The sequence below is a fragment of the Schistocerca cancellata genome, chromosome 2 (genome assembly GCF_023864275.1).
Source record: "Schistocerca cancellata isolate TAMUIC-IGC-003103 chromosome 2, iqSchCanc2.1, whole genome shotgun sequence".
Taxonomy (NCBI): Eukaryota; Metazoa; Arthropoda; class Insecta; order Orthoptera; family Acrididae; genus Schistocerca; species Schistocerca cancellata.
This window is the reverse complement of record NC_064627.1, coordinates 389,485,058-389,629,236: the sequence shown is the minus strand read 5'-3', so window position 1 is coordinate 389,629,236 and position 144,179 is coordinate 389,485,058. Positions and strand designations below refer to the sequence as shown.

At 43.6% G+C, this 144,179-nt stretch overlaps 1 protein-coding gene across 1 annotated transcript; it reads right to left on the bottom strand.

Moving 5' to 3' along the window:
- Nucleotides 1-85,156: 85,156 nt before the first annotated feature.
- On the bottom strand, nucleotides 85,157-136,689 carry LOC126145873 (uncharacterized). The gene is made up of 3 exons (XM_049915587.1): nucleotides 136,581-136,689; nucleotides 125,118-126,004; nucleotides 85,157-86,252 (listed from the first exon to the last, which is right to left on the bottom strand). Exons 2-3 carry the CDS (start codon nucleotides 125,976-125,978, stop codon nucleotides 85,857-85,859), a joined length of 1,257 nt encoding a protein of 418 aa, XP_049771544.1. The 5' UTR covers nucleotides 125,979-126,004; nucleotides 136,581-136,689; the 3' UTR covers nucleotides 85,157-85,856.
- Between the last annotated feature and the right edge of the window lie 7,490 nt (nucleotides 136,690-144,179).

Sequence of the window (144,179 nt, the reverse complement as noted above, 5' to 3'; positions counted from 1 at the left end):
CGCGACCTGAGCGCCAACTACAACCACTACCGCTGCCTGTCGCCCAGCGAGCAGCACCTGAACGTGCCGGCGGGCCGCTCTGCGGGGGCGGGGTCGCGCTTCCTGCGGCGCCAGTTCAGCCTGGACCGCGGCGACGAGCCGGCGGCGCACGCCGCCCACCACGAGCAGCGCGCCGCCTCCACCGGCCGCCTCTGCAAGCAGAACAGCGCCGGCGCCGCCCCCGACCTCGAGCGCATCGAGGAGATCCCGCTGGGCGCCGCCAGGCACCACTCGCGCCTGCCCGCCTTCGCCTCCATCTCCGTCTCCGCGGAGTCCCTCAACTGAGCCGCCTACACGACATCACGGCAAAGCTACGATCTCACGGGCCGTGGATACGAAAGCGTCCCGAGCCTCCGTACTAGATTCCGGGCATTTTCGGATGTGACGCCCACCAGTCGGTGGTCGAGGGTAGTTCCCACTTGCTGAAGTATCTACGAAGGCGTTATTCGATTGAATGTGGAAAGCCGACCGTGAACGATTCCTCGCGTTTATTTATATATTCATTTATTTATTACACTGTCACCTGTCACACGTCATTTAAATATAGGCTGTACTCATTCGTACTCAAGTTTTTACTTGCAACAGTCGAATTTTCTTCCCTATGCGTTCGCAGCTAATGATGCAAAATGCGTTATTGAAGGTAACACCATAGCACTTCCCTTCACCATAACTTTGTCGGCTGTTAATGACGACTTTAGGTTCTACCATACCTAACAAGGCCTACCATAACTATTGTCGCGCAACGTGTTTTCTTCCTGTCTGTAACTAGTACACACTGTGACTAACTGAAATAGATTAGGAACAAAAAAGGAAGGAAGGAAGCTGACAACAACACCACAAAGCAGTAGGATTTTTGTAATTTTTTATAAATTATGGTACGTGAAGTACAGAAGTATAATATGAATCACCAAAAGCAGAACGACACAGCTCTCACAGATCCTCGGGAAAATGGAGTTTGAAGTTTTCGTCTCGTTTTTAATGTGCTTAAATGAGGTCATGTTTTCGACGTGCAGTGTGCCTCTGAGGCACTCACACTCCGTCTTCAGGCCACGAGTGGCCTACCGGGACCATCCCACCGCCGTGTCGTCCTCGGCGGAGGATGCGGATAGGAGGGGCGTGGGGTCAGCACACCGCACTACCGGTCGTAAGATGGCATTCTTGACCGAAGCCGCTACTATTCGGTCGAGTACCTCCTCAATGGGCATCACGAGGCTGAGTGCACCCAGCACATTATTTGCCTGGCTTGCGAGTGGGCAGGGTTGGATTCTTGTTGCATTCAGTTTTTTAAGCTAAACTACATCCTCGACGAGCATTTCCGTGAAGTTTAACGTAGATAAATATGGAATAAAAATTTGGAATTTTTTAAAAATTTAATCATTCTTCATTAACAATCTTTCATAAAATATTGGTAATTAACAATTCATATTCGCTATGAAAAATGGAATTTTGTGTGCTTATTCATTTATAAATAAGAAAACGTCCATTTCTGATAAAATTGACAGATATGTGTTAATCAGCATATACTTCATAGATTTTCTGTTTAAATGACGTAAGTTTCGAATTGAACAGAAAAAAACGAAAAAACTAATGAGCGAAACGAGACTCGATCCAGCGATTACAACTTTCGAGCGCTATCGATATTTTTGCCCACCTTTGTGTTTTACGCTACACGGAAAAGCTCGTGGAACATGCACCTTTGTTTGAAAAATCTGAATCGAACGGGAGTCAAACCGAGGCTCCCACACAGTGGGCGAGCAGTCTGCCAAAGAGCCATGTTGCTTGTCGAAACATTGCCCATATTTAAGTTTATTTAAGATGGTCGGGAAACTCCAAAGTTCATTTCTCGAGAGTTTTTGCGAGTTGCGTCGATATGCTTTGGAGGAATGGTATTTGGTTTGATGCCCTGTTGACATCGAGGTCATTAGAGACGGAGCACAAGCTCGGTTTGCTCCGAAGGTGGGGAAGCAAATCAGCTGTGCCGTTTTCAAAGGAACCATCCCGCCATTTGCCTTAAGCGATTCAAGCAATGTGCGAAAATCGTATATCAGGATGACCGGGCGTGGATTTGAGCCGTCGCCGTCCCGTATGCGAGTCCAGCGTGCTAACCACTGCGCCACCTCGCTCGGTGATTATGAACAACGGACGACACTTCTCCCCTTAGTTGCAGGAGGCGACTCCACTACTGCAGTCGTTGCTGCCGGCGACGAGAACAACTGCAAGCCGGCCCACATCAACCCGTTCCTAGTTCCATGGGTGGCGAGGCACGGCCCACGGCAGCCCTTCCATTACGGTGTCGTTGTTGTTCGTATCACAGTACATATGTCGTTAGCTGTTCGTCTGCTGCAACTGATGGCCTCAGCTGTCAAATACAGGGCTTGATTGATAGAATGACCGTCTTAGGTTGACGCAGCTCTCCATGCTAGTCTACCCTGTGCAAGGGTCTTCATCTCTGTGTACCTACTGCGACCTACATTCATTTGATCCTGCTCACTATATTTATGCGCAGGACTCATTCTACAGTTTTGACCCCCCACCCCAGTTACTTCCAGTATCAAAGGGACTATTCTCTGATGCCTCATGCTGTGTCCTCTCAAGCAATCCCTTGTTTTAGTCAACTTATGCCATAAATTTATTTTTCCCCTCAATTCAATTCCGGACCTCTTCATTACATATTCGGTCTACCCATCTAATCTTTAGGATTTTCCATGTAGCACCACATTTCAGAAGCTTCTATTTACATCTTGTCTGAGGCGCTTGTATTCCATGTTTAGTTCCAGCACAAGTATACACTTCAGACAAATACGTTTAGAAAATACTTCCTTACGCTTAAGTTTGTACTGGATATTAACAAATCCTTCTTTTTTCGAAATGCTTTATGCTTTTCGTGCTGTACGTACTCTACATTTTATATCCTCTCTACTTCAGCCATCAAAATTTACTTTCCTGCTCAGATAGCACATACGACTCTCAGTGACGCATTTCCGAATGTTATTTTTTCAGCATGTCTGACTTAATTCGACTGTATTCCGTAACACAAAAAATTCAGTTAGTAAATTCATGTCCGATATCTGGTAAGTCGAGCGAGGTGCGCAGTGATGGGAACACTGGACTCGCATTCGGGAGGACGTCGGTTCGAAACCGCGTTCGGCCATCCCGATTTAGGTTTTCCGTGAGTCCCTAAATCGTTTCAGGTAAATCCCGGGATGGTCCCTTTGAAAGGCCACGGCCGATTTCCGTCCCCATCCTTCGCTAATCCGATGGGACCGATGACTTAGGTGTTTGATACCCTCTCCCCCTTCCTCCTCCCACCCCCCAAGAAGCCAACCATCTGCTAAGTTTTCCACATCCTTACTTAAACAATTCGTATTATTGTTTTTTAGTTATTAAATTCGATTGTGTGGGTCGTTCCTGAAGAAATTGACGAATGGTGGGAGCAGGAGACTTTCTGTACGCAAATATCATCAGTGAAGGATCATGACCGCTCTCTATCAGATATCTTCTTCAACCTTTGACAGTAACTACTCGTCAAGTTTATAATTTTGAAACCAGCTCTTTTGGTCCGAAGCAAGGAATTGCACTGGAAATACCCTTTGCTGCCACCATTCTTACGTCTCCGCATGTTCCAAGCTTACACCGTACAACACTGCTTCACTTGCATACAATTTCAGAAGTCGCACCTTTTCACACTCTTATAATTGTATCACCCGACCTGTTGTTGACACGGCACGGACAAATTCACGACTGTAAATCAAACAGGTTTGATTTGAGATCTGATCCCTCACACCTGCGATGACATACGATTTACCACGACGCTTTGTTCACATGGGTCGTGGGTCACTCTAGCATTTTACTCCAAGAGTAAAGCACGAGCACAAGAAAATAGTTTTCACAACTGTTTGCCCTCAATTTCTGTGAAGACTCACGATGAAATCTGTAACAACGATAGATCGATCTGTTGACTGCGATAAGCCGACCGCGAGTTGCTTTGTTGTCAGGCAACCACATGCGTTACCTTATTGTATCGTTAGCTGTTATTTCAACTAGCATTCGTCAACAATGATGTCATTGTCGCGTGGTGCTGGAGTCCCATTAGTGACGTAAAGCTATGTTCTACTCTTCTGAGTTTCAAACAAGGTTTTCTGGAAGTCCCGTTTGTATGAATACAAATGCCGTCCCATTTTGTGGACTTATGTGATACGAGTATTGCGGATGCGGCAGTCACAATAATTGCTTTTTTTTCAGGTTGACGTTTCACATTTGCACCTTGTTCCCGATATCTTCTCCATGTTACGCGATTCTTATTTCTGCACCCAACACTGGCATAATTTCAGTGCTTTTTCGTAGTTTTCATCCTGTTAGAAACCGAACGAGATGCCACCCACAGTGTGTGGTATACTGGACTCGTATTCGAGAGCACCATGTATCAAATACCCGTTAATCCAATCCTACATCGGATTTCCGTGGTTTTCCGCCATCTTTCAATTTAACCCCGGGATGCATCGTTTGGCAAGTACTCAACCGAATTCCTTCCCCATTCTTGCCCGTCCAGAGCTTTTGCCCTGCCTCTAATCACCAGTCGACGGTATGCGAAACCATAAAGTTACGTCCATCGTTCCTTCCTTCCTATTTGCGTGTTGGCTCTTTTTCTGACAATCGTGATGCACAGCCGGAAAGAAATTTCAGCTTCCTTGATCAGAAATTAGAAATGGAATACTGCAAACAAAATGCCCTCGCTCTCTGCCTATAAATGCACTCCTACGATGATTTTGACCAGATATTTTTCTGACTCTGCTCATCGTAGAGATGTTATGTGTTTAGTACAACAAATTCTTTATAAAATTGCATTTAGGAGATTAGAATAACTGCTTACGTCACAAGTTTGTGGTCGTCAGCAACTGAATTTGATGAAACTTTTTCTTAACGATGATATAATGACTACTTTATTGCCAATATTACATTATCTCAAAAATTTACAAGTAGTATTGTTTTTTGGACGCTTCAGTCTCTGTCTTCTCATCGCTCCAAGAGACATTCAACTACACATCGTAGGAAAACTTTCCTATGGAAGTCTATGTTCTATATTACGTGACTAGAACATCACAAGGATTGCTGCAGCTGTTAATGAAACGAACAAATAATAAATTGTTTGTTCATAATTGCAGCATGTGCCAAAAATAATTGCGAACGAATGAAGCTAGGCAAGCATAAAAAGTTGTTTTTCAGCCGCCTACATGTACAGTAGCTGATGGTGGAAGACAGTCTACTAAAGGTATGCAACTCGAACTCACCACGTCTATGTAATTTACAGTATTTTCAGATGACAAAACTATCAAAAACGGACATACGAGACGTAAATCGCTCTTAAAATCAAGGCAGTACTAGAATACCCAATGCTTATGCGTGCCTTCCATGTGGTATTGTTGGCACTTTGCTCTCTTCTTATTATCCTTGTTCACGTCAATGCAAGATCCAGTTATTGACAGTACGTCAGATGAATCGGTGCCATGGTAGCAATGTGAACTAACTGAACGAGCTGCAGATGGAAGAAAAGAGGAAGAAATCCCGTGCCGCGGTGTGGAACATCATAGTTACTGCGTACTGCCGAATTACTGTTTACTTCGCGTGTTAAGAATGTAAATAGTGTTCAGTTAGAAATATTATCGTTGACGAATAATTGGTGCTAGCAACTATCAAGGATATGACACATACAAGATGACTTTTCAGTCAGTACCAACAAAACGGTTCGACAACGCCACTTACCTGTTGAGGAGCACCAGTGATACAGACTAGTCACACAAGGCTATAGAAAGTTACGCTGAACATCTTCACCCATCCGGAGCAAGTGTTCTTTCGAACACCATTACACGCCAACAATGGAACTCTATAAAAACTCTTCAGATACGCACAGGTCCCAAAGGTGTGTGATTTCCAGTAGTTACAAAGGCGTAAGGGTTTTCCAATGAATGTCACTATCATCGAGGAAGACGTCAACAAATCTCCTCAATAAGTGTGACTTTCTGAGTTATACCACTCCTGTTAAGACAGGTGTCATTACAACAGATTATGCTGAGAGCTTCTAGCTCCACGACGTCAGTTTTATAACACTAAATGAGAAAACTTCATTGTACATCGGCAACATTGCACTTTTCATTCAGAAAATTATTTTGTCCGGAATTGTAGTTTTTCTTCTCTTCGCAGTTTTACACAGTTAACGTACCACTTGTGAATTCGAAAAATTTAGGGTATCTCTGACAATAACTGCTTTCCAAATCAAAGTTTCTCTCGGAAGGTATGAGATCGTTTTAGAACGTAATTAGACAACAGTCGTTTGTCTTTTATAATCGGTATTTGTAGTAAAAATAGTATGTAAAAAAATCTGTAACAGATGGAAAATGAAAGCGCAAAATAGTTTTTTGAATGAGCGTACGTTGCAATCTTCAAAAAAAAAGTATCGATATTTCGACAATGAGTAATAAAAAACGCTTGTAAATATTTTTACACTGACCTTTTTTATACTGGTATAAGTTAAAGTGGATGGAATATCGGAAGAAGTATATAAGTTTGTAACAGAAATCGGCCTAATTAAGAACAAAACCAGTATTTTTCAGTATTACTCTTGTTGTCGTACTTCACTCTATCTCTAATGAGAAAAGTGTAAACTTAGCAACATATATAGTTAACAATGTATATTATGTGTGATAAAGGACGATATTTTTAAGTGGTAGTGCTCTTACAATATTATCCAATTAAATAGATTAGCTATGTCCGACGATTAAGGCAACGGAAGTTATCACAAACTGAAATCGACACATGCGAATATAATACAGTAAGCTATTTGTATTGATGAGGAATTTGTTGGACTTCTCTTGTAACGTAGACTACGCTAAAAGATTGCGTGTGTCACAAGATATCTGGCATGGACAATGATGATAATCGAAGCAAAAAAATTATACTACGAGGCAAAGGTCCTTTGTCTTGGAAATTACAAAGAGTGCTACTTTTTGTGTACATACAATAGCGAAAAGACCGTACCTGATCCTGTATCTCTGGAGACTGTCAATCACAAATGAATCCTGTGTTTCTACCGCGTGCGAAAGGTAGTCACGCGCAATTCGCAACAGATCCTGTCACTATAGCAATAAACAGGGCCACAGCGATGGCTTCTTGCCTTCAATCTATCAACCTAAACTCTTGTGTGTAATGTTTCTGCACTTCTCAATCTCTACGTGTGGGTGTTTGCGCGTATGTGGGTGTATGTGTATGTGTGTGTGTGTGTGTGTGTGTGTGTGTGTGTGTGTGTGTGTCAGAGAGAGAGAGGGGGGGGGGGAATGTGTATATACACGTATATCCATGTATAGCTCTTGATTTTTCCAGTTACTTCCTCTACTCGTTCATGTTGGACGGTGTAATGTATCCGAAAGCTGGTAAGCACAGTGTATCCGGAAATGGGCGTCACTCGTGCGGGCTACCCATATGTTCGACTGACCTACAGCCGAATTTGTCATAAACCAAAGAAATAACGAACAAGATCTTTCCGCACAAGATTCTCCCTTTCGTATGAACACCCGTGTTTCACGCCTGACGACTCGACGATTTAATGAACCGTACGTGTATAGTGCAACTGACGTTTTCATAGCCAAACAGACATTCAGAGTTTCAAATGAGCCAATTGTGCCTACTGCCCATGTACCGCATCCAATAAGGTCTAGAAGTTCCTTCGCTCCTTCGTGTTTCGCAGAACACGGTTTGAAGCAAGCGTTGCCCGGACGCCAGAGATACACTTCTGGTACACGAAACATGTGTTGCATGGTTATGAAGGAACCTTCAAAGGGCTAAAAGGCTACCAAAAAAAACCAAGAGCACACATTCGTATATCGATATTTCCAATCTGATTTATTTTGTTACTTTTCTTGTTGCAATCATTAAGCCCGAACACTGGTCTGATGCTGCTCTGTGCATTAATGAATCTTGTGCGGTTATTTTAATACCCTACACCAATTTGAACCGGATTACTCTTTTCATTATTTGGTCTCCCTCTATAATTTTTTACCCTTACACTTCCCTCCATTGCCAAATTCACTATTAATTGCTATATAAGGTTGTACCCGATCAAAGTAATCTTTATTTTGGAAAGTTCTTTTACGAGTTCCTTTTCTCTCCGACTCTATTCAGTACCTCGTCACTACTTATTCGATATATGCGCCTAACTTTCAGCGTTCTCATGTAGCACCGCATTTCAGAAAAACAAAAAGGAATCGTTCACGTTTAATTGACGTATAAGACCACACCCAAGAAAATACTTTAAAAATAACTCCTCCACCTAAATTTATGTTTGATGTTAATATATTTCTCTTCGTCAGAAAAGCTTTTATTGTTATTGCGAGTCTAAATATGACATCCTGTTTCCTTCCATCGTAGTCAGTAATTCCAATGTCCAAAAATATTCAAAACTACTTTCAGTGGCTCATTTTCTAAATCTCTCAGCGTCTCTAAGCCTAACTGTACTAAACACCATGAATCCAGTTTAACTTTCACTGAAGTTCACCTTGTAACATCTTTTCAAGACTACAGTCGACTGATCTTCCGCGTTCTTTTCCGTCTTTGGCAGAACTGCAGAATTATAATTAGCCCTCGGGATACCAACGCATTTGCAGTAACGTTATTTACCAGGGAGGGGGGGGGGGGGCTACACTAAGTCTTGTTGACATACAGTATCAACTGATTTTTTAAAGAAGTACTTATTCTTAAGTAGGGTCCAGATATTGAAAACATCTTTTAGAAAATCCTTAGAAATACCTACGCACTTACAATAACGTGAATTACTAAGAGTGTGACCGGGGGATACTTTGTGACCATCACAAAAAACATTGAAAAATACAAATTTCCTTAATTATTGTTTACTTTTATTCACGACATGATTTCCAAACAGGTACTGGTGTGTAAGTAGGAAACCTAAACCAGAAAATACTATGACATTCACTGAGAAAAGTCGCATCTACTATACAGATGTGTTCAGTGTAACAGCAAAACTTAAAACAGTAATTGCATCTCCAGAAGACTACATTAAAAATAATAAATACTTTTTTTCAAAATTTTAAAGTATTAAGTATCTGACTACACAACAAAATTTTCGAAAGGTGGGCACCCCCCGCCCCCCCCCCCCTCCGCGCTCCCCTCTGGAACTGCGAGGAGGTTTAATGATATGGATTCGAGTGTTCAACCGAGTTGTTTACTTCGGCAATGACAAAACACTCGAAAATAAACTATTCATCAGTCACTCCGACAAAACATGAGAGAATTACAGTGTCACCGACAAATATTAATCTTTATTTGATTTTATTGCTTCCTTTACGTTCAAATTGAATACCATGGGGTATAGTATGAAACGCTGTCTCACTCCCGTATCATTTACTATATCCCTTTCCTGTCCTTCTGCTCTTAGAGCTGCAGTCTGGTTTCTGTACAAGTTGTTGATAACGTTTCGCCCACTGTTTTATATGCCTGTTATTACTTGTCATCGAGCCTGCCCATATTAGGGCTTTCGATCACTTCCATACATCTAATCAAAAATAATATATCACAAGAAAAATCGAAAAAGAAAATTTCGGAGAAGACCTGATCAGGGTCACCCATTCATATTTTTTAGAAATTGTAATTGTCGTATATGTTAGATAACAACTATGTATTAACTGAAAAAAAATTGGCACAGCTACTTCGTTGCATTATTACTTCCTAAGTGTATGAAAAGAAAAAATAGTGAACAGCAGTTGTCAAGTACGAAAGCTCAACTTTTAACCCTAGCAGTACCAACGTATTTTCCATGGCGTGTATACCCAAGGGGCGGGGTACTTCATGTCCACCACAAAGAGGTTAAAAAACAAATTTCGTTAATTGTTGTTAATCTTTATTAACAACACACTTTTTAAATAGACGCTGATGTGTAAGTAGGGTTCAGGACCTGAAACTTTATTTAGAACAATCTCACCATTTTCCATAACCAAGGTGCGATGCTTTATGTCCACCACGAAAAGCTTTAAAGAAACAAAATCCCTAGTTGTTGTTGACTTTTATTCTCAATATACATTTTATAGATGTGTTGGTGTCTAAAAGGGTCCTGAAAGTGAAAATATGAATATGAATTTTATTGTGAAAAGTCACCTCCAATAAGACCTAAATATTTGGGTTAAGTTTTACTGAAAAATTCAAAACAATTCCGGAATATGGTATAACACATCACTATAAACAATAACAATTTATTTAAAAATTATAAAATATAAGGTACATAACCAGATAACAATATTGTGAAAAGGTAGGTGTAAAGTATCCGCCCCGTGGCATTGTCAGAATACTACTGTTAGGAATCGAGAATTATTACATTACGGTTTTCCTCAGCAGCTACATAATTCATAAAACAAACGTGCTAACGGCTAAAGATAATGTATTAAGTTCCATGTTTACACTTAATTGAGGTATACATAAACGTAAAGACGCATTAAGGCGTAAAGCGTTAATTTCGACTAATCTCTAAGCGGTGTGGCACAGTGACAGGAAAGCTTAAAAGAAAAGGTCGGGAAGTGAAGCAAGGAATTTTTTTTATAAAATACTGATAGAGACTAATCTGTTGAGTGACTCAGAATGTTGACGTCGATCAAAATCCTACACAAATGGAAATTCGCTGTCGAAACTCGTGAGATCTGAAAATGGCCTGTGAGAGAAGATGAATTGAAAATAACTGGCATGAAACATAGATTAGTAGCATACTTCATAATAAAATGTTGCAAATGAACAAAGTGGGACACTTTCTTCGCCGATCGTGTCACGGACCAGTTCCTGTCAAACAAACCCTCAAGGAGGAAAGATATCGAAATACCGAGCACAAGATACTCCAAATGAAAGTACAGCAGAACTATAAACTGATAAGAATAGGAAAATGCTCCATATTTTTGCAAGAAAATGACTTAAATAACTCTTGGAGAAGAGTAATGTCCCAATGTTTTAATGTAAATGGTTGGAATTGTTTCTAAACCAACCAAGTCAGTACAGTTATCTTACTGTACATTATGAGTTATTAAAAAACCGCCCCTTTCTCCTTTATCCAAAAACACAATTGAAGCATTACGGTAAGAGAAACTTAAAGAGTTAAATACATTTTGTTTTTTTATTTAGGCATCAATATATCCTTTGTACTCGCATTATTCTATTTATTACTTAATCCATCAAAATCTCCATTTTCGCTTTAGTGGACAATATTACGATCAATGATTATGATTTGTGCCACGAATTGTCGTCATCAATTCTACTAATATATTTTATTGTTGTTACTAATAGGCAAGAAACACTATTTATCGTTACATAGCATCTACAGGCATGTAGTAGACAGATATACTTACACAAATAACCTCCAAATACTTCCTTCAGCATCTACATTACCACAACCACCACCACAACCACCACCACCACCACCACCACCACCACCACCACCCCTACCACCACCATCATCATCTTGCCTAAATTTTCTCCATTATTTCAACTGCTATCGTCACCACCACTGCGTTACTATTTGGTGATCCTTTGTGATAACTACATGTTGTAGCATGACACTTTTAAAAAGTTATTGTAACGTTTCATTAACTTCCATTAAATTATTGCATCGCCAGATTATTGCGTTGTTGCCTTAAACACAGAGGACATCTACAACATCACAAACTTGTATCATAAATATAATTTTTCCTGATGTTGCAATGAAAATCTCGCATATGCGTTTCAAATATTCATTTCATATTCTGGAGAAAAAGTCGAACCAAATTTCGTCCTCTCGATCTCACTTCATAAAATAATAGCAGAATCCCTTCAGAAACTTCACGACCACAAAAGTACATTCTTTCAGCAGCGACAAGCAAGGTCGATGTTTGATGATATCATCAAACGCATAAAATGACTGCTAATTCTCGATGCTAATCGCTCATCCCTAGCTGTCCGAAGCGCAGGGACAGTAATCGCAGTGATTAACATGGAAAGTAAAGTGGAGATGTAAGGTTACCGGCGATATTTTTCGACAGCCGGGCCCTTGTGAGACGATTGGCCACCCGTGAGCCCATTTCCGGTACTGTGCACCGAAACGCTGGGAATTTCGGAAAACGACAGGCAGTCTGCCTGACAAAAGCACAAAATTTACTTTTCTCCCCAAGTGGAGCTTTTAGCTCCAACACCTGTAAATACTGCATGACTTGTTTACATGTTTCAATCATATTTCCACTGCACTATCGAATAACTCGACGTGGAAGCGCTAAGCGTGTACCTGCGTTCATTTTTAGTTCAGAGCCATCAGAATTTGCTATTTTAAAATTATTCAGTCTTACGTATGTGGTTTATTTTTTAACAACTGTACTAGATCTACAAAAGTGGGAGATAATTTCACTTGGAACTCTCATTATTTTTATATCATAACTCCTTTCTTTCTCAAGGAAACGAGATATTTATATTCGCTGTAAAAAACCTTAGTTTTCCAATTAAGAGCATAAATTCTTGTTTCCTACTGCAAACGATGGTATTTTAACGCATATACTGCGTAATAAAACCGTGAACGAAGTCATTTCTTTAGCCATGGCTCCTCTTTGTTCTAGTAAGAATCTCTTCATCAAATTCAGATATCTTCTTTGTTGTGTATGGTATATTATATTGCATCATGTATAACTGAAACCAAATCAAGTCTTTTGTGAAACTTTGCATTTTCTAATTGCTAATTTTCTTAGTATTCATGATTCAACAATCTATCAGTGAAACGTTATACAGTGCAGAGTAAGAAGCAATATCATCTCCTTTTGTTTAATATTGTACAGAAAAGTAAACTGTATGTATTACGATGTTATAACCGAAAAATAACTTAGATTAAAAATAAGAATCACTCTTTCTATTTAGTTCTTATAGAACTGGATGCTATACATTGTACTTTGTTGTCTACTTTCATTGTATATTAATGTAAAATGATAGAAATAAAGAAATAGCAGGGAAAGGTAGTTCCCTCACTGAATGCAAAAAAAGTTGTATTTTCATCGCTCCCGCCCTGTCCTGAGGGGTCGAAGTTTCTAAGCTGTGCATTGTCATATCTTTCTTCGATTGGCCAATAAATTGGTAGGTTTATACAGGGTAAACCAGAACACCACCGATAAACTTTCAGGGGTGGTAGCATGGATCAAAACAACAAGGAAAAATGCCCACTAATCTTGTGCTCTAAAAATCATATGTTTAGGACTATGAGCGCTTGTGTAGCATGTTCTACTCCTTACTACTTTCTCTCAAACAAAGATCTTGCAGTAGAAGAGATATACTTCATAGTATCGAAGATGAAGAAGAGGCCATATACACGGTATAACGGGCATAAGTGTAAACATTTTTATATGTGTTACCTCAACATGCTTGGCTGTTTTTGCTCTGCGTCGAGGAGTCTTCTCACAAACACGTCACGGAATTGACGACCTGTTGGTTTCTGCATGGCCTCAACAGCACCACTAAGTGGACCATGCCTGTCAGTATAGACTAATCGCTTTGTTCCATGTGTCCGCATTTTAACACCTGACCTGCTGCCCAAGGGAAGATAAGGATTAGGGGCTTGCTCTTGCCACATATACTTGGACGTACTAACCAACCTAAAAACATCCTATTCTTAATTAAATAATTATTAGTCTGTAAAGAAAGTAAATACTGTCGTAAAGCTGATCACATCACTGTCCTCAGTTACCACTAAAAATGTTGTGTTGGCAGAAGAGCCAACACCGCGTTACTAGAGGAGGCTCACGCAGGCTGGCGTGAGGAGGGAAGAACTATACTGACGTGAGGTCTGGAACATGACAAGGAATTAGAATTCAGAAAGCGGATGTAATTATTTTGATACTTAATTTTAATCCATTAACGAGGAACGTCGCTCTTGACGGTACATGATTCACAATATTATCTGTTCAGAAGACATATATTAACTGAATATGGCGCCTTGCTACATCGTAGCAAATGACATAGCTGAAGGCTATGCTAAACTGTCGTCTCTGCAAATGAGAGCGTATGTAGCCAGTGAACCATCGCTAGCAAAGTCGGCTGTACAACTGGGTGAGTGCTTGGGAGTCTCTAGACTAGACCTGCCGTGTGGCGGCGTTCGGTCTGCAATCACTGATAGTGGCGACACGCGGGTCCGACGTATACTAACGGACCGCGGCCGATTTAAAGGTTACTACCTAGCAAGTGTGGTGTCTGGCGGTGACACCACAAAAAATATATGCACTTCGAACCGTTACACAATGTATATATTTATGTTCACAATCACATAACACTTTTGAAAGACATGAGCGTCATCTTTAACTGTTTATCTGTTGGTAAAATCTACTTGTCATGTCGACTGCTTAGCTGTCGACATCCTCAGTTGCTAGCAAAGAATAAACGTGTGTGTGGTTCAATGTTATTTGGTAAGAGATGCCAGCAACATTAAATACTGAGCCTATGCATCTGATGAAGAATATACATGTCAGATATATTTAAAATTTTTGACATGTGCTGGACTCCATTTTATTAAACCGAACCAATGTTTCAGTAGTGGACGTTTTAACGGTCAAACACGAAGCTGATGTCTTTCAATAAAACATTTCGTTGAGCAAGCTAACACTTTATGGGTGAAGATGGATGTATTAAAGGAATATCTATCACCAGGAATTAGTGACAATGAAAAAGGTATGACGAAGGGAGTAGGAGTTAATGAAATGTAACTGATTTCTTATTCTTGTATAATTTTCCTTTACTTCAGTATTTGTCGAGATTTTTAGTTTCATACCCATATAGAAGCATCATCACCCGTGTCAAGGTTAAACAGTTTCACCCGATCTCAAACGTCATCATCAATATCCATAACAGTTTTTCAGCCCAATACCGATACACACTAGTAAACAGTTCTATTCTGGACACCGAATCTGTACGACGGCTATGGCAGTCTGCTTGGCTTAAGGTGAATAATTTGAATCTTACTTTAATTTTTCTTTTTTTCTACAATACTATAGCACTATGTACCATAACCTAGCTGTTGTATATTAATTTCAGTTTTCGTGATTTCACTAATAGCATATTCTCTGGTTATCAGGTGAGTAACAGAGGCAACGCCTCAACTTGTTTTCTGCCCATCATATTCCGGCGAAACATTGGCATCGTGTGAGGCATCGGTTGAAAATCCAAGAAAATTTCATATGCTATCTGCTTTTTATGACCCTTGATCAGCTAAGTGGCTCAATCTGTACTAGAATTGTGCCTCTAAAGGAAATGAAATTAATCAGGAATATCTCCAATAACTTCAGAAAAAAGTACAAATGTGTTTACAGGTGGTACTATCTGTTCGAGTTAGTCCTGTGAAAGGTGGCTACACTGAGCCACAGCGCCAGAAATCGCGCCAGAGAGTATTGTTCCGCCGCCTCCACTGGCAGTGATTATTGAGACGCAGCGACAGGCAGTTCTTGCCGAGAAGTTGTGGTGGACACTGCTTGTAGCTGAAGTTGGAATGAGATGGGGTAGTAGTGAGTGTTTGTTCGATGTTTTATGCAGCTATGTGATGGGAGAGATAGCAGATGTTATTCCAATGGAGATATTGTAATGGTCAGAGTGCTTTTCGTCAATATATATGAAGGTAATAAATATTATGTTGTCTATTTATTTGTGTGTCCTGAATAATGTGTCATTACAGGTTCAGTCAACAAAGCATCTGGCTTGTGTTCTTGTATTAGAGTGTAATTCTGGGTTTCTTGCACAATTATAGTATTTCTAATTTTCTTTTATCACGTCAGTATAAATGATATTTAAAAATTCTTGTCTTGTTGAAGAAGAACCGTGCCAGATGTGCGTTGAGTCATACTACCACATACAGAACAGCTACACTTGTGCTTTGTTGGATTCGTAGATTTTATAGTTGCTGGGGACTTAATTAGTTAATTGTGTTAACAGAAATTTTCTTACATTCTTTGTTGTCATTCTATGCAGTCAGATAGCGTAACAATTAGTTGTCAGGGCCAGCCGTTTACGAGACTTGCGTAATCGGACATACAGCTACTAAAAATATTTGCATTCATATTTAATTTTAATTTAGCCCCCATGCACGTGGCGACCGCTGCTTCGGATCGTCCCTTGGAATCTTCTGATTGTAAAAATAGTAGACAGTAGTATTGTAGTAGTAATTTGTAGTTTAGTAATTGTAGTCTATTTTGCATGTGTAGATTGGTAATTGTCATTCTTCTTTTGTTCGTTAATCGTGTTTGAAGGAAGCATTTCGTGTGATTGGTATTGTTGGTGATAAAGTGTCATTGTGTGTAATTTTCATATAGTGACGAGCTTTGTATGTTTTGTAAATGATTACGCGATCGATGAAAAAGGCAAAAATGATGAATAGTGAGAATGACGAAATTGTTAACATGGCGAACTCGCCAACAGAGGAAAACAGTATGATGGATAATGAAATGGAAAACAATGTAATAAGTCGGGAAAATAGTCCGGAACCATTTCAAAATTTTTCTCAATCAGAAAATTCACAGAACCCGAGATTAACGTCAGAAGATTCTGGAATAGTATCGAATACAGATAGCTTTATGGCTATGCAGAAGGAAGTTAGTTTTGTGGGAAATGTTAGGGGCGAAAAGAATTTCGAACAACTTAACACGGAGCAGTTGATGAGTGCAATATTCAATTTGGGATCTGAATTAAAAACAGTGGCAACACGGTTAGACTCACAAATAGTAACAATTAATACTGAGATGGGAACAATGGGATCACAGTTACGATCTGAATTAAAAACAGATAGGGAAACAATGGAAACACGGTTAGACTCATTGGGATCACAGTTAGGATCTGAATTTAAAACAGAGATTGGAACTTTGGAAACACGGTTAGACTCACGAATAGGGACATGTTTCAAAAACATGAAAGATGAATTAAAGAAAGAAATTTGAGAAGAAGTACAACCGATTTTGAATGCTCACAATAATAGATTAGTTGCAGTAGAGATTAGACAAAGGGAACAGGATAGAGAACAGGAAGAAAGAGATCGCGTGATAGTACAGAAATTTTCAGAGTTAAATTTACAACGTGCAAAAGATAAGGAAGAAATATTTGAAAGAATCGAGGAATCCGTACCAAATGACAGACTAAATAACCTAACACAACAGTATGAACAGTTAACTACTAAATGCGTTAATACTGAAACGCGAGTCGCGACACTTACGGAAGACGTAAATAAACAGAAAGAACAAATTGGTGACTTATTGGAAAGAGTGGAGTAGATTTCAGATAAATTGACAAATCTTAGTTTAAATGGGGACAGAGATTCAGATGACACAGCTCCATTGCCATTTTCAGAAACCGAAGAGTACCAGAACATAAATAAGCACGTTGAAAATCAGGGAAAATTTAATGAACGCGTTAAAAGGGAAGTTGAGGCATTACGAAAGCAAGTCAAGCAAATTGAAGGCGAAATCGTAGGAAAATATAGCAGAAGAAATTTAGAATCACAGGTAGCAGAGGGCTTTGAAGAAAGTAATTTATTTCATTTACGGGATGCAACAAGAGAGCGCCAGGCGCGCGAACTAGACAGTAATCGACATTCGGACTGGAACAGACGCGGTAGGTCTTTGTCGCCACGAGGCGAAAACTTTGACTATAAACACTTTTTGACTGTTCGGAAATTTAAGATCTTCCGCAATTCTAAGAATGACATACATCCATGTTCATGGTTAGATCAATTTATGTACGCACTCCCACCAAATTGGCCACTAAGTCACAAACTGGAATTTATGTGTGGATATTTAGAAAACGAACCGGCGACGCGGATGCGCGCACTCATTAGAGATTGTAATAGCCTAAATGATTTTTATCATGCATTTCTATCGGCATATTGGTCCGAAAACACGCAAGACAGAGTCAAACACAGTCTTATTATGCAGCGTAATTTCAAACAGTCTGAGTTCCGCACGCCAGCAGAATATTTTGAAGACATGATTCGAAAGAATCAGTTCCTTTCCAACCCTTATAGCCCGACTGAATTAATTCGCATTTGTTTAACTAAGCTGCCACAATCCATAAGACAAATTGCTTTAGCTGGAAGATGTAAAGACGACATCGAGACTTTTAAGACTTTGTTGCAAGAACTTGAGTATGACAACGACGACGGGACTTCTTGTAACTTTTTCAGTAACAGTAATTACAATAGATTTTCAGAGAATAGGCCAAATGTATAATTTTGTTATTAAAGCTTGCTAGTATAGATGAAATGATACTGGCAATAAGGTTTATATGTATCGACGTATTGAAGAGGTATTATGCTTGCCTTGCTTACGCTCAGTGCCTTATATTTTTAAGATAAGAAAATGAACTGCTATAATTCGACGAACGACATTAGTACAAGAAACTTCATAGAAGTCGCATGAGCTGGAGGTTTTATGAAAGCTGTATAAATGTATGCCAATAGGAAGGAAGCTAACGACATGACATACCAACACAGTTATTACACTGCATTTTTCGTGAGCAATTGAAATAGGAAGTGACACTTGACACAAGAAATACTCCACATGTTTGCTTCTGTTTGCCATAATTCTTGAAGTGGTGTACACACTGTGAAATATTAGGATCATTCTCACTCCGTAATCGTACTTAATTACTGAGAGTTATTCGAACTAAGTCTGTTAGAGGTCATGTATGCATTCTTTGTTTATAATTCATAATGAGTAGAAGATTTTGGTCAGATGGATTACACAGAGGTTGTGTGTTGACAGTGTGTCTTCGGATTGTATGGGATGAGGAGGTTTGCATTAGGATTTTATCTGTACTCGATCGAGGAGACTGACTAGAGGAAAGAGTTGTTATGGAAGTGAAATGATACTGGCAATAAGGTTTATATGTATCGACGTATTGAAGAGGTATTATGGAGGTATTGAGATTATATGAAGTTGATTGGAGTTATGGTGTATAAGAGGTAAAATAAGTGAGGTGCATATTTTTTTTTGTTGTTGGTCTATATGGAACAAGGAGGATGAAGATAGCAGACTAGAACACTAAAATGGAAGGAAGATTGTCTACACACACTTTGTTAAATCACTAAGCAGTATGTACTTTTTTTTTTTTGGAGAGAGGAAGTTGCATATCTTGGCACACTGACAGTTGTTCAGCAACCGTACATTTTGATCTGGCTCGGCAAACATTGGTCTTGACATGATGACTATGACGTTGACTTAACTATTATTGACTGTTATACATTGCTGCCACTATTAGTTGATACACATGAGGAACATGAAATTTTGACAGAAGTGCATGTACACAGTTAACACTGTTCAATTACACAGTAGTACTTAATGTGGATGAAAGATGAGTGAATGTGTTTTGTGTGTTTTCCTTTCCTAATCCTACCCACTTATCTCCTAAATATTATTTTATTTGTTTGTAGTGGCTTGCACTGACACCCATAAATATTATAGGTTACTGATGTTTGTGTACTTGTAATAGTTAATATGACAATTATCTGACATCATTTGTGTGTTTGTTATGATTTGTATGTTTAGTGTAAGAGCATTGATAATAATTTTGTAAAAGCAATTGTGTGTGCATTCAAACTGTTGTTCACACCTGCACGTGTTCAAATTGATGTGTGACACTTAGAAATGTTTAATTACTGCTGATGAACTGTCTAATTAGTGATAGTGAATATTATGGACTGTTACTTGCACTTTTTCTACGTGATTGGTGCCACTAGGACATGTTTCATTTCTGCTGATAAACTCTGATCAACAGTGTGATTAGTGATAGTGAATATTATGGACTGATGTCTGCACCTGCTCAACATTGCTGGGTGCCACTGATGACTGCATCTATTGAAATAATGTCACTTGTTGCTGTAGCACCTGTTCTACATTGTTGGGTGCCACTGATGGACTGTTTCTACTGAGATGATGTCACTTGTTGGTGTCTGCACCTGTTCAACATTACTGGGTGCCACTGATGGACTGCATCTATTGAAATAATGTCACTTGTTGGTGTCTGCACCTGTTCAACATTGCTGGGTGCCACTGATGGACTGCTTCTACTGAAATGATGTTACTTCTTGCTGTCTGTACCTCTTCAACATTGCTGGGTACCACAGATGGAACTGCTTCTACTGAAATGATGTTACTTCTTGCTGTCTGCACCTACTCAACATTGCTGGGTGCCACTGATGGACTGATTCTACTGAGATGATGTCACCTGTTGCTGTTTGCACCTACTCAACATTGCTGGGTGCCATTAATGAACTGCTTCTACTGAGAAATGTGACTTGTTGCTGTGTGTACCTCTTCAACATTGCTGGGTACCACAAATGGAACTGCTTCTACTGAAATGATGTTACTTCTTGCTGTCTGTACCTCTTCAACATTGCTGGGTGCCACTGATGGACTGCTTCTACTGAAATGATGTCACCTGTTGGAGTCTGCACCTGTTCCACAATGCTGGGTGCCACTGAGGGACTGCTTCTACTGAAATGATGTCACCTGTTGGAGTCTGCACCTATTCCACAATGCTGGGTGCCACTGATGGACTGCTTCTACTGAAATGATGTCACCTGTTGGAGTCTGCACCTACTCAACATTGCTGGGTGCTACTGCTGGAACTGTCAACCACTTGTTGTGTAAACATTTTATGTGAATATTTGTATAAACTGATTTTTTGTGTATTACTGTTTGTGAAAAGTTATAAGACTCTTACCTGCTCATATTCGTCATTGCTGACGCTATCGATTGAATTGTTTAACCACATGATATTTGTGTAAACTATTATGTAAAGTCATATGTATGAAAGAATTTGTATTCCTTACTGTATTTTATATATTAGGCTATTGTAAGGTCAGTGCAAAGCCAAAATTTTATCTAGTTATATGATACTTACGTATTAATATTATCTTTTATTTTTGTCTGTATTTTTTTTGACGAATTTGGTGGTATTTTCACCACCAATGCTGGCAAAAATACCATCAAATTCTAGCCCGTGGAGGAAGGGCATATGAAAGGTGGCTACACTGAGCCACAGCGCCAGAAATCGCGCCAGAGAGTATTGTTCCGCCGCCTCCACTGGCAGTGATTATTGAGACGCAGCGACAGGCAGTTCTTGCCGAGAAGTTGTGGTGGACACTGCTTGTAGCTGAAGTTGGAATGAGATGGGGTAGTAGTGAGTGTTTGTTCGATGTTTTATGCAGCTATGTGATGGGAGAGATAGCAGATGTTATTCCAATGGAGATATTGTAATGGTCAGAGTGCTTTTCGTCAATATATATGAAGGTAATAAATATTATGTTGTCTATTTATTTGTGTGTCCTGAATAATGTGTCATTACAGGTTCAGTCAACAAAGCATCTGGCTTGTGTTCTTGTATTAGAGTGTAATTCTGGGTTTCTTGCACAATTATAGTATTTCTAATTTTCTTTTATCACGTCAGTATAAATGATATTTAAAAATTCTTGTCTTGTTGAAGAAGAACCGTGCCAGATGTGCGTTGAGTCATACTACCACATACAGAACAGCTACACTTGTGCTTTGTTGGATTCGTAGATTTTATAGTTGCTGGGGACTTAATTAGTTAATTGTGTTAACAGAAATTTTCTTACATTCTTTGTTGTCATTCTATGCAGTCAGATAGCGTAACAATTAGTTGTCAGGGCCAGCCGTTTACGAGACTTGCGTAATCGGACATACAGCTACTAAAAATATTTGCATTCATATTTAATTTTAATTTAGCCCCCATGCACCTGTTGAAATTAATGCGAATATGGACTGCAGGTTTCGTAATAAACAGAACACCAACCTCTCAATTTCAACAGAAAATAATATATTTCACATATCTTGTAATAGCATTGCTATAATTGGCAATGATCTGAAAAAAGACAATGTGTTCATTGCAACGCGGTTTCAATTTCAGTGCAGATACTGTAACTCAAATTTAAGAAATGCCCATTTATTCTAATTGTATGGTAGACATACAGGATGTTCGGATATTCCCGTTTCAAACTTCTGAGACTTAGAGAGGGGAGTCAATACAAAATATTTTGAACTGCAATCCATGTCTGTCAATTCAGATGTGTCACCCGTCCACATCTGCTGCACTAGAAATGCAGAATAGGTGGGGTGGACAATGTATGCCAGAAGGTGCTTCGTTGGTACAATGTCTGTAATAACGTTGGTGGTCGCCACTTTGAGCCGCTGTTGTAATGCATCATTACTTTTCTGTACGTAAAGTATGGTAGGTTCTTTCTTGTTGTGGGGTAATGTAAACATGTAACATTTAACTGTTAATTCAAACAAATGTGCTTAAGTGATATATGGATGTTTCATTACGTTTCCTTTCGAATTGTTACCTAGTAATTGTACTACATTACCCTAATTCAGTTCCTCAAGAAGTAGTGGATGAATCTTTCTATTTTCCATAAGTGTTGCACTTGTGTTTGCACCGAAGCGAGGGTTCATATATGATACGAGATCAGCATTTGTATGTTCGAGGGAACGATCCTGGAAGTGAAAAGTCAAGTGGGAGTCATAATAAACCAACTCAAATCGAAACTTCATCTTCCAAAGTGCCACACAGTATGTTATCACTGGTCACGCATGGCAGCTCGAGACGCAGAGGGAATTAAATGTCATCGGGTAACTATTTCGATACGTATTTGATAACAAAGTGATTTTACGCTATAAATGAAAACAAGAAAAGAACAAATTTATCTATTGAAGACCTTCATACGGAATTCATTATCTGCAACTACTACTTTTCGAAAAGAGTGCAAAACAGTATCTGCTACGCGGCAGCTAACTATTATTCAACAGTAACGAAACAAGTACAAAACCAGTTTCCAGCTCATTCGGTATTTTCTAAATGGGAGTGTAACAAAATCTCGTAGTAAACGAGAAAGCAATTCCAAGTGAATCACCTATTCTCCAGCAAACAAGGCGAGGATAACACAAACAACAGCCTGAGTCAACTGGAAGCAGCTGCGGCCGGTGTTTGGGGACCATCCCGGCTCAGGTAAGCCCAGATTAATTGCCCTGGTATGAAAACAAACAACTAGCTGCCCCGATCGCAGGTGCCAATCGTGCTCTCTCTCAGCGCTTCAACATAATCAGCTCGCTACTTCTGTCACACACAGCAAACAGGCGTTTAACCATCCGTTGAACACGACCTATTTATCGACGTCTCTGTCTTTCTAACACTAATTTTGAATAGAATAAATAAATCAAGTGTGTTGAATGAAACACACAGAGCACTTGTGTAGTGTTCTACAATATTTATTATATGTTATACGAAACGGTTTTCAGCTGTTACGCCATCATCAGGTGCAGTGAAATTTTTTTGCATCAGTGATTTTAAACGAGTGCATCTACAAAGAATCTTGGTTTCCAAAGCTGAATATTGTTGATGTATGATTAAAGACTAAAACGAGAGAATTTATTTCAGTGAAAATGCAATGTAAATTATTTAACTGAGAAATGTGACACATTAACAAATGACCTGTATAACAACTTACAACAATCGTTCTTAGAAGAAAACAAATTGAACAATGAACTTTGATGACATATTCCAAAGACGTGGCTGAGCAAAATGATCTTGTTGTTAATAGGTCATAAATTACAAATAGATAAGTTATAGCAGTGATATTAAGCAGGTGAGTGTAGCAGCTGTGATTATAAAACGTAAAATACCCCCAACTCCACTGTGAATTTCACGCTGTTGTATGTAGAATTTAGTTTTCTGCGGACTTCAGCTTTGGAAAAGAGTGGAATACTTAAAATTACTTGTAACTGCGGCAAATTCTATATAGATAAGTCTGGGAGAGCAATTGTACCGCTTGAAGGAACACCACAGAAGTTGAAAACTTAGAAAAGGAGACTCTACTTTTGTAGATCACCTGCTTAAAGAAGGTCTTAGTTACAAGGTGAATCAAGAAGTATTACATCACGCCCATATAGGAAGGAACATGAACTGTCTTGAAATAATGAACATTAATAAACACAGGTTCATTAATCCCAACTTAATACTGAACGACCAGACACAGTTTCCTTACTCGCCACTTCGAACTGCAAATACTACTCATTATTCCTCTTGCTCACATACCCCATATTATTTCAGTTACTACACTTTCTCTCGTTGTGTTAAAAAAATTTACTTTGTATAATGACAGCTGTTTCTCTCCCTGCTTAACATCACTATTATATCTTATCTCTTTGTAATTTAGGACCTATTAAAGACAAGATTATTTCTTTCAGCCACGTATTTGGAATGTGGCGCCAAAGTTTATTGTTCAGCTATTTTCTTCTATGTACAGCTGTTGTAATTTGTCTCTTGTTCGTTAGTTAACGTGACACTTTTTTTACCTTAGTTAAATAATCTTATATTGCATTTTCATTTAAATAAACCCTTTCGTTTTATTCCTAAGTCTAACATTAACATTTTTCATCTCTGGAAATGGAGATACTCTGTAGATTCACTAGTTTAAAATGTTTGATCTAATAAAATTTCATTGCACCATATGCTTATGTTTGTACCTGACGATGGCGTAACAGCCAAAAACCGGTTCAAGTAACAAATAATAAAATTTGTTGTGTGAGTTGTGTGAGATTCATTTATAATGTATAAAATATGCTATCAAGAACCGACGGATCAGTCAGTCAGTACAAAGCAGGTGTTGAAGCCCTTCGGTTGAAAACATTAGCAGACAAGTTAGTTACACGAGAAAAGGCGGTTTTTTGAGAATATTTATATCGAATAGAAAGAAGCAGTTAGCTTTCAAAAAGATAGAGGAAAACTTAGAAACTTACCTAGAATTATCCTGAATATCTTCGCGGACTATAACGCCTGGGAAAGTAGATATGGTGGGGAATGTCTTCCGACATAGCGAAGTTAATGATATTGTAGCAATTAAAGGCAGCCGCCACTCAGCGGGAATGTCTGTTATAGTATACTGCGGCATGACTTGCAAGTAATATGTTTCTGTATGGATTCGCACAAGTAATTTTTATAGAAGACCTTGGGAGATGCATTATTCGGTGTAAGTAACTGCTTCGTATGTGATTTTATCCTATTGGAGTCCTAGGAATGACAGAAAAGACCACTATAAGAATTTTGGTAACACGTTAAAAATTGTTATTAACAGTGATCAGCCCCCTACTACAAGGGAGGTGAGAAAGTCCCCGCTCTCGTCTTGACTTTCTACAGTTGAAATATAAATATTATGTAATTTGAGGCTTTTCTGTTGTATATGTTGATTCCATGGTTGTCGGGTGTACTGTCGGATCCGATCGTCGAAATTCCACGATATTTCGGCGGACAGCCTTTCTATCATCGAGTTATTTTCTTTTCAATGAAAAATAATACGAGCAGATCGAAGGCGTAGCTATGGGCAGCCCTCTCTCGCCAGTTGTAGCAAATCCGTTCATGGAGTGCTTGGATGAACGAGCACTGGAAACTGCTGAACTAAAAGCTTTTTCTTGATGATTGGGGCTGCAGTGAAATATATGTCTTGAAAGGACATTGTAAGTAAGGTTCCAGTATCACTGCTTAAAACACTTATTGATTATTACGACAGCTGTGTCGGAAGATTTCCATTTTCAAGTACGTCTACGTTGTCCTGACGTGTATATACCATCGGGTGTGGCTGTATCTGGTGACTGTTGTTATACTTCGCGTGAAATTCTAAAATATTGATTTCACGTCGATTTTGGGCTGTTTTATAGAGTTTGGCTAATATTTTGATATAATACAGTAGATATTTCCTATAATTTTTTGACAGTTCGCACCATAGATGCTTTATACTTACCAAAATATGAAACGTGTATTTGGATGAGTGAAAGTCCACAGGCAGAGCAAACAATAGCAGGGATAGTGAATGTGTTTAGGAATTGCTTTGGCAACGCCCTACCTCACAAAGTAACCCTGCATGAATCAGGGAAACGTGCGTTTGGTTCAGACACGTAAGAGACGAGTAGTGGACGTCAGAAAATGCGAGGGGAAAAGTGTGCCGTCATCAGTGAATCAACTGAGTAGTCTCCGATGAAATCCGTTGGCAAAAGAGCAGCTGAACAATTAAGACCACCATATTTGCTAGATCCACATTCGGGACACATTGAAAAAATTGATATTGTAGTAAAAGAGCTTAATCAGATGTAATATATTCAAAATAGCTCTTTAATTTGTTACAAGAAGCACTTTCGTAAAAATTTCTTAGTACCCCTTCTAAGACAGAGTGCGAACAGACATACCGTACTTATGAGTGCTGTGATTTATCTTCAGCATGTCTTTATTCTTGAACAGCATACAAAAATGCAACACAAGTTGCGTATAGGTCACTAACATTGCTTTCAAATAATTTCATGGACTTAAAACATTCTTTTCGATTTTCATCTCCATTTGATGTCAGATATGACAAAATTTCGTTCAAAAATTGCGTTCTTTCTGTCAGATTGTAAGTTAAACTTTATTTAACATCATTCGTTTCTAACGTGTTAATGGGTAGTTTGGCTTTGTAGGTAGGTTTCTTGGGAAGTTCTAGATTCACCTGAATATTACTTAAATAAAACCCGTCAGCTCGCAAGCCATTGATATTAACTAGGCAGGGAAAGCTTAACCGTCTACAACGACCTACAATGGGCATAGCAAAAAAGGAAACTGAGTTTACTAAATCCCGAGTAATCGTCACAAATATCTCACCATGCATGAAAATGCGATGGACATCTGGATCCTGTCTGTTTCGAAAGCTCACAAACACGAGAGAACAAATAATCAGATTTTCTATAGAATGAAGGACTCCGACTTCGCCAGATGTGTCAACACGCCGCGCGGAGTGGCCGTGCGGTTTGAGGCGCAATGTCACGGATTGCGAGACCCCCTTCCGGTGGAGGTTCGAGTCCTTTCTCGGGCATGGGTTTGGTTTCAGTAGTGCGTAAGTCTAGGGACCGATGAGGTTGGGTTGGGTTGTATGGGGGAAGAGACCTAACTGCGAGGTCGTCGGTCTCATCGGATTAGGGAAGGACGGGGAAGGAAGTCGGCAGTGCCTTTCAAAGAAACCATCCCGGCATTTGTCTGGAGCGATTTAGAGAAATCCCGGAAAACCTAAATCAGGATGGCCGGACGCGGGATTGAACCGTCATCCTCCCGAATGCGAGTCCAGTGTGCTGTAGGGATCGATGACTCAGCAGTTTGGTCCCTCAGGAATTCACACACATTTGAACATTTTGGTGTCGACTGCAACATCTTTATACCGTGCTGAAAAATCATGTATAGAAACGTGAAGTATAATGTTCACTGTAGTTTTGATATCAATTCCAGTACGCGTTCTATAGAATCTCTGCCAATTGCTGGGCGCAAATAGTACGTTTCACATCGAATGATCATATGCTGAGTACTAAATGCAAGTCGGTGTAAATTCGTCAACAGAAGAAAGTGATGGTAAGGAAATATTGAGTTAAAAGAATGTTTGAATATAAAAAAGTTAAGTCACGATACTACGTCCAACATTGATGCTCAGAAGTCACGTGACACAAAAAGATTCAACATGGAAAAAAACCAGACAAAAGAAAATCAATACCAGCCGCTAAACATTGACAAAGATTTCAAGGAAGTGTCACAAAATTTAATGCTATATCATTTACACGGATTGGTAACAAACAGATTGTGTACCGAATATCGAAAGCTACTCTCTGTAGAAAGGAACAACGACCAGATATTCATATCCTGACACGCTCCCAAATCGCCTAGTTTCAAGTGGAATCTGACACCTCAAACCTCGCGATGCTAAAGAAAATAGTTGCAAACTACGAGGTGCATTCAAGTTCTAAGGCCTCCGATTTTTTTTCTCCGGACTGGAAAGAGATAGAAACATGCGCATTGTTTTAAAATGAGGCCGCATTCGTTGTCAATACGTCCCAGAGATGGCAGCACCGTACGGCAGATGGAATTTTACCGCCAGCGGCGAGAATGAGAACTGTTTTAAATACTTAAAATGGCGACGTTTTCCTTACTTGAACAGCGTGCAATCATTCGTTTTCTGAATTTGCATGGTGTGAAACCAATTGAAATTCATCGACAGTTGAAAGAGACATGTGGTGATGGAGTTATGGATGTGTCGAAAGTGCGTTCGTGGGTGTGACAGTTTAATGAAGGCAGAACATTGTGTGACAAGAAACCGAAACAACCTCGGGCTCGCGCAAGCCGGTCTGACGACACGATCGAGAAAGTGGAGAGAATTGTTTTGGGGGATCGCCGAATGACTGTTGAACAGATTGCCTCCAGAGTTGGCATTTCTGTGGGTTCTGTGCACACAATCCTGCACGACGACCTGAAAATGCGAAAAGTGTCATCCAGGTGGGTGCCACAAATGCTGACGGACGACCACATGGCTGCCCGTATGGCATGATGCCAAGCAATGTTGACGCGCAACGACAGCATGAATAGGACTTTCTTTTCGTCGGTTGTGACAATGGATGAGACGTGGATGCCAAATTCAATCCAGAAACAAAACGCCAGTCAGCTCAATGGAAGCACACAGATTCACCGCCACCAAAAAAATTTCGGTTAACCGCCAGTGCTGAAAAAATGATGGTGTCTATGTTCTGGGACAGCGAGGGCTTATCCTTACCCATTGCGTTCCAAAGGGCACTACGGTAACAGGTGCATCCTACGAAAATGTTTTTAAAAACAAATTCCTTCCTGCACTGCAACAAAAACGTCGGGAAGGGCTGCGCGTGTGCTGTTTCACCAAGACAACGCACCCGCACATCGAGCTAACGTTACGCAACAGTTTCTTCGTGATAACAACTTTGAAGTGATTCCTCATGCTCCCTACTCACCTGACCTGACTCCTAGTGACTTTTGGCTTTTTCCAACAATGAAAGACACTCTCCGTGGCCGCACATTCACCAGCCGTGCTGCTATTGCCTCAGTGATTTTCCAGTGGTCAAAACAGACTCCTAAAGAAGCCTTCGCCGCTGCCATGGAATCATGGCGTCAGCGTTGTGAAAATTTTCTACGTCTGCAGGGCGATTACGTCGAGAAGTAACGCCAGTTTCATCGATTTCGGGTGAGTAGTTAATTAGAAAAAAAATTGCAGGCCTTAGAACTTGAATGCACCTCGTACACGTTCGCTGTGAATGAATACACGGTTCAGTCACATTACTTTCCCCACCGCATATGTTCGACATCACTCACAGACGGCAGCTGGTAGAACTGTATTAAGAGTGTGGGGGGATTTGTGGGGGAGGAGGGGGGAGGGGGGGAGAGGAAGAGAGTGCAGCCGTTGTTGTAATGCGGGAACGCAGCGCTTTCTCTGACGACCGAAAGAGCATGATCATTGGCTCTCCGATCAAGGGTGGAAGCATTTCCGAAACGGCTAAGTTTGTAAACAGCTCACGCATGGCAAAATGGCGCTGTCCAAAACCTGTGCCTAAACAACTGTTGTGCACCACAAGCCTTAGATGACAGAGGAGAACAATAGCTGCAAAGACGAGTACGGTCGAATTGACATGCAACTCTTGAGCAACTGACCACCCAGATGGACCAAGGGCTATCAGCAGTGTCTCCTCAACGACCGTTCACCGAACGTTGCTGCATGTGGTCATCCGCTATAGGCGCCTGGTTCATGCACCCATGTTCATCGGCGACAAAGGCTGCAATTTGCACGCCAACACCGCAACTGGACGTCCACTGAGTGGCGACAGGTGACCTCTTCAGCAGGACAACGTTTTATGCTCCATCTGACAGACTGCCGTTGGCGTGTACGGCGTGAAACGTATGAAAGCAACACCCTGTAACAACTGTCGGAAGGGTTCAGGACGGAGGGGGGAGCACAGTCTACATCTACATCTATATGCATACTGTGAAAATCACATTTAAGTGCCTGGCAGAGGGTTCGTCGAACCACCTTCACAATTCTCTATTATTCCAATCTCGTATAGCGCGCGGAAAGAATGAACACCTATATCATTCCGTACGAGCTCAGATTTCTTTTATTTTATCGTGGTGATCCTTCCTCCCTATGTAGGTAGGTGTCAACAAAATATTTTCCCATTCGGAGGAGAAAGATGGTGATCGGAATTTCGTGAGAAGATTTCGTCGCAACGAAAAACGCCCTCCTTTTAATGATTTCCAGCCCAAATCCTGTATCATTTCTGTGACACTCTCCCCCATATTTCGCGATAATACAAATCGTGCTGGCTTTCTTGGAACTTTGTCGATCTACTCCGTCAGTCCTATCTGGTAAGAATCCCACACTGCGCAGCAGTATACTAAAAGAGGACGGACAAGCGTAGTGTAGGCAGTCTCCTTAGTAGATCTGTTACATTTCCTAAGTGTCCTGCCAATAAAATGCAGTCTTTGGTTAGCCTTCCCCAAAACATTTTCTATGTGTTCCTTCCAATTTAAATTGTTCGTAATTGTAATACCTAGGTAGTTAGTTGAATTTACGGCTTTTCGATTAGACTGATTCATCGTGTAACCGAAGTTTAACGATTTCCTTTTAGCACTCATGTGGATGACCTCACACTTTTCGTTATTTGGGGTCAACTGCCACTTTTCGAACCATTCCGACATTTCTTATAAATCGTTTTGCACTTTGTTTTGATCTTCTGATGACTTTATTACTCGATAAACGACACCTTCATCTGCAAACAACCGAAGACGGCTTCTCAGATTGTCTCCCAAATCGGTCATATACACTCCTGGAAATTGAAATAAGAACACCGTGAATTCATTGTCCCAGGAAGGGGAAACTTTATTGACACATTCCTGGGGTCAGATACATCACATGATCACACTGACAGAACCACAGGCACATAGACACAGGCAACAGAGCATGCACAATGTCGGCACTAGTACAGTGTATATACACCTTTCGCAGCAATGCAGGCTGCTATTCTCCCATGGAGACGATCGTAGAGATGCTGGATGTAGTCCTGTGGAACGGCTTGCCATGCCATTTCCACCTGGCGCCTCAGTTGGACCAGCGTTCGTGCTGGACGTGCAGACCGCGTGAGACGACGCTTCATCCAGTCCCAAACATGCTCAATGGGGGACAGATCCGGAGATCTTGCTGGCCAGGGTAGTTGACTTACACCTTCTACAGCACGTTGGGTGGCACGGGATACATGCGGACGTGCATTCTCCTGTTGGAACAGCAAGTTCCCTTGCCGGTCTAGGAATGGTAGAACGATGGGTTCGATGACTGTTTGGATGTACCGTGCACTATTCAGTGTCCCCTCGACGATCACCAGTGGTGTACGGCCAGTGTAGGAGATCGCTCCCCACACCATGATGCCGGGTGTTGGCCCTGTGTGCATCGGTCGTATGCAGTCCTGATTGTGGCGCTCACCTGCACGACGCCAAACACGCATACGACCATCATTGGCACCAAGGCAGAAGCGACTCTCATCGCTGAAGACGACACGTCTCCATTCGTCCCTCCATTCACGCCTGTCGCGACACCACTGGAGGCGGGCTGCACGATGTTGGGGCGTGAGCGGAAGACGGCCTAACGGTGTGCGGGACCGTAGCCCAGCTTCATGGAGACGGTTGCGAATGGTCCTCGCCGATACCCCAGGAGCAACAGTGTCCCTAATTTGCTGGGAAGTGGCGGTGCGGTCCCCTACGGCACTGCGTAGGATCCTACGGTCTTGGCGTGCATCCGTGCGTCGCTGCGGTCCGGTCCCAGGTCGACGGGCACGTGCACCTTCCGCCGACCACTGGCGACAACATCGAGGTACTGTGGAGACCTCACGCCCCACGTGTTGAGCAATTCGGCGGTACGTCCACCCGGCCTCCCGCATGCCCACTATACGCCCTCGCTCAAAGTCCGTCAACTGCACATACGGTTCACGTTCACGCTGTCGCGGCATGCTACCAGTGTTAAAGACTGCGATGGAGCTCCGTATGCCACGGCAAACTGGCTGACACCGACGGCGGCGGTGCACAAATGCTGCGCAGCTAGCGCCATTCGACGGCCAACACCGCGGTTCCTGGTGTGTCCGCTGTGCCGTGCGTGTGATCATTGCTTGTACAGCCCTCTCGCAGTGTCCGGAGCAGGTATGGTGGGTCTGACACACCGGTGTCAATGTGTTCTTTTTTCCATTTCCAGGAGTGTAGATAAGGAGGAGCAAAGGGCCTATAACACTACCTTGTGGAACGCCAGAAATCACTTCTGTTTTACTCGACGACTTTCCGTTAGTTGCTATGAACTGTAACCTCTGTGACAGGAAATCACAAATACAGTGACATAACTGAGACGATATTCCATAAGCACGCAATTCCACTACGAGCCGCTTGTGTAGTACCGTGTCAAAAGCCTTCCGGGGATCCAGAAATACGGAGTCGATCTGAAACCCTTTGTCAGTATCACTCAACACTTCATGTGAATAAAGAGATAGTTGTGTTTCACAAGAACGATGTTTGCTAAATCCATGTTGACTGTGTGTCAATAGACCGTTTTCATCGAGGTAATTCATGATATTCGAATGCAATATGTGTTCCAAAATCCTGCTGTATATCGACGTTAACGATATGGGCCTGTAATTTAGTGGATTACTCCTACTACCTTTCTTGAATATTGGTGTGACCTGTGCAATTTTCCAGTCTTTGGGTACGGATCTTTCGTAGAGCGAACGGTTGTATATAATTGTCAAGTATGGAGCTAATGCATCAGCATACTCTGTAACGGAACTTATTGGTATACAGTCTGGACCAGAACACTTAGTGATCTGAGGAATGTTTTCAGGGCGCCCCCGGACTGATCTCGTCATTCTGGAAGGCTCAGTCGACAGCACAAGTATGCATATATTCTACGAGATTACGTCCACCGCTACACGCAGTTTGTTTTTCCTTTGGTGCGATGGCATCTACCAGGAGGACAATGCAATTTGTCAAACAGCTCGCCGAGTACTTGTGTCGTTCGAAGAGCACCAGGATAAGTAGACATTACTCACCTAGCCACCAAATTCCCGACATCTGAACCCAATCCAGTATCTTGGGGCTGCCTCGTTCGGGCTGTACATGCTATGAATACTCAACCGAAAATCGTAACGCAGCTGGCCACCGCTCTGGACCCAGCATGGCTCCATATCGCTGTAGGACTTTCCAGAACCTCATTCACTCTGTTCATACACGTCTAGCAGCGGTCCGCGCTCAAAAAGGTGGCTATTCAGTCTTTTGGCAGGTGGTCATACTAACGTGACAGGACAGTGAAGAATCGTATTGCAGTTGTGCTTTTCCTGCACACGGCCAACTGCATCGTGCCACAAACAGCTAACAAGGGGACCTCCCCATCGCACCCCCCCCCCCCCCCAAGATTTAGTTATAAGTTGGCACAGTGAATAGGCCTTGAAAAACTGAACACAGATCAATCGAGAAAACAGGAAGAAGTTGTGTGGAACTATGAAAAAAATAAGCAAAACATACAAACTCAGTAGTCCATGCGCAAGATAGGCAACATCAAGGATGGTTTGAGCTCAGGAGCGCCGTGGTCCCGAGGTTAGCGTGAGCAGCTGCGGAACGAGAGATCCTTGATTCTAGTCTTCCCTCGAGTGAAAAGTTTACTTTCTTTGCTTTCGCAAAGTTATGATCTGTCCGTTCGTTCATTGACGTCTCTGTTCACTGTAATAAGTTTAGTGTCTGTGTTTTGCGACCACACCGCAAAACCGTGCGATTAGTAGACGAAAGGACGTGCCTCTCCAATCGGAACCGAAAACATTTGATCGCAATAGGTCAACCGATTCCTCCATAGGAAAACACGTCTGATATATTCTATACGACACTGGTGACGGCATGTGCGTCACATGACAGGAATATGTTGTCGACCCACCTAACTTGTACACTTGGCAAATGGGTAAAAAGATTCTTCTACCTTGCTCGATTTAGGTTTTCTTGGGGATGTGATAATCACTCCCGAAAAAGTGATGAAAACATAAGAGTTTGTCACATAAACTGCAACAAATGAATAAGACAGTTTCACAGTCGCACAGTTTTCCCTGTGCTCTGTCAAAACATATGTTTTTAACGATTTCAAATTTTTTCCGTGTGTAGACCGTCAAATCCTGCATATGTCCAAGCAACTCTGAACATGTCCTGGAATTTTGGAGAGCGAAGTTGATTATGTGTGAGTGCCTGAACTTTGATAATTGTCTGAAAATAAAAAATTGATCTTTCCACTCGAGGGAAGACTTGAACCAGCGACCTCTCGCTCGGCAGCTGCTCACGCTAACCACAGTACCACGGCGCTACTGCGCACAAACCATCCTTGATGTTGCATATCTTACGCATGGACTACTCAGTTTGTATACGTACACTCCTGGAAATGGAAAGAAGAACACATTGACACCGGTGTGTCAGACCCACCATACTTGCTCCGGACTCTGCGAGAGGGCTGTACAAGCAATGATCACACGCACGGCACAGCGGACACACCAGGAACCGCGGTGTTGGCCGTCGAATGGCGCTAGCTGCGCAGCATTTGTGCACCGCCGCCGTCAGTGTCAGCCAGTTTGCCGTGGCATACGGAGCTCCATCGCAGTCTTTAACACTGGTAGCATGCCGCGACAGCGTGGACGTGAACCGTATGTGCAGTTGACGGACTTTGAGCGAGTGCGTATAGTGGGCATGCGGGAGGCCGGGTGGACGTACCGCCGAATTGCTCAACACGTGGGGCGTGAGGTCTCCACAGTACATCGATGTTGTCGCCAGTGGTCGGAGGAAGGCGCACGTGCCCGTCGACCTGGGACCGGACCGCAGCGACGCACGGATGCACGCCAAGACCGTAGGATCCTACGCAGTGCCGTAGGGGACCTTAGAACTTCCCAGCAAATTAGGGACACTGTTGCTCCTGGGGTATCGGCGAGGACCATTCGCAACCGTCTCCATGAAGCTGGGCTACGGTCCCGCACACCGTTAGGCCGTCTTCCGCTCACGCCCCAACATCGTGCAGCCCGCCTCCAGTGGTGTCGCGACAGGCGTGAATGGAGGGACGAATGGAGACGTGTCGTCTTCAGCGATGAGAGTCGCTTCTGCCTTGGTGCCAATGATGGTCGTATGCGTGTTTGGCGCCGTGCAGGTGAGCGCCACAATCAGGACTGCATACGACCGAGGCACACAGGGCCAACACCCGGCATCATGGTGTGGGGAGCGATCTCCTACACTGGCCGTACACCACTGGTGATCGTCGAGGGGACACTGAATAGTGCACGGTACATCCAAACCGTCATCGAACCCATCGTTCTACCATTCCTAGACCGGCAAGGGAACTTCCTGTTCCAACAGGACAATGCACGTCCGCATGTATCCCGTGCCACCCAACGTGCTCTAGAAGGTGTAAGTCAACTATCCTGGCCAGCAAGATCTCCGGATCTGTCCCCCATTGAGCATGTTTGGGACTGGATGAAGCGTCGTCTCATGCGGTCTGCACGTCCAGCACGAACGCTGGTCCAACTGAGGCGCCAGGTGGAAATGGCATGGCAAGCCGTTCCACAGGACTACATCCAGCATCTCTACGATCGTCTCCATGGGAGAATAGCAGCCTGCATTGCTGCGAAAGGTGGATATACACTGTACTAGTGCCGACATTGTGCATGCTCTGTTGCCTGTGTCTATGTGCCTGTGGTTCTGTCAGTGTGATCATGTGATGTATCTGACCCCAGGAATGTGTCAATAAAGTTTCCCCTTCCTGGGACAATGAATTCACGGTGTTCTTATTTCAATTTCCAGGAATGTATATTGCCTATTTTTTTCGCAGTTCCACACAACTTCTTCCTGTTTTCTCGATTGATCTATGTTCAGTTTTTCAAGGCCTATCCACTGTGCCAACTTATAACTAAATCTGAGGAGGGTGCGATGGGGAGGTTCCCTTGTAAGCTAACTGAGCCACCAGGCTCCAGACAAGATCTTCTGCTAAGCTCGCTAGACCACAAGTGCCTCTTCAAACATACGAGGTGGAATCCTAAATTTTTGGGATTGGTGCTGCCATTTGGAAAGTAGGAGTAGCAGATCTTTGCACCGCTAGGTGGAGACAGCTGCATATCTGATGAGTCAGTGTGCGGAGTGGCATTCTGCCGGGAGGGCGTGTCGCGTGTCCATAGTGATTTCGGTAATACTCTGTGTTTGGTGTGTGGCGATTTTGCGATGGATCCGCGAACAGAACAGCGCGTGTGTAGCAAATTTTGTGTGAATCTCGGGAAAAGTGCTACAGAGACCCTTGCAATGAGTCAACAAGTGTTTGGGGGACAGAGCATGAGCCGTACGCGTGTGTTTGAGTGGCTCTCCAAGACCCAAGACAGCGAGACAGGTGAAGAGCAAAGCGAAGAGCATGATCATCTTTTTCTTTGATACCAAGCGAATTGTGCACAAAGAATTCGTCCCACCCGACCAAACAGTGAATTCCGTGTACCACTGTGACGTTTTGCGACGGCTCCGTGAAAACGTGCGGTGACGACGGCCCGAACATTGACGTCAAGGGAAGTGGCTGCTGCATCACGACAACGCACCCTGTCACACGTCCTTGCTCACCAGGACCTTTCTGGCAGAAAACAACATGGCGGTTGTACCCCATCCACCGTACTCGCCAGATTTGGCACCTTGCGACTTCTCGATATCCCCAAAACTGAAACTCGAGTAGAAAGGCCGTCGGTTCGACACTCTATAGAGGATTCAAAAAGCATCGCAGGTGGTGATAAACACCCTCAAAGGACAGGACTTCCAGAAAACGTTTGACCAGTGGCAGAAGCGCCGGGACCGGTGTGTACATGCGGATTGAAACTACTGCGAAGGCGATGGTGACCATTAGTCCAAACCTAAGGTTTTAAACAGGTTGCAGCACCCGTTCCGAAAATTTTGGATAGCACCTCGAACAACCCAGAATTCGTCGCGAGGGGGCTGTGAAGTGATTGGTCAGTCCAGCTGGAACTCGAAGAACACTTTCTGAACAACTCACAGACGGACTCAATAATTTTGTTCGTCGCTAACAATAACAACGATAACTACACTGAGGTGACAGAAGTCATGGGATAGTGACATTAACATACGCAGATGGCGGTAGTATCGCGTACACAAGATATTAAGGAGCAGTTCATTGGCGGAGCTGTCATTTGTACTCAGGTGATTCATGTGAAAAGGTTTCCGACGTTTTTATGGCTACACGACGGGAATTAACAGACTTTGAATGCGGAGTGGTGTTGGAGCATGGGACATTCCATTTAGGAAGTCGTTAAGGAACTCAACATTCCGAGATCCACAACGTCAAGAGTGTGCCGAGAATACCAAATTAAATGCATTACCTCTCACCACGCTCAATATAGTGGCCGACGGCTTTCAATTAACGACCGAGTGCAGCGGCGTTTGCGTAGAGTTGTCAGTGCTAACAATCAGCACTGTGTGAAATAACAGCAGAAATCAATGTGCGACGTACGACGAACGTGTGCGTTCGCACAGAGTGCCAAAATTTGGCTTTAATGGGCTGTGGCAGCAGGCAACCGACGCGAGTGCTTTTGCTATCAACATGTCATCCCCTGAAGCGCCTCTCCTTGGCACTTGACCATATCGATTGGGCCCTGGACGACTGGAAAACCGTGGCCTGGTCAGATGAGTCACCATTTCAGTTTGTAAGAATTGATGGTAGGGTTCAAATGTGGTGCAGATGAGACGAAACCATGGATACAAATTGTCAACAAGGCACTGAGCAAGCTGGTGATGGCTCCATAATAGTGTGTGCTGTGCTTAGAAGGATTGTAGTGGGTGCTCTGGTTCAACTGAACCGATCATTGACTGGAAATATGTTAGGCTACCTGGAGACCATTAGCAGCCATTCGTGGACTCCATGTTCCCAAACAAAGGTGGAATTTTTATGGATGGCAATGCACCATGTCACTCGACCACAATTGTTCGCGATAGGTCTGAAGAACATTCTGGACAATTCGAGCGAATTATTTGGGTACCCAGATCGCCCGACGTGAATTCCAGCGAACATTTCTGGGCTGTAAACGAGAGGCCAGTTTGTGCACAAAATTCTGCACCGCCAACACTTTGGCAACTACGAATGGCTTTGAAGGCAGCATGGCTCAATATATCTGCAGGGGATCTCCAACGACTTCTTGAGTCCATACCACGTCTAGTCTCTGCACTACGCCTGACAAAAGGAGGTCCGACACGGTGTTAGGAGGTGTCCCATGACATTTGTCGCCTCAGTGGCGGTCAGGAAAACGAGACAGATGGAAATAATCATTTGCATATTACAGCATCTTCTTCCTGTCGGTTAAATTTCACGTCTGTAGCATGTCATCTTCGTGGTGTAGCAATTTCAATGGCCAGTAGTGTATATTGCGAGCTGTGCGACGCGATGCATTCTCCTGTGGTAGATGCCATCTTGCTGAGGATAGACAAACAGCTTGTACGTGTGGACATGGTCCCCAAGGATAGGTGTATACTTGTGTTGATCCACTGCGCCTTTCACAATGACGAGATCACCCAGGGAATGCCACGAAAACATTCCCCAGACCACAACGCTCCCTCCTGCAGCCTGGACCCTTCCGATGATTGTTACAGGGTGTTTTCTGACGCTGTAAGCTGTAAACCCCAACCGCCATCTGTCCAAAAAATGGTTCAAATGGCTCTGAGCACTATGGGACTTAACATCTGAGGTCATCAGTCCCCTAGAACTTAGAACTACTTAAACCTAACTAGCCTAAGGACATCACACACATCCATGCCCGAGGCAGGATTCGAACCTGCGACCGTAGCAGCAGCGCGGTTCCGGACTGAAGCGCCTAGAAGCGCTCGGCCAGATCGGCCGGAGATACAGAAATTTCATACGTAAATACTATTCTGAAGATGTGTAAGGGATAAATGATTCCTCTGGATAAAAAAGCGTTCACAAATGTCCATTCTCCGCAATTAGAACCTACGAGAAAAATTTCTGACCACTTCATGTGGTCACCGTTCACGATAGAGGAACTAACGGTATCCCCAAAGTCTGTGCCAACTGCAGCACCAGAAATAGATGCTGTTCACTATGTTATGCTATGTTACATCACGTACAGATTTAGGTCAAAGGAATATTACTTGACGTGTACAAACGTATTAGAACGAAACAATGATTACCACTGGAATAGAGGACTCAAACCTTATTCCCTGTGCGGCCCGTCCACATGTTGCCAAGGTTGTTTCGAGTACGGTGCAGAAATTTCCGTGGGATGTCCTTCCACAGCCTTATGCAATTCCGATCCCTCCCCGTGCTATTTCAATGTTTTTGGAGGGCTGAGGAAAGATATTCGTATATTCGTAGCCGTCGATTTGCTCTGAACAAAGAGCTGCACGCCCTGTGGCACAATCATGATTCCGTAAGCAACTACAAACACTACTCCATGAAGGCTTTGAATGTCTTGTCTGACAGTGGGAGAAATGTGTGAACAGTTATGGCAATTACTTTTCAAATAATAAATACTTTATTTAGTTATTTCCATCTGTCTCGTTTTCCTGACTGCCACTGAGGCAACAAATATCATGGGACACCTCCTAACACCGTTTCGGACCTCCTTTTGTCAGGCGTAGTGCAGAGACTAGGCGTGGTACGGACTCAACAAGTCGCTGAAAACCCGCTGCAGATATATTGAGCCATGCTACCATCATAGCACGGACAAATATATTATACTAGAACTGACGTGTGATTACATTTTCACGCAATTTGGGTGCATAGATCATGAGAAATCAGTACCCAGAACAACCACCTCTGGACGTAATAACGGCCTTGATACGCCTGGGCATTGAGTCAAACAGAGCCTGGATGGCGTGTACAGGTACAGCTGCCCGTGCAGCTTCAACACGACACCACCGTTCATCAAGACTAGTGGCTGGCGTCTTGTGACTAGCCAGTTGCTCGGCCACCATTGACCAGACGTTTTCAATCGGTGAGAGATCTGGAGAATATGCTGGCCATTGCACCAGTCGAACATTTCTGTATCCACAAAGGCCCGTACAGGTCTGAAATGTAACGTCCACTGTCCCAAGTGCCGTCAATGCGAACAAGAGGTGACTGAGACGAGTAACCAATGGCACCCCATACCATCACGCCGGGTGATACACCAGTATGGCAATGACGAATACACGCTTCCAATGTGCGTTTAGCGCGATGTCGCCAAACACGGATGTGACCATCATGATGCTGCAAACAGAACCTGGATTCATCCGAAAAAACGACGTTTTGCCATTCGTGCACCCAGGTACGTCGTTGAGTACACCATCGTAGGCGCTCCTCTGTGATGGAGCGTCAAGGGTAACCGCAGCCATGGTCTCCGAGCTGATAGTCCATGCTGCTGCAAACGCCGTCGAACTGTTCGTGCAGATAGATGGTTGTTGTCTTGTAGACTCCCCATCTGTTGACCCAGGGATCGATACGCGGCTCCACGATCCGTTACAGCCATGCGGATAAGATGCCTGTCATCTCGACTGCAAGTGATACGAGGCCTTTGGGATCCATCACAGCGTTCCGTATTACCCTCCTGGACCTACCGATTCCATATTCTGCTAACAGTCATTGGATCTCGACCAACGTGAGCAGCAATGTCGCGATACGATAAACCGCAATCGCGATAGGCTACAATCCAACCTTTATCAAAGTCGGAAACTTGATGGTACGCATTTCTCCTCCTTACACGAGGCATCACAACAACGCCTCACGAGGCAACGCCGGTCCAAAGGATTGGAAAAGGGCACAGGTCATCCCCGTTTTCAAGAAGGGACGTCGAACAGATGCGCAGAACTATAGACCTATATCTCTAACGTCGATCAGTTGCAGAATTTTGGAACACGTATTGTGTTCGAGTATAATGACTTTTCTGGAGACTAGAAATCTACTCTGTAGGAATCAGCATGGGTTTCGAAAAAGACGGTCATGTGAAACCCAGCTCGCGCTATTCGTCCACGAGACTCAGACGGCCATAGACACGGGTTCACAGGTAGATGCCGTGTTTCTTGACTTCCGCAAGGCGTTCGATACAGTTCCCCACAGTCATTTAATGAACAAAGTAAGAGCATATGGACTATCAGACAAATTGTGTGATTGGATTGAGGAGTTCCTAGATAACAGGACGCAGCATGTTATTCTCAATGGAGAGAAGTCTTCCGAAGTAAGAGTGATTTCAGGTGTGCCGCAGGGGAGTGTCATAGGACCGTTGCTATTCACAATATACATAAATGACCTGGTGGATGACATCGGAAGTTCACTGAGGCTTTTTGCAGATGATGCTGTGGTGTACCGAGAGGTTGTAACAATGGAAAATTGTACTGAAATGCAGGAGGATCTGCAGCGTATTGACGCATGGTGCAGGGAATGGCAATTGAATCTCAATGTAGACAAGTGTAATGTGCTGCGAATATACAGAAAGATAGATCCTTTATCATTTAGCTACAAAATAGCAGGTCAGCAACTGGAAGCAGTTGATACCATAAATTATCTGGGAGTACGCATTAGGAATGATTTAAAATGGAATGATCATATAATGTTGATCGTCGGTAAAGCAGATGCCAGACTGAGATTCATTGGAAGAATCCTAAGGAAATGCAATCCGAAAACAAAGGAAGTAGGTTACAGTACGCTTGTTCGCCCACTGCTTGAATACTGCTCAGCAGTGTGGGATCCGTACCAGATAGGGTTAATAGAAGAGATAGAGAAGATCCAACGGAGAGCAGCGCGCTTCGTTACAGGATCATTTAGTAATCGCGAAAGCGTTACGGAGATTATAGATAAACTCCAGTGGAAGACTCTGCAGGAGAGACGCTCAGTAGCTCGGTACGGGCTTTTATTGAAGTTTCGAGAACATACCTTCACCGAAGAGTCAAGCAGTATATTGCTCCCTCCTACGTATATGTCGCGAAGAGACCATGAGGATAAAATCAGAGAGATTAGAGCCCACACAGAGGCATACCGACAATCCTTCTTTCCACGAACAATACGAGACTGGAATAGAAGGGAGAACCGATAGAGGTACTGAAGGTACCTTCCGCCACACACCGCAGGTGGCTTGCGGAGTATGGATGTAGATGTAGATGTAGAACTGCTATTTGTGTAAGAGAAATCGGTTGGAGACTTTCCTCATGTCAGCACGTTGTAGGAGTCGCCACCGGCAACCTTGTGTGAATGCTCAGAAAAGATAATTATTTGCATATCACAGCATCTTCTTCCTGTCGGTTAAATTTCGCGTCTGTAGCACGCCATCTTCGTGGTGTAGTAATTTTAATGGCCAGTAGTGTACTTCGTGGTTTTCAAGTAAATCTTATTTCACTCTTTCTGCAAATTAGTCGGAAGAACAAATAACAATGATTAATATTGACAGCGATCAAGCACCCTTCTCTCAAAAGACTGTAAGACTTGACCAATTGAAACTGTTACTGATACAGTAGTCATAGAATACTACTTTTCTCTTCTTTGTATGAAGCACAATTTCCGAAGAGCTAAAAACGGTTAGTTACTGTCGAGTATTTTGGCGTATTTATTAGTTAGTCACCTGTAGCTTGAAAGTTCTCATCTCCCCAACCGCGCTCACACCTCAGTCAACACTGTTGATCTCCAAGATAGCTCATGTACGAGCTGCATAACGTACCCTTCAAGAAGAAATTAGCTACTAAGAAAATGAACAAAAAAGTAAAATGTATTTAGAAAAATTTTAATATTACTTTTTTTTTACTGAAAAAGCGCGCTGTCCTTTTTAGCAGCAAGGAAACAAGGTGACTGTCGATCTAAAAATACGTTTCTGATGCATAGATCACCACGCCCTCACTCCATGAGACACTGTGGTGAGGTGTGGAATTTAATCCAAGACACTGGCGCAAATTCTGGCAATCAGGAACTTTACACCACCGTCTCTCGTCCGCTTGCTAGACAAATAACGGCGGTGAAAATTTCTTCCGCCATCGGGATTCAGACGGGCTTTATCTGACTGAAGCGTCTCCGCACAGGCGTGCGTTAGCATTACTACTCGAATGGGACTGGAGAGATATCTCACATCATCGGAAGGTCTCTAAACCTTATATTAGGCTATGAGAATCAGACCACAGTACCTTACCATACATTTTTTATCTCCCCTGCAACTCGCTTTGGCAGACTGAGGAAAAAATCACCCACTCACGATCCGGCAGCAGACTGTACGACCTCCAGCTTATGCAGCTCTCAGGAACTCCAGATGGTATGGCCCCTTGGGCAGGAAACAGCAAATATCACGTTCCGAAGCAGCAGCTGGATGTTTTGACAGACTCGGAGGGCAATAAAGTCCCTATCGCACTTGGGAAACGAATCTGATATCCGTTCCTCCGAAGGCAACGCTCGTCAGGCGTTAGGAATGACATACTACATTACCAAAAAAGTTATTACGTTTAACACTTCCCTGACGTATCAGCCACTCAGTTAACATCGCCAACAGCGGACCTGAAGAGGTCGAACTGCTGTACAGTCTGTCGTATGGAATGCTCGGTCCTGTAAACCCATAAAGTCACGTCGTCTTTCAACTTCACCAGTTTTCTATTTCGTCCCGTATTGACACACATGAGCTGATACTGATGCGCAGTAATATTATGACTACGTACTTAATAGCGCGTCTGTCTGTCTTTTAACGCAATACAGCAACAGTTCAGCGTGGCACGGATTCGACAAGTCCTTCGTAGATTTCCAGAGGTGTATGGCGCCAGGTGTCTACAAAAAGGCCACGGAATTGCAGCAAATTTCTGGCCGGTGGTTTGTGGGAGCGGGTCTGTCCCAAATGCTTACATTGGACTCAAATCAGGCTTATGAGGGGGCAAAGAAATGAAAGTGAGATCACTACCGTGCTCTTAAAACAACTGTATCACGATTATAGACATGTGCCACAGACAGTTATCCTGCTGGAAAATTCCATCAGTATCGGAGAAAGCGTTAAGCGTAAAGGGATGCAGGTGGCCTGCAATAACATACGTAGTCCGCATCTGTCAAGCCTTCGATTACTATTACAGGCCCCATGGAAGCCCAGGTGAATGTTCCCGTAATGTAATACTGTCCCCAGCGGCCTGCGTCCGTGTTACGGTACATTGTCTTGGCTGTAGGTGTGTCCGGATACGACCATCGACCTGCTGTACCGAGAAACATGATTGATCCGGCCAGTCAACACTTTTTTCATTGTTCCCCGGTCCAGTCTTGGTGATGCAGTGTCGACTGCAATCGTAACTGACAATGCCGTTAGGTCGTCTGTAGCGGAGCCGCATGTTCAACAATCTGCTCTGAACGGTGTGCTCCGAAATATTTGTCCGTACACCAGCATTGTCCTTTGTCAGATCTGTCTCAGACCGCGCCGCCTGTCCTGCTTTATAGAGTGGGCAAGTTCTGAGGTGAGCCACGGAGTTCCACCAGCTTGTCGCCTACCCGTGGCTTCGCTGTCCTCCAGTCGCTTTCCGCAGACGCTCACGACAGCTGCTCACAGTTAGTCGACCAGCTTCCCCGTTTGCAAGACGCTCGTTCCCAGGAGCCGGTCCATAGCAATCTGCACTTTGTCAGGGTCGCTCATGTCAATGTGTTTCCCCATTTGCGGCCTGTACTGTCGCTACAATAACGCCCTGCATGTCTCTGCTCCACTTGAATATTTTCCTGAGTGCATCACGTGCCGCCATCAGCACCAGACAGCATTCAATCTCGCGGACGACAGTGACCACAATTTTTTGGGTTATCACTTCAGCCAGTCCTGACAAAACTCTACAGTCTGGTGAGCAAAATGTATGAGACAGGCGAAATACCCTCAGACTTCAAGAAGAATATAATAATTCAAATCCCAAAGAAAACAGGTGTTGACAGATGAGAAAATTACCGAACTATCAGTTTAATAAGTCACGGCTGCAAAATACTAACGCGAATTCTTTACAGACGAATGGAAAAACTGGTAGAAGACGACGTCGGGGAAGATCAGTTTGGATTCCGTTGAAATACTGGAGCACGTGAGGCAATACTGACCCTACGACTTATCTCAGAAGCTAGATTAAGAAAAGGCAAACCTACGTTTCTAGCATTTGTAGACATAGAGGAAGATTTTAACAATGTTGACTGGAATACGCTCTTTCAAATTCTGAAGTTGGCAGGGGTAAAATACAGGGAGCGAAAGGGTATTTACAATTTGTACAGAAACCAGATGGGAGTTATAAGAGTCGGGGGACATGAAGGGGAAGCAGCGGTTGGGAAGGGAGCGAGACAGGGTTGTAGGCAATCCCCGATGTTGTTCAATCTGTGTATTGAGCAAGCAGTAAAGGAAACAAAAGAAAAATTCGGAGTAGCAATTAAAATCCATGGAGAAGAAACAAAAACTTTGAGGTTTGCCGATGACATTGTAATTCTGTCAGAGACAGCAAAGGACTTGGAAGAGCAGTTGAACGCAATGGACAGTGTCTTGAAACGAGGATATAAGATGAGCGTCAACAAAAGCAAAAGGAGGATAATGGAATGTAGTCGAGTTAACTTGGGTGATGCTGAGGGATATTAGGTTAGGAAATGAGACACTTACAGTAGTAAAGGAGTTTTTCCATTTGGGGAGCAAAATAACTGATGATGGCCGAAGTAGAGAGGATATAAAATGTAGACTGGCAATGGCAAGGAAAGCGTTTCTAAAGAAGAAAAATTTGTTAACATCGAGTATGGATTTAAATGGCAGGAAGACGTTTCTGAAAGTATTTGTATGGAGTGTAGCCATGTATGGAAGTGAAACATGGACGATAACTAGTTTGGACAAGAAGAGAACAGAAGCTTTCGAAATGTGGTGCTACAGAACAATGCTGAAGATTAGATGGGTAGATCACATTCTAATGAGGAGGTACTGAATAGAATTGGGGAGAAGACGAGTTTGTGGTACAACGTGACTAGAAGAAGGGATCGGTTGGTAGGACATGTTCTGAGGCATCAAGGGATCGCCAATTTAGTATTGGAGGACAGGGTGGAGGGTAAAAATCGTAGAGGGAGACCAAGAGATGAATACACTAAGCAGATTCAGAAGGATGTAGGGTGCAGTACGTACTGGGAGATGAAGCAGCTTGCACAGGATAGAGTAGCATGGAGAGCTGCATCAAACCAGTCTCAGGACTGAAGATCACAACAACAACAACACTTCACGTACGCTTGGATGGTTAGCCTTATGTCTGTAGATCACGTGCATTGTTATGGTCAGAATGTTCAACCATGCCGTGTGTACTATACGAGGTGTGGCAATAAAATAGGGAGACTATTAACGTAAAACATTTTATTTAAGAACACACATTTTTAATTATTGTCATTCTCAATATGTCCCTCTCCTCTATCCCTACCACGCTCCATGCGAATTTTCCATTGATGGAGACAGTGATGCAACCGTGAGCTCCTCGACGACGCTTGTCGCTTTTTCTTTCACTGCTTCATAGGACAGAAATCTGGTTCCTTATAACTCAGGTTTGACCTTGGGGAATAACTATACAAGTCACATGGTGCTAGGTCAGGCGAATAAGGTGGGGTGCCTAACACTGGGATGTTATACTTCGTTGGAGACCTCTCAGACGATGCGGTATGATCCAGTGCGTCGTCTCGTTGCAGAAGGCATGATTTGTTCTACCACGAGTTCGGTCTCTTCAAATGGCTTTGAGCACTATTGAACTTAACATCTGAGGTCATCAGTCCCCTAGACTTAGAACTACTTAAACCTAACTAACCTAAGGACAGCACACAAATCCATGCGCAAGGCAGGACTCGAACATGCGTCCGTAGCAGGCGCGCGGTTCCGGACTGAAGCGCCTAGAACCGCTCAGTCACAGCGGCCGGCGGTGGGTCTGTTCTTTTTTCCTTATTTTCTAACGGAGATGAGCAAGAGCCTCAAGGTAGTAATGGTGATTAATAGTTGCTCTTGAGGATTCCAGTGAACATACACAATTCCAAGATTGCTGGAAGAAACTATCATCATCGCTTTGAATCTTGATTTGCTCATTCGAACTTTTTTCGCTCTCGGTGAAGATGAGCCCTTCCATTGCATGGACTGGTACTTAGTGAAAAACCCAGATGCGTCACATGTTATCATTCTTTCCAATAAATTAGAATCATTGTCAATGATATTTAAAATGTCAGTACAAACATTTTCATGAGCTTCTTTTTCGGCACTAGCTTTGCACACACATTTCTCATGTTAAATTGGTTTCGTAAAATTTGCATTATGCATTTTTCGTTAATTCCTGGAGTTTCGGCAAATTATTGAATACTCAGCCGACTGTCAGATCTAATCAGGTTACCTACTTTTCGATATTTGAAACCGTGTTTGGGTTGATTTGGAGGAGGACACGGGGAAGGAAGTCGGCCGTGCCCTTTCAAAGGGCATTTGCCTGAAACGAATTAGGGAAATCACGGAAAACCTAAGTCAGAATGGCCGGACGTCGGATAGAGCCGTCGTCCTCCCGAATGCAAGTCCAGTGTGCTAACCACTGCGTCACCTCCCTCGACAAATCCGTTTTTGATGTTGAAGGGTGTCCCGGGCGTGAGTCACCTTCAGCGGCTTCTCGGCCATCTTGGAAACGATTGAACCATTCAGAACCTCACGTACGTGAGAAACGGTCTTCTTCGAACATTTCTTTTAGTAAAAAGTAGCAGGTTTTTCCAAGTTTCATGCGAAACTTCACGATAGTTCGTTGCTCTATTATTACACGTACTGTTTTTTTTCTGGCAAAGCAAAATAACAGCTCTTACACAAACGAACCACTGCCACACTGATTTGTCTAAAGACATCGAGTTACCGCTTTCAACTGACTGGGCTGCAGGCTTCACAGCTATTGGTCGTTCGTCTGTGGCCCATGCGTAGTTACTCTGTGGCAGCTTCAGTCCCGTTAATTTATGACCACACCTCGTAAGCCCTGCACACTGGGTTATTTAAATGCGTCGATTTGACTGAAGAGGATTCAAAACAACCCAACGCAAGAAGTAACCAAAACTCTTACATGTTAGTTAACATGATTTACAAAGCTACATAACGAGGAAGAATAATGCTAAGGTTGCCAGTCTGCCTTCACAGTTGACCATTAGATACAAAGTGTTCGTACGTAGTTAGGCTTTCGTGTTCCGTGTCAATTTCCATAAAATTCTTGTGGGTTGGAAACTCTGGCATGTCGTAAAACGAACCAATGTTCTGATGATTGTCGAAAATGATCTTGAGCAGTGTAGGTCGCATACTTGCAATAACGGGCGACACATATATCATTTTATAGTATTTAGTGGTTACATCTCAAGAAATTTGACGAATTCCTTAGATGTGCAAGTAACTTCAGGAGTACCATGTAGTTTCGATGTCGTCTACAGTATATACAAACATCAACAAAAGTTTTGCATCACCATCTTATTTCGAAATTTCATGACTCAGAAAACAAAAGTTGGCTCTAAGGCAGGCGTTTATAGACATTTGAATAATGATAAAATATTATGCATCCCAAGGGAGGTTCTTTTACAGCAATTATGAGAAACGTCAGACGCAGGCTAGAATCTGTCGTGGCACAGCATCGATGATATCATCAAGCCAACATTGGTCCAATTTGTCCCACCCTTGAATAGCAATTTTGCGTAAGTCACTTTGGAGCACGTGGTACGTGTGTAAGTAGGCTGTTTATGTTTTATTATTGGCAACGTTACGTAGCGCTCTGTATGAAAATCACTGGCTGTGCTGTGTGCACTCTGTGGCTAGTTTGCATTCTTGTCTGCCATTGTGGTGTTGGGCAGCTGGATGTTAACAGCGCGTAGCGTTGCGCAATTGGAGGTGAGCCGCCAGCAGTGGTGGATGTCGGGAAGTGAGATGGCGGATTTTTGAAAATGGATAATCTGGAAGTGTGTCCATCAGAAACAGTACATTTGTACGAATGGATGTCATGAACTGCTATATATATATATTATGACTATTAAGGTAAATACAGTGTTTGTTCTCTATTAAAATCTTTCATTTGCTAACTATGCCTATCAGCAGTTAGTGCCTTCAATAGTTTGAATCTTTTATTTAGCTGGCAGTAGTGGCGCTCGCCGTATTGCAGTAGTTCGAGTAACCACGATTTTTGTGAAGTAAGCGATTTGTGAAACGCATAGGTTAATGTTAGTCAGGGCCATTCTTTTGTAGGGATTTATGAAAGTCAGATTGCGTTGCGCTAAAAATATTGTGTGTCAGTTTAAGCACAGTCATGCACAGTCATGTATAATTGTTGTAAGGGGACGTTTCATATGTCGACCCTTAGCCGAGGATACCTCACTGGAATCTTCTGATTTTTTTCTAGTAGTTTGTGTAATTAGTGTAGCTATTGTTTATTGCTAGCGCGTAATTATAGAGAGAATCTCCTTTGTAGTTGCAGTCTTTCATTGTTGTACAGTAAAACAGGTGTGGCACGCACGTAGATTTGCACCAAGTATTTCGCAGCTGCAATTAACTAGATATTATTTTCAGTGCTATGTTAATGTGTTCTCTTATGTTTGCTCTTCAAATTGTGCTTTTCTGTGTTATCGTGTGAAATATTGTGACAATAATGGCGTGTGAAAAAGGTAACGCTAGGCTTCAAAGTAAACTGAGAAATAATAGTGACGACGAGCGTAGCTTATCAGCACCACTGTGTAGTGAATTAACAGACATTCGAAGTAGTAATTTGGTAATTGTGCATAGGGAAATGGAGCGGGCGGCAAATAATGGTGTAGACAGTGAAACAGGTAGTGAACAAGGAAGCATTATCGATCGATCGGTCGGCAACAGCTCGCCTCAGGAATCCGAAATGACAGAACACAATATTGCAAATACTGTAGACTTAGGTTTTGGGTCCTCACCGTTTCTCAAATGAGTCAAGACACATTTTCTGCTTGTCAAAATGTGAATGTTGCCGGTGAAAATGCACTGCCAAAAAACATAGAGAAACAGATTCCAGATACTAATACATTATTATTGCAATTAATGCAACAAATGGAACAAAATCAGAAACAAATGGGACAAAGGCTTCAAAAGTTAGACACAATGGAACAACACCAGAAACAAACACAGCAACAGTTAGACACAATGGAACAAAATCTTCAAAAGTTAGACACAATGGAACAAAATCTTCAAAAGTTAGACACAATGGAACAAAATCAGAGACAAACACAACAAAAGCTTCAAAAGTTAGTCACAATGGAACAAAATCTTCGGAAGTTAGACACCACACTTGAACAAACACTTGAAGATTTAACTACTGAGTTACATAACATTGAATCGAAATGTCAAAAAGTCTGTAATGACGTAAAAACACAGATTTGTGAGCATTTTCAATCTATTTTTTCGCGGCATGAAAATGCATTACAGAATCACGAAGCAGCCATAAAAGAACTGCAAACCATTGTTCATGAAAATCATGAGACCTTGTGGGCTAAAATTGACTCAGTTGCATCTACCGATTCGGTTACGCAACTTGCAAAAACTCAGGAAAACTTAAAGGACACAGTAGATTCGATTTCAACACAAATGGACACTCTGAAACTTGGTTCAGAAAAACACACTGAGGAAATGTGTTCACTATCGGAGAAAGTAGCCGAACTTTCGGATCAGGTCACTAACTTATCTACAAAGGTAGTTGATGATCTGAATGACACAAGACCGGTAGTCTTTAATGACACAGAAGAGTGCGAACAAATTAGGAAACTGAAACAAAATCTGAATCAAATTAATATGCAACACCAAAGAGAAATCCGGGAAGTATAAGATCAGCTGACACAGGTAATACAAGAATTACGTATTTCAGAGGACTCTCGCGCTCCGATACGGGAAGAGGGACATAGAAATACGGAAAAGCCACAAAATAATAACACAGGGCATTTCGGAAATTATGAAAGAAATTGTCAAGGTGCACCGAAATTTTGAAATGGAACCGCCGAAACGACGTAACAATGACTGATATGCGACTCGCCGACATGATGATTTTGACTATAAGCTGTTCATTACTACATGTACATTTAAAACATTTAATAATTCTGGCAACGACATTCATCCACAAGCGTGGCTCCATCAATTCTGTCATTGTTTTCCTCCCAACTGGTCATTAGAACACAGATTAGAATTTATGTGTGGCTACTTAGAGAATGAACCAGCTGTAAGAATGCGATCGGGCATTCACGATTGCCACAGTGAAGGAAAATTTTACCATGTCTTCCTCTCAGCATATTGGTCTCAAGCCACACAAGACCGAGTAAAACAAGGCATCATAATGATGAAACATTTCGAACAATCTGAATTTTCCAGTCTTGTCAAATATTTTGAAGACATGTTGCAAAAGAATCAGTACCTGTCAAACCCATACAGCCCCTCAGAACTCATCCGCATTTGCTTAATGAAATTGCCTGAACATTTAAGAAATATTTTTTTGGCAGGGCGTTGCAAAGACGACATTGAAGCTTTTCAGGGACTATTACAAGAACTGGAAATTGACACTGACAATCGCGGAACGCGAAAACAGGAACACAACAATTACAGGTCACATCGTCACAATTCCACGATGAAAGAAATAATAACTGGACACGACAAGGCTATTCTCACAACACAAATTGTGACCAAAACAGACACCATCCGTATGACCACCATTGGCAGAGTAGTAACAACTACAGAGAAAGATCGCACTTCCATAGTAATGAATGTGACAGAGACAACTATAGAAACAGACAATATGGGAACCAAAACAATTATTATCAAGGGAGACAGAATAACTTCAGACGCAACGGTCCACCACGCAGTTACGATTCCGGGAGAAATTCTCCACCACATGACCGACAAACAAGAAACTATGTCAACCACCGACATAACGTCAGACCTGAATTTCATCAGAACTGGCGGGATTTAAACAGGGCTGGGCCCTCTGGGCTAGGTGAATTTGTAGAAGTTAGGTCTCCTAATCCCAGGAACGACGCGCGCCAACAAAGAAACAGACAATGACTCGCACTGCAGGCAGCCACGTGTGCCGGCTGGCTCAGAGAAAAATAACATAGACGCTAACCTTGAGCAAATTTTAGCATTCCTCACCGACGTATACCGCATGATAATTCCGTTCAAGTTGAACCTCTGCGTACTAGGAAGAGTAAAGGTTTACACCACATTTCACATGTAAAACCGTTTATTGAAAGATAATCTGCTTTTTAACTTTGTCTTTGGCATATAACTTTTCACTTTACATTATCAGTATGCTTTGTCAGACTTAGTATCTGTTAACATGCAACAGTGTTTGAAGTTAAATATCCAGTCAAGAACCAAGAGAACTTATTTAAACAGAAATTACGAATGCATTGTTATAGTGAACGGATGATGCAGTGTTGTTGTTTGTACATTCTTGCTTGTTAGTTGCACGATCGCGTAACGACTATGAGGCTCACATACTTCAAACATATACCGGCACTGCTAATGAGATTTTCATGCAACATTTTGGTTTGCTTGAGAGTGGATTCTGGATTTGAGGTGCTTTCTGTGAAATGCCAGATGACACAGTGGTTGGTTTGTGTGACAGCTACACGATTTTATCATGACGCTAATAATGAGTGACAATTTACAATGTTGCTTTTGCGGTGTATCTGTTTTATATCTGCACAGTTTTTCTGAATTATTCTGGAAAGTAAAACATATTTTAGTAGTAACTTCTGCGGTATAACTACAATGAGACAGCCTCTTCCGTAGCACAACAATACATTACAGCACAGCACTTTCTTCACCACAACAATAAGCATAATAACTAACATATCTATACGCAAAGCATTTCACTTTTGTGTATCATGAGGTAAGTACATTCACTTCTGCAGAACGTATCTTTCGGAGGACGATACCTACGACACTTCCACAGAGATTATCCTACAACAAGACACACAGTTTAACGCTACAGTACACGTATTTGAGTGATTAATTTTGCACTTAAAACATTTACTTTTAAAGATATTTGAAGTACAATGATACAAAGGTTTTCCGTAATACATTTCATTCCATTGTTGTAATCTGTAACACCTGAGGGTATAATTACATTAATCCTCAGGGGGGTACACGCTTACTTTGTGTACCATGTGTTTGGCAAGCACAAGGAGCCCTAGCTAATATGGTATTTGCTTACACAACTTTACACATCGGTACCATGTTTCTCTAACACAGAATTACACAGCTATCTGATCATTTAACTGAGAGATAAACATTTTTTTTTACTACATCAGTGACAGATGTTTACATAATTACACTGTTGGATAACTTCACACTTACGAAATTGTATTTTGTCTGTACTGTGTGAACTGTTCATATATTTTCGGAACCATTGTGATACTATGAGAGCTTTGAATGATGTATTTGGTATGGGATCATGATTTTTAAAGTACGTTTGAGGTAGATGACACTATTAAAATGAGCAAAGAATTTTCTTTAGGTTCTGAAATTATTGGAGAAAGCTACGACGTTTTCTTGAGATTTGGCTGAGGTTTTATGATGTTATTATTACAATGACGATGTGTATTATGCTGTTGCGGTATGTTTATGATCAATAAGCTGATGTTATATGAGGAATTTGATTATGCCACGTATTTATTAAGATGAAATATTGAAGAACTGTTGACGAATATGTATATGTGAAATAAGGTTAGAAGTAATAAATAGTGGTTAGGGACTCTGACTTGTGAAAAAGGATGTTGGAAACCAAGAATCGTACTTTAAGAGTTATGAAATGTGTGTAAATGCGTGAATGTATCACAATGCCGGCGAAAATTTTTTGGACACTGTTATATTCATAAGATTTTGTTTTTACACATTTGCAACGCAAATTCTCGACCAGTGAAATTTTGTATATGAGACTGTCACTGTAGCGGAAACTGCTGTCGTAAATATTTCCATAAGAAAGTTAAGTGACCACCTGCATGTAATGCGTCGTGGGCACCCAGCTGCGTCAGACGCCTGGAGAAAAAGCCATTAGTGTGTGCCTTTTCAGAGGCACAGGTAAAAAATAAAGGGAGGCCCTTATCCTCGCTATTGACATTCCTTTGTAGAAAGCATCCCAAATACGACACGCTCAAACTTGAAAACATATGATTACACTGTGGAGCTCTAAATTTATGATTTACTGAAATGCCTAATGAAATGACGAGAAATATTTTATGTCTATACACCTGATTATGACTACTGTCTTTGTAGTTGAGAGGTTTTTTTACTACCTTATGAAATGCCATATGGCTAATGAATGATGTTTCATGCCTTCCTTTGTACATATTTTCATTTTTTTTAATATCTACTTTCTAGCTGCACTGCAGCATTGGTTATTATAAAATTTAATAGATGTACTAATATCACTATTTTCTGTCTACAGACCCAGTAAAGAATACGTTTATGATATACTTTCTTAGAAAAGAGAGCACAAATAGACATTTCCCTTCACAGGAACTGCATAAATAATTTTTTTACGATTTGGTTACTTGTCTGCTAGAGTAAGTTCTCGTGATGCATCACTCTAGTGTTAAGATGTGACATAGTTAGTCAGGGCCATTCTTTTGTAGGGATTTCTGAAAGTCAGATGGCGTTGCGCTAATAATATTGTGCGTCAGTTTAAGCACAGTCATGTATAATTGTTGTAAGGGGACGTTTCACGTGGTCTTTGTTGATGTCCTAAAACAGTTCCTTTCAATCGATGGCACACTTGTTCAGCTGGGTTCATGTTCAGGAAACAGACAGGTCTCTCCATTCTGGTGACCCTAACATGCTGAAGGAACATGCTCACCAGAACACCACGATGTGAATACGCATTGTCATTCGTCTTGATGACACAGTTACCGAAATGTTGGCGATACAGTAGCACTATTGGTGCAAATCTCGTCTCTGTACCGTATATGAGTGAGATTGCCCGTAACAACGACGTAAGATGTGCGATAGCTTCATGAAATACCACCCAGAACATCTCACCACCACCATCTAGTTGCACATGTGTGACGTAGTTTTGAATGCGTTCGATATTACCGGGTTGTCTCCAAACAGATCCGAGTAAACAACACCCAACGTCAATATTGTGGCGTCCATTATACATGATTTCTGCCCATCTGTAACGGAGACCATGGTGTTGGGGTGTAGGTCGTGATGTTCACCATTGTTTTTCGGGAATGGAAGATCTCATCATGTACTCATTTCCTAACAGTTATGACATATGTCCTGTGTGGCCTCTTACAAAGCGGAATTCAATTCTGCGGCACTCAGCCTACAGTCACTTTCACTCAAAAGCCATAGATCTCGATCATCTTGTGCATCTGTGGAACGTAGTCGGCCTGTGTGATGTAAGCCCTCAACGTTATCTGTCAATTGCAACCGATCCCAAGTCCAGACCACAACAGTTCCACTCTGGTGCTCACGCTGAACAACTTCTCTGGTTGACAAGCCTTCCACGCATAACTTGACGACACTGGCCCGATGGCTGGCTACGATTGTCCTGAGTGGATGTTCACTTTGTTGTTCCACAGACGTCTCTAATGCGTGCTTTACTTTCAACTGAACTGCTGCAAACCTGGAGTGCGGCGTTCAACCCGTAGGTAGCGCTCATGGTAACTGTGTGTAGGCCGACCGGAGTGGCCGAGCGGTTTTAGGCGCTTCAGTCTGGAACCGCGTGACTGCTACGGTCGCAGGTCATTTTGGCTCAAATGGTTCAAATGGCTCTGAGCACTATGGGACTTAACATCTGTGGTCATCAGTCCCCTAGAACTTAGAACTACTTAAACCTAACTAACCTAAGGACATCACACACATCCATGCCCGAGGCAGGATTCGAACCTGTGACCGTAGCGGTCACGCGGTTCCAGACTGAAGCGCCTAGAACCATTTTGATCCGCGTGTACATTTACAAACAACGCCAGGGGTAACCTTCCGCTAATGGTAATAATGTGTATGTTTACAAATAATATCAAGGATGATCTTCCGATTGGTACAGAAACAATCACAATAGAAACACACTTCTACGATATATCTGAGTGATATCGATGTGTGTAAGTGATATTGTGGGTAACGTTGGCAACTCCGTGAGGCTGGTCGCGGACAATGCTGTTGTACATAGGAAACCAGCAACGCCAGAAAACTGCAGCGAAGTACAAGAAATGAAAGCTTAGTTCAGGGACTGCAGCTACCCTCAACATAATTAAATAAAAATTATTGCGCATAAATAGACGGAAAGATCAAATACTGTTCGATTACACTACTAATGTTAAGGGGTTTTCTCGGTCTCGAAATTAAAAAAAAAACTCCTTTTTCGTATTTTGACTCCTTATAATCTTAAGAATATGTGATCACGAGGGTTTTATCGGATAATTATTCACTGTACCTGAAAATCTCATTTCAATGCGCTTCGCGCATACGCCCACTCAAGGCACTCTCATCGCTTGGACCGTTTGCGACTTCGATTCGGTTGGTCAAGTCTTCAAGTATGATAGAAGAGAGCGTGATATCCAGTTGTAAAGGGTCAATGTTCTTGCATTTAATCGATGTTTTTTGGAAATGTAAAAAGATCGTTTCTGATGTTAACTTTTCTGTATTGATTTTTAAGAAATTGGTAAGCGCTTTTACATTAGTTATGTTCCTATAAAACTTTCTCTTGTTCTTTACGTCAGAGGGCGTAACTTTATTTTATTTTTATTTTGCCGGTACTGCGTTTTGTAAAGTTTTGCTATCACTTCTGGCGGTAAAAAATCGTAATGTGATTTTAAAGGTTATTTTTTAAGTAATTTTTGGTTTATCTGTGATGGCATTTCTTGTATTTAATGTCTGCGTGTTGTATGCTTTGGAATATAGAGGGCGCTGTGATGCTTGTTTATGCAATACTGAGCTTAGCTAGTTAATTGTGTAAGCTACAGGTTCGGTGTACGTTGGATCAGCAACTGCTAAGGTTACAAAATAGGCTTCTCTGTACATTTAAAAATTATTGTATGCAGTAAAAGTGAAGAAATTTGTTGTAAGTAATCGTCACAGTATATGTTACACCTCATAAAAAATGTTGTGTTATTATGATATGGGCCTAAAAGATTCGAATAATTTGGTAGTTAGGAGAATCTGTGTATTCGTATATGCTTCTATGTTTCTGTAATTTTTTATGGTGGATGTAAATATGGCCTTATTTCTGATGGTTTTTATTTGTTTTTAGCACTGAAGGTGGTCAAACAGTGACCGAAATCTATCGTTAAAATAAAGGACTTCAACACTAACGGCCGATGCTGCATTTATCCGAAGTATGCAATGAGACGAACAGAAATGCCACTTTTATTCAAAGACAATAATTGCACTGAAGTCATCGCCATTTTTGATGGTCGCCTGGACATTACAAAAGGCAGGACATAGTTCTCAATAGGTTTGGTGTCCGCCCCGATAGCTGAATGGTCAGCGTGACGGACTGCGGTCCTAAGGGGCCCGGGTTCGATTCCCGGCTGGGTCGGGGATTTTCTCCGCTTAGGGACTGGGTGTTGTGTTGTCTTCATCACCATTTCATCCCCATGTGGCGTCGAATGTAATAAGACCTGCACCAAGGCGGATAGACCTGCCCCATCAGGGACCTCCTGGCCAGTATCGCCAAATGCTCATTTCCATTTCCATAGGTTTGGTGATCGCCATGGACGGCAAGGCGTGCTCTGGAACATACTCCCGCGCTGGTCACAAGGTTGGTAAGGATTTCTTGAGGTAGGAATTTCCATCCCTCCATCAGAGTGACTGACAGCTGCTGGATGGTCTTTGATACTCGTGGACGTGCTACAACACGTCTTCCCCACACGTGCTCGATGTGATTTAAGCCGAATATCTTCTCGTTCCAAGAGCTCCTCCACCTGCGCAGTTTCATACAATCGCCGGCCGTTGTGGCCGAGCGGTTCTAGCCGCGTCTGTCTAGAACCGCACGACCACTACGGTCGCAGGTTCGAATCCTGCCGTGGGCATGGATATGTCTGTTCTCCTTAGGTTAGTTAGGTTTAAGTAGTTCTAATTTCTAGGAGACTGATGACCTCAGATGTTGAGTCCCATAGTGCTCAGAGCAATTTGAACCATTTGATACGATCAAGCACTGCCACCCGTAAAAATTAAGTCAGTGGCGAATGCATCCTTGGAAAGACGCACATGGAGAAGGACTATAGTGTCACAGTAACGTAGACGGGTCAGAGTACCGTGTTCAGGAGATCTGGGGGACAGTATACCCATACAGAATTATGCCTTCTCACACCATGACACCTAGACCACCAAAACGACCAGGTTCACTAATGTTCCCGGGTGCATTTCATGTTCGCACTTCTCGCCACATGAACATATGTCCAGAATTTCTACTCAGACTGAATCTGCTCTCATCTGAAAAGAGACGGAACCCCGCTCCGCGTTCGTACAGTCCTTATGCTCTTGGCACTCCCAAACGGTGCTGCCGATGTGAGGATTTCATTCAAACACAATGTACTGGTCGCCTGGCAAAAAGGCCACCTCCATGTAGTCGTCGTGCCAATGTGGGCCGCGAGATTGCATGCCTTCAGTTCCGTTAAACAAGGTTGCAATTGCATCTGGTGTTTCATGTGGATCCTTTCTTGCCTAGTGGAACCCGTTTCTGGCCATCCTCATTTAGGTTGTTGCACATGTGGGACACTGCGCTTAAATCGCTTCAGGCAAATACCGGGATGGTTCCTGTGAAGGGGCACGGCCGACTTCTTTCCCCATCCTTCCCTAATCTGAGGCGACCGATGACCTCGCTGTTTGCTACCCTCCCCCAAATCAACCAAACAACCAACCAACCTAGCGGATCCTTTCTTGCCTGTTGCACAACGTACAGATGTCTCCTGCTGTAGTTGACCGTGACTGATCACTTGTTCTTCTTTAGCGACAGTGTCTTTCACGTGAAACTCTGATTTGAGCAATACCAAACTCCTGGGCAACTCTCGTCACACTTGGTCCTTATTTATGTTTCTCGATGAACCTTCCCCGTGTGAAGTAAATGTTGTCTCCGGGCCACGGAGAATACCAACACAATGCACTGTAACTGCTTGCTGACTGACACACGCCGTCTTTTCCCGTTCCTCCAACTGCCTCGTTGCGGGCCTTGTCACATTTCACGTTATAGCCACGCTGACTTCACGCGACGTCCAACTTCCCGTGCACGACTGGGAGACCTATGGCAACATCATCCCACATTTTCATTCATTCCCACTGAGCAGTTGCTATGTTGTGTTATCTTTTCTATCTAATTAAGTTTTCAGAGCAGTGTAGTTGTCAAAATATCTTCTTGCACATGGTCGGCACATGGTCGTATGTTACGGGCGTGAGAATGTCGAAGCCAGTAACGCTACTAAATCCAGCTGCTGCGACTGCAGTTCTCATGTGCACTGTCATACAGATTGTATCAAAAAGAATCATCCGAATTGGCACGTCTATATTTCTGGAACTAATAACATATACAATGAACTTTGTTTTTTGATGACCGGGAAACTCAATAATTTTTTTTTCATATATTTTCATAAGTGTTCAATACGCTCCCCTTGAGATGCACGGCATATGTCAATGCGGTACTCAAATTGATCCCACACTGCAGCGAGCATGTCTTGAGTTACAGCGACGTCTCAGTTCATTCATAGTTGTTGGTAAAGGAGGCACATAAACAAAGTCTTTTACAGCCCCCACAAGAAATAGTAGGCCAGTAATGTAAGGCTGATGATTTGGTCCAGTGCGACCGATCTATCGTGCAGTAATCCCTCGATTTAAAGATTCCCGCACTTCCAGATGCCGGTGTGGCGGTGTCCCATCCTCTTGGTAAATGAAGTCGTTCGAATCAGTCTCCAACTGTGGGAAAAGCGAGTTCTCAAGCATATCGATATACGTGCTTCCTGTGACAGTGCTCTCGGCAGATAAAAATAGACCATATACCTTTCTCCGCGCAACTGCTCAAAACACATTAAATTTTGGAGAATCTCTCTCATGTTGTACAACTTCATGTAGTTGTTCTGTAATCCATATTCTCACATTATGACGGTGCAACTTTCCATTTAAATGGAATGTTGTATCGTCACTAAACACTAAGCGTGGAAGAAAACTTTCATCCTCCATCTTGCCAAGAACGAAATTACAGAGCTCCACGCGTTGTTGTTTGTGAGCTTGTAAACGTCGACGCAACACACTCGAGATGAACATCGGGGGCATGTTAAACTGCCGAGCGCCATGGCGAACGGATTTCTGCGGACTCCTTGTGAAACTATGGCGGATGCGTTCGACATTTGTGTCAGACACTCGAAGACGTCCCGATGATTCGCCTTTACGCAAACAACCTGTTGTCGGAATTGCTCATGCCATCGTTTAGTGCTCTGTGCTGTAGGAGGATCCACACCATATCTAGTACGAAAGTCATGCTGAACAGTTAGTTATTACTGACCACACTGCGCAAAACGTAGAACGCAAAACACTTGCTGTTGTCTCGACATCATTTTTACTAGAACTGAAGTGGGCGCACACTGCTGCTACCTAGAACTCGAGAGTTTTCGCTTTCCAACAGTACGTTGTTCATGCACATATTTCAAATACCATAATTGTTATGATTTTTTTAATCGGATGATTCTTTATGATACACGCTATATTGTAGTACACTGCCGGCCAGAGTGGTCGAGCGGTTCTAGGCACTACAGTCTGGAACCGCGCGACCGCAACGGTCGCAGGTTCGAATCCTGCCTCGGGCATGGATGTGTGTGATGTCCTTAGGTTAGTTAGGTTTAAGTAGTTCTAAGTTCTAGGGGACTGATGACCTCAGAAGTTAAGTCCAATAGTGCTCAGAGCCATTTGTAGTACACTGCTACGAAACTGATCCCGGTGTTAATCTGTTGCTTTCGCCTTACAATATTCTTCACACACGTTCTTGTAATATGGCTTTCCGTCGCAAAACGAAACAACTTCGCCTCTTAATGAGGTAGCATTCATGCACGTCCGAGACCACGAAGTAGCTCCTAAATTAAACCCGTTAGCATAAAATCCTCAATCTGCGGCGTCTTCTCTGGGCCACGTTCCCTCATTACACGAGCCACGATGGTCCGACTTTCCGCAGCGCACATTAATTTACTCCAGTCCTCATCTCTCGCACGCGCCACGCTCTCTGACGCACGAAATGCTGCTCAGTTTCCTGAATGTGAGCTATATGCAGCGACAAACATTCCACCCTAAGTAGGCCATGTCAACAGAACGCAAACATATGATTAAATAGCAGGACACGACATTCGACTATGGTACAGCATAATTAATTAGTCTGCATTTATAGCCTCTAAAGCACTCTTGTACGAATGAGACACATGCAGTTATAAACAACTATCTATTATGTGGTACTGGCCTATTAATTATTTATCTTAATAAAACATAAAGTTAAATTATACCTCAGTTGTTATTTGTTTTCTATGTCTTAAGCGTATTGAAAATTAAAAAAGCGTTATACCAAATGGCTCTGCCGCTTATTTACTAAGCATCATTACTGATGGTTCTGTAAATACAGCATTTATAACACGTATCTATAAAATGAAATGATGGTATGGTATTACTGACCGAAAGACACCATCTGGACTAGTTCGGCAGCCGAATTGAAGTCTTCCTGCTTGACGCCACACTGACGACATGCGCGTCGATGAAAGTGAGATGAAACGACTAGGAAAACACAAACACGAAGTCGCCGAGTGAAGAAAATCTCTGACGCCGGCGAGTATCGAACACAGAAACACGTTTCCACAATTTGATATGCACAGAGTAAAAACAGCTTTTGGTTATGAATGCAATGTAAAGATTACCTATGGCGTTTACTACCTCTTTTTACATATTTTAATATCGACTGGTTTTTCCCTCGTTGTTAGGCGAGATTGTAGTGGAATCAACTTGGTTACACTTTCTCCTTTCGCTGTTGTTTGACTTTAAGGTTCCGTTTCTTCTTTTTTTGCTGCGTTTGTGCACTTTGCGCTTCTGCACTTCACTTTTGCTAAACTTCAAGCAAATTGTCTTCGAGGAAAACGTCCTATGATTTCACCTATTTACCAATAATCACTGAATTTGCGTTGTTGGCAGTATTCACAACACACGCGAAAACACAGACGGTCACACTGAAACACAGCTTAGAATGCAAAGTACGTGAAACCGAAGTAAGATTTTTGTGGAGACACCCTGTGAGAAGTTTTACAAATGTGAAGTGCAAAGTAAAAAAAACGCAGAAAAAGAAAAACGCGGGTGCCTTAAATCCGAATAACTGGGAAGGGCGACGATGCAACCAAAGAGGGGAAAACCAGCCGACTTCAAAACATTTAAAGAGGAGTAATAAACGCCATAAGTAAACTCTACATCACGTTCGTAAGCAAAAATCGTTTTTAATCCACCAGTACCAAATTGTAGAAACGTAGACGGCCGGAGTGGCCGTGCGGTTCTAGGCGCTACAGTCTGGAACCGCGAGACCGCTACGGTCGCAGGTTCGAATCCTGCCTCGTGCATGGATGTATGTGATGTCCTAAGGTTAGTTAGGTTTAAGTAGTTCTAAGTCTAGGGGACTGATGACCTCAGATGTTAAGTCCCATAGTGCTTAGAGCCATTTGACCCATTTGACCCATTTGAACCATTTGAACCATTTTTGAAAATAGCTGTGCAAATGTGTAGAATGAGATGAATGGGGCCCGCAACATTCTTTATCTACATAGACATCATTTTTATTAAGTCCTGGGGTAGACGTACAGTACGTAATTGAGTTGAAATTCGGGTCGCTTGGTGTCGTTGCTTTCTGAGAAGAATTAATTTTGTGTTGTTTGTGTTGCACTTGTGAACCGCTACTCTACTGCATAACTGTGAAATAAAACAATTTCAGACAAAACTTTATTTGACGTTTTACTTCTAGTTTGATGCATACATTACATCTAAGAAGTGTGTACACTTACTTGTCAGTCACCTTGTTATAGTCTGTAAACATCTTCGTTTGTTCACAAAAAGTGAGAAATTCTTACACAAAGCTGCAAAATATTAATATCGTAAGGATAAACGTTTATTAATTGTAAAAGATTCGCCATCTGGGGATTTACATAGTGTAACGTGCTTACTACTGCTGTGGAAACTGCTCCGCTTAACGTTGTTGTGCCCCTCTTCGATTGCCGGCCGCGGTGGCCGAGTGGTTCTAGGCGCTACAGTCTGGAACCGCGCGACCGCTACGGTCGCAGGTTCGAATCCTGCCTCGGGCATGGATGTGTGTGATGTCCTTGGGTTAGTTAGGTTTAAGTAGTTCTAAGTTCTAGGGGACTCATGACCTCAGCAGTTAAGTCCCATAGTGCTCAGAGCCATTTGAATTTGAACCTCTTCGATTCTGTTCGTTTAACCTGTTTACTAAACGCATAGTGCCTCGATGCAAAGTAATTACCGAAATCCTATACACTGATTTTCCTAGAAATATCTCGTCATAATACATTTTTTATTTATTTTCGTTGATGCACCTCTCCACTCATAATATAAATTTGCGATTTGTGAAATACCTGTTGGTAAAAACCTTAGCGTTGATACTACAGATGCTGAAGCCTCCATGTTATTGTAATGATCACATAATAAATTAGAAGGGAGATAGATGTAAGTATGACTTTACAGCAGCACGAAAGTGCTCCATTCCAACCAGAATTCTGCAATTTTGAAGAGCGGTCGGTGCTTCATAGTCGACTGCCAGAGTAAAACGTCCTTTGTAAGCAGACCAGATACGGTCGGGTGCTTCCAGACAAACTTTGGTGTATTGTGAGCACCATCTTTAATATACGACACTCGTGGTGGGTCAGATTCGTTTGATGGGAGATAAAACCTTGGACAGTTTTGTAGTTGCTAGTAATTGCGACATATAAAAAACAGTTCCAGGAATTTGCACTTTCGAACTAAAAACTATGTGTGAATTTTTGTGAATATGGAAGTGCATTTGTGTGTTTGTTTGTGTGTGTGTGTGTGTGTGTGTGTGTGTGTGTGTGTGTGTGTGTATGTCTGTGTGTCTCTGTGTGTGTGATCGTGTAGCGATAATATGAAAGCAGCAGTTACACAGCAACGCCTGATCTCGAATAAGTGGTATTTACACTAGAAAGGCACTTTCTGGAGGACTTATATTTTTTGTTGTAGTTGGTCGTTCTCTTATTAGAGTGGCTGCTTTCCGAGGCAATAATAATACCATACGTCTAGGACACTGAGTTCACAAGCGCGTATTGGTACTAAGGTAAACGAAAGGTAAAGCTGTAATCCAAGATGGTTTGAACGCCACGCTGCTTTCCTAGGCATCGTTCTTTGGGAAGTGGTATGCTGCTGTCTTTCTCTGAACCATGAACTAACTTATCTAGTCAGTTACTGAAACTCGAAACAGAGTCAGTTTTAACTAATCACAGCATTACGTGTGTGTGGCTTCGTGGCAAAGTGCCAGTCTATGGATCTAAGGAGCCTGGGTTCAATCCTCCGTCAGTCCTAGGGTTTATCTGCTATTATCACTTCATTTCTTACTGGCAACGTTCGTTAACCTGAAAAATGCCGAGTTGCGCAGCCGATTAGAGCCTACATTAAACAGTAGGTTTCTCTATAACTGAATGGATAAGTTACTTCATGTCTACATACTTATTTCTCAACATAGCCATCCCGGCAACGAAAACATCTCTCCCAACGTGAGCAGTTTGTTGATACCGCCACTGTAGACTGACTTTTCCTTATTGAATTGCAGCTTCACCTTCGCTTTCACCGCTTCTTTACTATCGAAGTGAAGACCTCTTCAATTTTTGGAAACCAATGAAAACTGGATGGGGCTAATTCGGTACTATACAATTCATGATGGCTGACAGTGAACCGAAGGCATCGGATTGTTGCAGATGTTGCAGCGATCATGCGATGTCTGGCAATGAGATATTGAAGGACAGGGTGCTCCAAGAGCGGACGAGCTTTTCGAATTCGAAACTCGATTCTAGCACGTTGTTTCTCAAGCAACGACGTAGTTACAGACGCTACAGTTCGGAGCTCTCTAGCGGCAGAGGGCTGCAAGTATGTAGACATTAAGAATGAAGAAATAAAATGTTAACGAAATATTCATTTTATTTAAAAAACTCTTAAGATTTTTCTCATAAAAATTCGGAATCATTACTTTTCAGTATGCCTTATCACAAATTAATTGTCGGTTTGGGAAGAGTGATCCTCTGGGAAACAGATTAATCGAGATAAAAATCATTATCGGATGCCTGAAGACTAGTGGCAATAATAATATAGAAAATAAAAATAATTTTAGTTTGGAATCACTTTCATGTAATACTAATGAAGACAGTTGCGAAGAATTACTTAGTGCTTTCTTTGTTCGTATTCCCCCAATGCAGCTACCAACAAGTGAGTCTTATCATCCGCTTTCGATCTCATCCAAAGAAAAACATCTTGTATGTCATGTTCCCTAACATATTAGACAGAAATAAGTTTACTGTAAACGTTCAATAGTACATTTTTAAAGTATTAAAATTAGGAAACGAGTGAGATGGGTGTAGTGTAACGACGTATAGGTTTGTTTATAAATGGTTTTCTTTCGACCTATGACCATGTGCAGACTTCGTCACCTACGTCAGTTACAACCCACTTCAAAATGATTTATATTCTTTTTAAATTGTCACAGAATGGTTCTTGAACGAAACTGTAAAACATCAGTTGAGTCGTAAGCAAAGAATTTCGTCACTTGGGCCAATTGGTTTGCGTAAACTCTTTCAATTTAAATTTCGTTTGTTTCTCCTCAGAACTTATATTGACACACGTTATCTTGACTTAATCGATATCAGAATCACACATTGACTAAACTTTTCAGATTCGAAGTTACGATGAACGCTGTCAAAATCCAATAATCTTGTCAAATATATTATTAATCAGTTCACATAATTTTCCATAAATAAATCCTCAGAACACGTGTTTCAACTTTAGTAACCTCCACTAATTTATTAGCTTCCTACATACATATGTAAACTTGACCGTTAACAAACTAGGACTGACTTTTTCAATAAGATTAAGCTCTCTATGACGTCATTGTTATACAAAAAGAGTACAAAAAATTCATTTTCAATTTTTAGAAGCACGACGCAACAACTCGGTTCCAGGATCTTCTGTTGCTCTTTGGCTGTCGACCCGCGACGTGTAGTGGCCAGCAATTTCCTCTCTGGTCGCGGCAGCGAAGATGCTGTCTCCGTTCGTTGCGCCGCCCTCTCCGTACATGAAACATAAAAAAATACAAACTTTTAGATAATTCACCATCATTACAAAATATTACAAAAATACATAAACAAACTAAATTAAACTTATATTCACCTGCAAACTGGGCTGACACTGGTGGATGGGTGACGCTTCCATTTCGCGTCCCACTACATGGGGCAGTGGCGCAGTGGTTAAAAAAACAGCGGAGTCATACACTGATGAGCCAAAACATTATAACCACCTGCTTAATACCTTATTTGTCCATCTATGGAACGAAATACGTCACTGATTTTGCGTATCAGGGATCGGAAAGTTTGTCGGTAGGTTTGTGGAGATATGTCCACGCACAGGTCATATAATTAGCGTAAGTGACGGGTGGCTGATTTGCGTACGGGTTGATAGCGCCCGATAGCGATACAGATGGGTTCCACAGGACTTACATCAGGCGAATTTACTCGCCAAGACATCAACGTGAGCTCACTATAACGCTCCTCAAACCACTGTAGCACAGTTCTGGCTCTTAGACACGAACAATTATACTGCAGAAAGACGTCGCCATCGGGGAAGAAATCAAGCATGAATGGACGCAGGTAATTCGCAGCTGTCAGCATGTGTTCGATTACTACCACAGGTCCCACGCAAGCGCAGGAGACTGCCTGCCATAGCACAATACTGCCCCCACCAGCCTGCTTCCGTGGCGTGGGGCACGATTCGAGACCCGTTCACTTCAATGACGGCGTTTGTGGAGACGGCCATCGACCCAGTGTACCACAAATGTGATTCACCCGAAGAGCCGACACGTTTCCTTTCATCGACTGATGGTCCCGTACCCAAGGCAATCGTAATTGGCCATGTCGTTGGGTCAACATGTGAACACGTAAGGGTGGCCTGCTACTACCCCACTTTGCAGAGTAGACAAGCCTCATAAACCCACGTTGAGTGAAGAGCCTTGGACATGCTACCATTTAGCGTCTAGTGGTAGTTTCACTGTCCTTCTACGTCTTTCCGTAGTTGCTCACGACACTAGTACGTGAACGTTTTCGAGGTACTCTGCGTAATAATAATCTGCAGTTTGCCAAAGTCTCTTATCTCAATGTACACTACTGGCCATTAAAATTGCTACACCACGAAGATGACGTACTACAGATGCGAAATTTAACCGACAGGAAGACGTTGTGATATGCAAATGACTAGCTTTCCAGAGCATTCACACAAGGTTGGCGCCGGTGACAACACCTACAACGTGCTGACATGAGGAAAGTTTCCAACCGATTTCTCATACACAAACAGTAGTGACCGGCGTTGCCTGGTGAAACGTTGTTATGCCTCGTGTAAGGAGGAGAAATGCGTACCATCACGTTTCCGACTTTGATAAAGGTCGGATTGTAGCCTATCGCGATTGCGGTTTATCGTATCGCGACATTGCTGCTCGCGTTGGTCGAGATCCAATGACTGTTAGCAGAATATGGAATCAGTGGGTTCAGCAGGGTAATACGGAACGCCGTACTGGATCCTAAAGGCCTCGGATCACTAGCAGTCGAGATGACAGGCATCGTATCCGCATGGCTGTAACGGATCGTGCAGCCACGTCTCGATCCCTGAGTCAACAGGTGGGGGCGTTTGCAAGACAACAACCGTCTGCACGAACAGTTCGACGACGTTTTCAGCAGCATGGCCTATCAGCTCGGAGACCATGGCTGCGGTTACCCTTGACGCTGCATCACAGAGAGGAGCCCCTGCGATGGTGTACTTAACGACGAACCTGGATGCACGAATAGCAAAACGTAATTTTTTCAGATGAATCCAGGTTCTGTTTACAGCATCATGATGGTCGCATCCGTGTTTGGCGACATCGTTGTGAACGCACATTGGAAGCGTGTACTCGTCATCGCCATACTGGCGTATCACCCGGCGTGATGGTATGGGCTGCCATTGGTTACATGTCTCGGTCACCTCTTGCTCTCATTGACGGCAATTTGAACAGTGGACGTTACATTTCAGATGTGTTACGACCCGTCGCTCTACCCTTCATTTGATCCCTGCGAAACCCTACATTTCAGCAGGATAATGCACGACCGCATATTGCAGGTCCTGTATTGGCCTTTCTGGATACAGAAAATGTTCGAATGCTGCCCTGGCCAGCACATTCTCCAGATATCTCACCAACTGAAAACGTCTGGTCAATGGTGGCCGAGCAACTGGCTCCTCACAATACACCAGTCACTACTCTTGATGAACTGTGCTATCATGTTGAAGCTGCATGGGTAATTGTACTTGTACACGCCATTCAAGCTCTGTTTTACTCAATGCCCAGGCATATGAATGTAATCACATGCCAGTTCTAGTATAATATATTTGTCCAATGAATCCCCTTTTATCATCAGCATTTCTTCTTTGTGTAGCAATTTTAATGGCCAGTAGTGTATTTCCCCATTTGCCGCCCAAGTCTTCGCTAGAGTGATACCCCGGCCGTGTCTGCTCCGCTTACACACTTTTGTTACTGCGTCACGTGACCGCAACGCCACCAGGCGCTATCCAGCGCCGCGATGGGCAATGGTCGTAATGCGTTGGCTCATTAGTGTATTCAGAGGAAAGACCGCCCGACTAGCCGTGCCGTCTAGCGCACTGTTCCTGAGCGAGAAGGCGTGCCGTCCCCAGCTCGAATACGCGCGGCGGATTAGTGTCGAGGTCCGGTGTACCGGCCAGCCTTTGGATGGTTTTTAATGCTGTTTTCCATCTACCTCGGCGAATGTGGCCTGATTCCTCTTATTCCGCCTCTCTTACACTAAGTCGGCGACTGCTATATTGGGATTACACACGTCTGGAATGAGACGTTCCTGGGCGAGAGGGGGGGGGGGGGGGGTGCACTGGCGGCTGAACCCGCTAGGCTCGGTGTGGAGCGGCGGTAGGTGAGTGGACTGCTGTAGCCTATTGTGTACCACAGAGGGCTACGTCGTTTCTAAGTCCCCAGTTCAATACATACAGAAATACGTACGTACATTCACAAGAAGCAAGAATCAAATCCATATCTATCTGAATTAAGGTTTTTCGCTGTTTCCATAATCACCGTAAGTGAACGCCAAGATCATTCCTCTGAAGAGACCACGACGACTGAGGTTCCTCACACTTTCATATTCAGCTGAACGAGTACTCTCTAGTGACTCCAAATCCATCAGGCAGATAAATTTCAGCCTCCCTGTTTTTCTTTGATATTAGGAAGTTTATTAGGGGCTATATGTAGACTGCTGCAGTAGGTATTAAGAAAATGGCTGTCCTCAACTGATTTTCGTTGTGGCAGCACATAAACAACGTATGTTATAGGCGATTTTTCTGTAACTAAACAGCTAATTACTTTAGCTGTTGGCTATTTTAGAGGCAGCTGATTGCAATCACGATCAGGTTTCTGTTCATTATTTAAAAATAACATGTGTTTTTGTTGTGGTCTTCAGTCCAGACACTGGTTTGATGCAGCTCTCCATGCTACTCTATCCTGTGCAAGCTTCTTCATCTCCCAGTGCCTACTGCAACCTACATCCTTCTGAATCTGTTTAGTGTATTCATCTCTTGGTCTCTCTCTACGATTTTTACCCTCCACACTGCCCTCCAATTCTAAATTGGTGATCCTTTGATGCCTCAGAACATATCCTACCAACCGGTCCCTTCTTCTAGTCAAGCTGTGCCACAAATTTCTCTTCTCTCCAATTCTATTCAGTACCTCCTCATTAGTTATGTGACTACCCATCTAATCTTCAGCATACTTCTGTGGCACCACATTTCGAAAGCTCCTATTCTCTTCTTGTCTAAACTATTTATCGTCCACGTTTCACTTCCATACATGGCTACACTCCATACAAATACTATCAGAAAAGACTTCCTCACACTTAACTCCATACTCGATCTTAACAAATTTCTCTTCTTCACAAACGCTTTCCTTGCCATTGGCAGTCTACATTTTATATCCTCTCTACTTCGACCATCATCAGTTATTTTGCTCCCCAAATAGCAAAACTCCTTTACTACTTTAAGTGTCTCATTTCCTAATCTAATTCGCGCGGCATCACCCGATTTAATTCGACTTCATTTCATTACCCTCGTTTTGTTTTTGTTGATGTTCATCTTATATCCTCCTTTCAAGACACTTTCCATTCTGTTCAACTGCTCTTCCAGGTCCTTTGTGGTCTCTGACAGAACTACAATGTCATCGGCGAACCTCAAAGTTTTTATTTCCTCTCCATGGATTTTAATTCCTAATCCGAATTTTTCTTTTGTTTCCTTTACTGCTTGCTCAATATACAGATTGAATAACATCAAGGAGAGGCTACAACCCTGTCTCACTCCCTTCCCAACCACAGCTTCTCTTTCATGCCCCTCCACTCTTATAACTGCCATCTGGTTTCTGTACAAATTGTAAATAGCCTTTCGCTCCCTGTATTTTACTCCTGCCACCTTCAGAATTTGAAAGAGAGTATTCCAGTCAACATTGTCAAAAGCTTTCTCTAAGTCTACAAATGCTAGAAATGTAAATTTGCCTTTGCTTAATCTATTTTCTAAGACAAGTCGTAGGGTCAGTATTGCCTCACGTGTTCCAACATTTCTACGGAATCCAAACTGATCTTCCCCGAGGTCGGGTTCTACCAGTTTTTCCATTCGCCTGTAAAGAATTCGTGTTAGTATTTTGCAGCCGTGGCTGTTCGATAATTTTCACATCTGTTAACACCTGCTTTCTTTGGAATCGGAATTATTATATTCTTCTTGGAGTCTGAGGGTATGTCGCCCGTCTCATACATCTTGCTCACCAGATGGTAGAGTTTTGTTAGGCCTGGCTCTCCCAAGCCTGTCGGTAGTTCTAATGGAATGTTGCCTACTCCCGGGGCCTTGTTTCGACTTAGGTCTTTCAGTGCTCTGTCAAACTCTTCACGCAGTATCATATCTACTATTCCATCTTCATCTACATTCTCTTCCATTTCTATAATATTGTCCTCAAGAACATCGCCCGTGTATAGACCCTCTATATACTCCTTCCCTTCTCTGCTGGGTTTCCATCTCAGCTCCTGATGTTCATGCAAGTGGTTCTCTTTTCTCCAAAGGTCTCTTTAATTTTCCTTTAGGCAGCATCTATCTCACCCCTAGTGATATGTGCGTCTACATCCTTACATTTGTCCTATAGCCATCCCTGCTTAGCCATTTTGCACTTCCTGTTGATCTCATTTTTGAGACGTTTGTATTCCTTTTTTCCTGCTTCATTTACCGCATTTTTAGATTTTCTCCTGTCATCAATTAAATTCAATATCTCTTCTGTTACCCAAGGGCCGTTCGGAGTGGCCGAGTTCTAGGCGCTACAGTCTGGAACAGCGCGACCACTAAGGCCGCAGGTTCGAATCCTGCCTCGGGCATGGATGTGTGTGATGTCTTTAGGTTAGTTAGGTTTAAGTAGTTCTATGTTCTAGGGGACTGATGACCTCAAAAGTTAAGTCCCATAGTGCTCAGAGCCATTTGAACTATTTTGTTGCCCAAGGATTTCTATTAGCCCTCATCTTTTTACCTGCTTGATCCCCTGCTACCTTCACTATTTCATCTCTCAAAGCTACCCATTCTTCTTCTACTCTGTTTCTTTGCCCCATTCTTGTCAATCGTTCCCCAATACTCTCCTTGAAGCTCTCTACAACATCTGGTTCTTTCAGTTTATCCAGATCCCATCTCCTCAAATTCCCACGTTTTTGCAGTTTCTTCAGTTTTAATCTACAGTTCATAACCAACAGATTGTGGTCCGAGTCCACATCTGCCACTGGAAATCTCTTACAATTTGAAACCTGGTTCCTGAATCTCTGTCTTACCATTATATAATCTGTCTGACACCTTCTAGTATCTCCAGGCCTCTTCCATGTATACAATCTTCTTTTATGATTCCTGAACCAAGTGTTAGCTATGATTTGTTATGCTCTGTGCAAAATTCTACCAGGTGGCTCCCTCTTTCATTCCTTACTCCCATTCTATATTCACCTACTACGTTTCCTTCCTTCCTTTTCCTACTATCGAGTTCCAGTCACCAATGACTATTAAATTTTCGTCTCCCTTCACTATCTGAATGATTTCTTTTATCTCATCGTACATTTCATCAATCTCTTCGTCATCTGCGGAGGTAGTTGGCATATAAACTTGTACTACTGTGGTAGGCGTGGGCTTCGTATCTGTCTTGGCCACAATAATGCTTTCACTATGCTGTTTGTAGTAGCTTACCCGCATTCCTATTTTACTATTTATTATTAAACCTACTCCTGCATTACCCCTATTTTATTTTGAATTTATAATCCTGTATTCACCTGACCAGAGGTCTTTTTCCTCCTGCCACCGAACTACACTAATTCCCACTATATCTAACTTTAACCTATCCATTTCCCTTTTTAAATTTTCTAACCTACCTGCCCGATTAAGGGATCTGACATTCCACGCTCCGATCCGTAGAACGCCAGTTTTCTTTCTCCTGATAACGACGTCCTCTTGAGTAGTCCCCGCCCAGAGATCCGAATAGGGGATTATTTTACCTCCGGAATATTTTACCCAAGAGGACGCCATCACATTTAACCATACAGTATAGCTGCATGCCCTCGGGAAAAATTACGGCTGTAGTTTCCCCTTGCTTTCAGCGGTTCGCAGTATCAGGAGAGCAAGGCCGTTTTGGTTAGTGTGACAAGGCCAGATCAGTCAATCAGCCAGGCTGCTGCCCCTGCAACTACTGAAAAGACTGCTGCCCCTATTTAGGGACCACACGTTTGTCTGGTCTCTCAACAGACACCCCTCCGTTGTGGTTGCACCTATGGTACGGCTGTCTGTTTCGCTGAGGCATGCAAGCCTCCCCACCAACGGCAAGGTCCATGGTTCATGGGGAGAAGAAACATAATAACATAATACAGTGTTTTTTCATTGCACATAGTGGGAACGAAATGAAGCATTGAACTAAGAGAGGGATAGTTGAAGGTGATTACTTTTACATCTGTACTCTGCAAGCCAATTTATGGTGTGTGGCGGAGGTTACTTCTGGTAGCACTATCTTATATATCTACATCTACATCTACATGGAAGCTCTGCAAATCACATTTGAGTGCTTGGCAGAGGATTCATCGAACCACCTTCACAATTCTCTATTATTCCAATCTTATATAGCGCACGGAAAGAACGAACACCTACATCTTTCCGTACGAGCTCTGATTTCCCTTATTTTGTCGTGGTGATCGTTTTTCCTATGTAGGTCGGTGTCAACAAAATATTTTCACATTCGGAGGAGAAAGATGGTGATTATAATTTCGTGAGAAGATTCCGTCGCAGCGAAAAACGCCTGTCTTTTAATGATGTCCAGCCCAAATCCTATATCATTTCAGTGACACTCTCTCCCATATTTCGCGATAACACAAAGCGTGCTGCCCTTCTTTGAACTTTTTCGGGTAAGGATCCCAGGCAGCGCAACGGTATTCTAAAAGAGGACGGACAAGCGTAGTGTTGGCAGTCTCCTTAGTAGGTCTGTTACATTTTCTAAGCCTCCTGCCAATAAAACGCAGTCTTTGTTAGCATTTCTCACAACATTTTCTATATCTTCCTTCCAGTTTAAGTTGTTCTTAATTGTAATACCTAGGTATTTAGTTGAATTTACGGCTTTTAGATTAGACTAATGTATCATGTAACCGAAGTTTAACGAATTCTTTTAGCACTCATAAGGATGACCTCACACTTTTCGTTATTTAGGGTCAACTGCCAATTTTCGCACCATTCAGATACCTTTTTTAATTTGTTTTGCAATTTGTTTTGATATTCTAATGACTAATTAGTCGATAAACGACAGCTTCATCTGCAAACAACCTAAGACGGCTGCTCAGATTGTCTCCCAAATCGTTTATATAGATACAGAACAGTAAAGGGCCTATAACACTACCTTGGGGAACGCCAGAAGTCACTTCTGTTTTACTCGATGACATTCCGTCAATTACTACGAACTGTGTGACCTCTCTGACAGGAAGTCACAGATGCAGTCACATAACTGAGACAATATTCCATAAGCACGCAAATTCACTAGAAGCCGCTTGTGTGGAACAGTGTCAAAAGCCTTCTGGAAATCCAGAAAAACGGAATCGATCTGAATTCCCTTGTCAATAGCACTCTACACTTCATGCGAATAAAGAGCTAGTTGTGTTTCGCAAGAAAGACGTTTTCTAAACCCATGTGGACTGTGTTTCAATACACCATTTTCTTCGAGGTAATTCATAATGTTCGAACACAGTAAATGTTCCAAAATCCTGCTGCATATCTACGTTAATGATATGGGTCTGTAATTTAGTGGATTACTCCTACTGCCTTTCTTGAATATTGGTGTGACCTGTGCAAGTTTCCAGTCTTTGGGTGCGGATCTTTCGTCGAGCGGGCGGTTGTATATGATTGTCAAGTAGGGAACTAATGCATCAGCATACTCTGAAAGGAACCTAATAGGTAACAGTCTGGACCAGAAGACTTGCTTTTATTTAGTGATTTAAGTTGCTTCACTACTCCGAGGATACTTACTTCTACGTTACTCATGTTGGCAGCTGATCTCGATTCGAATTCTGGAATATTTACTTCGTTTTCTTTTGTGAAGTCATTTCGGAAGGCTGGTTTTAGTAACTCTGCTTTTGCAGCACTGTCTCGATTGCTATCGCGCAGAGAAGGCATTGATTGTTGCTTGCCTCTAACATATTTCACATACGACCAGTTTCTTTTTTGATTGTCTGCCAGGTTTCGAGACAAAGTTTCGTTATGGAAAGTGTTATAAGCATTTCGCTTTGAAATCCGCGCTAAATTTCAAGCTTCTGTAAAAGATCACCAATCTTAGGGATTTTGCGTTGTTTGAATTTGGCATATTTGTTTCGTTGTTTCTGCTACAGTGTTCTGACCCGTTTTGTGTAGCAAGGAAGTTCAGTTCCGTCGTTTGTTAATTTATTTTGTATAAATCTCTCCATTGCTGCCGATACCATTTCTCTGAATTTAAACCACGTCTGGTCTACACTTATATCATCAATTTGGAAGGAATGGAAATTGTCTCTCAGGAACGCATCAAGAGAATTTTTTACTGCCTTTTTGAATACGTATATTTTTCGTTTGTTTTTGGAGGATTTTGGGGTTACAATATTCAATGTCGCTACGACAAGCCTGTGTTCACGAACCCCTGTATCGGTTTTGATGCTCGTTATTAACTGAGGATTATATGTTGCTAAGAGGTCAAGTGTGTTTTCACAACCGTTTACTATTCGCTGGGCTCATGAACTAAATGCTCGAAATAATTTTCACAGAATGCGTTTAGCACAATTTCGGATGATATTTTATGTGTACCTCCGGAATTAAACATGTATTTTCGCCAACATATCGAGGGTAAATTAAAGTCACCACCAACTATAATCGTATGAGTCGGGTACGTGTTTGAAATCAAATTCAAGTTTTCTTTGAACCTTTCAGTAACTGTGTCATCTGAATTGGGAGGTCGGTTAAAGGATCCAATTATTATTTTATTCCGGTTGCCAACAATGACCCCTGCCCACACTAACTCACGGGAAGTATGTACTTCAATTTCGCGACAAGATAAACTACTTGTAACAGCAATAAACACGCCACCGTCAACCGTGTTTAGCCTATCCTTTCGGAACACCATTAGGTTCTTCGCAAAAATTTCGGCTGAGCTTATCTCCAGCTTTAGCCAGCTTTTAGTGCCTATAACGATTTGAGCATCAGTGCTTTCTATTAGTGCTTGGAGCTCTGGTACTTTACTAACACAGATACGACAGTTTACAACTGTTATACCGATGGTTCCTGTATCTACGTTCTTCCTGTGGGCGGTCGGGGTGGCCGAGCGCTTCTAGGCGTCACAGTCTGGAACCGCGCGACCTCTACGGTCGCAGGTTCGAATCCTGCCTCGGGTATGGATGTGTGTGATGTCCTTAGGTTAGTTAGGTTTAAGTAGTTTTAAGTTCTAGGGGACTGATGACCTCAGAAGTTAAGTCCCATAGTGCTCAGAACCATATGAACCTGTGTTCGGCCTGCACCCTTTGTGGCTAAAGCCCTTCTTGTGTTTTCCCGAGACCCTCTAATCTAATAAAACCGCCCAGTCCACGCCACACAGCCCCTGCTATCCGTGTAGCAGGCTCCTGCGTATAGTGGACACCTGACCTATTCAGCCGAAACCGAAACAACACAAAATTTTTTGGACAACAGTATTTGATATAAACACAAGAGATCATGGAAGAAAGAAAGGGGTAGAGAGTAAATACTTAACTAGAAGACAACGTAGACGTGGCTGGAAAAATAGTGCAGTGCAAACACTCCACAGGTAAGCGTGTTGTAGCCCAACATCTACACTCGTGGGCTAGGTGAAGTTGAACTGATATCCAGCCAACACGCATCTTAAGTATAGCCATGAGAATAAATATTTTTATGTACTGCACAATAAATAATATAATAAATAATTAAACAGAGGAGAACGACGACTATGCTGCAAAAGGACGGGACACCTTCACTCCATAGGTAGGCGAATCGTGGCATTGCATCTCAGAAGTCTCAGATCGAAGCGGCTCGCATCGCTGAAACAATTCTACTCCAGTCAATGCGATTCAAGGTCTAAGACGTATCTGGAGATGCCACGTACAGCGGTGGATTACCAACCTGACGCCTTACAGCTCGACAGCCAGCAGAGATGGTCTAGGGTGCCACTTATTTTCATAGCAGTGTTCCTTCGGTTGGCATCCGCTGCTCCCTTACAGCACAGCGGTACGTCGACGATATTCTACGCTCCGTTTCGTCGACATCCATGGCAAGCCATCATAGAATTACATTTCGACATGATAATACCCGGCCGTATATGATGAGAGTTTCTACTGCTGATCTTCGTGCTTGGACAGCAAGGTCTCCGGATCTCTTTCCAATTGAGAACGTTTGGAGCATTATGGACAGGGCTCTCCAACCAGATCTGGATTTTGACCATCTAATGCGCCAATTGGACAGAATTTGGCACGACATCCCTCAGGATAACATCCAACAGCTCTATCTGTTAATTCGAAGCCGAGTAATGGCTTATTTGGGGGACTAATGTGTTATTGACTTGCTCAATTTGTGTTCTTTTTCTTGAACAAATCATCTGATTTTCAGAAATTGTAATCATTTGTTTGTCTGTACATGCACATTACATCCATCGATTTCCGTCTTGTCTTATACTCAGATACTGAAACGTCCCCTTTGGAAAATTGTGAATGACTGTGCTGGAAAAACTCTTACGTTATTTGATTTTCAATCAGCTGAGCAAAACTCAACGTACTGAGACAGTTTTCTCTTTACTTATTCTGATCATCACTAAACTGACACACAATATTTTAGCGCAACGCAATCTGACTTTCAATAATCCCTACAAAGGAATGGCCCTTACTAACAATTACTTACACCTTTCATGAATCACTTACCTCACAAAAATCTTCGTGACTCGAACTACTGCAATACAGCGTGCGCCAATACTGCCAGCTAAATAAAAGTTTCTAACCACTGAAGGCACTAACTACTGATGGGCATAGTTAGCAAATGAAAGATTTTGATACAGAACAAACAATGTATTTACCTTAATAGCGTTCAAAAGTCATTATATATATATATATATATTGTGACATCCATCTTTACAAATTTCATTTTTCTGACCGACACAAGTCCAGTTCGTCCTCACATAGTAACCTCTCAAAACTCTGGCATCTCTCTCTCCACAGCCACCACTCCTGGCGGCTCACCTCCAACTCTACGCACTGTTCCCATCCAACTGCCCAACACTACGGAAGCGAATATTCCAACAATGAGTCCAACCAGCCACAGACTGCACACAGCACAGTCAGTGATTTTCATACAGAGCGCTACGTAAAAACCTAAACAGCCTACTTAAAATACTCTTTACGCTTCAACCCCAGTGGTGCCCTGCATGGCGGGGTAGATAATCAAACTGACAAAAACAATTTTAAGATTCATGCAACAATATCCTTAGGTGCCTTTCGCACGTTACCAGTCCACTAATCTGCCGCGGGGGTAGCCGCGCGTTCTAGGGCGCCTTGTCACGGTTCGCGCAACTCCCCCCGTCGGAGTTTCGAGTCCTCCCTCGGGCGTGGGTGTGTGTGTTGTTCTTAGCGTAAGTTAGTTTAAGTTGGATTAAGTAGCGTGTAAGTCTAGGGACCGATGGCCTCAGCAGTTTGGTCCCACAGAACTTACCACAAATGTCCATTTCCACTAATCTTGTATTGTCTGTTGTATTGCGCTGCACAAGTGTTTTTAGAGAGCAGCTGTTCAGACAGTTGGATTAAATGGCCATGACCAGCTATGTGTTACAGGGCAGGCGCCCCTACCACGCTAAGATAGGTGACCTGGTTTTGTCCGCACCCAGCCCCAATTCGGGTCGTCGCAAGGAAAGGGGGAAATTCCGCCCGCGTTTTAGTGGGCCCTGTCGTATCGTTAAGATACTAGGTCCGGTTGCCTTTCAGGTTAAGGACATGTCATCTGGGACACTCCCCTCCCAGGGGACACCGCCTTATAGTAGGCACCTTCAGTGCCGGGCGGGAGGGTTTGCGTGCTTCGGTGAAGTCGAGAGCTATGCCGGCGGTAGCATAGCTACTGGCAGGGTCTCCCAAGCCGGACAGGTCTCGACAGAGGAGCCAGACAAAGTGTGTCCCACAACATAGGGCAGGGAGGGCTCTAGAGGCGTAGTGAAGCCAGCTTCCCTAGAGGAGTAAACCTCATACAAATCCTGGTCCTCCAGGTTGGGGGTTGGGCATGGGGCTAATAACGCCATACTGTAAAAAAAAGAATATTACGGAAATTCAACAGAAGCCTCGGAGACTGGATGGAAAGCATGTATCATGACCCCGGCAAAGGAAACGGATAAAGGATCTAACAGTAGCATCGTGGAATGTGAGGACAATGCTTCAGCCTGGAAAAATGAAAGAAATAGCCAATGAAATTTTAAAATTCAAATATGATATTGTAGGGCTACAGGAAATAAGATGGCAGGGGAAGGGGCAGATAGATAAACCTGAGTACTCATTGGTATATAGTGGACCAGAAGAAAGAACAGGCCAACTTGGAACAGGGTTTATAATAACTAGGGAAGTTAGGAAAAGCCTTCTAGAATTTGAACCTATAAATGAAAGGATGTGCAGACTCAGACTAAAAGGTAAATTTAGGAATATATCAATAGTTAATGCACATGCACCAACAGAGGAAAAAGAGGATATAATTAAAGAACAGTTCTACGAAGACTTGGAAAAAGTATGCTGTGCAGTACCTAAATATGACTTGATGCTAGTAATAGGAGATTTTAATGCAAAAATAGGGAGGAATGAACATCCGTATGGAGTTTCTGGAAAATATTCACTACATGAAGAAAACAATGAGAATGGAGACTTACTATGCCAATTCGCAGCAAGGAATAATATGATTATTAAAAGTACCTGCTTTCCACATAAAAGGATCCATCTGGGTACTTGGAAGTCTGCAGCCAATGGAGTAGTCAATCAGATTGACCATATTTTAGTGATTGCACGCCACTCCACGTCAGTTACGGATGTACGGAGCTGCAGAGGACCAAACTGTGATTCAGACCACTTTTTGATAAAATCAGTCTTGAGAGAGAAACTGTCACTAACAAAGGGCAACAGAATGGGAAAGATGATGAAATGGAATACAGACAAACTGAACATCCCTGATGAAGTAAAAAAATACCAAGTAACACTAAGCAGAAAGCTGAGCAATGAAGAGACCACAGTAGGAGTAGATGAAAGGTGGAACAGGTTTGAAAAAGCCATCAAGGATGCTGCAGAGGAAATAATAGGCATAAGAAGGAACAGAAGAACCCAGGAGTGGTTTGATGAAGATTGCAGGTCAGCAATAGAGGAAAAGAACAGGACAAGAACAAAAATGCTACAGAGAGAAACCAGAAATAATGTGGAACAAAATAGAGAATTAAGGAGAAGAGCTAACAGACTGTGCAAGAGAAAGAAAAGAGAGTGGAATAAGAAGAAATTTCAAGAACTAGAAGAACTAAAGGAACAGAGTGAAATAAGAAAGCTCTATCATGCCATAGGCAAAATGAAGAATAGATTCCAACCAAAAATAACGGCCTGTTCCAGTAAAGATGGGAAAATGATAAGGGAGGAAGAACAGATAGTGGGAAGATGGGCAGAGTATTTCAAAGATACACTAAGCACCAGCCTAGAAGATGAAGAGACAGCTGCACAGGAGGGAAGAGTGGAGCTGGAAGTAGACAATGAAACCAATGAGGCAAGAAAGCCAATACTACAAGAGGTCTCCCAGGCTGTGCACAAGTCAAAAAACAATCGAGCCCCTGGGGAAGACAGCATAATTGCTGAATTAATAAAAACTGGTGGTGAGGCTGTAATAAAGGAACTGCACACATTAATATCAGATATATGGGAAACAGAAACTATGCCAGATAATTGGAAAATTGGAATAATAGTCCCCATTTATAAGAAAGGGGACAGAACAGCATGTGAAAACTATAGAGGTGTAACACTCCTAAGTACAGCTTATAAGATCTTCACAAGTATATTAAACGAAAGGATACAGAAGTGTGCAGAAGGCATACTAGGGGAATATCAGTGTGGCTTTCGACCAGGCAGAGGAACAACTGATCAAATATTTGTGATAAGGCAAATGATGGAAAAGTTCTATGAATACGATATAGATCTGCATTTCTTATTCATAGATTTCAAACAAGCCTTTGACAGCATAAATCGGCAAGAACTATATAGAGTACTGAAAGAAGTTGGTATATGTGCTAAATTAATAAGACTAATCAGAATGACAATGACAGAGACAAGAGCAAAAGTAAAGGTCCTTAGCAGAACAAGTGATAGCTTTGACTTTAATAAAGGTGTGAAGCAAGGGGATAGTCTCTCCACTGTCCTATTCAACATAGCCCTGCATAGTGCAGTAAATAAAATCAACAAAAGAGGCACCATATTTATGAAAACTAGCCAGCTATGTGCATACGCTGATGACATTGCTATAGTAGGAAGAAATACCAATACACTCCTAGAAACATACCGGAAAATGGAAACAGAAGCCTTAAAAATTGGCCTCATAGTAAATGAAAACAAAACAAAATATATGGTAATGTCACAATCTGAGGGCAGAAGAACCCCTAAAAACCTAAACATCAATGGGAAATGCTTCAATGGAGTGTCCTCTTTTAACTACTTGGGAGCCCTAATAACAAATGATAACAGTATTGGAAAGGCTATAAGGGAAAGAATACAAGCAGGAAACAGAGCTTACTTTGCAAATATGCAGCTCTTCAAAAATAGCCTTGTTACAAGAAAAACTAAACTGCTAATATATAATTCCCTAGTCCGCCCAGTTATCACATACGGCTCGGAGGTATGGACGTTGACAGAACACGATAGAAATGCTCTAAGAAGCATTGAGCGGAAAATACTACGCAAAATCTATGGGCCAATAAGGGAGGAAGAAGGCTGGAGAATACGCTACAATGCCGAATTACAAGAGTTAATACAAGGCAGGGACATAGTAAAATTTGTGAAATCACAGCGAATACGATGGCTAGGACACTTGGAGAGAATGGCAGAGGATAGAATTCCAAAGAAAATGATGAAAGGTATGATCCATTCAGTTAGGCGAAAAGGGAGACCTAGAAGAAGATGGATCCATGAGGTAATAATGGATATCAGCAATATGGGAGTCCGGGGGTGGAAAAGAGCAGCAAATAACCGAGAAGTGTGGAGGAAGATTGTTGAAGAAGCCAAGGCTCACCAAGGGCTGTAGAGCTACTGAAGAAGAATCTGGGACACTCTCCCGTGTTCACCTTTCCCAGCTCAAATGTGTTTCTGATACGAGGTAGCCCCCCTTCTCCACCCCACCCCCCCCTTCCCTCCCCCGGTGTTTAGCTTGAGGGAGGGGAGATTGTGCCGTGGCGGCGACATTCCCGATCGATTCTCGATCGTTGGGCCTCCGAGTGGTGTTTCTTTCTCCATTGCGGGGCGCCTCCTGGCAGCAGGTGGCGCTGTCTCTGCCCGGTGGCGTGTGCGCGGGCAGTCAAGTTTGGGCGCGAGCATTGCCTTTCGCTTCGGACGGTGGGTCCCTCCACGCTGTCGCTGGCCGGGGCTGGTGTTACTTGCTGCTCCCCGGGTCGGTGGATGGAGTCGTCGCCTGATTACCAGCTTTCCTGCCCTGTCTGACTGCTCCTTGCTGAGGCCTGGGTGACGATACTCGTGCTGCATCATCTTCCCCGCGGCGATTTCCCTGGACCACGCCTTGCCAGGAGCTTGTCGCTGTGCTGCTCCCGGATATAGTTTACAGGGGAGTACTTTTCCGTCCTCGGAAGTTTGGTGCTGTTTGTGTGTTTCACCGCGCTATGGCCAGATGAAGAAGAATATCCTCGTTGTTATGATTGTGTCGGAAACGTGGGCAAACCCCAGGGTTCGTGTTTCTCGGTATTCTGTGGGGTGATGTACCTTACTTAGTATGTTTTTCTTGGCGTTCTATTGTGCCGTAGCAGAACTTTGTTTAGCCTTTTCCCTCCTTACTCTTCTGCAGAGTGCCTTTGCATCCTGTGGCCTCTAATTTCGCTTCTGCCAAGTTCCGGGGTTTTGAGGGATAATTGATTAAACTATGTTTTGGGATTTACAGGGATTCCGTGCGTTTGTCTGGGGTTTTTGCTGGCCTGTGTCCTTAAGATTTCCCGTTTCCTCGCCCGGGCGTCGTACGTAAAGTTTAAGGTGAGTGAATTTTGGTAGTTCCCGTCCAGTGGTTCGGTGGGCCCCGTGACGAATTGTTTTTATTGCACTCTGCCTGTCCTATCTCCCTGGCTTAAGGTTGGCTCCTCAGTGCCCGTGCGCGAGTGTGTATGTGGGCGACGGTGGCCGTTTCTTGCCGACTTCTCTGCATACACTGCCGAATCTGTAATTTGGTCTATGCCATGTTATATTTGCTTCAAGTTGGTTCGCACACTCTCCTTGGCAATGACATCTGCACACCTATGCGATTGAATAATGTTTTGAACTATTGTAAGCTGGCGGTTGTCGGCGTGTGTGTTAAATTTTAACTTATATTTGAGTTTTGGTGTAATTGTATTTTGTTAACTGAGCTAATTTTATCTTGCCTACTGCGGCGAAGTCAGAAATGTTAAAATCTAGCCCTGGCCTCCTTGTGAATTTTTATGTTGATAATTGATGCAGCATTTTAGCGTAATGATTTATCTTTTACGTTTTGGGGAAATTTTATCTTGGCAAATCCTTGGGGTTAAATTGTGCAACTTGTGTCTATGATCTACGGAAATGTTGAGGTGGATTGCACCTTCTTGTTAGGCCTACCACTTATTGTTTTACTAAACGCATTAAGAGATGATTGTTGAAAGTTTTTTTTAAAAAAAAAGAATTTTAACAGTCATAAATATAATCTTACCTGTGAAGCCATATTTGTGGAGAGTTGTTATTTAAATTTCATTGTCTTCCCAGCATGCCCTTTGCTACTGCATTAAAAGTGTTTGTTGTTTTGATTAATCGCAGCAGCTTGCCTTAAAGAACTAAAGCTGATTTTGAAAGACTGAGAATTAGTGTAACTGTTCACTCCAATAAAGCCACCCTGTTAAAAGAAAAATTTTGGTACTATCATTTGTTTCCCCCTTGTTCCCTAACCACAGTTCACCCAGTGGTGCCCTGCACGGCGGGATAGATAATCAAACTGACAAAAACAATTTTAAGATTAATGCAACAATATCCTTAGGTGACTTTCACACATTACCAGTCCACTAATCTGCCACACGGCGCAGCCGCGCGTTCTAGGGCGCCTTGTCACGGTTCGCGCGGCTCCCCCCGTCGGAGTTTCGAGTCCTCCCTCGGGCATGGGTGGGTGTGTTGTTCTTAGCGTAAGTTAGTTTAAGTTGGATTGAGTAGTGTGTAAGCCTAGGGACCGATGGCCTCAGCAGTTTGGTCCCACAGAAGTTACCACAAATTTCCATTTCCACTAATCTTGTATTGTCTGTTGTATTGCGCTGCACAAGTGTTTTTAGAGAGCAGCTGTTCAGAGAGTTGGGTTAAATGGCCATGACCAGCTATTTAGTAACGTATCTTGGACTACGACATGCGCTGCTGCAATGTATGTGATTCCCTTACACGTTCACGCGCTGCAAAAAGTTCTTTGGGAGTATTCAGTACATTTTATAAGGAAGGCGTCGAGGTGGATGTAAAAGTAGAGCTTCGGCCTGTTATACTGTGATCGAGATGGAGTCGTAACACAAAAATAACGTCCACTACGCAAATGGCCAAATTATACTTCAAACAGCACCCAAGCATAGATAGTGTAGCACGAGTGTATACCTTACAGTGCACCGGTGCTTCCTAACGTTAAAGTGACTCAAGGATACGAATCAGTACTGGCTCTTCCTCTAGGAAAGCCATGAGGGATGTCGAGGTAATAATTCGCTGACGGCTGCTTTCAGTCTCTGGTGAAAGGCAGCTGCTCACTAACAGAGACGACGAGCTGTTTACATCATACCACCCAGTAGACTTCCCACAACAACCCGTGAAGGTCTGTCAGCGAGTTACATACAACATACACGTACTTGCATTTTTCAGTTGATATGCTCAGTTCTGTTTAAAAGTGAAATCACATCACTTGTGAAGAAGGGGAACAAGCATTCGTGATATTTCTGAAAATGCAAACCATACTAATTATTTTATTAGTAATTCCTTATTAGGCTTACCTGTATTTTAGGTAGAAAATTCCATTCTCACTAATAAACAGTGAAGATATTTACAAGTTTCAGCTTATCCTACGAGCATTGTCAAACGCGTGTCAGGTACGAAATATAGGAAAGATTTTGTCACATACTTACACGTGGAGAATACACGTCAGACACAGTTACTTGTGTACCTCAGAAGCAGAAGGGTATTACAACTACAGGGTGCCCCAAAAGCCGGTTGAAATTTGAAAATTCATTACTTCATGGAATAATGTCGGTAGAGAGGGAAAAATTGACACACATGCTTGAAATGACGTGGGGTTTTATTAAAACCGAAAAAAGATTCACAAACTAACCACCACATATCGCTTCATACTATACAAAAGTAACAATTAACATAATAACTGATTTTTAGCAAAGACGATGTTCTTTATAACAAATGATCAGCATGTCGGCCGTCATTCATCAATAACACCTGTAGTCGAGGAACAATGTTGTGAACAGCACTGTACAGCATATCAGTACGTATGGTGAGAAATTGCCCTCAGATGTTGTATTTTAGTATCAGTAATGAGGTCGGACGATCGCAGTAGATTTACAACTTCGGGTAACCCCACAACCAATAACCACACGGATTGAGGAGGCCAAGCATGACGGACATGGTGGCTCAGAACGCGATCCTCACCAAACTACGTACACAAGACCTGTTTTTGAAGAGCTATTGATCGTTGACGGATTTAAGCCTTTGCTTCTATGACTGTCGAAGATTCGAAGATCGCTCCATACATCATATCTTTCAGATAAACCGACAAATGGCTCCTAAGAATTTTAAAAAATACCGAATTTCCTAAAGATGATCATATAATTCCTTTGTTAGCGAAAATTGGAGCTAGATATTTCAAGTAGGGCAATGAATACGGGTTCTTAAATGACTTAATGACAGCCTCGTCTAACTTCTTTGGATCGTTGAGCCCTTTTGCGTACTCTGCGCCGTTCTCCTCGGACGTGAGGACAAACCCACTCATGGTGCTGTAGAAGACAGCTGTGACCAGGCAGTGGTCCATGTCGCTACTGAGCTCCTGCATGGTGTAGGCCTCTGCCTGCGGCCCCATGCCCAGACGCCGCAGCAGCCCCACAAGCGTGCCGTGGTACTCGCGCAGCAGGTCGTCCATGTGGTGCCGGTGGATGTCTTCGCTGGCGTTCGCGTACAGGAAGTACAGCAGGTCCGAGGCCGGGCTGGTCACTGACGAACACTGCAACGTCATCATGGTGTCAGTTATTAGGCAACGTCAGGTCTCCCAACTAAAGAGTCCAAAAGTTATTTTTGTCTGACTGTTTTCCTGTTTGTTTTGGAACTACATTTAAACTCTGTTGGTGGAGAATCTGAGGACCCCTACTGCAGACTGCATAGCCAGTGTACAGGTAAACAAGGAAAAATGGTGGTGGTTACACTCGAGTTTAAAGATGGATGTTGTTGTTGTTGTTGTGGTCTTCAGTCCTGAGACTCGTTTGATGCAGCTCTCCATGCTACTCTATCCTGTGCAAGCATTTTCATCTCCCAGTACCTACTACAACCTACATCCTTCTGAATCTGCTTATTGTATTCATCTTTTGGTTTCCCTCTACGATTTTTACCCTCCACGCTGCCCTCCAATACCAAACTGGTGATCACTTGATGCCTCAGAACATGTCCTACCAACCGGTCCATTCTTCTTGTCAAGTTGTGCCACAAACTTCTCTTCTCCCCAATCCTATTCAATACGTCCTCATCACTTATGTGATCTACCCATCTAATCTTCAGCATTCTTCTGTAGCACCACATTTCACTTCTTGTCCAAACTATTTATCGTCCATGTTTCACTTCCATACATGGCTACACTCCATACAAATACTTTCAGAAACAACTTCCTGACACTTAAATCTTTACTCGATGTTAACAAATTTTTCTTCTTCAGAAACGCTTTCCTTGCCATTGCCAGTCTACATTTTATATCCTCTCTACTTCGACCATCTTCAGTTACTTTGCTCCCCAAATAGCAAAACTCCTTTACTACTTTAAGTGTCTCATTTCCTAATCTAATTCCCTCAGCATCACCTGACTTAATTCGACTACATTTCATTATCCTCGTTTTGCTTTTGTTGATGTTCATCTTATATCCTCCTTCAAGACACTGTCCATTCCATTCAACTGCTCTTCCAAGTCCTTTGCTGTCTCTGACAGAATTTCAATGTCATCGGCGAACCTCAAAGTTTTTATTTCTTCTCCATGAATTTTAATGCCTACTCTGAATTTTCTTTTGTTTCCTTTACTGCTTGCTCAATATACAGATTGAATAACATCGGGGACAGGTTACAACCCTGTCTTACTCCCTTCCCAACCGCAGATTCCCATTCATGCCCCTCGACTCTTATAACTGCCATCTGGTTTCTGTACAAATTGTAAATAGCCTTTCGCTCACTGTATTGTACCCCTGCCACCTTTAGAATTTGAAAGAGAGTATTCCAGTCAACATTGTCAAAAGCTTTCTCTAAGTCTACAAATGCTAGAAACGTAGGTTTGCCTTTCCTTAATCTAGCTTCTAAGTTAAGTCGTAGAGTCAGTATTGCCTCACGTGTCCCAACATTTCTACGGAATCCAAACTGATCTTCCCCGAGGTCGGCTTCTACTAGTTTTTCCATTCGTCTGTAAAGAATCCGCGTTAGTATTTTGCAGCCGTGACTTATTAATCTGATAGTTCGGTAATTTTCACATTTGTCAACACCTGCTTTCTTTGGGATTGGAATTATTATATTCTTCTTGAAGTCTGACGGTATTTCGCCAGTCTCATACATCTTGCTCATTAGATGGTAGAGTTTTGTTAGGCCTGGCTCTCCCAAGCCTGTCAGTAGTTCTAATGGAATGTTGTCTACTCCCGGGGCCTTGTTTCAACTTAGGTCTTTGAGTGCTCTGTCAAACTCTTCACGCAGTATCATATCTACTATTCCATCTTCATCTACATTCTCTTCCATTTCTCTAATATTGTCCTCAAGAACGTCGCCCCTGCATAGACCCTCTATATACTCCTTCCACCTTTCTGCTTTCCCTTCTCTGCTTAGAGCTGGGTTTCCATCTCAGCTTTTGATATTCATGCAAGTGGTTCTCCTTCTCCAAAGGTCTCTTTAATTTTCCGTTAGGCAGTATCTATCTTACCCCTAGAGATATGTCGTCTACATCCTTACATTTCTCCTCTAGCCACCCCTGCTTAGCCATTTTGCACTTCCTGTCGATCTCATTTTTGAGACGTTTGTATTGCTTTTTGCCTGCTTCATTTACTGTTTTTTTTTATATTTTCTCCTTTCATCAATTAAATTCAATATCTGTTCTGTCACCCAAGAATTTCTACGAGCCCTCCTCGTCTTTTTACCTGCTTGATCCTCTGCTGCCTTCACTACTTCATCCTTCAAAGCTACTACTGTATATCTTTCACCCATTCTTGTCAATTGTTCCCATATGCTCTCCCTGGAACTCTGAACCACCTCTGGTTTAGTCAGTTTATCCAGGTCCCATCTCCTTAAATTCCCACCTTTTTGCAGTTTCTTTAGTTTTAATCTACAGTTCATAACCAATAGATTTTGCTCAGAGTCTACATCTGCCCCTGGAAATGTCTTACAATTTAAAACCTGGTTCCTGAATCTCTGTCTTGCCATTATATAATCTATCTGATAGGTTCTAGTATCTCTAGGCTTCTTCCATGTATACAACCTTCTTTTATGATTCTTGAACCAAGTGTTACCTATGATTAAGTTGTGCTCTGTGCAAAATTCCACCAGGCGGCTTCCTCTTTCATTTCTTACCCCCAATCCATATTCACCTACTACGTTTCCTTCTCTCCTTATTCCTACTGCCGAATTCCAGTCACCCATGACTATTAAATTTTCGTCTCCCTTCACTATCTGAATGATTTATTTTATCTCGTCATACATTTCATCAATCTCTTCGTCATCTGCGGAGCTAGTTGGCATATAAACTTGTACTGCTGTGGTAGGCGTGGGCTTCGTATCTATTTTGGCCACAATAATGCGTTCACTATGCTGTTTGTAGTAGCTTACCCGCATTCCTATTTTCCTATTCATTATTAAACCCACCCCTGCATTACCCCTATTTGATTTTGTATTTATAACCCTGTATTCACCTGACCAGAAGTCTTGTTCCTCCTGCCACCGAACTTCACTAATTCCCACTGTATCTAACTTTAACCTATCCATTTCCCTTTTTAAATTTTCTATCCTACCTGCCCGATTAAGGGATCTAACATTCCACGCTCCGATACGTAGAACGCCAGTTTTCTTTCTCCTGATAACAAAGTCCTCCTGAGTAGTCCCAGCCCGGAGATCCGAATGAGGAACTATTTACCTCCGGAATATTTTACCCAAGGCGATGCCATCATCATTTAACCATACAGTAAAGCTGCATGCTCTCGGGCAAAACTACGGCTGTAGTTTCCCCTTGCTCTGAGCTGTTCGCAGTACCAGCACAGCAAGGCCGTTTTGGTTGGTGTTACAAGGCCAGATCAGTCAATCATCCAGACTGTTTCCCCTGCAACTACTGAAAAGGCTGCTGTCCCTCTTCAGAAACCACACGTTTGTCTGGCCTCTCAACAGATACCCCTCCGTTGTGGTTGCACCTATGGTACGGCTATCTGTATCGCTGAGGCACGCAAGCCTCCCCACCAACGGCAAGGTCCATGGTTCATGGGGGGGGGGGGGGGGGGGGAATTTCTTACAAACGCCAATATCCTAAGCCCCTAACAGTTCGGATTTCGTGCTGGGCGTAGCACAATCCAGCAAGCCATTCATCTGGAAGAGCACATATGCACGCAGAAACACCAGTGCAGCATCACCGGAGCCATTTTCCTCAACATCTAAAAGGTGTTCTGCCGTGTTTGGTATGGTAGCCTATTATATAAGATGTGTAAGTACAACTGCCCACTACATATCCTAAAAATGGTCAAGTCCTTCCTGGCCAAAAGAATGTTTTACTCTTCGAGAGATGGAGTAGACAGCCCCATAAGATCCATTGAAGCTAAAGTGCCCCAAGAATCTGCACTTGGTCCCCTCCTGTACCTTAATATACAAGGGCTGTTCGATTAAGAATCCTCATAATTTTTATGGTCATAAATTCTCGTGCTAAAATTTAATATTATGATATTCTGTTAGCTTAATGTGCAAAAAGCACGCCGTAATAACTTTATTGTTGGGACTCCTGGTGCCAACCTGTGAGAGGCTGCAATGGAGATAACAAGCGAGGAACAATCCGCGGCTTTGAAATTCTGCTTTCTTCTCAACAAATTTTCAGCTGAGGCTTGTGCAATGTTGCAGGAGGCCTATGGAGAGTCCACTCTACCCTACTGCACAGCTCTGAGGTGGTTGAAAATGTTAAAAGATGGGAGACAATCAATTTCAAAGGAAGGTGGACCCGGTGCTCCAGTTACTGCTCTTACGGAAGAAAACATCAACACTGCTGCTGTCATTGTGAGAGAGGATCTAAGAATTATCTTAAGATCACTTTCTGAAATACTGAACATTTCATTGGGTGCCACCCACACGTTGGTCACAGAAGAATTAAAAATGAGACGTGTTTGTGCGTCATGGGTTCCAAGACTGCTGATTCCGGAACAAAAGCACATTGGTGTGCAGGTCTGCACGCAGTTAAAGTTGGTGTTAGAGGAAGATCCGGAGTTTCTTTCAAATGTAATCACTCCTGATGAAACTTAGCTACATTGTTTTGATTCTGAGAGCAAGCAGCAAAGCTCAGTGTGGAAATCTCCTTCATCACCAACCCCCAAAAAAGCAGAAGTGTTTGCTTCTGCTGGGGAAGTTATGGTCATCTCAATCTTTGATATTCATGGAATGGTTTATCGACATGTTGTACCTGCACACACACCAGTAACTGGACAAAACTACAGCGATGTCCTGAAAACATTGCAAGTCCATATCAGGCGCAAAAGGCCACATTTCCGTGAAGCAGGCTGGGTGCTGCACCACGATAATGCGCGGCCGCATATTGCCAATGTTATTGCTGGATACCTTGCAAAAATCAACGTGAAGTGCATCCCTCATCCTCCCTATAGTTCGGATTTAGCCCCATGTGCCTTTTTTATATTCCCTAACATGAATAAACGCCTTCGTGGGAGGCATTATCAATCACCAGAAGCAGTGGTGAAGGCAGAGGAGGAGATTTTGAAGGACCTCTCAAAAAATTGTTTCCAGCATATATTTGAAGACTGACAGAAGCGCTGAGACAAGTGCATCGCATTCGTGGGAGACTGCTTTGAGAAGGACCACCAAAATTATGATGATAAGTGAAGGTATGTCGTCAAAAATTTGTGATCATTCTTTATTGAACAGCCCTCATACTATCGATGTAACCAACGAGCGTGGTGGGGGGGGGGGAGGGGGGGGATAACCCTTTATGCAGGTGACACTGCTCTGTGCAACAGCGGCCAAAACATCAGTTATATAGTAGCCAGACTATAGCGGCTTATGAACAGCGTTGTTAAATGATGTAACAAATGGAAAGTAAAAATAAAAGCAGAAAATTGCCAGGCAATCATCTTCACTACAAGCCACTAACTAAAAAAAAAAAAAAGAAAAACTAGAAACATCCAAATAAACGACCAGGATCTGCCATGGAGACGGTGAATTACCTACCCAGGACTAAAACTCGACAGCGCGCTAACCTTCAGACAACACATCTCAGAGGCTTCCAATAAAGCACGTGAAAAAAGATTGATTCAGTTACATCCACTAATAAAAGGCAGACGGCTATGTACATAAGACAAATTACGCATCTGGAAAACGGCCATCCTACCAATTACACTATATGGCTCGGAAGTATGGAGCATGGTGGCAAACACCAGCCTAACGAAAGTCGAGAGAGCCCAGAACAGGGAACATTGCATTATCTCAGTTGTACCAAGATTTATCATCAACGAAGAGATTCGAGTTATGCTGAACCATCCTACTGTATACCAAATCATTACACAAAAATCCACCTCATTCTGCAATGCATGCCATAACTCACAATTTCATCTCATCAGCTCACTCGGAGAAGAGCCCCCATCATAACACCCCATTTATAACTCACCCCCATTATAACACACTCACCACCACCATCCATAGTCAGTTCACATGATAAACACCAAAACCATCATTTAGCATACTAAAAGAAATCCCACAACTACGACAAATTCACTACATCTGTGGGGGGGGGGGGGGGGAGGGGACCAGAATCTCCAAGCCATTAGTCACACCAAAACAATTTTTCATGACGCCACATTAGCTAAGCGAAAGACAGAGTGACACGGGACGCTGGATCTTCCGGTCGTGTCAGATTCCGGCTACTGTACTGTACCATACCAGAAATCGAACCTGTATGATACCATTCACATGCAGAAATCTTACTGATAGAAATGACGGATGTACTGCAATAACGTCAACAGAAGTACCTACACTGAAGCACCAGAGAAACTGGTATAGGTATGCGTATTCAAATACAGAGATGTGAAAACAGGCAGAGTAAGGTGCGGTGTTATAGTCGGCGCACGACCGATGGCATACAGCATCTCCGAGGTAGCGATGGTAGCGAGGTAGTGTCCTATACGACCATTTCACTAGTGTACCGTGAATATCAGGAATCCGGTAAAACATCAAATCTCCGACATCGCTGCGGCCGGAAAAAGATCCTACAAGAATGGGACCAACGACGACTGAAGAGAATTGTTCAACGTGACAAAGTCCATCCGTTCCGCAAATTGCTGCAGATTTCAATGCTGAGCCATCAACAAGAGTCAGCGTCCGAACCATTCAACGAAACGTCTTATCCATATGGGCTTTCAGAACCGAGGGCCCTCTAGTGTACCCTTGATGACTGCACGACACAAAGCTTTACACCTTGCTTGGGCCCGTCAACACCGACATTGGACTGTTGATGACTGGAAACATGTTGCCAAGTCGTACGAGTCTCGTTTGAAATTGCATCGAACGGAAGGACGTATACGGGTATGGAAACAAACTCATGAATCCGTGGATCCTGCATGTCAGCAGGGGAATGTTCAAGCTGGTGGAGGCTCTGTAATGGTGTGCGGCGTGTGCACTTGGAGTGATATGGGACCCCTGATACGTCCAGATACGACTCTGACAGTGGCCACATACGAAGCATCCTGTCTGATCACCTGCATCTATTCATGTCCATTGTGCATTCCGACGGTCTTGAGCAATTCCAGCAGGACAATGCGACACCCCACACGTCCAGAATTGCTACAGAGTGGCTCTGTCTTCTGAGTTTAAGCACTGCCACTGGCCACAAAATTTTGCAGACATGAACGCTATTGAGCATACCTGGGATGCCTTGCAACGTGCTTTTCAGAATAGATCTCCACCCCCTCGTACTTTTACGAATTTATTGACAGCCCTGCATGATTCATGGCATCAATTCTCTCCATTGTACTTCAGACATAAGTCAAGACGATGCCACGGCGTGTCGCGGTACTTCTGCGTGTATTAGTTCCTTTGGCTCTTCAGTGTGGCAATTCCAAATTATGCGAGGAACTTTCAATACATTATCGGTACTGTCGTAAGGTAACCTGTCGATACCACACAGATGGGAATCGTCCTGGGCACAGAGGTTGGCCCTAGAAGTTTCCCTGTTGTTCGCCGACGCCGTCCAACCGGCAGCTACACGAGTGCCACGTCCACTGAGGTGAGACACCAACAGCGCCACAGATCACTTGTTTAACAGGCTGCCCGCCTGCCGCTCTGCCAAGTTCAGTAGCTCCAGTCTAACGGCAGTCGAGTATCGACGTAGCACACTTGCAAGCTTCCCTACGCGTGTAATGCAACAGAACTTGTCTCAATACTTGACTTGTGTTTAATCCTGTGGATTGCAAGCCGGACGTGAATTGTGAACTTTCCAGGTGTCTAACTTGTTCCGGCATGGCCCAAGGTCTTGCACAAGGAGTTCGACGACGATTCTTTCTATTAATTGAGTATATTACAATATTTCTCACAATGATTGTGTTCTTTAATTCATCTGATTTCTGCCTCGGAAACCCCTGCACCATCCCGACGGGACACATTATAATTTTGGTTATAAAACTTTACTTGGCCACTTCCGATACAGCAGCTGAAAACGTAAAGGATGTTGTCATTTCAGTCTGAGAAAATGTTACAGAACATATTGTCAACACCTAACGTTTTCCAGCATCATTTCACAGCGCCGGCCGCAGTGGCCGTGCGGTTCTAGGCGCTACAGTCTGGAGCCGAGCGACCGCTACGGTCGCAGGTTCGAATCCTGCCTCGGGCATGGATGTGTGTGCTGTCCTTAGGTTAGTTAGGTTTAATTAGTTCTAAGTTCTAGGCGACTGATGACCTCAGAAGTTAAGTCGCATAGTGCTCAGAGCCATTTGAACCATTTTTCATTTCACAGCCAATTTAATGGCGGAGTACATAACGTAACACTATAAAAGTATAACTGATGTTACTATTCGGCAATTTTTACCACAGATGGTTGGGCCTAGTCGAAGTTAACCACAAAACAAACTGCTGTAATATTTACCAATCGGAACTACAATGCCAAGCCCATTGTACTTCCCATAATCAACACCAACGTCTAACACACACACACACACAACCAAACATCTTTTTAGAAGGGAAAGGAGGAAGAAGTTTTTTATTACGAATTACCACTTATCTCCTGTCCGCCCCTGGTAACTGAATGGCGGCAGTCAGCCTTCAGCGGCGCAACGGTTCGGACGGTGTTTACGTATCTGCCGCACGTCTGCGCGACAGGTGTTAACGTTAAATGTGTAGCGGTGTGCCGCGGTATACGTAGAACGAATCATGGCCTCGTCGTTCCGCAAATCGACACTGAAATTTAGTTTTGTTAACGAATATGCTCGACCGAAGGCTTACGAGATCGAACGTTATTTACGGGACGAGGTGAAAATCGAACCTGACGTTCTAGTTGGAATACACTTATCTATGGTAAGCAGCGTGGTCTATGTCAAGCTCATAAATGAAGCGGCATGTGACGAACTACTACTCCGACACCGACAAGGACTTCGTTTCAGTCATTCCGACGGGAATGTAGGAGCGGTAACAGTTGAACACGCCGGCATCAGACTCCGAACGATCCGCATCTTTGAGCTTCCATTCGAAGTGCCAGAAGAATTGGTGACAGACGCCCTGCGTCCTTACGGAACTGTCCTATCCCACGTGGCTGAAAAATGGGCGAGTTTCAAGACGTATCCGATCCTCAATGGCGTCAGAGAAAAACGGATCGAACTCCGAAAATACGTCCCGTCATACTTGTACATCGCCGGTTGTAGGGCGATTGTCATCTACGACGGACAACCAAGGACGTGCTCTGGATGTGGGAAGGAGGGATACGTCCGTTATGAGTGTGTTCAACGAAGGTTGTTACAGCTGCCACGGGATGATCCACCCCTCACACCGCGTCCGACTGTGCTCCCCATGACTTATGTCACCGCATTACGCGACAACGTGAGCCGCGATACAGAAGCGTACCCTAACACACAGACAGAGGCAGATTGTGGCGAGCCACGGAAGGACGATGTTTCGCTGGACCGCCTGCAGCAATCACAGGACGCCCTCTCCTCGGTGCCGATTGCAGCCCCTTCAGGTAAGGCACTTGCAGACGTCGATAATACGACGGCGCACGATTCCGACGTCCCCCATGAACAACTGGAGACAATGCTGACCTCTGATTCCGAAGCCCGGCAACGAAAACAACGATCGCCAAAACGCCGGAAGAAGCGCCGCCTCACTGTGGAGAACGACCAATCTGATCTAGCAGGCAATTCTGAGACTTTTCGTGTACAGAGCAGACAACCATGGATACAGAAGAACTGCCTAGCGTGGAAGCAACGGTGGCCAGCGGGGCGGCGACACGACCTTCCGCTGACGATGCTCCAGATACAGCGACGGAGTTCGATCGATGGCAACAGGCTACTGAGGAGGCTACGGTGCCTGCAACGCACGACAATGATGGGACACTAGGGGACTGGTCAGAAGACCCACCCCCGTGGGGAACAGATGATGCCGGAGGAACTGCTCCCACACACTCTCCCGGTGTAAGACCGGCAGAGTGCACGGAATAGCGGCAGACCATATGAGGGGACGGCGGGAGACGTTAGTCCGACAGCAGCCTGTGTAGGGAAGAATTAGCGACCGTACGGTGCCCTGTCTACGTTGACAGCCATGCAACAAGCTTATCGGATAGGGTCTGTTAACATCAATCGCATTGGGACGCCGGTAAAAAACAAGAAGCTCAGTGACATGATAAAGGCTGCAGATTTAGACTAGCACTATTACAGGAGGTTCGGGTACTTCCCCCCTCGGACTTTTACGGTTACGACATTTACTGTTCCCCGTGTGACGAGAGAGGCGTCGGCACAGCGATCCTATTAAAGGAAGGGATACGTGCAGACGAAGTAGAATATTTGCCTTCTGCCCGTGGTACGGCCGTGACCATACGTGGAATACGTTTGATCAACATATACGCACCGTCAGGCTCGGACAAGAGAAGGGACAGAGCAGATTTTTACGCCCACGAGGTTACACCGTTGTTCCAGGGACGATACGATGCTTGCATACTCGGCGGAGATTTTAATTGTGTGCTCGACAGAAAGGACCAACAACCTAACTATACAACTAGCCAAGAACTTAGAGAGCTGATCAACGGGATGGACCTGAAGTATCGCAACCAACCAGGATATACATTTTTTACTAGCCACTCCACGAGCCGTTTGGATCGGATCTACGTTTCAAGGGCGTTAACAATGTCGACGGTGGACGCAGAAATATGGTCAACAACGCATATATTTGTACGGTTAACCTTGCTAGACAGCAGGTATGGAGACGGAGGGGCAATTGGAAGATGAACGTCTCCCACCTGCGTGATGCAGAATGCCGACGCATGGTGGAGGACGCGTGGCATGGCTGCCTCCGTCGACGAAATTCTTTCGGTTCTGTACTGCAATGGTGGATCGAGTGCACGAAGCCAGCTTTACGGAGGACGTTAACAGGTTACGGGAAGGAGGTTTCTCAATGGCAGCGCACAACCACCGAGTTTTACTTTACTGCTCTCCGGGAACTGTTAGATCAATCACCTACACCAGAACGCCAGACGTCCGTCCACAGAGTCAAGGCGAAGCTGCTACAACTTGCGACGCTGAGAATGGCGGGAACGATGATGCGCGCGAGGTCTCATGATTGCCTGCCCAACGAGGTTCCCTCGATGCATTATGTGATAAAAGAAAGAAGAAGAAGACGAAGAACGTTAATTCATGAGATAGGTCTCGGCGATAGCCGTCGTTTTACAACACAAACGGGCATAGCACAGGCGTTCACGGATCATTTTAACAGATTCTATGCGAGCAACGGGGAGGGTCTGAGGGAGCTGGGGAACGTCCTGGAAGAGATCCCAGACGCGACGAGTGTGAACGGGGAAGCGGACGGGTTAACTGAAATTACGTGTGAAGATCTGGAAGAAGCGATTACACGAGGTGCCTGAAACAAGGCCCCAGGTCCAGACGGATTCCCTCTGGAATTTTACCGTGCCTTTGTGACCATTATGACACCGATGTGGCTATGCTTAATGATCTTCTGCGGCAAGAAGTACCGGTTCATAATAAATTCACGGAAGGGCTCATGATACCGGTACCAAAGCCCCGTGGCGGCAAACAGCCTTGTGATTATCGCCCCTTGACCCTCCTTAATAGTGACTACAAGATCTTCATGCGCATACTGGACAGTCGTAGCCAAAATTCGCTGGAGAATCGAATACATGCCGATCAGACTTGTCTTGGCGGCATCAGTAATATCCACACAGCCTTGGGAGACTATCGTGACGTCGTCGCCCTCGCGGCTGCATGCCGCCTCCCGGGGGCGATGGTTGCTGTAGATTTCGATCATGCTTTTGATCGCGTGGAACATGTGTACCTCGCGGCGGTGATGAACAGGATGGGTATCTCTCCACTATTGACCACTGCCGTGGTGCGGCTGTTGCACGGCGCCAGATCAGCGATGGTGATCAACGGAGGGAGAACTGAGTATTTTACGATCTTAAGATCAGACAAGTTGCCCCTTGTCGATCCTCCTATGTGCGATCGCCTTAGAACCGAGCCTCGCCGGCCTTCACCGCCATCTTACCGGGATCTCCCTACGGCATCTATCATTCAAACGCAGAGAATTCGCGGATGACATTGTGTTCCTCGTCCGGAATGAGGGGGAGACAATCAGCACTGGATTGGCTACAGACTTATGGGATGGCAGCTGGAAGTGAGGTCAACTTCTGAAAATCACAATTCATGCATGTGGGGTGTGGACTAGAACCAGGAACGGAAGGAGCCTTACCTGTGGTGCAAACCCTTCGCTGTTTGGGTATCACCTTTCGTACGGAGACGGCGGGAACGGTTGCGGACAACGACCGACGGCTGTTACTCAGAGTCCGCACGGCAGTACGACTAAACGCCATATGGTCGATGGATATGCTGCAGCGAGAGTTACTCGTCAACCTTTATCTCGCACCCATGATGTGCCACCTGACACACCTTCTCCCCTTGACGCGCTCGATGGCTATGAGGTTTCAGGCGGCTTTTGGGTACTATGTAAGCCTGGGACAGCTCTTTAAGGTACAGTACAGCACGCTTACCCTCCCAGAGCGAGAGGGGGGCGTTGGTGCACGAGAAGGCGCGTGCCATGTATATTAATACTATGCTCAAATGGTGGCGCAACAGCAATCACTGGCTTACGGGGACGATCATCGAAGAACTAGTACCAACATCGCATCTTCCTCCAGTCAGTGTCGGCCATATATCGCCCCCGTTAACGTATGTGCGCACATTCATCGTGGAACACAATTACATTCGAGAGCGTTTACCGACGACCCGACAGTCTACATCGAAGGACGTGTACCATCTGCTTCTTCGACAGATCTCCCGGAATAGGGTGGAACGGAAACATCCAGCCGTTAATTGGCACGTGGTGTGGCGCACGGTACACCACCCCCACCTACCTACAACAGCCAGATCAACATGGTACATTGTAGTGAACCGAAAATACCCTACGAATGATAAAAAATACGCAATACATTTGGCGGATTCGCCCATGTGTCAGCAATGCGGCGTGCTGGATACGGACGACCAACGGCTGGTCTGCGACGAGCCATTGGCTGTCTGGACTCTCGCAAGGAAGATAATAGCGTTCATGCGGCGCACTATCTATACAGCAGTCTCTTCTCACATAGTATTTTTTCCAGAGGAAACGTATTTTCCGCGTCATAAGACGAACGCAGTGGCGTGGATCACAAGTATGACGGTCCATTACATCTATTGAGACACACGTCTGAACGTACTGAACGTACTGGATTACTGGCAATACTTGCCAGATGGACACACAAAACTGTTACGGCTACGAAAGTACAAGGATTGGTACGCCAATTTCCTAGGAACGGTTTTTGCGGACCCGCCATATACTTGGGGTGTGCAGGGTGCGCAGAGGTTAGCGGCGGTGCTGTTGTTGTGAAACCGAGCTACTAAAGTGAACAGCTAAGAACAACTATGTGAGTATGTGACCTTGGGAAAACTAACGCTTGCACAGTCAGCAGTGGGATGTAGTACAAGTTTTGTTTTCATTCTATAAATATTATTCTTTAGGGTGCCGGAGGTTGCCCCACTCTGGCTTTGTTGGCCGACCAGAGTGACCGTGCGGTTCTGGGCGCTACAGTCTTGAACCGAGCGACCGCTACGGTCGCAGGTTCGAATCCTGCCTCGGGCATGGATGTGTGTGATGCCCTTAGGTTAGTTAGGTTTAATTAGTTCTAAGTACTAGGCGACTGATGACCTCAGAAGTTAAGTCGCATAGTGCTCAGAGCCATTTGAACCATCTGACTTTGTTGTTATTTCACGGTGCATGGTAGGACGGCAGCGAGGTTCCTTCCAGGACAGTTATAATGTGTAAGGACGTACTATGTTTATTTTGTGAATAATAAAGGTTTCTGTTTCTCCTACCTTCGTTTAAAAAATAAAATAAAATGAAATAAAAAATAAAAAATAAAAAACCTCACTCCTGACATTTCTTTCCTTTCTCAAAAAAAACGGGTGGTCAGCGCGTCAAAAAAAAAGAAAAAAAATGGTCAGCGTGACGGATTGTCAATCCTCTGGGCCCGTATTCGATTCCCGGCTGGGTCGGGGAATTTTCTCCGCCCAGGGACTGGTTGTTGTGCTGTCCTCATCGTCATCCTATCATCCTCATTGACTGCAGGTCGCCGAAGTGGCGTCAAATTGAAAGATCGGCACCCGGTGACAGGTCTGCCCGACGGGGGGCCCTAGCTATACGATTAAATAAATAAATAAAAATTATCTCTTTTTAGTGGGCATAACAGGCGTATATGACTATGGCCTGCTCGTTCTCAGTGGGTTCGATGAATATATCCATCTGCAGCGTTCTGTGGCTTGCACCCAATGCAAATGAAGAGTTTCAGGCAGGAAGGTGTTCTAAATTAACGCTTCCTCAACTAGATCGAACCTCCTGTCAGTCTAATGTTCACGACCAGTTATAATACTTTTCATTGTTTATATAGGTATTGCACACAAGTTATAGCAGTCATTACCATGAAGATAAGACTTCTCACACTGTTTTGGTGCTTGCTCACCATTTGCTTGGAAGGCATTATCGTATTCAGATCGACAAATGTTACGCAAGTCTAGATGTGGGTGACACACTAACAATACGAAGACAGACGTTGTCGGCACAATGCGATGAAACACAAAGCTGTTCCCTTACTTCACGAAAAATGTAAAACTGAAGAACGGTGAATACGTAATGGCGTACTGCAGCAAGCAGACTTTGATAAAATCGAAGGACAAGAGAGCCGTCTTGAAGGTCCACATGTTCCATGACGAAAATTTTCATGCAGCAGATTGAAAAAATGGCACCTTACAAAAGCCAGGTCTTCTCATGGATGACAATAAATATATGTGAGGCATAGATAGAAGCGATTTCCAGTTGCAAAGCTACCAAGTGGCGAGGAGCTGATCGAACAAATATTATTAAAAATGTTTCGCCATTTACTGGGTATTGTATGTTTCAATGCATATGTTCTGTACAAGAGACCTTAGAAAAGAGACATCTTATTGGCGTGCTGAATGTGAAGTTCCTCTCTGTGTGGCACCTTATTCGAAAATAATTAACACAGAAAACTATGTGTGATCATGTGGAAATAAAATTTCGTTCTCTTTTTAGATGCATTGTTTGCGATCCTAATGCACTTGAGTTTTGGTCCATAAACTGAAATCAGCACATAAATGCTATTAGGAGTAAGTAAGGGCCATGATGCGACTGAAACAGCATGCACTAGGGGAAATTACCCACTGAGTCAGAGAAGCATACACAAAGAATATCCACATTAGGGATTAATGCAGATAGCTTCTGCTATGTTTACACATAAAACGACCAGTGATGGTGACAAAAATCTAACATCTCCAAAGAAGATGTCAGGGTCGATATCTCAAAAGCAAAATCTTTAGTAAAATTACTTATCATTTATTGGGTACAAAAACTACATGTAGGTTCCCTATTACAATACACAAGTAAAATTATAAATCACCAAAATTAAAACTGTAAGATTTCGAGCTCAAAATACTCTTTCTAATTAAATGTTTTCACAACTATATTATCTGTGTTACTTATTAAAATGTACTGGCAATACTGATGAAAGCTTTCAAATTAAGTAGCACTTGCTAGTGACAAAATTTCCGTTGCTGTACCACACTTTGCTAGCTCTGTGGACATTCAAATTAAATATTTCCACATCTAAATTGTCTGTATAGCTTACAAATATACACGCATTACTTAAATAAATTATATACTAGCAGACGGCCATAGCTCGGTCTCTACACATTAAATTCATCTAAATAAGTAAAAAATTGGTGCAAAACAGACACCTGGGCACTACAGCAGATCTAAATGAAGTTCACTCAGAAAGTAAAGAATGACAGCATTTTATTTTCAAAAGAACCTGTTCACCCATACATCTTTGAATCCACAGCAACATGATAAGGTTGAAAATGCTTTTTGTAGATACATGAAATGGCAATTGTCCAACGAAATCTGTGGGTAGATGGAAATATTAGCCTCATCATCTTACCCAAAGTTGGTTCAGTCAGCAAGGATCTGCCTCAGTGGAGTAAGTTTACCCTGCTCTGTCTAGGTAAGAGTTAATGTTCTCATGTGCAGGTTACCATTGAGTCTTTCACTTTATTTTCCACAGCCATTGTAAACTTCCTCTGGCAAAACATTTGGAGCAAGTAGCTACAGTTTTGGGGCAAGTTGATAGATTCGCAGTATCTGTTGACACATTTTTGGAGTAAGGTGATACATTTTTGAATTAAGTTGATCCACTTTCAGGGGAACAAATTGATAGGCAAGTGAATATACGTACATTCAAGGGGGGAATGTTGATAGTGTATATGTGGACACAACATCAAAAAATTATTAATAGTATTTTCACATCTATGTCATTATCATCATAATCAGTAAATTCCATTTGCGAGATTTATACACCACAGTAAATTTCCCCTCTTTCTTTAATGCTTATTTTAATGAGACAGCAACGTTAATATCGTGTGTGTGTGTGTGTGTTGGGGTTTATGGGCGCTCAACATCGAGGTCATCAGCGCCCTGACACACATTAAAAGGAACGAATGTGGAGAGACCTAATAAAACTGAAAAACACATTCAAAGAAAGCAGGAAAAGAGGGAAAATACTACATAAGAAAGTAAAACCGAAGGGAAGGGAAAACATAGCAACAAGAATGACACAGGAAAGTGTCATTGGCTGGCCACTTACATAAAAGATGGGCGAGATTGTCACACAGTGAGCAAATTAAAATCCTCTCCCTAAAATCTTTGTAAAAACATTTGACAAGGCACAGAACTTTAAAACTTTAACTACATTCGTCCGAGTGTTGCCTAAAAGAGTTGGCAGGTCCGCTGGCAAATCAGCCGAGGCCCGCTGGTCAGAAAATAAAACGCAATCCAGTAAAATGTGGCTCACAGTGACCTGGACGCCGCAAGCACCACACAATGGAGGGTCTTCACGCCGGAGCAGGAAGCCATGCGTCATAGGGCTGTGGCCTATTCGAAGCCGAGTGAGAACCTCGTCCCGTCGATGGGGCTGAAAGGAAGTACACCACACACGCGTTGTGGGCTTGACTAGACGGAGCTTATTGTCAGTCACTTCCAGCCACTCATCCTCCCACCGACACATGACTCGGGAGCTCATCAGCGAGGTGAGTGCGTACAACGGGATAGCACACTGAGATACGTGCGGATCAAGACACGCCTCCTTGGCTGCAAGATCTGCCCTTTCATTCCCAGCAATGCCGACATGCCCCGGAACCCAGCAGAAAGCTACAACCTTCCCCAGTCGCTGTAGTCGGAGGATGGTCTGGACTACTTTATCCGCCGGATACAAATGGTGCAATGATTGAAGGGCACTGAGTGACTCGGAACAGACAAGAAATTTAAGAGAGGAAGAAAGTCTCATCGGCTCCAGTGCCCGCAAGATCGCAGACAATTCTGCATCAAAGACAGTAAAAGTCTGAGGCAGGCGGACCTTGAGGACACGATCCGGAGAAACAACTGAGCAACCCACGGAATCCCCTTGTTTCGACCCATCCGTAAAAACAGCTACATAGTCATGGTGCTCAGATAAAATAGCAGAAAATGCTGCATTAAAAACGGTGGCAGGAGTGCAATCTCTCTTGTACTGCAATAAATCTAAAATCACACGTGGCCTCTTCAGTAACCAGGGTGGCAGGCGGTTAAAACCCAGGATTTGGGGTTGTACAGACTCCACACCGAGGGACTCAAGCACACGGTGCACTCTGATCCCAAACGGCAACGTAGCCCGGGGACGGCGGGAGAAAAGGCGATCCAGAGGTGGATGGGCAACAAGATGGTGAGCAGGCGAGCTGGGAGCTGCAAGAAACTTACAAGCTTGGCGCACCAGCAGGAGCTGCCGCCGGATGGTAAGTGGCGGTTCGCCAGCCTCAGCACAGAGGCTGGGTACGGGACTGGTCCGATAAGCACCCGTAGCCAGTCGAATCCCAGCATGGTGAACAGCGTCAAGGATCCGCAAATAAGACGGCCTCGCTGACCCATATACTGTGCAGCCATAGTCCAGCCGTGAGCGCACGAAAGCTCGATAAAACTGAAGGAGACGCGCCCTGTCCGCTCCCCAAGACCTGTGGCTGAGGCACTTGAGGATGTTCAGTGCCTTCAGCGTTCTGGCTTTCAAGTCACGTAGGTGTGGCAACCATGACAACCTGGAGTCAAAAATTAGGCCCAGAAACCGCACTGTGTCTCCAAACTGTAGGACAGTATCCCCCATATGCAAGGCAGGCAACGTAAAAAGACGACGAGAACGATTAAAATGAACACAAACACACTTATCGGCAGAAAACCAAAAACCCGTCTTTGCAGCCCACTCCTCTAACCGCCGCACCGTTAGTTGCAATTGACGGCTCGCGGATGCAACACTAGAGGAGGAACAGAAAACAGCAAAGTCGTCCACAAACAAGGAGCACTGTACTGGACTCCTCACTGTAGACGTTATACTGTTGATTGCTATGGCAAAGAGGGTAACGCTTAAAACACTGCCCTGGGGGACACCGTTCTCTTGCTCAAAGCGATCAGACAGTGTGTTACCAACGCGGGTCCGAAAAAACCGCTGAGACAGGAAAGACCGAATGAAAATAGGGAGGCGACCACGAAAGCCCCATTGATGCAGTTGTGCAAGAATACAGTGTCTCCAAGTAGTATCATATGCCTTACTGATATCAAAGAAGATACCGATACAGTGATGCTGACGGAGGAAAGCCTGCTGAATAGCCGCCTCGAGGAGGGTCAGGTTGTCGACCGTGGATTGAAATTTTCGGAATCCACACTGAAAGCGGCTAAGGAGCTGTCTGGTCTCTAGCAGCCAGACCAGACGACGGTTAACCATCCGTTCCAGGGTCTTTCCGACACAGCTTGTCAAGGCGATACTACGATAACTACTGGGACATGTTCGGTCCTTCCCTGGTTTGAGGAGAGGGATGAGGATTGCCTCCCTCCACGAGGTTGGGAACACTCCTGTGTGCCATATGAGATTAAAACATTCAAGGAGGATTTCCTTTGACGCCGCTGGCAGATGTCTAAGCATGGAGTACCGGATGCGGTCGTAACCTGGTGCAGTGTCAGAAGTCTCAGTAAGAGCCGACTCAAGTTCCCACATGGAGAAAGGGGAGTTGTAGGCCTCAGAACCGTTCGACCGAAAGTTCAAATGCGCTCTTTCGACAGTCGCACGGTAGCGACGAAACGCTGGATCCTGGGTTGCAGTGGCAGTACTTTGTGCAAAATGCTCTGCCAGCGACTGAGCTATGGCGCTGGGTGTCGTTTGGAGGCATCCCTGGTTCAGGACTGCAGCTATTGGTAAACGGCTGCGTTTACCGGAAATCCTCCGGATGGCTTCCCATACCTTTGTGGAACAAGTGGAACGGTTGATGGAGTCCAGAAACTCCTGCCATGACCTTTTATTGCTCTCTTTAATGACACGGCGTGCCCTGGCTCTCGCGATACGAAAGGCGGTAAGACTGACCGCTGTTGGGCGGCATTTAAATCGGCGAAGAGCCGCACGCCTGTCACGGATGGCTGAACGGCACTCTTCTGTCCACCAAGGCACAAGGCGCCGCTTAAGAGTGCCAGAAGACTGTGGTATGGACAGGTCAGCAGCATGGTGGATCACAAGCGTAATGTGATCCACCCATTCCTGTACGCTGTTGTGGCGGTCAAAGACAGCCAACCGAGTGAACAGTGGCCAGTTAGCCCTGCCAATCATCCACGATGGTGGTCGCTGCTCCAGCAAGACACCATCCAGGAGATGAATGCGGATAGGGAAGTGATCGCTGGAATGGAGGTCGTCAATGACCTCCCAGTGAACGGAGTCAGTGAGGGTTGGAGAGCAGAAAGAGAGGTCAATGGCGGAGAATGACCCTGTAGCACTAGAGAAATGAGTCGGAGTACCTGTGTTGAGGATGCACAACACTTGAGATGTTAGGAGGCTCTCCAAAATTCGACCTCGAGCGCAAATAGAAGTGGAGCCCCACAGGACATGATGGGCATATGAAGTCTCCCAGGAGGAGAAACGGGCGGGGGAGTTGGTCGATAAGGTTTGTGAGAGCCTCTAAGTTCACTGCATCCAGAGGGGGTAAATATAGGGAGCAAACGGTAAGCCTCCGACCGGAATAAATTGCAACTGCAACTGCTTGCAGGTCAGTATCCAGGGGGAGAGCAGAGGAGTGGTGGTCATTATCGACAAACACGGCGACTCCGCCTTTGGCCCTGTCTCCAGTCAGGTCATCTTTGCGATACAACCTATAGCCCCTGAGTAAAGGAGCATCAGATTGTTTTAGATGTGTTTCCTGTAAACACAAGCACAGGGGGCGTTGCCGTGCTAGGAGGTGCAGTTCCTCCACATGTGCCCGGAATCCATCCATGTTCCACTGAATAATGGGAGCCATCTATCAGGGCGGGAGTACCTTCAGTCGCACTTTCTGTCGGGGAGGAGAGCTCACAACATGTGGAGGCTCAGTTTTGGGGCGAGATGATTGCCCCAGTCTGACATCTACCTCCATCGCCTCAGAAGAGGAGTCGAGAGAGACGTCAGAGAGTATGACATCCACATCAGCAGACTGTAGAACTTCAGTCTCCTTTAGTTGGCGAGTCTTCACCTTTGTCTTTGGCTTCGATTTTCTGGCCTGAGGTGGCATTGGAGCCAAAACCTCAGAAGCAGTAGGGGGTGTAGCAGCACTGGGCAGTACACAAGACTGGACCCAGGAAGGGGCAGGAAGTTCCATGATGTCAGCTACCACAGCCTGATCAGAAGGCCGGGGGGGAGCAGCAGGCTTCACAGGAATGGCAGCAGCACATGTACACTGACAAACGCAGGTGCTAGTGCTGACAGTAGCAACCTCCGTTTGGGTAGCGGCATCGGTTTTCAAGACAGGCTGTTTCAGAACGGAAGAAAAGGAGGCAGCGAACGTGGGCGGCTGCATGGACTTGTAGATTTTCTTTGCCTCACCGTACGGGATGCGTTTAGTGGTTTTAAGTTCCTGGATCTTCCGTTCCTCAAGGAAAACTCTGCATTCCCTACTCCACACAGGGTAATCCCCAGAGCAGTTGACACACTTGGGAGGAGAGGAGCAATCAACTCCCTCATGAGCGGCTTTACCACATTTCCCGCAAATGGCTTCCCCTTTACAGCCGAGAGTAGTGTGGCCAAAGTGTTGGCATTTAAAACACCGCATGGGGTTGGGGTAATAAGGCCGTACACTGAGACGTAGGAAACCTGCCTTCACATGCTCTGGCAATTTGGTGCTGTTAAGCGTAAGAATAAATGAGTCAGTTTTTATGAGAGCACCATCCACCCGTTTCATAACGTGTTGCACGTCGACAATTCCTTCCCGGGACCATTCAGACTTCAGTTCGTCTTGGGGAATGTCGACGAGATCTCTGCAAGTCACAACACCCTTGCTGTAGTTCAAGGTGTTGTGAAATTCAGTCTCTATCGCAAACTCCCCAAGAAATTGTGCCTTCTGAAGGTTCTGGACTTGCTGGAAGCTAGATGTTTCAACCAGCAAGGTGCCATTGCGCAAGCGCTTTACAGACTTTAACGTGCCAGCAATACCCTCTAAGCCCTTCTGTATATAAAATGGCGAAACTTTTTCAAAACTCCCATCTTTTCTTTTAAATATGAGAAACACATTCTGAGAAGCAGAATGCTTTCTGTTACTAGTACCTGAATCAGGAGGACTGGCTACACGAGCCCTCTTGTTAGATTGGGTGTTAGAACCTACCAGCGGCCCACCCTTTCCGCTGGGAGGAAAAGAAGAAAAGTTCGAGGGTTCCATCTCGATCCCACGAGCAGCTAGGGAACTAAAGGTCCGCTCAGACAGAGCCCCGCATGCCTGAGTAAGCCCTATACAACTGGGGTGTGGCAGGTGCCCCAGAGGTTGCCCGCTTGCGACTGTTCCACCTCAACAGCCATGCATCTCATAGGCGCGGAGCACACCGGAAGATTGAGGGTTTTTTTATAGAGGTTTGTTCCATCCTCGCGATCCGGGCGGTCAAGCCAAGATCCCCATTCCCTGAGACACACAACGTTCCACCGCCGCGCCGCACGGTGGTTGCTGAAGTGTACTCAGAGCGTACGGTGACAGGGGACTGGTGGCGCTTACCAGTCCCCAGCTCAGGAACCCCGGGGTCGCCAAGCCCGTACCCAGCAAATGAATGCTGAGCCCCTGGGGGGACGTTAATGTCATGGTCTGATAAAGCTCATCCAAGTTTTGCTTGCTGGAACAAATCACAGCTTGGCAGAACAAGCTTCAGCTTACATAGTTGACATTGTGATTAGACTCACTGACATCTGCACATGAGCACTGATGCAATTTTCAAGCATGTCATACTCCACAAAGTATGGGGCAACGGTTGCACAAAATGAAGACTTATGGTCGAATTGGTTCGTTTTGTTGTGACTTGTTATGACATAACAACCCGATTTTCCTTGTGAACACAGCATGAGAAATTACAGAAAGAAGTCAAACAGAGACACAAAGCCAAAAGAAACATTTCGAAGAAAAAAAAAAAGCTGTTTCTTCACTGAGGAAAACAGCTAATACGTATGGAATGCATTTCATCTCGTTACATCAATGCTTTCACTAAATGGAAACCGATTCTGCTAGTACTAATACTCGATACAAATTAATCAATGTGATATTTTAAGATGAGCCAGGTTTTCAATTTACTGCCATCACCACAACAAACACAGTGAATCAATATGTAAAAAATAATATATATATAGCCTCTTATCATCACTTAATGGAAACATTATTTTATTCTCAATTTCAGACCTTAATCCAGGTGTGTCCAAAGTTAGATACTAAAAATTTTGGGAGGTTTCATCAGAGGAAAGGATGCAATTCAAGAAGCATGGACTTCAACTTCCCATCAGACCTGTTGCTAAATACACCTTAATTCACCTATTCCTACTGTTCGATACAAAAAAGCTAGACAGGTTTTGACGAAATCTCGACGAAATATCCACAGGAAACTGGTATTGCCGCAAAAAAGGCATGCTGAAACTGACTCAGTACTGGAAAAAGCATTTAAATTCGGTTTTCAAGAGCTACGACTATTCGAAAAGAATATGGACCAAGACAAATACATTAAAACCAAAGAAAACAATATACACTACTGGCCACTAAAATTGCTACACCAAGAAGAAATGCAGATGATAAACGGGTATTCATTGGAAAAATATATTATACTAGAACTGACATGTGATTACATTTTCACGCAATTTGGGTGCATAGATCCTGAGGAATCAGTACCCAGAACAACCACCTCTGGCCGTAATAACGGCCTTGATAAGCCTGTGCATTGAGTCAAACACAGCTTGGATGGCATGTACACGTACAGCTGCCCATGCAGCTTCAACATGATACCACAGTTCATCAAGAATAGTGACTGGCTTATTGTGAGGAGCCAGTTGCTCGGCCACCATTGACCAAACGTTTTCAATTGGTGAGAGATCTGGAGAATGTGCTGGCCAGGGCAGCAGCCGAACATTTTCTGTATCCAGAAAGGCCTATACAGCACCTGCAACATGCGGTCGTGCATTATCCTGCTGAAATGTAGGGTTTTGCAGGGGTCGAGTGAAGGGTAGAGCCACGGGTCGTAACACATCTGAAATGTAACGTCCACTGTTCAAAGTGCCGACAATGCGAACAAGAGATGACCGAGACGTGTAACCAATGGCACCCCATATCATCACGCAGGGTGATACGCCAGTATGGCGATGACGAATACACGCTTCCAATGTGCGTTCACCATGATGTCGCCAAACACGGATGCGACCATCATGATGCTGTAAACAGACCCTGGATTCATCCGAAAAACAGCCACGCGGATAAGATGCCTGTCATCTCAACTGCTAGTGATACGAGGCGGTTGGGATCCAGCACGGCGTTCCGTATTACCCTCCTAAATCCACCGATTCCATATTCTGCTAACAGTCATTGGATCTCGACCAACGCGAGCAGCAATGTCGTGATACGATAAACCGCAATCGCGATAGGCTGCAGCCGGCCGCAGTGGTCGAACGGTTCTAGGCGCTTCAGTCCGGAACCGCGCGACTGCTACGGTCGCGGGTTCGAATCCTGCCTCGGGCATGGATGTGTGTGATGTCCTTAGGTTAGTTAGGTTTAAGTAGTTCTAAGTTCTAGGGGACTGATGACCTCAGATTTTAAGTCCCATAGTGCTCAGAGCCATTTTTTGATGGGCTACAAGCCGACCTTTATCAAAGTCGGAAACATGATGGTACGCATTTCTCCGCCTTACACGAGGCATCACAACAACGTTTCACTAGGCAACGCCGGTCAACTTGTGGGGCGGCGGGTTGAAGAATTGTTGTTAAATGAATGTAAAATATAATGTAGAAAAGATGCATTTCCCGGCCGATTAACCTATGTGGGGCGGCGGGTGGAATTAATTGTTGTTAAATGTTCCTATTTTTTATGCAGTCTTTTGCCGTTCTCAACACTGGCTCTCTAACTACAATATTGGCTACCAGAAAGTGATTAACAAAACGTGCAGCCTGTAATTAGAATCCCTAGTGCCCACTTCATCTGAGAAATACATTTATAGCTACAGCTTATAGCTCTGAGGAATTAGGAGATTGTCTGGGATTCATAATAAAAAGAAAACGATTCTCTCTCAAATGTTCACTATATTCTGAAAGTCACAGACCAAAAATAATCCACCCAATCCAACTACCAGAGCAGTTCAGAGTCTAATGCGCTGATGCAACTATAACTGTTCAAATTAAATGTTTAAATGAATGCTCGCCATAATTCGATGATAATGTTCATCAAACGCCACGCTAAATAATGGTAGAATGTCTGTCCCGCGGCGGCACGTGAAAATACGACATACGCAATCTGAAGATAGATCATTAAAGTCATCCCAGAATTAACACTTCACTCGAAAACTGTTTCATGGTTACGCGTATCCCGAGTAACTTATTACGGCATCCGAGGCTGTTTATAGCAATGATACCGACGCGACGCTACTCCCGCACAGGTGGTGTGCTATTCAGCGTCTGGAGAGAACTGGGGCCTTCCTTCCCTCACGCAGCGTTCTTATATATAAAACCGCGGTGCGGACGGCTAAGGGAACGCCTGATCAAAATTGCTCTCCCGACTAGCCACTGGGCTAGTAATGCACCACTTTAAGTTATTGAATAAATCATCGCTTCCTTTGCTGATGCCCGATGAAGCTCTCAATTTAAATGTGCATTCAGCACACAGGTAAGTAATCATAATAAAAGTCTGACGTGGCTAAGTCAAATATTTTGGGCGAGAGAATTAATTTAATTACACTACACGCAGTAGACGAGCTCTGAACTTCCTCTTTGGAGATACGCTATAGCTATAGTTTTATAGTTGTTCTGTTGAAGCTTCTCACATCTTTATGATTATAGCGGATCTCCCTTCTACTTAAATTTAAACATCCTAGCCTTATTTATTCGCCTACTTAATCTATCTTGCTTCCTTAATTTTTAAGACAAAAACCAGAATTTCATGAATTTCTACTAAAATTTTAATTTGTGAGATGCAGAATACTGTTTCTGCTAAATTATTATGCAAAAGGAATCTAAATATAAATTTTTAAGTTTCTAGCTCTTTTCTGTTGCGCCAATGATTTTTACAGAAAAACGTCCAAATTTCGAAAATGGTTAAAGTTATTGAATTGATATTCAACAAATATTGATTTAGTATTACTCCTGACATGCTAGAAACATTTCAGGTTATTTACTAGATTTTTAAAGTATTGCGCAACATTTATGACGTCAGAGCTAATTACAGCGGACTGGCTGGCACACAATGGAAAGACTGATGTGAATTTTATACGGCGTGAGTAGGCTGCTTCCCTACAAACTGCTGTTTGTCTATGAGAAATCGGTTGGAAACTTTCCTCAGCACGTTGTAGGTGTCGCCACCGGCGCCAACCTTGTGTGAATGCTCTGAAAAGCTAATCATTTGCATATAACAGCATCTTCTTCCTGTAGGTTAAATTTCACGTCTGTTGCACGTCATCTTCGTGGTGTAGCAATTTTAATGGGCAGTAGTATACATTTATGATAAGAGGAGATTCTGGAGAAAAAATGATTACCATCACAAAGAAGAGAATGAAAATGATTATGATGAGGAAGAAGAAGAAACAGAAGGTGATGATGGTGATGATGATGATGAAGATGATGACGATGATGACGCTCCGAACTGGTACACGCTCTGCAGAAAATCACCAGCAGGCATCAACCCAAATGAATTGATAGAGTAATTAGTTTCCTTACTGGCTTTGACAGTGGTGAGCAGTAATTCCCATAATAACGAAATTACTCCCTATTGAAGAGGTACGTCGAGAAATATCAATTATTGCTTGAAGTTGTAGAAAGCAAAGTGAAAGCCTCAGTGGTACAGGGTGTTTCAAAAATGACCGGTATATTTGAAATGGCAATAAAAACTAAACGAGCAGCGATAGAAATACACCGTTTGTTGCAATATGCTTGGGACAACAGTACATTTTCAGGCGGACAAACTTTCGAAATTACAGTAGTTACAATTTTCAACAACAGATGGCGCTGCAAGTGATGTGAAAGATATAGAAGACAACGCAGTCTGTGGGTGCACCATTCTGTACGTCGTCTTTCTGCTGTAAGCGTGTGCTGTTCACAACGTGCAAGTGTGCTGTAGACAACATGGTTTATTCCTTAGAACAGAGGATTTTTCTGGTGTTGGAATTCCACCGCCTAGAACACAGTGTTGTTGCAACAAGACGAAGTTTTCAACGGAGGTTTAATGTAACCAAAGGACCGAAAAGCGATACAATAAAGGATCTGTTTGAAAAATTTCAACGGACTGGGAACGTGACGGATGAACGTGCTGGAAAGGTAGGGCGACCGCGTACGCCAACCACAGAGGGCAACGCGCAGCTAGTGCAGCAGGTGATCCAACAGCGGCCTCGGGTTTCCTTTAGCCGTGTTGCAGCTGCGGTCCAAATGACGCCAACGTCCACGTATCGTCTCATGCGCCAGAGTTTACACCTCTATCCATACAACCCCTCAGCGCCGCTACCATTGCTGCACGAGAGACATTCGCTAACGATATAGTGCACAGGATTGATGACGGCGATATGCATGTGGGCAGCATTTGGTTTACTGACGAAGCTTATTTTTACCTGGACGGCTTCGTCAATAAACAGAACTGGCGCATATGGGGAACCGAAAAGCCCCATGTTGCAGTCCCGTCGTCCCTGCATCCTCAAAAAGTACTGGTCTGGGCCGCCATTTCTTCCAAAGGAATCATTGGCGCATTTTTCAGATCCGAAACGATTACTGCATCTCGCTATCTGGACATTCTTCGTGAATTTGTGGCGGTACAAACTGCCTTAGACGACACTGCGAACACCTCGTGGTTTATGCAAGATGGTGCCCGGCCACATCGCACGGCCGACGTCTTTAACTTCCTGAATGAATATTTCGATGATAGTGTGATTGCTTTGGGCTATCCGAAACATACAGGAGGCGGCGTGGATTGGCCTCCCTATTCGCCAGACATGAACCCCTGTGACTTCTTTCTGTGGGGACACTTGAAAGACCAGGTGTACCGCCAGAATCCAGAAACAATTGAACAGCTGAAGCAGTACATCTCATCTGCATGTGAAGCCATTCCGCCAGACACGTTGTAAAAGGTTTCGGGTAATTTCATTCAGAGACTACGCCATATTATTGCTACGCATGGTGGATATGTGGAAAATATCGTACTATAGAGTTTCCCAGACCGCAGCGCCATCTGTTGTTGAAAATTGTAACTACTGTAATTTCGAAAGTTTGTCTGCCTGAAAATGTACTGTTGTCCCAAGCATATTGCAACAAACGGTGTATTTCTATCGCTGCTCGTTTAGTTTTTATTGCCGTTTCAAATATACCGGTCATTTTTGAAACACCCTGTAAGTTGCATATTAAACAGCAAAGACAAATGCTAACTTGGCTGTACGTAGATGCAAATTACGCAAAATAACAAGCCGCAACTCAATATTTTCACTATTAAATTTTATTTTCTTCAAGTCCGCAGCTCGTGGTCGTGCGGTAGCGTTCTCGCTTCCCACGCCCGGGTTCCCGGGTTCGATTCCCGGCGGAGCCAGGGATTTTCTCTGTCTCGTGATGACTGGGTGTTGTGTGCTGTCCTTAGGTTAGTTAGGTTTAAGTAGTCCTAAGTTCTAGGGGACTGATGACCATAGATGTTAAGTCCCATAGTGCTCACAGCCATTTGAACCATTTTATTTTCTTCAAAATATTCACATTAATTGGAAGACTGGTAAAACCAGATACTCCGTTAAATAAGCAGAAAGTGATTGGAGCCCGCAATGTAGTGGTTAGCGAATTCACTACACAAAATCAAATATATTAAAACAACTGGAAAAACACAGATCGTGTTCAGAGATAAGCGTTAAATGAAGATAAATTTCACAGCAATTCACACCCAGACTGAATCTAACCGACACACGATGCAATAACCAATGTGTGGTTAGTAGCGGAAATAATCTAAGTCTCTCACAGGCAAACTGAGTCAACGTCCAACGTCATTGTACAGAATCAGAGTCAGAATTCGACTTCACGCGAGAAATCATAAGTTCTGCAGATCTAGAAGCAGAAAATAATCAAAGTTTTGACTAGTCCACAGCGAACTCATGTGAAATAAATCGAAGTCCCACAACCGACGACCCAAAAAGCTCCTATCTTCCAAAACGAGTGTGGCTGGTGCACTGTTCAGACTGACATAGATGTTGGCTCAACCAAGTAGATCCGAACACCGTCCTCGAGTAAGATGACCGCTGCCCTTTTATAGTCTCAGTTCACCCTTTCGCGGAAAATCTAACACCTATGTCACTTAACGAGTTTCGTGGTTTAACCACCGTAATTTACATTTTTCATACATAAGTATTACTGACAATGTAATTGCGCCACTAGATGCTCACTAAAATTCAAATCCAAATCCATATCCTGCATTTAATTCCACGTGCGACAATTCATCCAAAATTTTCAAATTCAAAAAATTACAAAACGTCGCTGAAGTACTTGAAAATAATTCATTCTCTTCGTACAGTCAAATATTACGGCATTTATGGATATGTCACCACTTTCTCATCAGACTTTTATTCCTCTTTCCAATGCACTATTCAGAATTGAGATATGTCTTGAGTAATGATCAAAACTACGCAAATTTTATAAACAATTAATAAAACACAAAATAAAAATTATAAAATTGAAGGACTGAAGGTTGAGTATGTTGTGTAACGACCTTCACCGACTTATACTGCCTTCCTGGATGTATACTCGTATTGTATCAGACGTAATATCAATTTTCAAATAAGATCCATTTAAATGCTTCTCACCGCTTAATTAATCATGCAGCAAATCATGTGAATATATGACTCGAAGCGCCTCGCTGAGAACTGTTGACTGAACGCTAGATCTCTTCTATACATCAAATTCACTGAAGCGCAAATGGAACTGGCATCGGCATGCGGTCGGCAACGCCTATGTAAGACAACAAGTGTCTTCCGCAGTTATTAGATCGGTTACTGCTGCTGCAATGGCAGGTTATCAAGATTTACGTAGGTCTGCACGCGGTGTTATAGTCGGCGCACGAGCAATGGGACACAGCATCTCCGAGGTGGCGATGGTAGGTAGCGTCCCATACGACCATTTCACGAGTGTACCATGAATATCAGAGATCCGAAAAAACATCAAATCTCTGACATCGCTGCGACCGGCAAAAAGATCCTGCAAGAACGGGACCAACGACGACTGAAGAGAATCGTTCAACGTGACAGAAGTGCAACCCTTCCGCAAATTCTTGCAGATTTCAATGCTGGGCTATCAAAAAGTTTCAGCGTTCGATCCATTTAACGAAGCATCATCCATATGGGCTTTCGGAGCAGAACGCCCACTCGTCTACTCTTGATGACTGCATGACACAAAGCTTTAAGCTTCATCTGGGCCCATCAACACTGACATTGGACTGTTGATGACTGTAAACATGTTGCGTGGTCGGACGAGTCTCGTTTGAAACTGTATGGAGCGGATGGACGTGAAAGGGTATGGAGACAGCCTCATGAATCGATGGACCCTGCATTTCAGCAGGGGACTGTTCAAGCTGGTAGAGGCTCTATAATGGTGTGAGGTGTGTCCAGTGGGACCCCTGATACGTCTACATACAACTCTGACAGGTAACACATACGCAAGCGTCCTGTCTGATAACCTGCATCCATTCATGTCCTTTGTGCATTCTGACATCATCATCATCATCATCATCATCATTTAAGACTGATTATGCCTTTCAGCGTTCAGTGCATTCTGACAGGCTTGAACAATTCCAGCAGGACAATGCGACACTCCACACGTCCATAATTGCTACAGAGTGACTCCTAGAACACTCTTCTGAGTTCAAATACTTCCGCTGGCGACTAAGCTCCCCAGATACTAACATTATTGAGCATATCTGGGATGCCTTGCAACGTGCTGTTCAGAAGAGATCTCCACCCCTTTCCTACTGTTACGGATTTATGCACAGCCCATCAGGATACGTGGTATCATTTCCCTCCAGCACTACTTCACACATTAGTCGAGTCCATGCCACGTCGTGTTGCGACACTTCTGCGTGTCCGCGTAGCCCTACACGATATTAAGCAGGTGTGCCAGTTTCTTTCACTCTTCAGTGTAATAACCAAGTTATTATCTTTTTCCTGAACTGTAGGTATGAAAAACTTATCGGTGCCGTATCTTTTAACATATTTTGATTGCAGTTCATATCTGCACACCAGCACATTGGTAATGCTCCTCTTTTGTATGACATATCGTTACTTATTGTACCAGTTACGGTTTATGCTATACGAGCACATACGCGAACAGTGGAACTGACGTTACGCCAGTCATCGGTCATTCACAGAACTAGGGCCACCACTTAGAGCAGGGAGCTCTCTCTAGGCAGTAAACGACACGCCCCACTCACATCCAGCAGTGGATGCAAACCATCCACGGCCAGTCCGTCACAGAGGGCGTGCCATTCAAACGTCTCTCTCGACCCAGACCCAAACCTCCTGCTTAAATAATAGTCCGCCATGTCACAATACGTCAGCTGTCCTTACCTTTTACGCAGTGACCAATATAAGGGAAGCAGCACCATGAATAGAAACAGCTTATCGAAGTTATCCACAAAGTAATCAGCAAAATATAATAAACAAACATAAGAGCGTTACATTCTGTGCACTGGTAAGGTCATCCTGTGCGGTGCATATTTAGTATCCTAATGTAAACATATATGAATTTGTTAGCGTAATATTTTAAAACTTGGCAGAACAACATATTTACGAAGTAAAGAAATAATATATAAATTAATTTTGTTTGCACTTAGAATGCAATATTCACTCTGCAGCGGAGTGTGCGCTGATATGAAACTTCCTGACAGATTAAAACTGTGTGCCGGACCGAGACTCGGACCTTTGCCTTTCGCGGGCAAGTGCTCTACCAACGGAGCTTCCCAAGCACGACTCACGCCCCGTTCTCACAGCTTCAGTTCTGCCAGTACCTCGTCTCCTACCTTCCAAAGTTTACAGAAGCTCTCCTGCGAACCTGCAGAACTAGCACTCCTGAAAGAAAGGATATTGCGGAGACATGGCTTATCCACAGCCTGGGGGATGTTTCTAGAATGAGATTTTCACTCTGCAGCGGAGTGTGCGCTGATATGAAACTTCCTGGCAGATTAAAACTGTGTGCCGGACCGAGACTCAAACTCGGGACCTTTGCCTTTCGCGGGCAAGTGCTCTACCAACTGAGCTCCCCAAGCACGACTCACGCCCCGTCCTCACAGCTTTACTTCTGCCAGTATCTCGTCTCCTACCTTCCAAACTTTACAGAAGCTCGAGACTCGGTCCGGCACACAGTTTTAATCTGCCAGGAACTTTCATATCAGCGCACACTCTGCTGCAGAGTGAAAATCTCATTCTAGAAACATCCCCCAGGGGCCGGCCGAAGTGGCCGTGAGGTTAAAGGCGCTGCAGTCTGGAACCGCAAGACCGCTACGGTCGCAGGTTCGAATCCTGCCTCGGGCACGGATGTTTGTGATGTCCTTAGGTTAGTTAGGCTTAACTAGTTCTAAGTTCTAGGGGACTAATGACCTCAGCAGTTGAGTCCCATAGTGCTCAGAGCCATTTTGAACCATCCCCCAGGCTGTGGCTAAGCCATGTCTCCGCAATATCCTTTCTTTCAGGAGTGCTAGTTCTGCAGGTTCGCAGGAGAGCTTCTGTAAAGTTTGGAAGATAGGAGACGAGGTACTGGCAGAAGTGAAGCTGTGAGGGCGGAGCGTGAGTCGTGCTTGGGTAGCTCCGTTGGTAGAGCACTTGCCCGCGAAAGTCAAAGGTCCCGAGTTCGAGTCTCGGTCCGGCACACAGTTTTATTCTGCCAGGAAGTTTTGTTTGCACTTGTTTGTGTGTGAAAATAACACTTTGTATACACATAGAACATTCAACTACACTCCTGGAAACTGAAATAAGAACACCGTGAATTCATTGTCCCAGGAAGGGGAAACTTTATTGACACATTCCTGGGGTCAGATACATCACATGATCACACTGACAGAACCACAGGCACATAGACACAGGCAACAGAGCATGCACAATGTCGGCACTAGTACAGTGTATATCCACCTTTCGCAGCAATGCAGGCTGCTATTCTCCCATGGAGACGATCGTAGAGATGCTGGATGTAGTCCTGTGGAACGGCTTGCCATGCCATTTCCACCTGGCGCCTCAGTTGGACCAGCGTTCGTGCTGGACGTGCAGACCGCGTGAGACGACGCTTCATCCAGTCCCAAACATGCTCAATGGGGGACAGATCCGGAGATCTTGCTGGCCAGGGTAGTTGACTTACACCTTCTAGAGCACGTTGGGCGGCACGGGATACATGCGGACGTGCATTGTCCTGTTGGTACAGCAAGTTCCCTTGCCGGTCTAGGAATGGTAGAACGATGGGTTCGATGACGGTTTGGATGTACCGTGCACTATTCAGTGTCCCCTCGACGATCACCAGTGGTGTACGGCCAGTGTAGGAGATCGCTCCCCACACCATGATGCCGGGTGTTGGCCCTATGTGCCTCGGTCGTATGCAGTCCTGATTGTGGCGCTCACCTGCACGGCGCCAAACACGCATACGACCATCATTGGCACCAAGGCAGAAGCGACTCTCATCGCTGAAGACGACACGTCTCCATTCGTCCCTCCATCCACGCCTGTCGCGACACCACTGGAGGCGGGCTGCACGATGTTGGGGCGTGAGCGGAAGACGGCCTAACGGCGTGCGGGTCCGTAGCCCAGCTTCATGGAGACGGTTGCGAATGGTCCTCGCCGATACCCCAGGAGCAACAGTGTCCCTAATTTGCTGGGAAGTGGCGGTGCGGTCCCCTACGGCACTGCGTAGGATCCTACGGTCTTGGCGTGCATCCGTGCGTCGCTGCGGTCCGGTCCCAGGTCGACGGGCACGTGCACCTTCCGCCGACCACTGGCGACAACATCGATGTACTGTGGAGACCTCACGCCCCACGTGTTGAGCAATTCGGCGGTACGTCCACCCGGCCTCCCGCATGCCCACTATACGCCCTCGCTCAAAGTCCGTCAACTGCACATACGGTTCACGTCCACGCTGTCGCGGCATGCTACCAGTGTTAAAGACTGCGATGGAGCTCCGTATGCCACGGCAAACTGGCTGACACCGACGGCGGCGGTGCACAAATGCTGCGCAGCTAGCGCCATTCGACGGCCAACACCGCGGTTCCTGGTGTGTCCGCTGTGCCGTGCGTGTGATCATTGCTTGTACAGCCCTCTCGCAGTGTCCGGAGCAAGTATGGTGGGTCTGACACACCGGTGTCAATGTGTTCTTTTTTCCATTTCCAGGAGTGTATTAAGACACTGCATCAGTTTCTATTAATCAGTGCCTGACCTCCAACCGGCCTGATTAAACAATAAAATGAAACTGCAAAAACAGTTTCTCTGGCTTTATGTGTCATCTTTCTCTCAGTCGTAGTCCACGATTTGTTCTCATTTTCTGATTCAATTAAATTCGATGACGAGTTTTATGCATCACATACACTCAGTGCAACACTCGCAGTGACGAACTGCTCGCTGTGTGCGTCGTTAGTGCGGTGACAGTAGGCTCACCCTATCCAGCACTGCGGTGATGCCTTAGCAGGCTTACACCTTGTCAGTCAGACAATCAACAAATGCAGCCCATGCGCTGTCTGATCCTCTCATCCAGATACACTCATGTTCAGAAAAAGAAGACACGTTGAACGACTAGGGATAGCACGTTCATGTTCACAGGACATGTGTATCAGTACGTTCTGCAGAAATGATCAGCATCTGAACCAAGTCGGCCCTCGAGTCAACATCGATATCGCAGCGCAACAGCACCAACCGCAAAATGTGCCTGCAACTTTCGTTGTCGCAAAAAATCGAAAGTAATGGATAAGTGTGACTTGAGTAGACGTGCAGATGGAGGGAAAGTCAGCCAAAATTTTGTGCTGCTTTCGACGAGATGTTTAATAATGAGGAAGATGGCCGGCCGGAGTGGCCGAGCCGTTCTAGGCGCTACAGTCTGGAACCGCGCGACCGCTACGGTCGCAGGTTCGAATCCTGCCTCGGGCATGGGTGTATGTACTGTCCTTAGGTTAGTTAGGTTTAATTAGTTCTAAGTTCTAGGGGACTGATGACCTCAGATGTTAAGTCCCATAGTGCTCAGAGCCATTTGAACCAGTGATGAAGATGTTGAAACTCCAAGCCAAGTAAAGGTCAACACCATGCAGATCAATAGTTTTTAAGGAGACTGACAGTGATTTATCGGCAGAGACAGCGCTGAGGAAAGAATTGATTGAAAGAGTGTAACGTGTTGTAAATATTGTTGTTAATAATGCAGCTGTAGACTGTCTGGTCGATACAAGAAGTGACGGGAATTGGTTTTTCAGAGGCATTGTGAAAACATGTAAATAATAATGATGTTGTTGTATATTTAGTTAGCCATGAAAAATTAAGATTGCTACTGGAAGTCACAGTATGCCAATCAGAAGTTAAGCTATCTTCGAAGTAAACGTGGATGGAGTCACATATGCCCACAGATTTTTTGTAATGCCTAATCTGTCTACAAGGATTTTGTTGGGCATAGACTTTCTGGCCAACTATGTTGGTAACATCAGTTAACAACACGGATTCACTGACCTGAATACTGGCGCAAATAGGAAATGTGTTTGTTTCGCAGATTCAATTGCAGGTGGAAAATTGGTAGCCTGTTCGTACACAGAAGTTAAGTTCCTGGGAAGTTTACTTTTGTATGTATGTTTATGGTGCGTAAAGTTTTATTGTAATTAATCCTGTGGTTTAATTCATGATGGAAGTGGACTGATTATATTATGTTAGTTTAATTTGTAATTTGATTAGCTTCTACTGTCGTGTTTATTTTTGTATGGAGGCACCCGATGTATAATTCTTTTATTCGATTGTTTATTTGCACTAACAGCACGCACATCACAGTGAAATTCCATGTTCTGACTTGTGCAGTGTTGTGGTCGGTACTCTTTTTGAGTGAATACACTGGTTGCAGCATGAGAAACAAAAACTGCAATCACGTCTCTTGTTCTCACCACTGCAGGTCTTCTTCATGTGTTTGCCTCTGTCTTAATCAGTTTTCGGTCGTGTGAATTTCGTATGCCAAGGATGGATTTTCATAGTATCAGCTATGATGAAGTACACTCATGTAAAAAAAAAAGAGAACACCTTGAACGACTAGTGACAGGACGTTCATATTCACAGGATATGTACATTATCAGTCACTTCGGTTTAGCATGTGTCCTGTTGCCCAGTAGGCACAGGCTCCGCCATGGGCCCTGACAACTTCTGCCATACATGATGGCATCGACGCTTAATGGCGCGAATGGCGTCCTGTGGTATAGCCGTCCATGCTGCTTTCACCTGGACCCAAAGTTCATCTGTGTTGGTTGGCACTGGGTCACATTGCTGCAACCTTCATTTCACCTTATCCCACACATTTTCGATTGACGACAAGTGTGACGATCAGGCGGGCCAGGGAAAAAGACTGACATGCTGTGACACCAAGAGGGCGCGTGTTCGTGCAGCCACATGCGGTCGTGCATTGTCTTGCTGAAAAATGGCATCTGGGATTCAGCACAGAAAGCATATGGCTATGGCTCGCAGAATGTCATTCACGTAGGTCACAATGATCACAGTACCCTGGACACGTACCAGTTGTGATTTGTGGTTGCACTGCATCCCACAACATATGGCCTTAAAGTTTGTGTTGTATGTCTTGTGCAAATGCAGTCACTGTGATGCTGCTCCCCCCTGTCTGCGGCGAACCAAAGCACGGCCATGACTCAAACAAACAGGAAGTGGAGTCGTCTGAAGACACTATCTGATGCAATGCCTGTCCCCAGTAACATCGTTCCGTACACCATTGCCGTGTAGCATGTTTCCGCGCATTCGTCAAAAGTAGGCGGAGGAGTGACCGACGCAGGCGTAACCCATGCCGTAATAAAAGGCGACTGACTATCACACCTGACAGTGTACGATGCGTTACAATATTCGACTGTTGCGCCAGAGCCGAGGAGGACACAGATCTGTCCTGCAGTGCCATTCGGATGAGGTGTCGATCTCCTCGGAGGGTGTTCTGGGTGGTGCGACCTAATCCATGTTATCGTGTTCTACTGTCCTCCACACACCCGTTGAACTGCCGAAACACTTCGTCCCACACGAGCAGCAATTGCCCAGATGGATGCGTCACATTCTGTCATGCCAGTAGTGGGTCCTCTGTCATGCCAGTAATGGGTCCTCCCACTTTCAAACGGACTGATTTGACAGTACGGTTCGCTCATGCGTCTCGCTGCTTTAAATTTCTCAGTTATCTCCTCCGTCAAGCTGCCATTTAACAACCCTAACTTTCGCCTCGTCGGACATGCTTTTGAGAAAACTGTCTTTACGTGAGACTAAAAAATTCTCCATGTGGTATTGATCTTTCCCACTAAAAGCGTACTTTGGTTTAGGGCTCGCCATGAAGTGTGCAGCCCCTCCCTGACTCATCGCAAAGTTTCTCCGTGCGGCACTGACAAACGCGGTATCCGTCTATTTCAAATGTGAATAGTCTATGAAACAGCAGACAAATTTATAAAATCAAATGCAACTGCTATTACATAGCATGTCACAGCTTTATATGTTTTATTGAACGGGTTACAACATCCGACGTACGATAGCTTTGAATTTGCACTTTCAACATTTGTCAGTTTCATATTTATTGTATTATGTTTGACTACTGATTGTCTGCAGAATGCTTGAAAATGACCACGTGTCAAAATTGCAATCGCAATAAATTATGTTTTAACAGCCTAAAGGGGAATGATTTCGTTTAAAAATTTCACAAGGGCTCTGGAGCCAGTTACCATCAAACTGCAGGTACCAAATTAATTGGAAGGCTGGTGGGGAAAACGTAACATGCTTTCCAAATCTGTGCAGCTCACGAAAGCAAAGTTAACGAGTACAGAAATCACACAAAAACAACTAATCAAACAACACAAGTTGCGTAGTAAAATCTGACAAATTCCGAGCTGGTCAGAAAGTGGATTAAGCTTTCGCGAAAATGAACGACACTTAAAACTCTCCAAGGTCAGCAAATATGTGACGAAACGCGTCAATCAGCACCAGATAACGACGGTCAAGTTGGCCTACAGAAAATGGCTGCCCCCAACGACCTCAGATAACGGATGTCCCAGATGAAATCACCCCGAACGTGATTCCAACTGCGCTTTATCAAAACCAGCTTCCCACTTCACGGAAAACGCGACTCCGAGCCATTGGCAAAGTGACCAGCGAGTATTTCACTTTACATGCATGCGTGAATACTGTGGAAGCCTGTAGAAATTTTCCATTTTTGGCTTCCAGAAGGCATCTTAAAATGCAAGTGGTTGGTATCATTTGCTAGCCGTGTTCCCTTCGCGCTGAAACACAATGGTGGGGAAGACCCATGTGACTGGAAATCAAAATCTGGAATGAAAGGCTACAAATTTTCTCACGCTGACTGAGTACAGCCCATTCCTAGATCAGCGTGAAGGAAAGTGTATTCGTCATGCTCATTGATAAACTAGGGACTTGCAGTGGCTTAGGGGCAGACTGCCTTCAAAGGAGAAAGCCGCTGACATTTGGCGACTGAGTGTAGAGTGTCAAAGTACGGAGCAAAGGGTTACCGCTCTCGACTTTCGCAAACTGCAGTCCCCTGGGGAACCACGTCACTTCTTTGTGTCCATTGCGATTCACCTCTAACGGTCAAACTGGACCATGGGACGAACACCTGGGCCTGATCGTTTCTAACAAAATAATGTGAGGCCGTCTTCATTAGTTATGAAACCTTGTACTCTCCTCAAAACTGCCAAGAATTAAGCAGAAGAATAATCAAATACTGCATATCAATAAGTTACTGTCATGTCACACCGGCAGATGAGGCCCTATACTGGATGACATAATGATTCTGCAAGCCAAGAAGCTTTAAGTCAGTCGAAACCCTAGATACCTTTCCCATGCAGACAAATTTGCTGTAGTAAGCGTCGGTCCGTGTTAAATAAGAAACATTTCGAAAATCTAGAAATTCTGACTCTACTTAGTTAATTCTATCCATATAGGCAACAGCATATTCAGCAAGTTACTGAGGATGATAACAACTCTCGTCACAACTTAAACCAAATAGTTTATGTTACGTTCTGCCCAGACATTTGTAGAAATAAATTACGAAATATGATTAGTGAGATGAGCACTGATATTACTGAACAAGGAAACATCATTCTCACCTGAAAATCAACTAGTCGGACTTCTGAAACTTCTCCATTCACATACTTAAACATCATGTTGTTCTTCCAGCAGTCACCGTGGGCCAATACCAGAAGCTTTGTTTGATTCCTGATCTGCTCCATTCTTTCACTCGCAACATCGAGTAATCGGTCAGCTAATGCCCTGTATCTTTCTCCATATTGCTCGTAGCCAGGAGATTTATCAAACTCATTCGCTAGGGCTGTCATTATCTTTTTACATAGAGATCCCATAAATTGCAGAGCGTCTTTGTCTGTGAACAAGTGAAAACGGAACGTGTCCTTGTATTGCGGCTGTTTGCTGAGCATGTAGACTGAAGAGGCATGGAGTCGGGCATATGCCCGCAGTGCGACTCTGCAGTGTTGGAGGTCTAGCGGTTGGCCACCCTGAGCCAACCTGAAGCCGGCCGCTGATAGGTCCTCCAGCACGAGGAAAGCCGCGGGCTGCCGGCCCCATTGGTAGCACTTGGCTGCCAATGGCCGGAACTCATCACCCTCCAGCGCTACCAACTGCTCGTGGACCTGTGGCACAACATCATGTAGCATCTCTGCCTCGAACTTGAACACATCCATTTTGTCTACTAGATCCTTCAGTTCACCTGACTCAAGAGTGGTTTTCACTATTAGGGTTTTCTTCTGTATCTCCTCACTATTTTCAGATCTCAGAGAGGCAGTGAGTCTGAACATCAGGCTTGTATAGCCAACTCCTTCAGGATTTGCGTACTTGACGTTTATGGAATCGACGGTAATTTTCTTTCGTTCTGCAGTCTTCAAAGCTGATTCTATGAAATCGCGATTTATCCATGAAGGTGGCGGCACTCGTGTATCACTTGATGATTCCATGTTGTTAGCTTGCCTCTGAATCGAATCTGTAGACAGAATAAAACACTGCATGGTAACACACATACGCAAATGGCTCTATATTTTGCAGATATGCAAAATGAAAAAGGGGGTAGTGAATAAAACAAACTACCTGCTGTAATCATAACTCTCTCTCTCTCTCTCTCTCTCTCTCTCTCTCTCTCTAATGGTCACACACACACACACACACACACACACACACACACACACACACAAACACACACACCACACTCTTCCCATTCCACACATTATGTACATGTGGTCCAATAAATCCCTGTACCCCCTTTCACTTTGTGTAAGTGGAAGAAAAGTAGTTGTTTGATTCGTATCCGTCATTTGAAGCTGGTGAAAAGCGTTGTAGTCAAAATTACATTGTTCTGATTATATTAATTCAGCTGTGAACCCATGGCTGATGGTCGGCGGCTGATGTAAAGCAGACACCGTTACACTGTCGACGAATAATTTGTGTCATGTGGGTGTCAGCTTTAACTGGAGACTGAAATAACTATTGCGTATAGACCCAGAAAATAATTTTATTAATAAAAACGAAAGGGATATAATAAGCTAATTTAGCACCAGTTATCAGGTGATTGAATTATCACACATCACTGAAGAGAAATGTTCAGCTGATGATTCATCAGAAATTGATTCGTATGATAAGAATTATGTAAAAGTTGTTGAGAAGAGAGCAGCTGAACTTGAATAACTGCGTTCTACAATGCATGATATTTGAAAACGAAAGAATGTGTACCGATGTTTGTGTAATAATTAACTGACGACGGCATGGAGCAGAAGTTTGCAGTCTGCCGTGTTTGTTCACTCAGTTTCCAAACGCTGTGTCTCGCTCATGACTGTTACTCTCTGATGACTGTGCTAGGCTGACCATATTTCAAAGACAAAAAGCCGGGACACTTGTGCTCATACCCAATACTTAATTTCCTTACTTCACATGTGCTTACATTTCTTGTCAGTTACCCTGCTATTATGAAATCGATACTAGGAAATCGATGAAGCAGCAGCTGAAAAAGCCGTAGCAAGAATGTATCTTCATATTGTGAAATGGAAAGGAAAATGTAGGTACACTACATATAAATAAAATTCTTTTCTTTGGAAATAAAAAAGGGCCATATATACTTATTTATTGCAATAGCTCGGATATATTTTTTCCAATGTTTAGTCACTATTTCAGATATGTACAATTTGTTAATCCTAATAACTATGCAATAATACTAATCAGTAATAAGACACAAATTATACATTTCATCCTAAGATTTATCTTTGCTGTATTTACCAGAAGAATGAATTGATACTAGCAGTTACTTGTTAGAACGAAGATAATCATAAAATTCTGTGCAAGATAGACTGAAATGAGTATTCACACTAACAATAGCTGTCTTGTATCAAAACTAGCACTTTCTTTTTCATCATGCCAGTAGATTTTAATCAGACTGGAAACCCTTTCTACTGCTGCATTTGTACCTGGCAGATATAACGCTAAATTTATAATTTTCTCTACATGTCCCACAGAAACATAAAGAGTTTCACATTTTTTAAGTATAGCAGTCCCCCTTTCTTCAAGCAGCACTTCTTTATCACCCAATTTTTAATATGCTTTTCCATTATGTTTTTAACATGTTAGAACTTATCGAATAGTGAGTTCTCATTGAAAGCAGACTGAAGAATACCATATTGAAGTAAGAACCTAAGTGAATCCTGAACATTAGTCCAGTGGGGTAGATTATTGCAACAAATCCAAGAAATAACCTGAAGGTTTGAACACTGACTTCAAGTCCGGTATTTTATGTAATTCACACAGCCATCAAAAAATTTTGGAAAGATTTTCCTTAAAGGCGGTTCTTAAGAATCTGTCGACGTTTCTAGAAATTAAATTTTGTGTGAGATTGTCAATTAAATCAGAAGTTTCGGTGAGTGAGATATTTTTGACTCTCAGTTTGTTTAATGGTAGCAACAAAAACTTCTAATTTATCTGCTACTAATCTCAATCATAAGGGCGAATGACTGTTAGAGAAGAAATCCAAAATTTGAGGGCAGTTGTCATAGGACAAAAAGTATGACTGAACTCCTTCAAAACTATCCAGGGCCCTCTGCAACGCAGGAAGAACAGACTGTTACTTAACAGGGACTTGTATTCAAGGCTAATAAACTCACAGAATTCTTTCAAGGCGCGGGTTCCAACAGTATATGTTTCAAAATATTTGGAAAGTTTGAACAGAATCACTTCAACACCAATTGGCAAACATTCTGCTGCTGATTTAATATTGCAGTGCAAAACATAAGCCCCACAGCCAACAACCTAAATGATTTATTTAATTTTGCTTGAAGTTTTTGATAAACATGCTGTGTTCTATTACTGTCGGGCCCTACAAAGCTAGTATTTTCATGTTTTTACTTCGTCCATTAAACGAAAAATTTTCTCATTACACTGAATTTGTGTATCAGCTGTTTCGTATGGAACATCGCTAATATCCAAAATTTTTACTTTTAAGCGAAACCACGAATGTAATATCGAATCACTAATCGAATCATTTTCATTGCTTTGTGATTTGATGCATGAGTCATTATAGAAACATACTTTGTTTTAGTAATTAATTAGTTATTACTGTAAGAGTATGGGAGGCAAACACATTAATAACAATTGCTCCATTTTTAGTTCTAGCACAACAATATTTCGGTCATTCGAAAACCTTACTGATCAAAGAAAAGGTATAGTCATTTTATCAAACGTTATGGCTGTGACAGATGGCATGATACGCAAAGATACCTTCTTCAGCAGGCGGTTTTAAATCAGGCATCCTTAAAAAAACGAATTCATCTTCTTTCTACTTGTAGATCCCGATGGCGCTTCCTTGTACTTCTTTTGGAGGTGATCTCTTATGTCACTCCTCCTGTAGCGACCTGCACTAAACACCGATCTGTATATCGGATACCCAACCTTATCATTTACGTCACTTTCCTTAAAAAATGGAAATACTTTCTTTAACGCTTCTTTAGATGAAAACTTCCGCTTGGGCATTTTCATCAGACACCACACTTTCTGAGTTTAATATTCACACTCTCTCACTACTAACAGTAGTATAGTAATTTTGTCCGCAGAGTTGATCCTCCGTCGACTTATAAATCAGAACCGTTGTTCAGTTGTTCCAGACCCGACACACTTGAAGCTTTGTGACTGAGTAAGTGAAATCTACCAACAATGCGCTACCCTTAACCGCTGTCAGGACAAGCATGCATAACATGCCAAACAATATTCCATAAGCACCGCTAACAAATGCAGCGTTGCTCACATTCTTCACAAAATTTACTTCCACATGGCTGCAGTCCCGTTAGGAGAAATGGTTTGAATGATGGTCATTTATGCCTCCATTGGTTTCGATTTTACTTGTCTCTGGCCATAATGTGGAAGGTTGGCAAGCTAGAGACGGCGGATAGGTAATAACTGCTTTTCTTTCCAACATATGTCTTTCTCTTTCTTTGTGAATAAAACGATTTAAACCAAATGCGGTATATGTTGTGAAAATATATTTCTATAACGTCCTACTTCTGGGACATTGGTTTTTCACAAATATTTAATTATTTGGGAACTATTATTAAACCTATTTTGTTTCTAGACTAAAAACCGGTACAATTATGAGTCCCGGATGATTTTCTCGGGACACCAGGACATTTACGTGAAAAACGGGGGCTTGTCCCGGAAAGACTTGGACGGCTCTTCAGCCTAGACTGTAGGACATATGGCAGTTCACACAGAAGGAAAGCAGTTTCCTGGTCTAAGAAAAATGCCTATTATATCAAAGAGTTGGAAAGGAGCCCGGATCATGGGCCAGAATGTCTTTGGACCATATTTTTCGAAACGTACGTGAATGGATATTCTTACTCGGTCATGTCACAGACGTGGTTACATGTGTTTTTCTAGTTTCCGTCTTCTTTTTCTGTTCCCAAAGCGCCGGCCGCGGCGGTCTAGCGGTTCTGGCGCTGCAGTCCGGAACCGCGGGACTGCTACGGTCGCAGGTTCGAATCCTGCCTCGGGCATGGATGTGTGTGATGTCCTTAGGTTAGTTAGGTTTAAGTAGTTCTAAGTTCTAGGGGACTTATGACTTAATATGTTGAATCCCATAGTGCTCAGAGCCATTTGAACCATTTTTTTGTTCCCAAAGCCTCTTCATTCTTAGGCTGTGTTCCTGTCTCCTTTGCTCTGTCCATATTTTGCCCGTTTTCTTCCATTATTTTACTTCAAATTACAACAGGATAGAGCTACAGCACCCTTTCCTCTTCAGGTGTTTGAGCTTCTTGACGCAGAATTTCGAGACCGATGGATTGGGCGTGGTTCAGCAGCATTTCCATTCCCATTGAAATGGCCACCAGGAATCCCGGACTTAACAGGGCAGACAACTAATTACGCGGAATAATCAAGTCCCATGTGGCTCGATGTTGGCACAAGAGTAATGAACATTTGCTTAAAAGTGTTGATAAACTCTTTTGAAGGTATTGTTCAAGACGTCAAGGACGACCTCGAGGTCCTACATATCTGCGTAACGCACGACGGTTCACATACAGAACTGCCAGATATATTGTTTTTATTTGTAAGTACTCCAATTTTCGATATAAGTTTTGACCCAGGTGTCGTTTTATTGAGTTCACTGGACCTCGAGCGACGAGACTGCACCGAACTAGCAGAGTCTACTAACAATGTGCTCCATGTGTACACTAACTACCCCAGCAAATTGATAGAGTGACTTTTAACGAGAATATCTTGAATATGAGTGTCTCTAAGTGGAGAAAGATATTTTAGAAGCTCGGCCTATCTGCTTTCACGTGGCGCAGATGTTTGACTTACAGGCAACACTATCATATTGAATACGCCAAGCGTCGCCGGGAAGCATCAGGAAACATTTTTTCTCTATCAAAAGTTGTTCCCTATTACGTGAGCTATCATTCCTAGACATCTGGCGCAAAAACAAATGTCTAGGATTGATAGGTTACGTAATAAGAAACAACTTTTGTTGGAGACAAAAATATGCTCCACAGAGCAGGTTTATCGGTCGAGATCTTGTTGTGCCTTTTCCAGGCTTGGGGATCGCCATGGGGGAAGGGGGGAGGGGTGTCCACTGGGGGCCGAACCGCACAGTAACCTTGGGTTCGGTGTGGGGCGGTGGTGGGGTGGGTGGACTGCTGTGGCCTGTTGTGGGGTTGTGAACCACTGAGGACTGCGGCAGGGCGAAGCCTCTCCGTCGTTTCTAGGACCTGGTTTAATACACAAATACACAATAGTCACTACTGCTAGCATCTTACCATCTCCTGGGAGCTTTAATCATAGCTGTGTCACTAACTAAAATTTAATTATGACAAATTGTAGCAAGAACAATGAGCTTCTGATGGATCCGTGCCATTACCTTCAAACAGCATACATACTCTCATAGTACGATATGAAAGTTACAATAATTCCTTAACAACGTATATGACGTTTATCGTCGTTTTATTACGTCGAATCATACATTTAACGACGGGTTTTTGAGAGATCCTCAATTTCCTGACGCTCAGAAACGGCCTACGTACATATGGGCTTCAACTGGAAGCCAATATGGCGCCTCAGGACTCTGAAATGAAAGGAAGACGGCTTGCATGTGACGTAGATTTCGTTCTGCCATCTCCTAGGCCTATGTTCAGAGGCACGTTCTGACACGCTACATTTCATGGGCGATGGATTGGTCGAGGGAGGCATGGTAGCTTGGCCTTCCCATTCATCGTCCTGAATTCGTTGGATTTCTCGCTGTGGGGACGTTAAAAGCCATCAGAGTATGTCCAAACCATTGACAATGTGTAGACGCTACAGGACCGTGTCTAATGCACGTGACCCAATTCTAGTGGAGCCAGATACTTTGACACTAGCTTGCGCACGCTGCTTCGCTCACGTCGACTGTATGTCCCATACAGTTTTTTTTCATGTAATCGAATTTTTGTGTTGTTACACCCATTGCTCATACATAAATGAACACACTGCGCAAAAAGTGTAAAACCAAATACCAATTTCCGTAGTTCTAGCTTCAAAATTGTCTTAACAGCGATATATTTTCAAAAAATCTTTCACCCATTGATTCATCCCCTTAGGGGTGAAATTTCGAAAAACACTTCTTAAACGGTGCCTACAGTATAAGATTAACACCCTCTCTAAATTTCAAGTTTCTATCCGTCGTGGTTTGGGACGGGCGATAATAAGTCAAAGAATCAGCCAGGTCCTATTTCATCCCATTAGGGATTGAATTTCCATAATCATGTATATTTTTATTTCTAACCGAGACGCATAGTACAAATTTTCATAGACGGAGCTTTAAAAATGCTGCAGTAGTTCTTTACTAATGATTTCTTTTCAAAAACTATTTTTCACTCACTATCTCACCCCCTCATGGGTTGAAATTCCAAGAATTCTAAAAACGCTTTTTCTTTTATTTCTGACCGAGAAAGTAAATATCTACTTTCGCAGTTCTTGCTACAAGATTTCCATAACAGCGACATACACAATGTGATCAAAAGTATTCGGACACACACAAAAATATACGTTTTTCATATTAGGTGCATTGTGCTGCCACTTACTGCCAGGTACTCCGTATCAGCAACCTCAGTAATCATTAGACATCGTGAAAGAGCAGAATGGGGCGCTCCGCGAAACTCACAGACTTCGAACGTGGTCAGGTGATTGGGTGTCACTTGTGTCATACGTCTGTACTCGAGATTTCCACACCCCTAAACGTCCCTAGGTCCACTGTTTCCGATGTGATAGCGTAGTGTAAACGTGAAGGGACACGTACAGCTCAAGAGCGTACAGGCCGACCTCGTCTGTTGACTGAAAGAGACCGCCGACAGTTGAAGAAGGTCGTAAAGCGTAATAGGCAGACATCGATTCAGACCATCACACAGGAATTCCAAACTGCACTAGGATCCACTGCAGGTACTTTGACAGTTAGGCAGGAGGTGAGAAAACTTGGATCTCATGGTCGAGCGGCTGCTCATAAGCCACCCATCACGCTGGTAAATGCTACACGACGCCTCGCTTGGTGTAAGGAGCGTAAATATTGGACGATTGAACATTCGAAAAACGTTGTGTACAGTTTCACCAACTGCGACATAATCGCTTGTACAAACAGTAATCCAATACTGTAAAACGCTTTATTATTCCAGTCTCTGATAACAAATGAATTCTTTAGACAATGACCGGTTTCAGTCTGTAATGACCATCTTCAGATCTGTTTTACACCATGTCCTAAAGTGATACGGCCAAAATGGCATCGTCAAAACATATAAATACACTCCTGGCAATGGAAAAAAGAACACATTGACACCGGTGTGTCAGACCCACCATACTTGCTCCGGACACTGCGAGAGGGCTGTACAAGCAATGATCACACGCACGGCACAGCGGACACACCAGAAACCGCGGTGTTGGCCGTCGAATGGCGCTAGCTGCGCAGCATTTGTGCACCGCCGCCGTCAGTGTCAGCCAGTTTGCCGTGGCATACGGAGCTCCATCGCAGTCTTTAACACTGGTAGCATGCCGCGACAGCGTGGACGTGAACCGTATGTGCAGTTGACGGACTTTGAGCGAGGGCGTATAGTGGGCATGCGGGAGGCCGGGTGGACGTACCGCCGAATTGCTCAACACGTGGGGCGTGAGGTCTCCACAGTACATCGATGTTGTCGCCAGTGGTCGGCGGAAGGTGCACGTGCCCGTCGACCTGGGACCGGACCGCAGCGACGCACGGATGCACGCCAAGACCGTAGGATCCTACGCAGTGCCGTAGGGGACCGCACCGCCACTTCCCAGCAAATTAGCGTCACTGTTGCTCCTGGGGTATCGGCGAGGACCATTCGCAACCGTCTGCATGAAGCTGGGCTACGGTCCCGCACACCGTTAGGCCGTCTTCCACTCACGCCCCAACATCGTACCGCCCGCCTCCAGTGGTGTCGCGACAGGCGTGAATGGAGGGACGAATGGAGACGTGTCGTCTTCAGCGATGAGAGTCGCTTCTGCCTTGGTGCCAATGATGGTCGTATGCGTGTTTGGCGCCGTGCAGGTGAGCGCCACAATCAGGACTGCATACGACCGAGGCACACAGGGCCAACACCCGGCATCATGGTGTGGGGAGCGATCTCCTACACTGGCCGTACACCACTGGTGATCGTCGAGGGGACACTGAATAGTGCACGGTACATCCAAACCGTCATCGAACCCATCGTTCTACCACTCCTAGACCGGCAAGGGAACTTGCTGTTCCAACAGGACAATGCACGTCCGCATGTATCCCGTGCCACCCAACGTGCTCTAGAAGGTGTAAGTCAACTACCCTGGCCAGCAAGATCTCCGGATCTGTCCCCCATTGAGCATGTTTGGGACTGGATGAAGCGTCGTCTCACGCGGTCTGCACGTCCAGCACGAACGCTGGTCCAACTGAGGCGCCAGGTGGAAATGGCATGGCAAGCCGTTCCACAGGACTACATCCAGCATCTCTACGATCGTCTCCATGGGAGAATAGCAGCCTGCATTACTGCGAAAGGTGGATATACACTGTACTAGTGCCGACATTGTGCATGCTCTGTTGCCTGTGTCTATGTGCCTGTGGTTCTGTCAGTGTGATCATGTGATGTATCTGACCCCAGGAATGTGTCAATAAAGTTTCCCCTTCCTGGGACAATGAATTCACGGTGTTCTTATTTCAATTTCCAGGAGTGTATAATCAGCGTAGCATCGTCACATAGATTTAAAATATGATGTGGCCTATTCTACACCATATTTTAAATCTATGTGACGATGCTATGCTGATTATATGTTTTGACGATGCCATTATGGCCGTATCACTTTAGGAGATGGTGTAAAAAAGATCTGAAGATGGTCATTACAGACTGAAACCGGTCATCGTCTAAAGAATTCATTTGTGATCAGAGACTGGAATAATAAAACATTTTGTTGTGTGTAGTGACTAATCACGGTACACAATGTGGCAATCCGATGGCACGGTGTAGGTATGGCGAATGCCAGGCGAACGTCATCTATCGGCATGTGTAGTGCCAACAGTAAAATTCGGAGGCGGTGGTGTTAAGGTGTGGTCGTGTTTTTCATGGAAGGGGCTTGCACCTCTTGTTGTTTTGCGTGGCACTATCACAGCACAGGCCTACATTGATGTCTTAAGCATCTTCTTGCTTCCCACTGTTGAAGAGTAATTAGGAGATAGCGATTGCATCTTTCAACATTTTCGAGCGCCTGTTCATAATGCACAGCCTGTGACGGAGTGGTTACACCACAATAACATCTCTGTAATGGACTGGCCTGCCCAGAGTCCTGACCTGAATCCTGTAGAACACCTTTGGAATGTTTTGGAACGTCGACTTCGTGCCAGGCCTCACCGACCGACATGAATACCTCTCCTCAGTGCAGCACTACGTGAAGAATGGGCTGCCATTCCCTAAGAAACCTTCCAGCACCTGACTGAACGTATGCCTGCGAGAGTGGAAGCTGTCATCAAGGATAAGGGTGGGCCAGCACCATAATGAATTCCAGCATTACCAATGAAGGGCGCCACGAACTTTTAAGTCATTTTCAGTCAGGTGTCCAGATACTTTTGATCACATAGTGTATTTTCAAAAATCCTTCATTCCCCATTTCACCCCCTAGGGGTGGAATTTCGAAAAATCCATTCTTAACATGCTAACATAAAGGTCAACGCTCTCTCAAAGCTTCAAGTGTCTGTCGTTAGCGGTTTTGGACTGGATGATGATCAGTCGATCAGGGAATTTCCTATTATACACGGGGAGCTCAAAAAATAGTCTGAAATGTTTTTAAGAGTGTTGCAGAGAAAGCTCAGCTGAGAAATAATTGTCAACGAAAAAATTCGATACGTTGCACCGTTTTCAAATTAATTAGCGTTGAAGTTAACCAATCAGGTCATTGTGCGCGCAAATTCAATCGGCCCGCCGGATACAACTAATTTCAGTTGTTCTCGTAGCCTACATGACAGCGCACGAGACTGCCTAAGCCTTTGGTCTGGATTCGATCCTTACTACCGCCCCAAGTCCAATTTTTGTATCGCTCACTTGTTCGGTCTTAGGAAACCAAACGAATAACACGTTTGGCGACACTGTCTCTGGCGGGCTGCTTCAATTTTTTTCTTAACAATTCTTTCCCAGCACAACCTAGCCTGCAATAGCCTTACAAGCCGTCCAGACTGTTTCTGACCACCCTGTATAGAGATAGTGCGTAATTCACTGCGAAGAAATGCTGCCTATGGTTGTTTTCACTTCTATGTAACAAAGACGGCAATGAGAGGACAGATTGGCCTACATGGCAACAGGTATTGGTTTCCGGACACATAATTACAGGAAGCTTTCTCTTAGTTTCGACCAATATACATCCTGTAGGGATATGCGACACTTTTTTTAACATCCCTTTCATGAGACTTCTTCCAGTGGTATTACTCACATCGCAGTCCACAAACAAACACAATGCACATAAAGAAGTGCTACATTTTACTGTAGTAAATGTTAAAATTAGAAAGAGTTTTACAATTGGCTACTAACCTTTAGCTGTAAGTAAGAAATGTCAGGAGCAGATTTGAGTCTTAGATTTTTCACACTCTTCGTTCGCAGGTCTGTTGCGCCAGAGCAGGCCAGTAGGATTCTGATGCAGTGATAACAGACGTTCTGCATTATAAGTGGTGCTCATTACGTTGGAAGGCGTATCTGTGGCGACAGGGAGAGCGATATGAAAGTGTGGAGGGGATGAAGTTTGCGTAAGTATCGAGGCAGAGAGGCGGCAAATGAAGTCCGCAGTGCCAAACAGTGCTGCTGCGTACAACAGTCAGTTTCGTTTGACATCTATTACACCTTCACATCTGTGATGAGGAAATAAATGTTGTAACCGGTTTCGATCAATCGTCTACATGAGATAAATCTCATTCCACGTCTTAGAAGATGAGAACAGCTAACGCAGCTTTGGGAAGATGTCAAGTACAACTTTTCTATCCACAAATTCATTGAAATGCGTTAGAATTTTTCCATTCTAGTGATACTTAGGCAGAGTTATAAGTAAAAATGTAATAGACAATCGCTTATTGATAAGAACCTGCATTGGATTTCACAAGTTGTACAGTAGATATTAAGCGCCCTATCTCTAAAACCTTTAAGTTACGGATAATAGCAGCCTTTGGAGATGAAAATGTCAAAAATTGACTTACTTTTTCTACTTTCATTCACTAATATGTTATTGCTTGATAAACTTTGGTTACTGTTTTTAGAGGGAGAACTATGTCGCACAGAAGCACATAATAACGATACTAGAACCTCTTGAAGACAATTCACTAAAGAGTTATGCATACTTTCCACAGCTTTGCAGCACATTTAATACTGTCTGAAGTTTTTTTCCAACGACCAGTTGCAATTCCAAAATAACTGTAACATAATAGAAAGAGAACTTATTTACACTAATCATCAATGATCCTTAATGTGGCACGGAATGAAAGGGGTATGCAGCCACAAAACTCTATGGGAATTTACCTACTGAAGTGACGAATCTAACTGAAAATCTAACTGATCACAAAATTAACTTCAAACATAAACTGAAATCATCACACTTGCTTAATAACTTCTCCTAATCGACAGATTTTTTTTCAAAATGTATGTGAGGCTGTATTTGAATGAACTTATGTGTAAATCAGTACGCGTAAAAAAGAATTACAGGTATCAAAAGTCAATGCAAAGGACTTTCATGCGAATGGTCAGCATGTTGTCATGTTTTCGCTCACAAAGAGCGTCATGCGTGTAAACTAGCTCGTGCCACATTACAGTGAGAGACCGCATTTATGATCTACGCAACAAGCAGCAAACTAGCCATGTTCTTCGAATAACTTGAGAGACTACTGGCCGTTAAGTTCGTCGAACGGCACAGACAGCTAACCTCCACTGTCAGTTTAAGGCATTTTCCAATTCGTCCCTTGAAAATAACATGGGGTACATGATGCAAAATATGAGTTTTTGACGAATTAACCCGACCGCATTCTCCTGAGTTATTAGAGCATAGTAAACACCTGTAAAAGCTAGAAGTTCTCAGCTAACTAATTAGCTAGCTGCTTCTCCTGGGGCAATAAGTCATAAATTATAGTTATGTCGCTATAACAAATGAATGTCTGCATACTTCTCAGTATACATATTCCCAGTCAATACAGGCTAGGAAGTTATCAAATACTATCCAGGCAGTTGACATTTCGACAAAAAAAGCCATTCTTTTAAACCCTGAGTCTCTAAAACCAAGAACTGTTACTACGTTTCTTTGTCACACTTTCTGCATCACAATACCATCATCATTTCTATCAGAGTCTGTGTGCGAACTATGGAAATGGAAATGAGCGTTTGGCGTCATTGGCCGGGAGGCCCCTCGCGGGGCAGGTCCGGCCGCCTTGGCGCAGGTCTTATTACATTCGGCGCCACATTGGGCGACCTGCACGCCGGATGGGGATGAAATGATGATGAACACAACACAACACCCAGTCCCTGAGCGGAGAAAATCTCCGACCCAGCCGGGAATCGAACCCGGGCCCGGAGGACGGCAATCCGTCACGCTGACCACTCAGCTACTGGGGCGGACTGTGCGAACTATCATAGTATGCCATTCACTTCAATATGGCCCGCTCCTAGTAGCTGAGTGGTCAGCGCGACGGAATGTCATACCTAACGGCCCGGGTTCGATTCCCGGCTGGGTCGGAGATTTTCGCCGCTCAGGGACTGGGTGTTCTGTTGTCCTTATCATCATCATTTCACCCCCATCGACGCGCAAGTCGCCGAAGTGCCGTCAACTCTAAAGATCTGCACCAGGCGAACGGTCTACACGACGGGAGTCTCTGGCCACACGGCATTTACATTTTTACTTCAATATGGAACATGGCCGTCGCAGGTGTGTACTGAGGCAGTGGACTAGTTTTGTCGTGTGCAGCCGGCCGCTGTGGTCGAGCGGTTCTAGGCGCTTCAGTCCGGAACCACACGGCTGTTACGGTCGCAGGTTCGAATCCTGCCTCGGGCAGGTTTAAGTAGTTCTAAGTCTAGGGGTCTGTTGGCGTCAGATGTTAAGTCACATAGTGCTCAGGGCCATTTGAAACATTTGTCGTGTGCAGAGCGTCGCAGCAGTCCAGTGCATGAAGTGCCTTGAAACAGACCACCATTTCCGTGTTCCACACAGCAGGACAATACGCAGGTGGATAAAATAGTAGCGTGAACGAGTTCTGTAACCAGTGTGGAGCATAAGTGACCTGAAATGACAGAATGCACGCCATAAAATGTCCAACAAGTTCGTGCAGCTCTGCAACGAAGCCCATAGCGATCTGCCCGTCGCCATTCCAGATCACTTCAAATCCCTCGTATGTCTTTGCAGAGTATTATGAAACAGGATTTAAAGTTTCACCCTTATGAGCTGCAAGTGGCTCAACAGTTACGATTGGGAGATAAAAGTGGTACAGGCACAATTTCTGTTCAACGTTACTGAACAGAATTGACCAGGATGTCGTATGTCAGGCAATGTTTAGTCTGAATGGGTTCGTCAATAAACAAAACTCCCGATATTTTTCCGACACAAAGGAGTGTCGACAAGATCACCTTATCTTTCAGCCCTGAATCTTTTTGTGTGACGCCGGCCGGAGTGGCCGAGCGGTTAGAGGCACTACAGTCTGGAACCGTGCGACTGCTGCGGTCGCAGGTTCGAATCCTGCCTCGGGTATGGATGTGTGTGATGTCCTTAGGTTAGTTAGGTTTAAGTAGCTCTAAGTTCTATGGGACTGATGACCTCAGATGTTAAGTCCCATAGTGCTCAGAGCCATTTGAACTATTTTTTTTCTGTGGCTTCTCTTTTTATGGCTACTCTATAATACAGATGCGTTGAAACCGTAATAGTGGAAGGGGCAGAGCCGATTCCTCAAGAAATGACTGAGACCGTAATGAGGTGCGCTAAACGTCGTAATAACCAAATGAGAAAAATTCCACAAGTCACCCTGTATGAATGTAGATGATATTTCGACAAACAAATGCGTTTTTGAACCATGATCCTTTAAAACCAGGAACTATTATTACCTTACATTGTTCCACAGTGTACATCAAGATACCACCGTCACTGCTATCTGAGTGTGCCCAGAGAATCTGGCCGTAAATTTACGTCAACAGGTTCAAGGTCTGTATCTACCTCCACTTCCCTAACAAAGGCATCTTCTTGAGGTTTTCCAACTCGCCGTACACAGTCTGCCCACGCTTAACGGGAGATGTCTATTTCTTCTTGCATGAACGATTCAGTCTCTGTTATGTTCTCTTCTGCCCCATAGTCCTTAAGATGTGCATAAATTAATCCGTTCGGATTATAGTGGCAATGGTATGATAGTAAACGAAAAACTTGTTACCACAGTCACGAGCATATAATTCAAGTTCGTACGTTTTCTCACGTGACGTGTTTAAATGAGCGAGGTGGAGGAGTTCGTCATCGGTCTGGCTTATTCTGTGAGGAATATTTTCATTTTGAAACCAGAGTACCACATCCGGACGCCTGGTGTTTGTAGCAGCTGGATGACTGCTGTCATTGCCCATCATAATGATCGACTTCAGAGTAAGGTAAGGCAAGAACTGTTCAGTGAACCACTTCTTGAATGTAACAGCTTCACTTCCGAATCTGCTGTTTTTCTTGCACCTAGATACAAGTTTACCCCCAGGAACAAACGTTGAAAGCAGAGCCAGCACGCAAAATAATTATCTGAGACCCTATTCCTGTGGGAAGTTCAAAACCGCCGGTACTATCACTCATTTTCCGGCAAGTTTTGATGAAATGATTCTGATTTACTCACGTTGTATGAAGGTAATACTCTGTTGAGCTATTCTTTTATTATTTCGTATACCTTTCTCATGAATGTGGCGTGGCACATGCTGCAGCTACGTGACTTCTTTCCATTAAAAACTTCCTTCCTTCACTACTTTTAGCGTGTTTAAGACTGATATCTTTTCAGAATATTTGCGTTGACTTTTTTAATTTGATATATTCTCGCTATCATATACTCTGTCTCTCTTCAGAGGCTCAGAACATGCTGTTTATCCAGGAAGAAGTCGGCCAATGTGCCTGAATTATCAGCGTGTTTAACTGACACATGTGCTACCCGAATTCGACCACCGACACTGTATAAGTTTAACTTGGTATGAAGACTGGAACAAGACTGATTTTGTCCTCGAAGTACAACTGAGCAGATACCTTTGAAGCCAATTTTCTCATGCTTAATTGTAAAACGTTTTTGTGAGGTCGGATATTCGCCATTTATTTACATTTCAAACAAAGAGTACCTTAAAAATCTTTGTCAAAGCCATCCACTTGCTTTACAGCTTTCTCGCAATTTAGATGCTGTCCAAGAGACACGAAATCAAATTTTCCTGACGTTTCCATCTATAGCTCTGACACTTTCGATTACAATTCGTCGTACGTTTGTCTTGCTCTGTAGGCCGTTCTTGTGTCTTCAAAATGACAGCTACAGGAGTCTCACTTTCAGATTCACTTTTGAAAAGTCTTAAAATGGTAAGCAATCCCCCTCACAGAAGGAAACAGCCAGGATTTTGTCAAAGAGGGGGCGGGGGTTCGATTTTGTTAAAAATGACCCTAAAAAAGGCGCATGATTTTCATTCTATTCTGAAAACACATTTATTTATTTATTTTATGCAGATAATTTGCTTTTGGGAAACCTTCATACAAATAGTATTTCATCTACAAACTTAAGCAGGAAAAGCTTTACTTAAAAAAATGTAACACATAACGGGAACTACCCAATAGCGCAATTAAATATTTCTTTCGTATAATAAAGAACAACCGCCTTGAGTCACAGTCACAATTTTATTCAATGCATGATGCACTTCGCGTCCTGCGCCCTCATCTTTAGGTGCTTCATATGTCTACATCAGTTCTTTTTTCTTTTTTCAGATTTAGGTTAATTCTGGTGCTCATAAGATTACGACAGTATGTTACAAAGGGGCGAATTGTGAATATAAGTTTGCAAAACTAAAACAAATGGAAAGATAAGTTACCGTTTCCAGAAGTGGATACATGGTTTTGAAGCACAGTATGAGTAAATATGTTGTGTGCCTATATACACTTATGTGTATACATGGACATCAACATTGTGCTTCAAAACTGTGTATCCATTATTGGAAAGAGTTAGATGTCTCTCGAGTGGTCTTAGTTCTGTAAACTTATGTCCATAACGCTGCAATATATCAACTGACATGCAACTCCTGTCAGGCCCAATACATAAGACAAAGAAACAGAAATTTCCGAACGAGGTACGCAGAGCACATGAGAGCTCTAAAGAGTGACAGCACACATTCAACTTCCACAGAACACCTAATGAACAGAAACCATAACCCCACTAATATCGAAAACGATCTATACATTCTGAAGCACAGCAACAGTCTATACCGACAAATAACAATAGAAGAAAATTACTAAATACGAAAGGCTATAGTGGAAAGGAAAAATGTAATAAACGAAAACACAACACTTTGCAACAACACCCTCTTTACCGCTCTGAGAGAACTGACCAAGGACACAGAACAGAAAGTACACACACGCAAAAGAACCACTTCAACATCATACAGTCGGCCAGTGTGACCGAGCGGTTCTAGGCGCTTCAGTCTGGAAGCGCACGACCGCTACGGTCGTAGTTCTATTCCTGCCTCGGGCATGGATGTATGTGATGTCCTTAGGTTACTTAGGTTTAAGTAGTTCTAAGTTCTAGGCGACTGATGACCTCAGATGTTAAGTCCCATATTGCTCAGAGCCAATTGAACCATTTTTTTTTTAGTCCCATCACACACAGATGAATAAATAAGGAACAAAAGCAGTCGAGTCGTAACTCCCGCTACAGGTTTCATAGCCATCTCGCAACATGCGATACATCTCTAACGACACATGCGAACAGCAAGATGGCGTAACGTTCTTGATCATAAACAAGGTGCTAAAGTTTTGTTTTTCCTGTGTATAGAATCAGCTACATGCCACCCAACGAACGTGAGTACATCAATGACTAATAAACAGCTTAGTACACGCCAAAACTGTATTCCACAACACTACTGCAACCCCAAGTCTATAACGCTGACATACGTAAGTTCACCTTTTAGTGTTTGTATACTAACAGTCGCTCACATAGTTGCAAATCAATGATGTATGCTAAAAAAAACGGTAACAGTCAAAATCACAGAACAATATGCCGCAAACAGCGACAATAATTCTTAAAAACTTGCCATAACACATAACAAATAAGGTAGTATGAAAGTATCTATAAAAAACTATATTTCAAAAAATGAACAGTAAAAATGCTATAATGTGTTATTGTGCTTGTATAATTATGCAATTTTCTGCAAGTTTTAGATTTGAAGAATCCACTGATGATGGTGAAATTTGTCGTCTAAACCAGTTTGAGGGCCGGCCGGTGTGGCCAAGCGGTTAAAAGCGCTTCAGTCTGGAACCGCGCGACCGCTACGGTCACAGGTCCGAATCCTGCCTCGGGTATGGATGTGTGTGATGTCCTTAGGTTAGTTAGGTTTAAGTAGTTCTAAGTTCTAGGGGACTGATGACCTCAGATGTTAAGTCCCGCCGGCCGCGGTGGTCTAGCGGTTCTGGCGCTGCAGTCCGGAACCGCGGGACTGCTACGGTCGCAGGTTCGAATCCTGCCTCGGGCATGGGTGTGTGTGATGTCCTTAGGTTAGTTAGGTTTAAGTAGTTCTAAGTTCTAGGGGACTTATGACCTAAGATGTAGAGTCCCATAGTGCTCAGAGCCATTTGAACCGACCAGCTTGAGGAGTACATAAGCAAACAAATAACAAGATGTTTTGCATCAAGGCGGACTCCCTATTCCGATATTTTTGTTTTTCTATTGTTGCAATGCGTCGCTGGTCGAACCCGGGACGCTAGATGGCCAAGCTGAAGGCCGGGGCCCACCTTGCCACTTCTCATCAGGAGGCTGAGCAAGTTCAATAGCGTCAAGGGGCAGTGCAGAGCGATACAGCGGTATTCGGAAGTATTCCTTTATTCACATGATTTCCAGTACTACCATGGATGCAGCGTAGTGTCGGCGTGCAGCCCGCAGCGTTGTCCCGCGAGTCCAGCCGGCTCAG

Bases quoted from the DNA above. Each gene is read 5' to 3' on its own strand.
- LOC126145873 (XM_049915587.1), bottom strand. From the start codon at position 125,978: ATGGAATCATCAAGTGATACACGAGTGCCGCCACCTTCATGGATAAAT. The intron at 86,253-125,117 runs GTGAGAATGATG...ATGACGTTGCAG, and splicing joins TCCGACTAGTTGATTTTCAG to TGTTCGTCAGTGACCAGCCC.